The sequence below is a fragment of the Thalassophryne amazonica genome, chromosome 8 (assembly GCF_902500255.1).
Source record: "Thalassophryne amazonica chromosome 8, fThaAma1.1, whole genome shotgun sequence".
NCBI classification, from domain to species: Eukaryota; Metazoa; Chordata; class Actinopteri; order Batrachoidiformes; family Batrachoididae; genus Thalassophryne; species Thalassophryne amazonica.
The window spans coordinates 61264509-61408687 of NC_047110.1; the positions used below are offsets into that span (position 1 = coordinate 61264509).

The 144179-nt window shown below is 40.5% G+C and overlaps 3 protein-coding genes and 2 long non-coding RNA genes across 5 annotated transcripts; 3 read left to right on the forward strand and 2 right to left on the reverse strand.

Annotated features, from left to right (window-relative positions):
* Positions 1-8181: 8181 nt before the first annotated feature.
* si:dkeyp-73b11.8 (kunitz-type U19-barytoxin-Tl1a) lies at positions 8182-11685 on the forward strand. Its single transcript, XM_034175615.1, has 6 exons — positions 8182-8291; positions 9229-9420; positions 10592-10768; positions 10855-10899; positions 11106-11184; positions 11337-11685. The coding sequence occupies exons 1-6, from the start codon at positions 8228-8230 to the stop codon at positions 11425-11427; spliced, it is 648 nt and encodes a 215-aa protein (XP_034031506.1). The 5' UTR covers positions 8182-8227; the 3' UTR covers positions 11428-11685.
* A 5548-nt stretch (positions 11686-17233) lies between these two features.
* On the reverse strand, positions 17234-23075 carry LOC117515107. Its single transcript, XR_004562054.1, has 4 exons — positions 22906-23075; positions 22595-22814; positions 18251-18406; positions 17234-18038 (listed from the first exon to the last, which is right to left on the reverse strand). It is a non-coding gene; the product is annotated as an uncharacterized LOC117515107 (long non-coding RNA).
* A 397-nt stretch (positions 23076-23472) lies between these two features.
* Positions 23473-24544, reverse strand: LOC117515108. The gene is made up of 4 exons (XR_004562055.1): positions 24186-24544; positions 23996-24072; positions 23801-23917; positions 23473-23579 (listed from the first exon to the last, which is right to left on the reverse strand). It is a non-coding gene; the product is annotated as an uncharacterized LOC117515108 (long non-coding RNA).
* A 4561-nt stretch (positions 24545-29105) lies between these two features.
* Positions 29106-54222, forward strand: usp3 (ubiquitin specific peptidase 3). Its single transcript, XM_034176446.1, has 15 exons — positions 29106-29495; positions 29664-29724; positions 39651-39782; positions 40040-40123; positions 41206-41287; positions 41551-41630; positions 45730-45840; positions 46625-46738; positions 47081-47230; positions 47519-47625; positions 48910-48990; positions 51004-51122; positions 51262-51375; positions 53053-53120; positions 53685-54222. Exons 1-15 carry the CDS (start codon positions 29405-29407, stop codon positions 54064-54066), a joined length of 1776 nt encoding a protein of 591 aa, XP_034032337.1. The 5' UTR covers positions 29106-29404; the 3' UTR covers positions 54067-54222.
* Positions 54223-70457: 16235 nt separating this feature from the next.
* Positions 70458-83239, forward strand: fbxl22 (F-box and leucine-rich repeat protein 22). Its single transcript, XM_034175616.1, has 2 exons — positions 70458-70845; positions 82751-83239. The coding sequence occupies exons 1-2, from the start codon at positions 70508-70510 to the stop codon at positions 83097-83099; spliced, it is 687 nt and encodes a 228-aa protein (XP_034031507.1). The 5' UTR covers positions 70458-70507; the 3' UTR covers positions 83100-83239.
* The last annotated feature ends 60940 nt before the right edge of the window (positions 83240-144179 follow it).

The following is a 144179-nucleotide window of genomic DNA, read 5'->3' on the forward strand; positions in this document are numbered from 1 at the left end:
TCTAAATCCCCAAACAATTTATAACCCCTTACAAAAAAAAAACAAAAACAGCCCAAATAATTTTTTTTTTGTTTGTTTTTTTTTGTGTCCATTGCTATGCCTGTCCCAGAACACCTGGAGATATGTCATCACTATCTTTCTTGATGCTTATGTAACCGGGGCAATATGGCGGCTTCAGCTCGTCCGAGCTGCATGAGCTCATCCGCAACAGGAGCCAGAGGTCCCGTCGGAGGAGTCTCAGTGGGGCGAAGAAGAGGCAGCCCAGATCTGTGTCGGGGAAAGCCCCGAGACGAAAAGACCCGCTCTGATGTCCGCCCTCTCTCGCGTCCACGCTCCTTTATCTGATCATCTAGACGAATAACCAAAGATATTAGCTCATCTAAATCTTTTGGTTCGTCACGGACTGCTAGCTCGTCTTTTAATGAATCGTTCAAACCATCCACAAACACTCCTCTTAAAGCTGCGGCATTCCAACCGGACTGAGCAGAAAAAATTCGGGAATCCACGGAATAATCCGCCGCACTCCGCCTCCCCTGCCTGAGATTCAGCAACCGTTGGGCAACGGTATTTGTTTTCACCGGATGGTCAAAAACCAAGCGGAACTCCCTGGAGAAATCCTTAAAGGATCCTAACAATGGAGAGTTATTACTCCACAACGCAGTGACCCAAGCTAAGGCGTCACCTCGGAGCAAATTTGTCACATATGAGACACGGCTACCATCACAAGAGAAGGAAGCCGGTCGCTGAGCAAAACCCAGAGAACTGTTGTGTGGGCCGCTGAAGAGGAGGTACTGCTGGCCCACCACCACCAGATGGCGCCCTGCTTGGAGTGCGGGCTCCAAGCACGAGAGGGCGTCGGAGCCGCTGGAGGTGACAGCTGTCATCATTCAACACCAGCTGTCACCCATCACCACCACTATAAAGACCGGACTGCAACTCCAACTCCTCGCCGAGAAATCGTCTACCATACAGGTAATTTTTCTCTGCTGAACAAAACATTGAGTAATAGTCTGAACTTCTTTTGCAGCCGTTTTCCTGTGGTGCTTGCCTTATCTGTGGGATTGGCGTTTGGTGTGATCAGCGACGGCTTCGCTTCACACCCCAACCAGATAAGTGGTTAGACAGAAGCTGCACGAGTGTGTGATTGGAGGTGGAGGTTCTCCCTCCGTAACTGAACACAGACTGTGGGATTACTGAGTGTGCGGACTCACACTCATCCAGAACTGTTTCTGTTTTCTGCCAGCAGTACCGGGTCTGACTGCTGAAGACAGAGGCCACCTGGGGCGCAGGGCTTGGCGGCTCCGGTGTTCTTCAGGTCCTTTGGTGGTGAGGCTTGTGTGGGTTCCGGCTTCTCTCTCACTGGACGTCTCCTATCTTCGAGCCTGCCACACGTCACCTTTTGTTGGATTGATATAATACATATTTGTATCTGTCTGTATCACGTTGTGCACCTTCACAACATTAAATTGTTACTTTTTGGCTATTCCATTGTCCCTTCATTAACGCCCCCTGTTGTGGGTCCGTGTCACGACACTTCCCCAACAAGAACATTGCATCAAAAACGGAGCACAGGCTTCAACGTTTCCCGCATAAGGCTCCGGATGACAAATGATTGGTTCGGAAGCCGAATCTCTGGGTGACGGAGTTATCTGCACCGGTATCGATGGTGCAGCAGCTGGAGCAGCAGGAAGCGGAATGGCTTGCGCTACAAGCTCCGTAACGCGGGCATCTGTTTCTTTAATTTGGTTTGCGAGATGCTGTAATTGCTCCCATATTTTCTCCAAGTGTTCTTGAACTCTTTCAGCAAATGGAACTGCTTCTGCCGCTGGGTCCATTTTGGAATGGCCGGGAACTACTGTTATGTGCAGACGCAGGTTGAGGAGCGGACCAACGTCTGACCGAACCCAGCGCTAAATAACCAGAAAGCGGTTCCACAAACAAAACGATTTTATTTCCCCTCCAGTGCAATAATTAATGTACAACATAAATATTTGGTTTGTCTGGCAGAGTGAAGGACGGCGCGCTCTCCAGCGCCCAAAAGGATCGAAGCCTCGGCGCTTCTGGACTCAGATTCACCGCCAAACACCCCCCAGGTGGACACGACAAACTGACTCTGTGAAGGATGGAAAAGGTGAGGTAAGTCAACAGAGCTACAGCAAATATCCTTCAGAGGCACACACTATCAGCAACACATTCAGGTCTGAATTTAAGCTTTATGTAAATGAGCAGCTTCTCACAACAGGTGGAGGATCATCAGTCCGTACGCCACGGCAGTGAGAAGCAAACTGCGCAATTCTCATCAATGTTCAAATATACTGCGTAACAGAATGTCAAATTACTATTAACGATCATTCAGACAATAATCACCTCTGATGTGTGCTGACAGCATGTGTCCCTCACCCGTCCTCCTTCACAGGCACGATGTGTCAAACCCTGGCGCGGTCCTCAGCGTCTCACAAACGAACGTCACAAGGTCGAGTTCCCGGCAATTCTGCTCGAATCACTCATGGCTTAAATGCAGAACGCCATCTCATTATCTGCTTCAGCTGAAAGTCTTTAAGTTTGCACGTGAGCATCATCCACAGGTGCTGCGAGTCAGCAGGCCTGCACGTGAACATCCTCCACAGGTGCAGCTAATAATGCTGATGAGGGTGAAGGATTCTTCTGCCAGCACCTTCTCCACAGACAAAAACCAGTTTGCATACCACCTGGAGAGCAAAGAAAAGAAAACAACACAAAAACATCCAGCCAAACCCCCCAACACACAACAGACATAAAGGCATCTGTTTTTTTGAGAGTGGACCGCGGGGCTTATATCGGTCAGAGTTTTATCAATCCTACAGCTTCTACAGACGTCTGATTTTTTTTGTTCCTTTTTCTGAATACATAATGTATTGACTACTGTTAGGATAGATGGACCATTTCACCCAATATAACAAAAAGTGTTTCTGAAGAGAGTTACCTACCCTAGCTTTAAATAATTTAATCTAAAAACAACAAATAATAAAAATCGACCATTTGGTTTGGACTTTGGCAAAAATACATTAATCCCTTCACCCCTTACTCTCAAAATGTTATAGCTTGATATGTGCTGTGTTATTTATTTAATAATTTTTTCCATGTTTCCGTGCATAGGTGTGCACGCCATCAGTTGGCACCATCAATCCTTTTCCTCTGCGTCAGCCAAAAGTGAAGCAGATGGACAGTGCAGATATAAAAACTCACAGTGTGAATGTACGTAGATAACTAGACACGAATAAGAGAACTTCTATGTTTTGAATGGATAAATATGACCAGCCAGCCTTTCATCACCGCAGGCCAGGTGGGATAGTACCGCGCCACCCTTGGAGAGACACAGGTTCGATTCCTATGAAAGATGTGGTCTGTACCAGCCAGTATGACTGGGGGAGTTATTTCGCTGTAATGAAAGCGCAGCTCTCACTTGAGGACCATCACCCTAAATTTATGACGCTAGTCACTGCGACACGCAGCTTTGTAAAGGAGTGCTGACAGTGACCATGCAAGTGGAGATTAAAAAAAATGGATGGATGTGAATACAGAGCAGGCCTCTCCAACCCTTCTCCTGGAGGGTACCTGCCCCACATATTTTACAACTCAGTCTACTCCACCCACAGCTAATTAACTCAGTCAGGTGTACTCAGCCAATCAAGAGCTGGGAAACACCAATGCTACTTGACCAGGTATGAGTCGAGCAGATAGACATGGAAAATATGCAGGATGGGTTCACTCTTCGGGAACAAATCTACTAAAGGTGCATCTGAATATTCCACCATATAAACAGAGGTAAACTTTGCACTCAGATTTTGAACAGGTTTTTGGTGGTGCATGGCGCGATTTTATTTTGTTGACTCACAATAGAAATGCACCACCATTGCACTTGGGGCTGTACCTTGTTTTTCCACCAACATGCCCATTGGCGCACATGTACTTTTGATATTTTAAGAACTTGGTGTTATGTGTCAGACGCAGCCCGGAGAACCGACCAGCGTTTGAAGGACCCAGTATGAAATAAGCAGAGCACGGTACAAAGGATAACTAAATTTATAACAGTGAGGAAGTGTGCTGACGAGCGTGAGCCCTCACCCCCTCCTCTTTCACAGACCATGCCTCAAACCTGGACGTTCTCTGCATCCACTGATGATGAGATGGCTCTCGAGACGACAATCTCACCCGTCTGGTCACAAGGTCGAGTCTCTGGCAAATACACACTGTGTACTCCAGACTTAAATGCCACCATGTTCCAATCCATGTAGATGCACCACAGCTGTGAGTCCTGAACGAGCTGCACTTGATCAGCCTCAGGTGATCAGGGTGAGGTCCTGGTAACTCAGCCACACAGCCACTCAGTCCCAAATGCGCACCACCTGGAAGGAAAACCAAAAGACAGAAACAGAAGACAAACAAAAGCCAGCCAGGCACGCCAGCCACAACAGCACCCCACCCTCACGGGAAGCCTCCCGGCGACCACACAAACCTGGCCCAGGAGAAACACCCCCCTCCAGGGACCATGGCTGGAAACCGTATCTGCATTCATCTTCCAACAGAATCTTCATCCAACAGAACGGTTGACGTCTTCTCCTCTGGCTGCATCTTTGCCTTTGTTTCTGTCAGTCAATTAGCACAGGTGTGGCCAAGAGTTCTTAAACCTGTGCGGTCAGCCTTTGTCCAACCATGTTTACAGTCTGATTAGTCATAAAACAAAAAAGACAAACACAAACAACCAAACCATCCCCCCCCCCTCCCCAGAGGACCGTCCCATCAAACCCCGGGAAGAGGAGAAAAGAAAAACAACCCAAACTTAAGCTTACAAATAAAAACGCTAACACCCCCCCCCCCCCCGACGACATGTAGGGACCAACACCCCCCAGAGGACATCCCCCCAGCTCCAGGAGTAATAACCACAGCCGAGGTCCCTCTGGGATCCAAAGTCACCCACGGGGACTCCCAGCGCCTCCCAGAGGACTGTTCCATCAACCCCAGGAGACACCTCCCCTCATGACCAACGGACCCAGCCCCGGCCGTCCATGGCTAGATGGACCCACAGCCCTTTCCCCCCCAGAGGACACCACAGTCAGACCCTGAGGGCGGAAACCGGGGGGAAAAACAAAAGGAAAGGAAAAAAAAAACATACAAACAAAACAACCCCAACCCCACCGCCTCGGAGCAGTGGAAACTGGAAGCACGTCCAGCGTCACCAACCATGACTATACCCCAGAAGTCAACCCGGAGGAGTGGAACAGCAGTTATAGCAGACGGCACAAAACGGCGCCACCCCTCTGACTTCCAAACCAGCCACCAGCTGCGGGTATATCCCACTGCCCCAGCCACGCCGATGGCAGACGGCTCAAAGGCGCGCTGAAGCCGGAGGTGGAACAGGGAATCAATAAACAAAAAAAAAAACAACACCCCGAACCCCCCCCCCCCCCCCCCCCAGGTGCAGAGGTTACCTGGGAAACGCCCAGCATAACCAAACTGCACCACTCCAGCAATGCCGACACGTACGGCTCACACGGCTGGAGCCAGAGGAGAAGAGAGGGCATAACAAAAACAACAAAAAAAAAAAGAAAAAAGAAAAAACAACCCAATTACCCCCCCATCACCCCCCAGGGGACCGTCCCATCAAACCCTGGGAGGTGAAACTAAAAGAAATAAAAAGAAAGACTAACAGACTAACATAAAGTTGCTTGGGTCATTGTTTTTGCTCCAAACAGACTGCAGGGTCACGACCCCAGACCACTAAATAGTGTAAAAACACACAACCAAAAATGTGATTCAACTAAATTACGCCGGAGCTGAACAACAGACGCAGTAGCTATCATTACCCGGGGAAACGGGGCTACAACTGTAACACAGGAAGCACAGCGACCCGTGCCACAGAGCTCCGCCGTGCACGTTCACCCATTACAGACCCACTCATGCAGCTCCCGTTTAAACCTCTTATCCGGTCGAAGTGTGACGCGAAGCCGTCGCCAGTCACACTCCACCATGACCCATGGATAAGGCACACACAGGAACATGGCTGCAAGAGCGCTCAAAGCAGTATTCAGTAATGGGTTCTCAAACACGCACCATCCGGGCGGAGAGCACCCGCAACTGATCCGGATAACTTCTGAACATCTGCTGCCGCCTTCCTGGCGCGGTACCGCCTCTGCTACCGCTGGGTCTGTGATGTTTGGCCAGAGACTACTGTTATGAGTCGGATGCAGCCCGGAGAACCGACCAGCGTTTGAAGGACCCAGTATGAAATAAGCAGAGCACGGTACAAAGGATAACTAAATTTAATTACATAACAGTGATGTGGAAAATATAACAAAAGAGTGCGCGGTCTGGCGTGGTGGTGAAACGGTGTGCTCCCAGCAGCATTAACGGTCCGGAGCCAGAAACTGTTCGGACCCAAGGACCCCGCCGACACCCCCCAGGTGGCCGCGACAAACCGAGTCTGTGAAAGAAGAAATCATCATGTGAGTCCACACTCCACACACAGAGAGACCGCTCAAAGGTGTTCACAAACAGCAAACACTTCCTGGCTTAATTACTAATCAGCTTCCCACCCTGCAGGCATGGAACACCCTGTTCACAAACTCAACTGCAGTGGAAGCTGATTAAACGACTAACATAACAGCTCAATACAATAAGGTGTGAGGGACACCACATTTACTGACTGTATAAATGTTAGTCACAAAACCTAACGTACCTCAGGAAGTGTGCTGACGAGCGTGAGCCCTCACCCCCTCCTCTTTTACAGACCATGCCTCAAACCTGGACGTTCTCTGCATCCACTGATGATGAGATGGCTCTCGAGACGACGATCTCACCCGTGTGGTCACAAGGTCGAGTCTCTGGCAAATACACACTGTGTACTCCAGACTTAAATGCCACCATGTTCCAATCCGTGTAGATGCACCACAGCTGTGAGTCCTGAACGAGCTGCACTTGATCAGCCTCAGGTGATCAGGGTGAGGTCCTGGTAACTCAGCCACACAGCCACTCAGTCCCAAATGCGCACCACCTGGAAGAAAAACCAAAAGACAGAAACAGAAGACAAACAAAAGCCAGCCAGGCACGCCAGCCACAACACTTGGGTGTTGGGCATGAAAATGAAATGACAGTGATACTTGTGCTGCACTATATGCTGCTTTGATTGATAAATTGGATTGAGGGCAGTAGGGGAAAATTTAATTTTAAAGCTTGTATGAAAGGTACGTGTGAATTTATTTAAAGTCTTTGAGTTTTTATGCTAATCCTCAATATACAGCGTGGTTTCATTGCTCATGGAGCTTGAAGGAATCTTGAAAACTGTTGATTTATTGTCTGTGAACTGTCCAGCCGACACAAGACAAATATTTTTCACATGCCAGCAACGTGATCCCAGACTCTGACTGCATGAGGTCCATCTCGAGTTGAAATATATTATGGTGTTTTAGGGCCACATTGAATTTTTTTTTTAGACTTTGAGAATAAAGTCGTAATATTATGAGAAAAAAACTCAAAAAAAAAAAAAAAAGCTTGATTCCAGAAATGAAACACTGACAGCACACAAAACAGCCTCTGTGACTCCTCTCCGTTGCACCGCATCCATGTCAAACCTCTATAAAACGGTTTTGCTTGTTCATAAACCCAAGTTTGAGGCACTGTTTAGTTAACTACTTCTAAGGCTGTTTCCAAAAAAAAGAAAAAAAAAGAAAAAAAAAAACCTTCTAAGGCTGCTTCCACATGATAGCGTTAGCTGTACTGATGTGTGTCAACTGGGAAACTTGTTTTTCTCATAAAAATACAACTTTATTCTCATAAAATTACGACTTTATTCTTGTAATATTATGACTTTATTCTCGTAATATTATGAGGTTTTTTTTTCTCATAAAATTACGACTTTATTCTCGTAAAATTACAACTTTATTCTCGTAATATTACGACTTTATTCTCGAAGTCTAAAAAAAAAATAAATCAATAAAAAATTCAATGTGGCCCTAAAACGCCGTCTTAGAAATATGTGTTTAAACCCTGACAAAAGAAATCCTTCCCTCTGAAGATTTTTTTTTTCTCCAACGGAAGATGTGTCCCGGCCATTACCGTTGGTTTTAATTGACGGTGTTACCACTAGGGAAGTGTTGGTCCAAAGGTCAGTAATGACTGTGATAACCCACTCCCACTATAGTTTACAACCTTCACTCACTCCAGGAAACAGAACACAAAGACAAGCAACAAAATGAAGCACCTTCTATTTTTTGGAATTCTTTTGGCTGCACTCCACACAAGTCAATCCATTCCAGGTATATGCTAAACTGCTTCCTTCCTAACTTGCTTTCATGACCTTACGCAAAGATCGATAATAGGCTTGAAACAAACTTTTCAGACCATAGGCCAAGCTATTTGCATGTGAGCTCCTGTTAACTAGTTTAAAAAGGGTTTGTGTAAAGCTGTACTTTCACTTTTAATTACAAAATGACCATCAGTTATTATTTTTTTTTTATCATCAGTGAATTTCACTTTACAGCTATAAGTTAAAAGCTATCAGGACACAAACCTTCACCTTTAGTCTTTTCAGAGCAACGTGGCAGTTCCACCTAGAGGTTTAGTTTTCTACAACATACTGCAGATTGAAATAACTTGCCAAACCAAAAATGGGACCTGAAGTAAAGTGCTTTTCACTCATTACACGAGTTTAGTTCTCACTTCTCAGGAGCATTGTGTTTTTAACCATTTTATGAGCTACGTCTAAAATTAAGAATTACCTCTGAGACTAAACTAATACAACACTGTACATGTCTGCTGTCCTGGAAATGTTATTTACACACTGCTTTATGGTTACGTCAAGCTGACTGGGTAATTGCTTATGGTATAATTTTAATCATTTAAGCAGTGAGATCATTTCTGTCTGTGTCTGGTTCTTGTGATGAGCTGATAACTGCAAACCTCAAACTCAGACTCTGCTCACTGATGTACAAAGAAGGAGACTTCTGTTGGAGTCCGAAAATTTTGTGTGACATTTGTAGTTTATTTGAAAGAAGCTGCAGACTGAAACCTACAGCAGGGAGCAAACGTACCATAAACAACACATTATTGCAGTCATAAAAGCAGGGAGTGGACATCTTCTGATGAGGCCAGTTAAACATTAGTTCAGTTGGTGCTGTGTGAAACCAAAAGCTAAATGCCGCAACTGTGAAACATCACTTTAGCTCTTTTACTAATTTATTTTTTTTTAAACAGATTTCTGTCACTTGCCCAGTGACGAAGGGGAAGGCACCAGTTTCATCTATTCTCTGTTTTACAACGGGTCCAAAGATGCTTGCTATCCATTCCTGTACAAAGGCCAAGGAGGAAATGGCAACCGCTTTCAAAATGAGAAAGCGTGCATAAGAAACTGTTCTGTCAATGCAGAAAATATCTACCCCATGGATGGTGAGATCCTTTTACAAACTTAACAATAAAACAATACGGTTTTGATCAGTGGTGTGCACTGCACTCACTCTAAAACGTTTGTGCAGCTTTTTTTTTTTCTTAATGAAATCTGGAATATGAACCTACAAGGGGTAATTGAGACATTTTGAGCCTGACTTAAAAAAAAAAAAAGCTGGGTGTGGTTCTCCATCTTTTGCATTTACTCTATGAGCCACTCATCAATTTTGACCTAATTGGTATCATGTAAGACGACAAAATGACACTTAGAATTTAGACTCAGCGTATCACGGCCTACAAAAAAATGTATGATAACCATCCCAGGGTGGTAGCTGTAGCCAGCTAGCGGTCAGTGAAGAATTACACAGAGGTCAAAATGTAAAAATGCTTCAATCATGTTGAAACCTATACTACTTTATTTGTCTGATCATTATCATTCCAAAAAAGTATAGTTTGGACTATCTATGATGGAATGTTCTGGAGTTATGGGGTAAAGACAGCAAAAATGGGAACAAAGGTCAGTTTTAGTTTGTACAGGGGTCAAAAGTTAAAGTTGCTCCAATTTCAGTAAAAAAAAAAAAAAGATGCAAGTTATTGGTTGAAATAAAAGGATTAATAAATTAAATAGCTTTGACTGTGTTGAATGTTTGGTCTCCAATGTAAAGGTCAAACAAGGTCAATGTTCATTGGATTCTATGACGTATGACATATGTTACCCCGTAACATGATAACTAAGCATGACAGATGGTGCAAATTATTCCTTTTTAGAGCCCTATTAACCCAAACAATAATAAAACAATAATAACCTTTGATGTCTGCGGGGGGTGGGGGGGTGTATTAATTATATATGACTTCCAAGCTTACATGTATTAATTCCAGTACTGGTGTTTAAATAAATATGTGCTTCACTCACGTGAAACAATTTCTGAATTTGCTTGACACATGCTATTCCTTCATTATGCAGTATGGATGAAGATAAAAGAAGTATAAAAGAATAAAAGAAGTATGCCACCAAGTGGCGAAAGGACAGGACAGGGAACTATAGACGGAAACATATTTGTGGCTTTGCAGCTCAGCCAGTTGTGCAGTGATTCTCACATTAATCTTATTGTGCACGTTCATAAAATAGATGTTATTTTTATGTTTGTACAAAGTAACATTTTTCCTCTCACAGAAAGAAAAGCTTGTTTGCTGCCCAAGGCCATAGGTGAATGTGGCTTTAACTTATTAAGCTACTACTACAACTCCCGCTATGACAAATGCAAAAAATTCCTTTGGAGTGGTTGTCTTGGGAACGGTAACAGATTTCCTACTCAAGAAATCTGCAATGCCACGTGCGCTGGCATCCATGGTGAGTGCCAGTCTCTCTGATGATGACGAAATGTCAAATGCATGCATGGATGATACAAATTACAATGATACTCTCTTTTTTCTAAGCTGACGGTGATGAAGAGGAGGAGGATGACTCAGACACACCTGTTGGTGAGTATAATGGCTGGAGGCTATATTTACAATGTGCTACTGGTGTTCCTCTTAATATTGTAACAGCATCAGTGGGATAAATGTCTGTATTTGCTTTGTCCAGTTTGTTAAACAGCAGGATCTTGTTGGTGCTGACTTCTTGCATCAAAACGGTCTGCTTAAATGACATGAATCAACACATTGCTCATGATTATCCTCTTTAACAGCAATCATTGTTGGAGTTGGGCTTGCTGTCATTGTCACGGCTATCATCATATCTGTGACTGTCCTCGTCGTCCAGTCAAAGTAAGAACACTTTTGTTTGTTTTATTTGGGCTAAATTTAACACACACACACAAAACATTTAAAAGACAGGATCCATTACTTTCACCTTTTGTTTTTAATGTTACAACTCAATAACTGTCTTTTAATGATGTTAACCTTTATTGCACATTTAGGAAAAACGGCTCCAAGAAGAAGCCAAAGACTGGAGGGAAAAGTAGAGAACAGCAAGTCGACACACCTCTGCAGACAACTGAAATGCCTTAGATCTTCTCCCTGAAAAGCCTTCCTTATAACATGTACTGTTTTTAACAGTGTAGGGTTTTTGTGTGTGTGTGTGCGCGCTAAGACCACTAGTCTTGCTCTTATTCAAAAGAAAATAACAGATTGGAATATTTCTTCTACTTTTCTCACTATACAATTTTCTACTCTATTTCATGTTTAAAGGGGTATCTCTAAAGTTGTATTATTTTTTTGGTGTTGTGACATTCATTCACTAGACCCAATTATTCCAATTAAGGGTCACAGGAGAGCTGGCACGTATCCCGGTGGTCACTGGGAGAGAGGCAGGGTGCACCCTGGACAGGACGCCAGTCTACTGCAGGGCGGCATAGAGACAGAGAAACACATTCATACCTACGGCCAATTTAGAGTTATCAGTAGACCTATCCTACATGTCTTTGGAAGTGGGACAAAACCATAACATGTAGAGAGAACTCCACACAGCAGACTAGGTGGGAAGCTAAAAACACAAGTTTCTTGCTGTGAGGCAACAGGGCTAACCACCAAGCCACCCTGTTGTCACGTTAATTTCATCGAAAACTCACAATCATTTTAAAAAAGCTCATCTTGCAACATTAAACTTATGTCAGGAAGTTCAAAAACAACTGTACAATTACCTAAAATAGCATAGAACCTGAAACTAAATGTTGCCGAAATATAACTGCATCATTGCCTGACTCAGTGCCAATGGTTTGCTGAAAATGATTAAAGTCTTTTGAATGTAAATGCCAATTTAAAACCCAGCATATATTTAGAGCTGTTTTTGTGCAGTGATGTCTGTGTGCACAGTAATTCAGTGTCTTGCTCAACAAGTTTCTTAAAGCCACTGTCACATTTTCTGATGTTCTTTTCAAACAGTATGGCTGAAACATCATTAAATGTTGTTGGTTTTTTTGTATTTGGATCTTACAGTGTTGTTTTGTGATATCATACTTTTCCAATAAAGTAGATCATTAAAAACTGGAAACTAGAGCACCGCGCTCATAGAGCACAAACCTCCACCAACACTAGTTTCCAATTCCACAAATTTTTACAGTGGAAAAAATTTCAACCTCAAAATCGTATTAGAAGTGACTTTCCATAAGCTAAAATATAACACAAAAAAATATAGATCAAAGGGGCTTTTCAATGTTATAATCAATTATCCACAAAATCTGCAATACGGATCAAATGTGGATCAAACTTAGTCTATTCACTAAGAGTGCCAGTTTGCATCTCACTGTCACAAATGAGAGTGATTGAAGCACTTTTGATTGAGGTATAATGCAAAATATGCACCAAATGGGCTTTTCAATATTAAATTCAAATGTCCACAAAATCCACAATCCAGATCAGATCCAGATCAAACTTTGCCAGGTGATAGTAAGTGCCAGTCTGCACCTCACTTTCAAATATGAAAATGAGTGGGGCACATTTGATCAAGATAGAATGTAAAATATTCATTAAATGGGGTTTCCCATTTAATGAATTAAGCTCTCGATTAACTGATCGAGCTACATTCCGACCCTCACCTATGGTCATGAGATTTGGATCATAACCGAAAGAACAAGATCGCAAGTACAAGTGGCCAAGATGAGTTGCCTCCGCAGGATGGCTGGGCACTCCCTTAGAGATAGGGTGAGGAACTCGGTCACTCGGGAGGAGCTTGGAGTCGAGCCGCTGCTCCTCCACATCGAAAGGAGCCAGCTGAGGTGGCTCGGGCATCTTTTCCGGATGCCCCCTGGACGCCTCGTTGGAGAGGCGGGAGGAGGCCCCTGGGAAGACCCAGGACACGCTGGAGGGACTACATCTCTCAGCTGGCTTGGGAACGCCTTGGAGTTCCCCCGGAGGAGCTGGGGGAGGTGTGTGTGGATCGGGAGGTCTGGGCGGCTTTGCTTGAGCTGCTGCCCCCACGACCCGACCCCGGATGAAGCGGAAGAAAATGGATGGATGGGTTTCCAATGGCCAAAAAAAAAAAAAATCTATAATCCAGATCAAACTTTGTTAGTCAATAAAGGATACCATCCATCATAATGCTTTCAAATATGAAAGAATTTCGATCTTTCTTAATAGTTGTGAATGTCTGAAAATTCATTCAATGTTAAAGGACAGGGATTTTCTAATATTTTTCTTGACTTTGACCTTTGACCTTGAAAACTGAATCAGTTCTTGCCTATCAGGATATGAATTGTCTGTACAAATTTCATAACGATATATGAAAAATTGTGGGTTCCAGGCTGTTCACAAACATGCAACAAACAGGGTGAAAACATAACCTCCACCCAACTTCATTGGCAGAGGTAATAAAGGAAAAATACAAAATTAAGAAATCACGTGTGCAAGTAGAGAAACTTGAATCTTCGACTGGACTGGGTTGCTTGAGGCGAGGACGTTTCACTTCGAATCGCCGAAGCTTCCTCAGCTAAATTTCTTGCTCTGGTAGTCTGACTTCTGCCTTGACTCTTTTAGAGAAGAATAATCTTTGCGATTAGAAGCAAAACGTCCTTGCGTCATGCAACCCAGTCCAGTCGAAGATTCAAGCTTCTCTACTATGGCAACCACCTGGACAACTGAGAGCCTTCACAGAAACACGTGTGCAAGTATTCATACCCTTTGCTCAATACTTTGTTGATGCACCTTTGGCAGCGATTACAGCCTACATTCTTCTTGAATATGACACCACAAGCTTGGTGCACCTATCTTTGGGCAGTTTTGTCCATTCCTCTTTGCAGCACCTCTCCACCTCCATCAGGTTGGATGGGGAGCATCGGTTACAGCCATTTTCAGATCTCTCCAGAGATGTTCAATCAGATTGAGGTCTGGGATCTGGCTGGGCCACTCAAGGACATTCATAGAGTTACCTGAAGCCATTCCTTTGATATCTTGGCTGTGTGCTTTGGGTCATTGTCCTGCTAAAAGATGAACTGTCGCCCCAGTCTGAAGTCAAGAGCGCTCTGGAGCAGGTTTTCATCCAGGATGACTCTGTACATTGTTGCATTCATCTTTCCCTCAATCCTGACTAGTCTCCCAGCTGCTGCTGCTGAAAAACATCCCCACAGCATGATGCTGCCACCACCATGCTTCACTGTAGGGATGGTGCCTGGTTTCCTCCAAACATAACGCCTCACAATTCACACCAAAGAGTTCAGTCTTTGTCTCCTTCTGCCAATAGTCCCACCACTTCACCCCCACGACCAGCACCCAATCCCCTAACCCAGGTGAGAAATAAAAAGGTGTGAGTACTTTCCAGTCGCACTGCAGTTGACCAAGATTTATCTTATTCCGTCAGATGGTTGAAGAGGTGCAGGAAATGAGACAAAAAACAGCTTATTGAGTGTTGTTAGAAGGAAAAGTAATGAGGTAAACACACCACTGTCCCAGCTTTTTTGAAACATGTTGCGGGCATCCATTTCAAAATGAGCAAATATTTGCACAAAAACAATAACGTTTATCAGTTTGAACATTAAATATCTTGTCTTTGTGGTGTATTCAATTGAATATAGGTTGAAGAGGATTTGCAAATCATTGTATCCTTTTTTATTTACATTTTACACAACGTCCCAACTTTATTGGAATTGGGGTTGTACGTCCATTCCTCCATTTAAGATCTGAAACACATTCCAGAAGAACTCTAGAGCATTTGCAACTTCTAATATTGCCATTCCTTCTTCTTACAACACTTTAAAGATGTTTTGGGATTGAGAATACCAAGCAATGAAGCATGTCAGGTGTTATTTTGGCCTCGTTCTTTCTGCAAACATAAGGTGTGCAATATTTGCTTGATGGGAAATTTTGTAACCATCAGTGCACACTTAAGAAACTTCCAAAAGACATTTTTACAAATTGGTATGTGCACTGCGGTGTTGTGGAAGTTAGATTCCCATCTTCCAATAGTTAAATTGTTTCAGGAAATCAACAGTTCTGGTTGCACTTGTTTATGGGTCTATATGGTAATTCTAAATGTTCTAAATGATCTTTATTAAATTATGAGTAAATCTCTACTTCACAAGGGAAAAAGAACTGATTTTGTGAGATCTGGATCATGTAGATTTAAAAGGATTTTTCATCACTGATAATTGTCAATACAATCAAAAATACTGCCCATTTTCAATCTACAGATCCTTCCAGACAACAAGGGATGCCAGTGAATCATCCACAGGCTGTGAAATGTTAACAGTATTAAATGTAATGAAACAAGCAAATATGTGTATATTAGCTTTGAAGTTTCTTCCATTATTTTGAAAATTTTGTTCAATGTGACTGTGAACACATCTGTGTTTCATGGGACAACATGGTATGAGGACATGAAAAAAGCATGCAGCTCTAAAAATGAAGCTGTGGAGTCTAGAAAGTTTATTTAAATACTTCAGCTTTATTTTTCACATCAGAGTTCATCCAATTCTGAGAGTTCTCAGTGAATGCAAGCATGAATATCAGCAGTGCTTATTACCTCCGGCAACGAAGTTGGGCAGAGGTTATGTTTTCCCTCTTTGTTTGTGAACAGCCTGTAACCCACAATTTTTCATATATGATTATGAAAAGTTTACAGAGGATTCATATTGTGATAGGCAAGAACTGATACAATTTTCAAGGTCATAGGTCAAAGTCAGGAACATCTTGGAAAACTGGAAAACTCCATGTCCTTTAAAATTGAAAAAAATTTCAAAAAATTCATAAATCTGTCAAAAAATATTCTTTCATATTTAAGAGCATTATGTAGGATGGCATCTTTTATCGACTGACAGTTTGATATAGATCTCATTCGGATTACAGATTTTGTGGCCGTTTAACATTGAAAACCCTGTTTAATGTATATTTTACATTATATCTTAATCAAATGTGCGCCAATCACTCTCATATTTGAAAGTGAGGTACAGACTGACACTCGCTATCACCTGACAAAGTTTGATCCGGAATCTGGATTGTGGATTTTGTGGACAAATCCCATTTGGTGTACATTTTGCTTGATATCTCAATCAAAGGTACCTCAGTCACTCTCATTTTTCTGTTATGGATTTACCTACACCAACAAAATTGGATGGAGGGAGCCGGTCTGCTCTGTGTGAGCCTGATTCCATCAGATCTCAGCTAAGCAGTGCAGGATCTGGTTAGTACTTGGATGGGAGACCTCTTTAGAACACCAGCAGCTGTGTGTGTTTCTCCAGGTAAAACTGGAATTGCGTCAGGAAGGGCATCCAGGATACAACTTGTGCCAAATACTGATGCAGATCTGGCTATATACGCTGTGGCGACCTGAACAAAACGGGAGCAGCCAAATGGACAACAACAACAATCAAAATTGGATGGAGGTTCCAATTTCATGTGTTTGTCTGTCTTCCAGCTATCAGTTGGAAACCAAGTGTCACAAAGCAATGACAAATTGTGCATAGCAAAGATAAATGGTCTGCATTTATATAGCGCTTTTCCATCTGCATCAGACGCTCAAAGCGCTTTACAAATAATGCCTCACATTCACCCCGATGTCAGGGTGCTGCCATACAAGGCGCTCACTGCACACCGGGAGCAATAGGGGATTAAGAACCTTGCCCAAGGGCCCTTAGTGATTTTCCAGTCAGGCTGGGATTTGAACCGAGGATCTTCTGGTCTCAAGCCCAACGTCTTAACCACTAGACCATCACCTCACCTAAATTTAAGCAATGGTCTGTGAAAATTATCTGAAAAAGAATTCAGAAACCAAAAAAGTAAAAAATAAAAAACAAAAAATTTGGCACCACCACAAAAAAACTTTAATTCAAGTGCATGAACTAAATACATACTCATGACATTTGATCACATCTAATTTAGCTTATGAAAAGCCACTTCTAACAGGACTTTGACCTTGAAACTTTTTTCCAAGGTAAAAATTTGTGGAATTGGAAAATAGTGCGGCGGAGGTTTGCACACTACGAGCGAGGTGCTCTAGTTTGCAGCTGTTGAATTTCCCAGGGCCTTTGATTGGGTTAATGAGGCTGTTACTCTCTGGGACATACTGAGATCTTGTAGGATCCCCAATAACCTGCTGGACATCAGAGCCAACCTATACACAGGTGCCGTGAGTGCAGTGCACAGTCTCTGACTTCTTCACAGTGTACACTGGTGTTCATTAGGGATGTGTTCTGGCTCTGACACTGTTCAGTGTTTGCATGGAGACTAAGTGCTGGGTCAGCTCATGGAGTCCAGCTACTTTGTAGAGGATGATGTGATCCTTGCAACACTTCAGAAGCTGAATGAAAAATCCGCCTCAATGCTGAGGACTACAGCAACTGGGGAAGGCTAACAGGACACGTATGTATCACTTGGCTGTGGCAGATAGAGTTCTACTTTCAGGAGGTTCCATTATAAGATGGTCTGGGAGGTTGCCAACCAGTACCCACAACAGTTTTGGACTGTGATGGATGGCAGCCAGCCCTGAACAGACCAGAGTGCCTATACAATTCATTTAAACTGGCAGAGCTGCACAATGACAGAAGCCGGAATCTATATATTTGTCGGGGTGTAGACGGGAGTGCTGGTTTGACACCCAAAAGCAAGTCCAAGGAAAGGGTGTTGATGTGGAGGACACTGAAGGTAGTCCTGCAGTTCTCCTGATGGAAATGTTTCTGTTTCCATCAGAATTGCTAAAAGAAAATTAAACATAAAAACCAACCATTAAACAAACATGCAATCATATAGACATCTTGGTGGAGAAAAAAAAAACTCAACCTCTGACAAGGAAAAAAAAACAACTTCCTGTCTGAACAACATTTTGATTAAAGGTACTGTTAAAGTATAAACATAAAGTACAGCTGATTTGTTCATATTCACTGAACAGTGCTTGTCCTTGTGTGACCTGAATACAACTCCAGCTTATTTTTTAAGATCTTTGTGATTAGACTTTTCAAACTGCTGCTCCAGCTTCTCCACCTGAGCCTCTGCTCGCACCGGGTTTCCCTTCAGGCTGTCAAGTGATGGTGACAGGGCGTACGAATGGTCCTGATTAACTGAGCTGGCAAGTTAAAAACAGAAGACACCCCTTAATCTCTCAGAGACGATACTGTTTGCCATCATGTGAGTGACTGCAGTTGTCAAATCAGTAAAACAATTCACAGCTGTATTCTGAACGTGTCCTTTTTTTGCAAATGATGTTTGAATTTGGATATGAACTACTGCACACAGGTGTAAAAAAAAAAAAAAACTAGATCAACTTGTGACCTCTTTAAAACTTTGTGTGTCTGATAGTTTTTAATACAAACTACATTTTTACATAGGTAAACACATGTACATATTCATCTTGTGTATAATTATTCCAGGTATGAACAACCATTTTGAAGTGTCGTAAAAACTAACATCTGTAAGCCCAAATCATTTATCTGAATTTCAGTGTTTTATATCACTCATAGTGTGACGGAGGCCAGCAGTTGTCGCTGTGCAATAGTAGTCAAAAGGCTTCAGTCCCCCCACAACCAAAAGGATACCCTGCCCACTTTGGCCAGAGCCCAGGTTTTAGCTGATTGGACAGAGCGTCCACCTCCCAAAACTCACCTCCAGTCAAAAACACAGGAAGTGCAGAAGTTAATGTATGTGGTCACTTGTGCCTATCTGAAGGCAGAATATCTCAAAAAGTGGTGGACAAATTTTGACAAACATTTTGTCTTTTTTCGAGTGATTATCCGAGAAATTGTGGATGTGCCTGGACATGCCAGAACATGTCCTGTGAGGCTTCATCACGGTGTTGCTTTGCGCCATGTGGCACCGCCACGATGCGCGGAATTCCTCCGCACGTCTGTCTCAACGTGCCGAAAAAGTGCTGACGTCCACGTCTTTTCACAATTCCTGTGCTAGCCAGATGACATCCCGGATAAAACACAGCGTCCAATTTGGAAATGAACGGCACATTCCACTGTTACAAGAGTTTTTGTCATGGAAAGAGGAGCGGAGGCTTCGCGTGTTGCGGCGGTGCCGCATGGCGCAAAGCAACGCTGTGATGAAGCCTCACAGGACATGTTCTGGCATGTTCAGGCACATCCACAATTTCTCGGATAATCACTCGATGGAAAAACCACCGACAGCTGTCTGAATGCCATCTCAAAGCCGTCCTGTGAGAACAAAACGGAGGTGGTTTTGTCTCGCTCCAGTAGCGAATCCATCGTGACACGCGAAGCCTCCGCTCTCATTAAAAGTGAAATCTGCCGGAAAATGGTTGATGTCCAGCTCTTGTGATAACCAGAGAAATTGCACACGATAGTCACGGATCCATACAGCCATCCGTTTAGAAATGAAATGGTCGCTCAGCCTGTCGATGACAGCTTCGGAGCGCGGCGCACCATCAGTCGCTCTGGGCCGTCCTTAAAGTGACAGTAACACTCCGTAATCTCTTTGAAGCCCATAAAATTTTCACCAAAAACCATCTGAATTTTTCGAATGGTGTCCACTTTGATGTCCCTCACAGTTTCGGAAAAAAATTGATCAAGCAAAGCGGCAGTCCCTGAGCCATTCGTAAACAATGAAAAAAACGACGAGCGGGGTGGACCACTCCTCACTCAAAGCCTGCTCACAGGCGAATGACGCAACCGACAGGCGTGAAAAAAACTCATGCATGCGCACGAAGGTTCAAGCTTGGCTGACGCAATCACACGTGACTCAAATTCATATGGTTTTTGAAAAAAATAATAAGGTCCGATACTTTTCTAATAGACCTCGTATACAGAGGAACAGAAGGCTCATACTTGTATTGTCTCGATAGGAGGGATTAAATATTAGGACTTGCTGCGTTTTTTTTTTTTTTTTTTTGATGTGTGGTTTTTTTCTCCCCACAGCAGCGGCCCGATGTGGTGCCACACATTCCAGGTGCTCGCACTGTGTTTGTGCACGCGCATGAGCGTGCACAAACCATCACTGCGGTATCATGCATGAAACCATCGCCGCACTATCATGCACGCCTGTCCGACCATGTGTCCCTCCCGACAGCAGGTGGAATGTTTTGTGGTTCCCCATTTAGTTTTTGTTTTTTTAGTTTTTTGTTTGCGGTTTTTCGCCCGGTTTCTGCTTCTTTCACCCAATTTCGTGTTATGTGTGAAGGGGTCCTAACATGAGAGAACTGTGGGAGGAGAGGCGAGGAGGTGCTGGGCCACATGCACAAGCTGCAGGGGAGCACACCACAATGGCAGAGATGATTGGAGAGGAACAGCCGCTTTTGAAAGTAGCAGAGTTACTGCCACAGTTGGCCAAAGTTGTAGGACACAAGGATTCCTGTTTGAGCTTTCTGGACTTACGCATTTAATGTCTTCTTTTTTTTACTAGGGACCACCAGTCTACAGGAGCAGAGCGTATAGCCCTGTGTCGTTTTGAATTTATTTTTATCGCGAGCGCTCTCTCTCTCTATCCCTCTCTCTGAGGACGTGCGGTGGGAGTTCTTTGATGTGCTTGTTGTGAGGAATGCACAAACAGGGAGGAAATATGACCACATGCTTTCATTAAACTAGAGACACTACTAATATCCAGCTCCAGCGGTGCATACAGGTGTCTATCTTTAAACTGGCCAAATCTTTCCACTAAATGCCATGCTGTGGAAATGTGACGTCATATGTCCATTAGAGCCAAAACCCACAAAATGGACTTTCTTTTTTTGTTGTTGTTGTTATTGTTGTTTTGTGTCCTTACTGGGTTCAGTTTGAGGAATTTCCACAGTCTATTCACTTGGATAATAAGAGCAGATTCACCATGGATCTGCTGTGGTGACCGTGAGTGAAAACAAGGGAGCTGCCAAAGGTACTTCCTATTACTTTTTTTTTTTTGTCCTTACTGGGTACAGTTTGAGGGATTTCCAGTCTATTCACATGGATTACAGCATGATTAAAAAGAGCTGAACAATTTGTGTGCAAATGTGTGATTCGTGTTCAGCTGCAAGTGGCCACTGCAGTGAGACACCAACTGCAATACTGTCACTCGGTCACATGTATAGTCGCTAGGATGCGTCTCCAACTGTTCTCCAACAGTCGTGCCCAGTGAGATAGGATCCTAGGTTGCAATTTATTTGTGAAAAAGTTGAGTCCCTGTCACTATGGAAAAGATACAAATGACAGATGTGTGGTGTTGACCAGTAGTGGGCACAGTTCAACTAATCCGCTAACCGCTAATTATCGATGTTAAAGTTTTCATTATCAGATTAGCTTTTCAGATCACTTTGAAAACCATCATCAGACCAATTATCTTACGATAAGTTTTGGTCCGATAATTTGCTAAAATATTTTTGGAGGGGTGATGAACAAAGCTTTATAGCTATAATCTGGAATTTTGTTTTGCAAGTTTGCAAGTTTTCACGGTCTCTACTACCATCTACTGGCCAGTAGTGTTCATGGCAGTATAAGCGTCCGGACACCAGTAGATGCCAGTGTTCTGTTTATTTTGACCCTGGTTATATTAGATGGTTGTCAAAATAACAACTTGTCTTTTTGACTTTTTGCAAATGGCTTTTTTTTTTTTACAAATAAAAAAGACATTTTACAAAAGTACATTTATATGTAAACACCAACATACACACCTCACATTAACATGTTTGTTTTTACATAGATTGAATGAGTCAACCAATCAGTGTTATAGCGGAGGCACATTTTACCCATAATGCCTTTGGCATCTGTCTGTGTTTGTTACAAAACTTCAGAATGAGTGCATTATTTAAAATTAAAAGATATATATTTTAACTTTGGAAAATGACAGAATTGACATTAATGGAGTTATTCTATCTGTATTAATTTTATTTATAAATCAAATCCACAAGTCAGCACTGCTTTATTTACCAAGACCTCTGTCTCACGGTGACACTACTATTGAGTAGAGAGTTGAGCTTTGCTGCTCCTCTCAGTTGAATGAATGAATGAATGAATGCTATATCGTAAACAGGAGCTTCCAGCAGTGGGCAGCTCAAAGACAGCAGTGCTGACTCATTGTTTGGGTCTCTGGTCACCTTTGATGCTACCAGAAGTGATTGTGGTGTTAAAACTCAAAATCAGCTTGTTAGTAGTTGCAAGGGTACTGGAGACAATACTGGAAGTTATCGGTTAGCTGTAGCTTCCGATAACTTTTTGGGTGGTTTATCGGTTTAGCTTTATAAAAGATAACTTTTTAATTAGCTGATTATCTGTTATCAATGCTAACTTTTTGGGTAGCGGTGCCCACCACTGGTGTTGATACATACCTTTGTGAAATGGCAGTGCAGCACTTATATTCAACACCGTGGTCGGCTCCCACTGGGTGAGGTGGTGCGCGTCCTTGTGGACCTACTAATGGTGCAGTGAAATGGGCATCAAGGTGTTTTAAGACTACACTTTTGTTCACAAATATTTGTGGACAATAACAACCATGGAAATGTCTTATCTTTCCATCACATCAGAGTCTACAAGGGTATATTATATAGCCTAAAAAGACATGCAGGAAAAAAATATAAATAAAGAAACTCGTACCTAAAATCTATGGAAAAAGCAGAGATACTGAAACAGAAGCACTCACCTTTGCGCTGAATTAAACTTATGACTCAGCAGGTGGGTCACAATCTCCTGGTACTCCTTAGGCTTATAAACCTCTGGAGAACAGAAGGGGCTTTGAAATAAAGTTGCTTCATTGTGGGAGTGCAGTGCAGGATCTGCTTTTGCTTTTTGGTGGACTGTTATGTGCTGTAAATAAAAGGTTTTCCACATGAACCATCTCCACATAAGAACTTTCTACAGCAAGAGCTGCTGCAACATGACTTTGAGGTCAGATATATTATATAACTTTAACAGATGGATTCAACATTTAATGACTGTGACTCAAGACCGCCTGACTGAATTTGGCACTACTTCATGACAGAATTCATCAAAAGCACTTTGGGTTCTTAACTGTACAACTTGATCCAGTGCCAAGTTGGCTTGTTAATGATCTCTGGTCATTACTTTGTGTTGAATATTTTTAAGTTAACACTCACCCCTGGTGTTATTTCTGCTTGATTTTAAAACTGTGGGTGGTAAAAATGCAATTTGTGAACATACATTTCATATATTTCTTCAGTACAAACCATTTCACATAGACGTTTCATCTTGTTGAGCAACTTCAAAGTCATCTCTCATGGGACAAGCATTCAACATCTCTGGTCAATGCAGATGTCGATGGAAGAGGAGAAAGTAGAGACTGTCCCTGGTTGAGTCCTGATTACAAAGGAGCTCCCTGTTAATAACTAAATCTACTATATTAAAAATACATCCACCATCAGTACTTAAACATTCATTAATTACACTTTAATGCAACTTTAACACTAAAAATAAATAAAAATTCACATTCTTAGCGGGGGATATGAAACGATAGATTACTATGTTTCTTTCAAGCAATAAAACTGTGATTATAATACAAAACATGGTTAGAATACAACCTGCTTTGCAGTGTTAATTCCATACACCACAGCAGGAAGTTTGAGATCCCAGTCATGATGGTTGTCATTCACATGATTTCGGAGAGCCTGTTTGATGACCTGTTCCGTCCTTGTATCCTGCACATTTCAATATATGATTGAGCCTTAGGGAATTGCCAACAACAGATCATCAGGGACAGACTTCCTAAGAGTTACCTTTCCACTGGTCTGGAGATGGGATGTGCTGAACACCACAGGTTTGATGTTCAGCACATTGAAAATCTTGCATTGAGCTGCAGTGGAACGATCAGTTAAATTTAAGAGTTACAGTTAAGTGTTTGCATACAACATTCAGGGGATAATGAAGCGTAAAACAGAACATTTTGAAAGTTACACAAAACTTCACCTCATTGATGACCTCCTTCTCTTGGTCTGAGATCATTGTCCTCACCATGCCAAACACATATAACTTAGAAGTTATTATTGCAGACACCTCGGTTGCTGTCTCAGTTTGCAGTAGTTCAGCAATCAACCACTATGTGTAGATATCTGTCAAGGTGAGGACATATCTGTTGTTGCATGCTGTTTCTGGTAGTGGTCCAATCAAATCCAAACCAAGCACATCCCAAGCTTTTTTGACCTGTACGCAATTTTGTAACTAGCATGTTAATCTACATTTGTCTTCATTATGTTAAAACAACATAAATGATAACTCAATGGAATGTAACATCGGTGCGGCAGTCTTGACAGGATCTTTCAATCGGCAGAGGTGGCAATACCTGACCTGAAAATACAAAAGAATATGCTTTTAGAATAGAATAAATGTGCCAATGAAAACACTGAATGGCCGGTTGATGAAGATGACAAAAACAATTTCAAAATGAAGGCAGTATCAATCAAACAAGGCACTTGCAAAAAAAAATTGAAAAACTGAGTGGTACAAAAGCCAAAAGTCACATGTGCAAGTCTGAAGAACTCAATAGATGTGTCAAGTGACAGGTGTACAGTAAAACTCACCTAAACTGTCATTGTATAAACCAGATATTCGCACTCACCGGATAAAAGCAAAAGTGCCAATGCTTTTGTATAGTTTTCTATGTAATAAACACCATATATAATGGATTTTCGCTCACATCAGACAAATCATCCCAACCTATAGTAATGTATTCCCATTAAAAAACCCTGCATGTACCGGACAGAGCAGTCTGGGCGTGCCCAGTAATAGAGGTACGAAATGAAGTTCAGCACTGACACTCACCATTTCGAGGAAAGTGGGTACCATATTTCCTTGACTAAAAGACTGGCTATTTATTTCTTTTCAAACTGTGTTCAGACGTGGGATCTAAATGGCGCAGGGTGTAATTCAAGGTCGGTGATCATTAATAAAATGCTGCTTGTTGCCTGAACTGCAATATGGTACGTTTCACACATATCCCTGGGTGTGGCAAACCAAATCACTTTAGGCTAGAGCCCTCTGCTTGGCCCTCCAGAGCCTGACGCACACCTGCAAAATGATGGAGACCGCAAAAGGCTGTGATTTGTCACATTTACATCTTCACTCCTTCCTCTCCAGTCATATTTTAAAAGTATTTGCAGTGTGCCCGCCAATTACATTTCGATCATGACTCAAATATGTCTGGCAGAAAAGTCCGCAAATATGACCAACTTTACAAGGAGTCGGAAAAAGATGCTCAAATGACCTACAATTCATGGAGGAAATTGTATACTGCACCATTAGTTTGGAGGTTGATGAATGTATAAAGAAGTGGAGCTGGTTGAGGGATAATTTAATCCAGGAAAAACTGCTGTTCTTGCTGCAAATTGCATAAAGATGCGACGGAGGGTAACGCACACGCCAGCGTCATTGTATGGACACAGAGTTGCAGAAGTATAAATCAGACTTAGATTTGTCTTAGAAAAAAGTTACTCGACCAAATGTAATCTTTTTAATGCACAAAGGAAAATGTTGAGAAAGCTACAGTTGAAAGTATTAGGACAATGACTATAAATCTGATATTAAAGTTGTACAACCTTTCAAATTTCACAAAACTGAGTTTCTACTGAAATCCAAGCATTGTAATGTTGGTTTATCTTTGAAACGAGTTGCAAAATTACAGCTCATTTTAATGAAGATAACATATTTACGTGGGAGGATTTCCATAGTTAAAATTTTATTTTCCTTTTAATACCATCTTTAGGAGAAAGTGCATGTGCGCACGCATGAGGTTTTGAAATTACATGATGCGCATACACGGGGTGCGGAGGCTAACAACCAGAAGACATCTTGTAAATCACTTCAGAGTTGTTTCAAAGACAGTGTTTTTTTTCTATTTAGAAGTGTTTATTTCTCACTAACTCTTTAAAAATATATAAGAAACATATTAGATTAATACAGAAATAAGCTGTTTCTGTGTCATCTTGGTTTATCTTGTTCAGACGAGCCATCCTGATTGGCTGTCACCATGTGCTTCGCAGCATCCCTCATGCAAGTTGGGAGAAGCCTCACGTGATCCATGATGTCACTACCATAGACCGTATGGATTGCTCCAAAACATAGCTCAAGGCCATCAGTTCATTTGAAATGTTTCCCTTATGGAGACATAAATATTAACTTTTTTACAGACAACACAAATTTTGATCATATTGACAATGTCATATTATGAATCCCCTATTTAAAGGCTAATAAAAAAAATATAGTGGTGTCAAAGGAAATTCTTTGCATGAAATAAATCTTGTGATACACATAGAGATGATACCACAGTTATTTGGTGACAATAAATATTTTGTGATGAAATATTTGAATTAATAAAGTGATCTGTCTATTCATTCATTTTCTATACAAGCTTACTCCAAGACTACAAGGAGCCCTGAAGGCTATCCCAGTTGTCATTGGACAAGAGGCAGGGTGCAAGCGTCCTTGACAGCCATAACAAGGTTGTGCTACGTAGGAACAGAATTTGTAATTATTGATAATTCCACATCCTTTCAAATTGAAAACCTATTGTTAAGTAAGTGGTTATTCATATGTAGCCATATTAATAATCCCAAGCTGTATTCGTACATAGCGCAGCCTTGTGGTTGAGGTTAGGATTTATGGTTAGGGATAGGGGTTATGGTTAGTTTAGAATTAGTGGTTGTGGTTAACGTAGTTTAAGGATCTAAGTATAGCAACTACATGTCCAAGTACCTAGGCTCATGATCACGTGACCTATACTGACCAGTGAGAGACTACGTACCAATAGACGTTCACTATATGAATACGGCTATGTAGGGATAGCCACTGCCTATTGTTAAGGGTTATGTTTGGGGTTGTGCATGAGCCCAACTGTTAGGTAGTTTAAATAACAATGGGTGCCATACAAATAGCAATTTATGGTTTGCGTATGATAACATAATAACAATGACCTAAAAAACATAAACATACATTAAGCATAAAAATTAATACACAACTTCTCCTCGGGTACAGATATTGAACAAGTACTGATCACTGTGTAACAAATTTTTATTTTTGTTTTGTTCCTGGGCACACAGTGTTTTCCTAACCTGTTATGCCTTAAATAAATAGAAAATAGCTGTTATTCCACAGAAACTTTGCTTCTGTGATCATGACAATGATATTTTGAAATTGGTCTGTTTTCAAGAATATTCTCAATTCGCCTTCACTACTACTGAGTAGTCTTCTAGAATATTCCTGAACTGCCAGAACTGTCCAGAATTTTCTAGAAGTTTCCAGAATTATCTAGAAATTTCAAGAAACTTTTAGAACTTTCTAGAATGTTAAAAAAAAATAAAATCAATGTTTGTACTGAATGTAGTCATTTCTCCACAGACTTTAGACATAAGCAGTTGAAATATAACACTTACAAGCCAGGAACAAAAAATTGTGTTACATAGTGTAATTTTTAAATGCAGTTGGACATCGTTTTAAAGAAATTGTACGTTTTAAAAACGTGACAAAAATATTAAGAATCAAAAAACGTTATTATTAAACTTGTTATACAAAGTTCCAGGTCTTGTAGAATTCCACACCTGAACTAAATTATTTGAGTACTTTGTAAGCTTAAACAACGCATTTGTTTCAGTACGTCTTGCTTTTCCAGTTAACTTTCCAGTCACTTTGTTTCTTTAGAAAAATCAACTTCGACGAACTTTTAAGAACAAAATTTGAAGATGCCCGCTTCAACTTGACGTTTCTAAATCAAAACGCCGGAGGAAAATTCACCTTTTAACAGGTGCATATGACGTAAAAAGCCGAATGAATCCATGTCATCAGGCGAAGCAACACACTTTTTCAACAGTCACAGAGTTTTTAAAAAATGTGTGTTCGTATTTTATGATGTATATAATAAATAAATAAAAAAACTTTCACCGGATGTGGTACGGCAAATACCGTTTGGACAAACATCTTCAGAGTCCCGCCTCTTCGATGCAGGCGTAAAAGGAGGCTGGAACACAGCCACACTCTCACAAACGCGTTTATTTTCCTTTTATTGCTCCCTCCCTCCAACTCATGTAAAGTCTTGTATTTTTTATTTATTTTATTTTTTGTTAATTTGATGTCTCCCATCGAGAGTTTTTTGTAAAAATAACAAATGTAATGTTTGGAGAAAAAAAAAAATCTAGTGTAGCTGCATGGGTAGCCCACACTGATTCCACGCCACCAGTTTAGTTTATGACAAGCTAAAAATAGACGCTCTCGTTATGGCCGAACAACTTTCCACAGTTTCTGGGGATTCTGTCTTCGTACGCGCCCACGGCCGATGTGCTTGATGAATTCCTGCGCAAAAAGTAATTCCCAGATAATTGTGATATATTCCTGTGAGATAATGAGTATATCTCATCTAAATCAATTCTAAAATTTACCAGTAATAAAATTATAAAGAGAACTGAAGTTTTAAGAGTGGCCATAATAAATATTTCAGAAACTTAAACACGATGAAGTTTGATGCGGAAGAGTTCAGAAAGATACGATCGGAATGGTTTGATTACCATTTACAGTTGGCGATGAAAGACTTGGCTGTTAACTTCGTGTTAAAGTCAGAACAAGAAGCTGCACCGAAATAGATCTATCTGGGAAGAGACACATTCCGTGTGTTGTCGCTCCAACGAGAGCGGAACACTGAGCAGTTTCGCGAAAGTAGTCCGGCGAGTTCAAGCTGTGGGCGCGAGCTATCCCACAATGCTAAAATAGCAGAGACGTCGGTCCAATGAGAGCGATACTGAACAGAGTGCACTGATCCCCCTACACTTGAAGCGAAGTAGGAAATGTGAGGACGATCATTTTCTTGATTACTCTTTGTAGCTGAGCCGGTATGTGCTACGTCATTTCCTCGTGTTGTTTCCATTTGTTTGTGGCGAACGCCACAGTTTACCACACATATCTGTTTTGTGTTTAATATGAGCACACATGATTAGGCGTTTGTTTAAGTCGCTGCACCTAAAATAATACAAGGGCTATAAAGGCTCGTAGTCTGTTAGCATTCGCTGAAAGAGAGAAACGTGTGTTAGCATTTTCCGCTATTTGAAGTAGTTTGTCAGCTAGCTCACGTTAGCACAGGAATTAATTCGGCCAACTATTGTTAGCTGCTAATTTCGCCGTTGCGTTAGCTGTTAACTCGTAACCTGATGGAGTGTCCTCATCTAAACTTAAACGTGTGTCATCCGATCGATTCCTCCAGACTTCCTAACGGTAGTCCATCCTCATGGTGCTGCAGCGGTAAGACAAACCTTTATCTCCTTGGTAAAAAACTTTATCGTTGATTGGGATCTCTGGCAGTTAAAGTCTTTTGAGAAGTCGTAGTATATTTTTTCTTCCTTATTTTTTAAATGAAATAAAACCCGAAATGGAATCTCATTAAGTTTTAACTCCTCTCTTTTTGTGTAGTTTGCAGATCTACTAAAAGTCCATGGATTTGCCTTACCTGTCTCATTGTCCATTGTGGAAGGTAAGCTTATGTCCGACTGACACTCTGTACTCAAAACATAAAAAAATAAAATAAAATAATATTTTAAGGCTTGTGGTAGCCAAAGTGGATCCAGTATAAACAATTTTTATGCCAGATGTACAACTCCAGATCTACATTAGTGGGCTCGAACCCAAGACCTTCTTGTTGCAAGGCAAGAGTGCTCATGTCTGCATATAAGTACAGTCATTTGCCCAGTTCTGGATCACTTTTTTGAAAGTTCCGCTATATGGAGCCATAATGCAACTGAATATCCTTTGTTGGGTATTGTTGTATTGGGTATTTGGATGTTATCTAGCTGAAGAAGTCAGGATGGGGTAGCCCTTCTACTTAAAGTGTGAAGCCACATTATGTGTGGTGCAGATATTTGCCGGAAATGGATCACTTTGCCCGGTTCTGGATCACGACACGCTGTGTCACTTTGGGGGCATTCCTGGCATCTGGCTGGAGCCCTTCTAATGCAGAATGATACACAGAGAATGTGTTTTTAACACAAAATGATATAAATTATACTTATTAAATGAGAATTTACTTAGTTTTGACAGACACTGTTATACGTTTTTACAAGCAAAAAATGAAGTGTTTACTCAGATTGGGTGGCATTCCTTAATAAATGAAGATAAAATCTGTGGTAATAAACATTCTTGGATTTTGACATCTCCCCCTAAGGTTTAAACTCAATGAAGTGGGTCAGGATAGCACAAGATGCCCCAACTTGCTATCATTTTGCACCTTATATTGTTAGAGATGGAGAGCAAAGGAGGGTTTTAAATGTGTGGAGGTGAGATTTCTCCCGACTTAAAAAGTAAAAGCCCCCACATTCATGGCCATTCGTGATGTTGAGATGACCCCCAAAGTACACATGGCTCACAAGTACTGACACGAGTCTGCTGCTTCAGTGATCCACAACTAGCAAATTTTCACGTCAGAGATAAATAAAAAAAAATCAGAAAATCACATTGTATGATTTTTAAATAATTAATTTGCATTTTATTGCATGAAATAAGTACGAGGTCTGTCAATAAAGTAACGGACCTTTTTATTTTTTTGTCCCAACTTGTCCCATGACACGCCGAAACGGAGGTGTTCCTTTGTCTCGTTCAAACAGCGAATCGGTCGTTATGCACGAAACCTCCGCGCGGCTTTCCATGACAAAATCTCTTGTTAAAAGTGAAATCTACCGGAAAATGGTCCAGCTCTTGTGATAACCAGAGAAAGTGCACACGACGGTCTCGTATCCACAGAGCCATCAGCTTAGAAATGATCAGGCGTTTTCTGCCTCGTTGTCGCAGCTCGGAGCGCGGCGCGCCAAGCGTCCTTAAAGCCATCCTTAAAGCTGTAGTAACAGTCCTTATTCTCTGTGAAGCCCGTAAAATTTTCACCGAAAGCCAGATAAATTTTTCAAATGGTTTCCAGGTGCCAGTCTCTAACAGCTTCTGAAAAAATTCTGATGGAAAAAAAAGTCCAAATCATTCCGCCATTTCCAGACAATGAAAATCCGACGAGGGGGCGGGACCACTCCTTCCACAAGGCGTGCTCACAGGCGAATGACGTCACCGACAGGCGTGGAAAAACTCTTGCATACGCACGAGGGTTCAAGCTTGTCTGACGTAAAAACATATGAATCAAATCCATATAGTTTTAAAAAAAAAAATAAAAAGGTCCGTTACTTTATTGACAGACCTCGTATTTGATCCAACAGAAAAACAAACCTTAATATTTGGTACAGAAACCTTTGTTTGCAGTTCCAGAGGTCAGACATTTCCTGTAGTTCTTGACCAACTTTGCACACACTACAGCAGGGATTTTGGTCCACTCTTCCATACAGATCTTCTCCAGATCCTTCAGGTTTGGAGTTTCAGCTCCCTCCAAAGATTTTCTATTGAGTTCAGGTCTGGAGACTGGCCAGGCCATTCCAGCACTTGAAATGCTTCTTAGCCACTTAGCCATGCTTAGCCACTCCTTAGTTGCCCTGGCTGTGTGTTTCAGGTCACTGTCATGCTGGAAGACCCTGCCACAACCCATCTTCAATGCTCTTACTGAGGGGAGCAGGTTGTTTGCCAAAATCTCCCGATACATGACACCATCCTCCCTTCAATACGGTGCAGTCGTCCTGTCCCCTTTGCAGAAAAGCACCCCCCAAAATTATGTTTCTACCCCCCATGCTTCATGGTTAGGATGGTGCTCTTGGGGTTGTTCTCATCCTTCAAACACAGCGAGTATAGTTGATACCAAAAAGCTCTATTTTGGTCTCTTCTGACCACATGACCTTCTCCCATGCCTCCTTTGGATCATCCAGATGGTCACTGGTGAACTTCAAACGGGCCTGGACATGTGCTGGCTTGAGCAGGGGGACGTCACTGCCCTGCAGGATTTTAAACCATAATGGCATCATGTGTTACTAATATAATCTTTAGGACTGTCGTCCCAGCTCTCTTCAGGTCATTGACCAGGTCCTCCTGTGTAGTTCTGGGCTTTCTCAGAATCATCCTTACCCCACAAGATGAGATCTTGCATGGAGCCCCAGACTGAGGAAGATTGACTGTCATCTTGTGTTTCTTCGATTTTCTAAGAATTACTCCAACAGTTGTTGTGTTCTCACCAAGCTGCTTGCCTGTTGTCCTGTAGCCCATCCCAGCCTTGTGCAGGTCTACAATTTTGTACCTGGTGTCCTTAGACAGCTCTTTCGTCTTGGCCATGGTGGATAGGTTGGAGTGTGATTGATTGTGTGGACAGGTGTCTTTTATACAGGTAATGAGTTTAAACAGGTACCATTAATACAGGTAAAGAGTGCAGAATAGGAGGGTTTCTTAAAGAAAACCTAACAGGTCTGTGAGAGCCAGATTTTTTGCTGGTGGTGATCAAATACTTATTTCATGCAATAAATGCAAATTAATTATTTAAAAATCATACAATGTGATTTTTGGATCTTTTTTTTTTTAGATTCTGTCTCTCATAGTTAAAGTTTACCTACGATAAAACTTAGACCTCTCCATTCTTTGTAGGTGGGAAAACTTGCAAAATTGACAGTGGATCAAATACTTATTTGCCTTACTGTATAAAGACTCTTTAAAATTAAATTAAAATTGACATGTCGTTGTGAATTTGAGGTTTCATTTAGGTTTTATTTATTTGTTTATTTTTGGAAGCCATTTTAAGATAGTCACAAATCATCTCATTGGTGTGGGCCAGTCACATCCTGAAACTCGCAGCTCGTGTGAATGATTATAACGAGATATTAAATCTGTGCAACATGTAGCTGTTTTATCAAGCCATTACAATATAAACATGACAAATAATTACCTTTTCAGATGGCTCCAAATACGTTCTCCGCCTCATTAAGCATGCGCACGAAGAAAGCTGCAGCTGGGGCACTCCTCTGTGATTCCAGAAGTGATTAGAGCCGTTTTCAATAGCCAACTCGGAAAGAAAATGATTAATTCGCTACAAAATAATTATTTTATATACGCAGTGCACAGTTCGTGGCAGCCATTGGAACAAAGCATGGTGTCCAGCTGGGAACACAGTGGGTGGGATCATCGATGTGTGTGCAAATGCGCAGATCAAAGTCGTGCAAGTGTCAGGGCACCTTTATTTTGTGGTCACACTAACTTTTATACGTTGACATTTCAAAGTGAATTTTTAATAATTTCATATGTTCTGCAAATAATGTCAAGCCCTGTTTGCACTTCTCTACATGTGCATCCTGGAAGGTCATGGTTTAAAACCTTGTCCATACCTTGGGAGGGTGTCCATTATAAACGAGGACATTCTGTCATTGGGTTGTGGTCTTTGTTTAACTTTGACAGGATTGTCAATATGTTCAAACATTTCTTTTTTCCATTGCAAACTTTGACATACTTTGGTAATCCTGTAATATTGTCATATGTCACTGGGAGTTTTTCCGGATGCACCAAGGTTGTGCTAAAGTTGTATCACTGGTGCGCTATGGTTATTTTTACACAAATCACATGGTAGAAGTCCACCACATTGCACCATCAAACAGAATGCAGGACCACATTGGAGGGCTCATGTGATCTTCACACACCAGTTTGCCACGGTTATAGATTTTTTTTTTTTTAATCTATAACAGCGATTTAGTTTAGATTACTACTCAGTTAATGATTTTATTTGTGTCAGTGTTTCTGAGATTTTTTTTTCAGGCACAGTAGTATACCATTGCACAGAAAAATGTGAGGCTTTGAGAAACACAAAAGCTAAAGTTAATTGATGTGCTCATTACTGATGTATTCCTGCCACAGTCCTGCATTTGTGGTTTAAAATAAGAAGAAAAAAAAAACTGCTTTTGACAGAACACACAAGTATTTTTCATATAAAAAAATACCAAAGATGAGGATTACTCAGTTTCAGCCTCACTAACCGCATCAGTAACTGCATGGGTGCAAACACTGTATTTTGTTTATGCATAATTCAGAATGCATATTTATTGACAGAATCCCACCAGTCACCACTGACATACTTCAGTGTGCAGTGTCCATGTTTTCTTCAAAGTTTAACTCCAGACATGCTGGTAAAGTATATCCACACAAAGCAGACTGCGCCTTATGTGGCGGGGGGGTTAGCAGTTAATAACCCTCATTCATGCGCTGCAGAACTTCGGACTTGCTGTCCCACAAACCATTACTCGGACCACATTAAGAATTAAAGGAGTTAATGAGGGATTTTTAAACAGTACAAACTGTGACTGAGCCTTTTATGGTGGCGTGCATGCATGGCACGCAGCGGTTCGAGAAGGTGGAGGTAAAGTCTTCAGAGTACTATCTTGACTTTTTTGTTTTGTTTTATGAGTCAGAATCTGTTCAGTAGTTGTCATTTTTGACACGTTTTTTTTAATTATTATTATTGAAAGCTCTGACTGCTCTCATGTGGGCCACAGCAGGAGCTTTTTAGTGTTTTGTGCTGCAGTCAGCTGACTACAACGAAATAACATTTACCAATATCAAAGGGCTCTGGGTGTGTTGAAATGATTCTTCACATTCAATTTAATGTTTTATTTGGCTGGAGGGATTTTTATTTATTTATTTATTTTTGTACTATTAACATTTTTCTGGCCTGGTGAGATTCTTGTTATCTGGCAGCCCCTCCAGGCTGTAAGGGAAACATTGCATATGATTAGCTCTACAGTTGCAACATTTCTAAATCAAATTTGCTATTTAAAAACTGCACAAAAAGAAATGATAAAGGATTATTAACCGACTGCGAGGTCTGTACGGGGAAATGTCAGACTGAGGTGTAAGTATGGACCGAGCGACAGCGAGGTCTGTGCGAGAAACGCAGAGGTCTGATATTCCTGTACAGACCGGGCAAGTAAAATTAATAATTTATTTATATATATATATATATATATATATATATATATATATATATATATATATATATATATATATATATATATATATATATATATATATATATATATATATATATATATATATAATATGCACCCAAATATGAAAGCTGCTGATGGCTCGTAGACAGAGCTCATAGTCAGAGCGGAAGTGAAGCCGTTCGCTTCGGCATCGGAGTTGAAGTTCACCTCCAACAAAAAAAAGAAGAATGACTTCACCTCCTCTGCTCACTTCAGAGCTCTGGAGCTGAGTTGTGCAGTGGCTCAGCTCACCTCTGAGCTGACAGTCGGTGTACCAACAGAACACCAGAGCAGAGCAGGAACTTGCTAACAGATGGTCCAGTCGTTAGCTGGTAAGCTTTCAATCTTTGTGTTTTTTCAGATGCTGTTTGGATATTTATGGAGTACGTTCATCTCCGACTTGCTTTTTTAAATCGGGTTTTTAGCTTCTGGTTTGTAAAGAAAATACGCATTTCGGACTGATTGTCATGGAAACCAGTCCGATATGGGGAAAATATCCGACCGGTAATCAGCCAATCAGAGCGCGCGAAGTGTCACAGCCATATAATAATGGGTCATATTGTGCCACATAAATTCTTCTAAATAAGTCTTTTACAATTATACATGTTAATCATCCCAAATTCTCATCATTCTTAGAGGGCATGTAGACACTCCGCTGCTGTAAGGAAAAATGTGGATCTAAAATGGCTTTTTTCCAACTTTGGTGATGGTTGTAACAGAAGTTTGTATCTGGACTCTGCTTGTGTCAGGCGCCCGCTGAGCTGGACGGCGCTCTTTGTGACACCTCACCATGATCTGTGTGATAGGAATATTTGAGACTGGTAGGTCATATTCATTTCTGACGGGGCATTTGTGGCTTAAAAGATGACTAACAGTTAAACTAAAAATTATTCAATCAAGCAGCCGTTCCTAAAGTTGAGAACACCATGGTCCACTTTAAGTTTAATTAGCTTATAATGCGCCAAATCACAGCAAAAGCCGTCTCAAGGCGCCTTACATAAAACAAATCAACATAAAATTGAATAAATAATTAAAAATGAATAAAAAAAAATTCAAATAGAATTCAAAAAGAATAAAACAAATAAAAATAAAAACTATTCATAAGAAAGAGAATAAAAATAGGTTTTGAGCCTTGACTTAAAAATGTCCACGGACTCAGACTGCCTCACGGTCGCAGGAAGACTGTTCTGCAGGGTGGGTGCACGATACGAAAAGGCTCTTTGACCTGCTGACTTCTTCTTCACCCTGGGAACACAGAGAAGTCCCGCATCCTGCGACCGCAAAGCCCGTGTTGTATGGCTGGGGGGGCCTGGCTGCTGGTTTGTTTGCCTTTTGTGTTTCCTCCCAGGTGGCGTGCATTTGGGACTGAGTGGCTGTGTTGCTGAGGCTGTTAGGACTTCACCCTGATCACCTGCGACTCGTCAGGACTCACAGCTGAGGTGCATCTGGAGGGATTGGAGTATGTTGGCATTTAAGACTGAAGTGCACAGTGTGCACTTGCCAGAGACTCGACCTTGTGACCAGACGGGTGAGATCGTCGTCTTGGGAGCCATCTCATCAGCAGCGGACGCTGAGAATGTCCAGGTTTGATGCACGGTCTGTGAAAGAGGAGAGGGTGAGGTCTCACGCTCGTCAGCACACTTCCTGAGGTACGTTGGATTTTGTGACTAACAGTTATACAGTCAGTAAATGTGGTGTCCCTCACACCTTATTATATTGAGCTGTATGTTAGTCATGTATCAGCTTCCACTGCGGTGGTGATTTGTGAACGGGATGTTCCATGCCTGCAGGTTGGAAGCTGATCAGTAATCAAGCCAGGAAGTGTTTGCTGTTTGTACACCTTTAAGTGTTCTGTGTGTAGAGTGTGGACTCACATAATGGTTCCTTCTTTCACAGACTCGGTTGTTGCGGCCACCTGGGGGGTGTCGGCGGGGTCCTTGGGTCCGAAACAGCTTCTGGCTCCGGACCATTAGCGCTGCTGGGAGCGCACCACGCCAGGCCGCACCTTTTATTATTATTATTATGATCACTGTTATGTATTAAAATCAGTTAGCCTTTGTACCGTGCTCTGCTTATTTCATACTGGGTCCTTCAAACGCTGGTCGGTTCTCCGAGCTGCGTCCGACACATAACAGCCCGGGCCGGTACGTAGAGTCCCACCAGATCAGCCAGATAAGATGACTTGATAAGATGACACTTTGAAATATGAAAGTCTTGTATACAGTCTCTTATGTCTTATTAAGGCCAGAACTGCAGCTAAGCGATTCCTGTGTGGACATACTGAGCACATCAGCAGTCAGTGGTACAAGAATTAAGTTGATAGCAGGGTTCCGGTCCGGACCACTAAATGTTTTTCATATATTTGTGTTGTTTTGGAGTGTACATTATTATATAAACAAAATAAATATTCCCCTGTTGAGTACCTATTTGTTTTTTGGTACAAAAGCCAACATAATGTTAAAGTCCACGGGGTACTGGTAGTTGAGGGGTTAAGGTGCTTGGCCATGTGCCATGTAATGGGGTTTGTAGTACAACCAGGTTAGAATCTTAGCTTGGTTGAGCTTTGCTTCTTCTTAGGGCAGGTTCAGTTCAAATCCCAGCCTGACTGGAAAATCACTAAGGGCCCTTGGGCAAGACTCTTAATCCTCTATTTGCTCCCGGTGTGTAGTGAGGGCCTTGCATGGGAGCAGCCTCACATCGGGGTGAATGTGAGGCATTGATGTGTAAAGCGCTTTGAGCAGCTGATACAGATGGAAAAGTGCTGTATAAGTGCACTCCATTTATGTCTTGCCATTTCTCTTTAACTAATTGCTATCTTTATTTTGGTATTTCTAAAATAATGTCTAGAAAACAACCCACAGGGCACTCAGAAGCACATACAGTAGTTTTCAGAATAATAGTAGTGCTATGTGACTAAAAATATTAATCCAGGTTTTGAGTATATTTCTTATTGTTACATGGGAAACAAGGTACCAGTAGATTCTCACAAATCCAACAAGACCAAGCATTCATGATATGCACTCTTAAGGCTATGAAATTTGGCTATTAGTTAAAAAAAAAAAGTAGAAAAGGGGGTGTTCACAATAATAGTAGCATCTGCTGTTGACACTACAAACTCAAAGCTGTTATGTTCAAACTGCTTTTTTTAGCAATCCTGTGAATCACTAAACTAGTATTTAGTTGTGTAACAACAGTTTTTCATGATTTCTTCACATCTGCGAGGCATTAATTTTGTTGGTTTGGAACCATGATTTTGCTTGTTTACTAGTGTGCTTGGGGTCATTGTCTTGTTGAAACACCCATTTCAAGGGCATGTCCTCTTCAGCATAAGGCAACATGACCTCTTCAAGTATTTTGACATATCCAAACTGATCCATGATACCTGGTATGTGATATATATATATATATATATATATATATATATATATATATATATATATATATATATATATATATATATATATATATGGCTTGAATTCAGAGTTTGGGGGTCGTCTCACAAACTGTCTGCGGCCCTTGGACCTAAAAAGAACAATTTTACTCTCATCAGTCCACAAAATATTCTTCCATTTCTCTTTAGGCCAGTTTATGTGTTCTTTGGCAAATTGTAACCTCTTCTTCACGTCTTTTATTTAACAGTGGGACTTTGCGGGGGATTCTTGCAAATAAATTAGCTTCACACAGGCGTCTTCTAACTGTCACAGCACTTACAGGTAACTCCAGACTGTCTTTGATCATCCTGGAGCTGATCAATGGGTGGCCTTGTTATTTTTCTATCCATTTTGATGGTTGTTTTCCGTTGTCTTCCACCTGTCTCTGGTTTTTTGTCCATTTTAAAGCATTGGAGATCATTGTAGATGAACAACCTATAATTTTTTTGCACCTGCGTATAAGTTTTCCCCTCTCCAATCAACTTTTTAATCAAACTACGCTGTTCTTCTGAACAATGTCTTGAACGTCCCATTTTCCTCAAGCTTTAAAAGAGAAAAGCATGTTCAACAGGTGCTGGCTTCATTCTTAAATGGGGGACACCTGATTCACACCTGTTTGTTCCACAAAATTGACAAACTCACTGACTGAATGCCACACTACTATTATTGTGAACACCCCCTTTTCTACTTTTTTTTTTTCACTAATAGCCCAATTTCATAGCCTTAAAAATGTGCATATCATGAATGCTTGGTCTTGTTGGATTTGTGAGAATCTACCGAATCTACTGGTACCTTGTTTCCCATGTAACAATAAGAAATATACTCAAAACCTGGATTAATCTTTTTAGTCACATAGCACTACTATTATTCTAAACACTACTGTATCACCATCGATAGAGTAACAGTGACAAACACCATTACTCCAAACCAGTTGGAGGTGTCAAGGCAGAATTTGGACTTTAAATTAAAGCCTCCATCCACAAGTCTGGTGGATTGTCAGTATTTGTAGGAGGAATAAGTGCTACATGTATACTGAATAGAAGATAGAAGTTTTCTTCTCAAATATGCTCTTTTTTTTTTTAATAAAGATATGTCAACGGACATGCTAAGAAACACTTTGAGGAGAGTCAGGTCCTTGGCGTTAGCCAGAAGAAGAGTGAGAAACAAGAGAAAAGCCACCACTCTGTGTGCATGGACTGCAGCAACTACAGCATATTTTGGTATGTTTCCTTCATAGCATTCTGTTGCCCTGGCTCACTGTGTTCTTGTCTCCCTTTGTCTGACATGCCCCGTATGAATATTTGTAAACTGAATTTAAAAAGTCATCCTGTCATTATTTAAATGAATCCTTCATCTGCTGTAGCATTTCACCTTGTACTTAAGTGTGACCTGTTAACCCTCTCAAGAAAACCATGGCTATGTTTTTAATTTATTATATAATCCAAAAATCTTTGAAGTTGACTTTCTGGATCTGTAGTTACAGATGTGATGACTTTATTGTTAATGACACCAGACTTGGGCAAGTGCAGAAGGTTAGGGAACATCTTCAAGGTTTAGAAAAGTAAGTACATATGTCACTGTTTTATCAGTAAAGATAAGCTGGCTCTTTAAAAGTAAACCTACCAGGGCCCGTTTCATAAAGCAGTGTAATCTTTTAGTCTGCTAAACTTGCATAGTCGACTAAGGTTAGTTGCCCAGCATTAGCCGTCTAATCTCGGTTTCACATCGATGGCTAAACTTGTAGCCGTCTTATGTTAGTTGACGATTTTCACTGATATAGCGGCCTCGTGAATGCTGTTGCCAAGAAACGCCTCCAATGCGTGAGAGATTTGGTTACTTCCGGGTTGGTCGGAACCGCAGTGTGTGTGTGTGTGTGTGTGTGTGTGTGTGTGTGTGTGTGTGTGTGTGTGTGTGTGTGTGTGTTAGACTCCCACCCGATGTGTATGTCCAGTCCCACCTGCAAAAGTCTGATAGTTTACGCCAGTACAATAATAGAGATGCTTTGATTTTGTGTCTTCTCCACTCACGCAGAAGAAAACACATCATTTAGTGTATTAATAAAGAGATTTGTGGGGTTCATTGTTTTGTATCCCTGATCTGTATGTCTTTTGACACACTGGTCAGCAATAGCACTCCTATTTCATTGCTTTCATTTAGTTTAAAAACTATTTCATTTGTGTGCCATATATGGGCATGTAATCTTGATATGGTAACTCTTGCTGCGGCTGTGTCTGTCTGTATGTGTACCTGTTGCTGTCCGCTCATAAGTGCCAAACTAACATTCCTCACATTTTGGCACACGGTCAACTTGAAAGGCGTGGATGGTATCGCTGATAACATGCTGAAAGGTCCCACAGGTGCCATTTTTGAGGTAAGACACTGAAGTTTTGTGGACTAAAATAAGATTAGTGTCCTCTGTAGCAGGCTAAAAACTTTAGTTGGGTAACGTGAAACTTTAGCCGACTAAGCGCTTTGTGCAACGACTAATATCAAAAGATTAATTGACTGAGTTTAGTCAACTAAACAAGATTAGATTGCTTTATGAAACCGGGCCCTGGTGTGCTTTTATAAAGAATGAAAAATTTAGTATACACTGCAAAATGTATGTGGCATGTGTAGATCAAATAATTCTCTGTGTTACAGCTCAGCTCTGATTGGTGACAGACAAAAGAAAAGAAAGCTTCAGGAAAGCCCATCTCTAGACGCTAAGATGTTAAAAGACAATGTAAGTGCCCTAAAGCAGTGTAAAGGTTTTTCCACTGTAAATAAGAGATTTGGTGACACTTCATGTTTGTCTTTAGCACAATGGATTACACGGCTCAAACCTGGCCTCCCATTTCCCAGTGATAAGTCTATAGTTATACTGTGGCACAGGTTTTTAATGAAATATAACGCTGTCAGATTTGATATGTTTTCATTTTTTAGCATGGCTATTTAGTGCTGTTTGTAAAAATAAAGTGTACATTGTTGTATTTTTCACATTGTCAGGAAGGGGTAGCTGTGTCTGCTACAGGCTTACGCAACTTGGGAAACACATGTTTCATGAATGCCATCCTGCAGTCTCTAAGGTGAGGTTCCGCACTGAAGTTGAGGTTTGTAGGTGGCAAACTGGGTTTATGGCTTTGTTCAGTAACTCCCCCCCCAGAGGGCCTCAGAATGATTCAATCATCCTTTATTAATACAGCGTGGGGTGCAAATGGGGAGATTCAACATCCCGCTTGTAAACTAAATACTTATAAATTCTGGGTTTCCTGGAGTCATATTTTGACGGACTGTTAAAATGTCTTAGTGTTATTTTTGCATATGTTTCTTCTCAATACAGATCAGATGGAGGGATCTCCTTGCCTTTGACAAAGTGCATATCGCATATGAATGCACGTTGTGACAAGTCTAGTTTGCTTATAAATCACCAAGTGGCAAATATAAAAATCTTTCCAAATTCTTGTACTTTACTGGCAAAGACTAGGATTATTGTCCTTTTTTCAAAGTGTTAAAAGACTCTTTTTTTCCTTTTTCCTTTTTTTTTGTTTTTTGTTTTTTGCTGTGCTCTGAAACCCATTATTTTAACATGGCTGTGTGATGCAGCCTTTGCAATAACAAGAGGCTTACCTGTGACGCCTATCTACAGAAAAAAATATAATGCAATGCTGAAATACCCTCAGCCATATGAGCACTGTCTTCTTTATAATTTGCAATTGTTTAATTGGTATGCCAGTACAAAGTGTGTGTGTGTGTGTGTGTATATATATATATAATATATATATATATATATATTTTGTATGTACATTAATTATTAGGATCCTGTTGTCGTACAAGTTGTACATGTTCAACAAAGCCCCTCTATCAATCAGTCATAAACAATATTTGCGTTTATCAGCTTTTGACAGAGCATGACGTTAGCTTTACGTTAGCGGACCTTAGCGTGCACGCTGACGTCCACGCAATGTCTTGTAAGTCACTTAAGAGGTGTTATTAGGTTCCAAAACGCATTCTCAGTTTTAGAAGTGTTTACGTATTGCTAACTTTTACAGAATATATAGAAACGTATATAAACACATAAAATTAAGCATTTTTAACAGAGACCTGCCACTGTTGTCACTGTGCGGCTCTGCTCTGATGGGCTGTCACCCCCCGCCACTCAAAGAAAAAGAAAAAGGAACCGAGTGAAACAAAATATGACTTTAAAACGTTTTAAAATACCTCTTAAATAGGTCGACGTTAGCCATCTTGAAGTTCTCCAAGGTCTGTGTCCAAAGAATGTTCCCTGTGAATTTGAAAACTCTGGCAGTAATAGGATTGGACTTATGCTGAGCACAACAGACAGACGGACAGACGCAAAGTCTTCGCAATACCCAATGGCCATATTTGATGGCCTTGGGAAAAAAAATCATTAATTCTAAATATCTGGCATATTTAATGCATTAACAATATAAAATGTTTACAATAATTTAATCAAACAGTATTTAACTGTATTCTGTGTTTAAATTTAATTTTAAAGGCCCACATAGAAATGGAGCTCTGGGGCCCCTTAATTGGCCTCTGACATACACAAATATGAATGTCTGCCTACCACACAGACTGTATTCAGTTGCAGCAGAGTTCAGACAGTCAGAGTGAGGCATGTGCAGTGCAGTACAGTGTGAGCTGAACACAATAGACCTCTGTCAGAGCAGTGGTACTGTTGAGGTTTTTAATAGCGATTTATATTAAAGTTTGCAAGTTGTCAAATTTTGAATATGCACGTGTGTATTTGTTATTCCTTTCGAGTTGATGTGTAGCTGATCAACTTCCCATGTGGCTAAATGAAACTGTTACCGATTAGCCACAATGGCTAACCTCCCCCCCCCCCCCCCCCCCCCCAGAGAGAACCCTGCAAATGTGACATAACATTTTATAAGCAGGGAGAGGTGTTAATGTTTTTTTGGCAGTGACCACACTGCCTGCCAAGCCCTGAAGCTTGATGGGCAGAGTACATTTTTGATGACCCAAATGTCAACCTATTTAAAAACAATTCAGAAAAGCCAATTTTGCACAAGTTCTTTCCTGTCTCAACTATGATATTTCAAAAAATGAACATTCATTAACAGAATGAAAATGCAAATTTATTTGATAAAATTTAAGTTAATTCAAGTTATGTGTTTTTGGGTGATGTAACTGCAAGGTGTTGGAATTCTCAGCTAGTTGAGGAAACTGCCAGCACACTGCAGAACATTTCATCCTTAGATGTGTCATATTCCAGACACATAAACGGCTGCTTTCATTCATTTAACGTTTTTCCCACCCTCCTATCCAGGCTCAGCTTTTGTATTTCTGGTTCAAGTTTTGTAATCACATTAGCACTTTGAATAGGTTTGGCTAAATGCAAACTAGAATAGCCTCAACATACAGTACTAGTCAAAAGTTTGGACACACTTTACCCATCAGTTGACTGTAGATAAGTGAAGTCCTTCCTCTGAACTGTTTGATAACAGTAACATTATTGTACTCTTTGCTGATTTTTGTTGATTTGGAGTAAAAGGTATGAAGGATTAAGGTGTTTGTTGAACTGCAGGGTTCGGGATTTTTGTGTAGCTATTAAATAATGTTGTCTTGGTGAAGGCTTTCAGAATGTTGGCTGCCTACACTGGATATTTGTTGGCCACAGAGCAGCCTATTATGGTCACAGGCCACCAAGTCATGGTAAAAGGTGAACTCCAAAATTTGGGTACTTTTCTTTTCAGAAATTAAGAAATTATTCTATCCACTGACATCAGTATCCTTTTTGCTTAATGATTCCCTTATCAGTCCTTCAGAGCAGCCATTGTTTTTGAGGGTGTTTTATTGGGAAAATGAACATTTCTTTACGTTGATTGCAGACCCTGCAGCGGGTCTGTAATCATCCGCCTCTGCAGTGGCTGTTCTTGAAGCTTGAACCAATGAAGTAGTGCTCCGATCTGCTGCTTCGTTGGTTCATTGCTTCGCTGCTTTTCAGAAGCGGATAAACCACTTCTTAACCCCTCTCAAAGCCATTTAAAAATGTCAGTCATGCCAAAATTGTCAGTCACTTTTGTGCGGATTAAAGTCACTAATTGGGACTCTTCTCTTGTTGCAGGCAAGAAACGAGAATCATCCTCCATTTCGTTCACACAGCTCCAAACCTGCGCCGCTCTCTGCCGAGTCAAGTTAAGTCTGGCAGGAATTAATAACTTCAAAGCGAATCACTGTTTTAAATCAAATGACACCTCTTAACAAACGTTATAACACAGACAACAAACTACAACAGACTAAAACATTTTTTCCCTCCCAAAATGAGACATCCTGCGTTCTTTATGAATGACATTGATGCTGACTTACAGTGTACCCGGCTGAGCTCAGCTCAGAGGTATGGAGTGACATTCATGCCATTAATATCTGAAAGGAATGCTTTTGAGAAAAACTACAGGTTTTGTTTATTTTTATTTATGTCCAGAGATCAGGGATCCAGTGACTTAATTTCATATTTATTTACTTTAAGACTCAGTAAAATGTTATTGACATAGAAAACCTGTAAAGCCTAGTTTTAGTACACAGAAAATTCACAGGAGCTATTGATAAGGAAATCTATAAGGAATAGGATCAGTAAGAGAAATCGATAATGGCATTGATATCGATAAAATCTATCAGTACCCATCCCTATTTGAATTAATATTATTTATGTTAAAAATGTTAGTTATGCCAAAGACATTTAAAAGCACACAGAGATGTTTTAAAAAACAATGTTTAAAATATGACAAAAGGGTAAAAATAGGAAGTTCTTTAAAAACACATGCTTAAAATATTTGAAAAGGGTGTAAAATGTGTATAAGAATAGAAAGTTCTCAAAAACATGTTTAAAATGTTTGCAAAAGCTCACTCTCCCACACTTTGAAAACTCCTGGCCTAAACAAATTAAAATGTGTAAAATTGCAAGGGGCTGCATACTTTTCAAGGCACTGTAGCTTTTGAAGTTATAGTCAAAAAATATTAGCATGATTTTAAAAAAAAGAAAAAGAAATCTTGTATAGATAGAGCTATCTTCAGTTTATGTATGGATTTTGCTCCTGCAGTTTGTTTTCTAGTATTATACTTGCACTGGTTAGTTGTGGCTTTTGCATATTTTGTGATGTTTACTAATGAAGTTGTTGTCCCCAAAATGTGTGTCTTGGACAGCAATAGTGAGCAGTTCAGCTGTTATTTCAAGGAGTTGCCTGCAGTAGCACTGCGCAGTGGCAAGACTGCAGGAAGAAGGATGTACCACACCCGCAGCCAGGGGACAACAGTGTGTAGGTCCTCTTCTGGGCAGGAAGAGTTAGGAGTTGACAAACCTAAAACAGACAATGCTAAATAAATAATAAAATATTCATAAGTAGCAGAGGTGCATCTAAAATGAAAAGAGGACATCTGTTAAACCTTTAAATGACCAATACAACATTGCTGCAGTGACACTACCTCACTGTCACCAGCTGTCACCAAAAGAGCAGGAACATGCATGGATCAACAGGAAGTATTCTGATTGTCCCCAAAAAGAGACAGCTACATGAGGCTTTGACTGCATCATGCAGTGTTATTTATTAATTTTGGATTGGTGGGTTTGTTTTTATCTACCACTAATGAGGCTGCTCATGTCAATGGCAACAAAAGGGCAAATTGCTAACTTGACTGATTTTACAGTGCAAAGTAAAATAGGTTAGATTTCACAGTAACTTATTATAAAAGCCAGTAGTCTGATGTAATGTGCAGTTGAGTGGCGGTAGGCCATAAGATTTACATGTTAAAAGACTTGTTACTTAGTTGAGGCTAAAGGTAGACTTATGAAATTTCCAATCTCATGCACAATTATGTTAATGTTTGAGCTGAGTGTCCTGTTTTAAAAAAAAAAAAAAAATGAGTGCACAGCATCTGTAGTTTTGCTGCTATGCAGCAGAAATGCTGCTTTCACTCTGCAGTGAGGGTATATAAGGTGTAAGAGTGATTGTTCTAGTCAGAGATAATTGTGTTCTCATTAGAAGTAGATTGTGCCTGATTGGTGAGTATGATGGCATTATGATTGTTCTCTATTTGACAGTTCTTTGGTGGAGGAGTTCAGGAAAACCTTATGCTCGCTGTGGCAGGGGAACCAGACAGCCTTCAGTCCAGACTCCTTATTTTATGCTATATGGAAAATCATGCCAAGTTTCAGGTATAATGGAGTTGTATGCACAAATTGTCACTATTAAGTTGTTCACCAACATTTACAAGTTGTCTTTTACTTGCTCGTGATAGTATTGATGTGTTAAATGTTGAATACATTAGATTTATCATTGAGTATGTTTGAAAATATGCAGTCTCACACACACATACCACCTAAAATATTTCCAGTTGTGGGAAAAAAATATGAAAAAAATCTGAAAAGAAACACAAACTAAAGTTAAACCTGTGGAAAAAGCACAGGTAGTCTTTGCATTCCTGTTTGAACTAATTTGTGTAGCTCCCACCTTCCTGAGCCTTGTACATTTCATGTTAACACTGTTTGTGTGTGCAGAGGCTATCAGCAGCAGGACGCCCATGAGTTCATGCGCTACCTGCTGGACCACCTCCACCGAGAGCTCCAGTGCAGTCGTAACGGGGCGGCTCACCCCGTCTCTGCCCAAGACGGGATCAGAAAGTCCAGCTCAGAAAGCAAATGTTGCATGTATGTCGGGCAGTATTTCAAATATTCTGCTGGTGTTACGAGTACTGTATATAATCTTGGACTGTGCCACACATCTGCCTTTGATCTGTTTCACCGTGATGCACTTTCCCTTTGTAGTGTTCACTCATTCTTTTCTTGGCCACTAACAGTTTTGGTTATGATAACTAGAAAGTCAGGCTCACTTTTCCCATCTTTAATATTCTGTTGCTCATGCAGTGAATGATCGTTGGGAAAAAGATGTAGTTAATGCTTAAAGATGTTGCTGTTTTTATTTTTGGCTTCTTTCAGAAATGGGACCAACAGTGTTGTCACATCAATATTTGGTGGCATACTTCAGAATGAAGTCAACTGCTTGATATGTGGTACAGAATCCCGGAAGTTTGACCCATTTCTTGGTAAGATAACTATAAAATGTATCTGTTCATATGTTACAGAAAAGTAAAGTAGGTTAATGAATAATGGGGAAGTGGCTCATGAAAATGAGTGTTTTAGGCAGGGCTGTGAAAACTCCGCGGATCCGTGGGATTCCGCGGATATCATCATGGGGGGCGGGGTGTTAGTGACGTACTCTTTAATGAATGAATGAATTTATTTGGCACACAAACTCAACAATAATCGTGAACATCACTGAGTGTTTAAAATGCTTATCGCAACGCGTTCTCTTTTTTACGACATCGTGTAAGTTTATAAGTCTGCGGACACTGATCTGTGTGTCACAGATACAAATCAGTTTCCTCGGATCCGCGGAGTTTTGCGGAGGAAAAATGCCACTCAAAGCATAGCTGTTACGACAGTTTTCGTAAAGCAGGACTGGTTGGTTGCTGCGGCGACGCTGTGTGGTTCCTGTGCGACGCCACAGCTAAACTTAGCATGTGGACATCCCAAACTTTTAGAGCTTTCAAGTTTTTAAAAGAAGAATTGTGCAGCATGTCTGTGTCACGGACTAATCTAGACTTTCTTTCATTGTAAAAAAGACATTGTGGCTTTGAATGGATTTAGGCTGCATGAAGTTACACAAGAATATAACTGACTTTTTACTATAAGGTATGTTATTAATATTTTACCATGATTTTCCAAATATTCTACAAGCTTTAGCTGTGGTTTTTGAAGTCTTCATAAATTTCATGTAGTTTAATTATTCTGAGTTAATGCATAATTTGGTTTACAATTAAAAGGAAAATCATTCCAGGTCCTACTTCCACGTCATTTTCTGTTATTTCAGCATCATCATTGACAGGTCAAATAAAAGGTTGAATATAGGATCATTTAAATATCCACTAATTTTGAGATTTGTTCTTCTACGAGATGCTGAAAAAGTATCATTTAATTCTGGGGCCCCACAGGACCCTAGACCCCGGCACCTGCGGTGGCTGAACCCCCCCCCCCCCCCCCCCCCCCCCCAAAATTTTCCTCGGATTTCACAATTTTCATTTCACAGCCCTGTTTAGGAACTGTGAAAGATATTAGCTATCTGTTAGGGTTTTCTTTTTGAAAGTTTTAGCATTGCAGTTTTCAAAGAAGTTTTGTTTTGTTTGTTTTTTTTAAACTACGGGTCACTTTCATGGCCATTTTGGAGGGAAGCACTGTTTGGAATGTTAAATACTAAAGTGGGCTTCCTTAGAGGATGTACTGTTAATGCACCAATGAATAGAATTCATTTCCTTTCTTTTTCACTTTAGATCTGTCTTTGGACATTCCCAGTCAGTTCAGACACAAGAGGAGTAAGGACCAGGAGCCTGGGCCTACCTGCACGTTACGTGGTAGGTTTTGTGAAACACTTCTAAGGTGCATTATGGCAGAAAACTGATTACCATTTTGAACACAAGACATTTTTCACATTGATGTGCATCATTTGTATTTCCAGCCTGACTGTGAGTGTTATGAAATTAAGTTTATAGACTTTTACACAGAGACGTCCTGTAAATATAAGTGAAGTTGTCACTGTAAAAGCCCTGTTGAGCATCTGCATCGTATGGTAAAGCGCTGTAGAAAGTCAGTTTACCCTTTACTACAACCCCTGTCAATAATTATGGAATCACCGGCCTCGGAGGATGTTCATTCAGTTGTTTAATTTTGTAGAAAAAAAGCAGATCACAGACATGACACAAAACTAAAGTCATTTCAAATGGCAACTTTCTGGCTTTAAGAAACACTATAAGAAATCAGGAAAAATAATTGTGGCAGTCAGTAACGGTTACTTTTTTAGACCAAGCAGAGGGAAAAAAATATGGACTCACTTAATTCTGAGGAATAAATTATGGAATCACCCAGTAAATTTTCATCCCCAGAACTAACACCTGCATCAAATCAGATCTGCTTGTTAGTCTGCATCTAAAAAGGAGTGATCACACCTTGGAGAGCTGTTGCACCAAGTGGACTGACATGAATCATGGCTCCAACACGAGAGATGTCAATTGAAACAAAGGAGAGGATTATCAAACTCTTAAGAGAGTAAATCATCACGCAATGTTGCAAAAGATGTTGGTTGTTCACAGTCAGCTGTGTCTAAACTCTGGACCAAATACAACATGGGAAGGTTGTTAAAGGCAAACATACTGGTAGACTAAGGAAGACATCAAAGCGTCAAGACAGAAAACCTAAAGCAATATGTCTCAAAAATTGAAAATGCACAATAAAACAAATGAGGAACGAATGGGAGGAAACTGGAGTCAACGTCTGTGACCAAACTGTAAGAAACCGCCTAAAGGAAATGGGATTTACATACAGAAAAGCTAAACGAAAGCCATCATTAACACCTAAACAGAAAAAAACAAGGTCACAATGGGCTAAGGAAAAGCAATCGTGGACTGTGGAGGACTGGATGAAAGTCATATTCAGTGATGAATCTCGAATCTGCATTGGGCAAGGTGATGATGCTGGAACTTTTGTTTGGTGCCGTTCCAGTGAGATTTATAAAGATGACTGCCTGAAGAGAACATGTAAATTTCCACAGTCAATGATGATATGGGGCTGCATGTCAGGTAAAGGCACTGGGGAGATGGCTGTCATTACATCAACAATAAATGCCCAAGTTTACGTTGATATTTTGGACACTTATCCCATCAACTGAAAGGATGTTTGGGGATGATGAAATCATTTTTCAAGATGATAATGCATCTTGCCATAGAGCAGAAACTGTGAAAACATTCTTTGCAAAAAGACACATGGGGTCAATGTCATGGCCTGCAAATAGTCCGGATCTTAATCCAATTGAAAATCTTTGGTGGAAGTTGAAGAAAATGGTCTATGACAAGGCTCCAACCTGCAAAGCTGATCTGGCAACAGCAATCAGAGAAAGTTGGAGCCAGATTGATGAAGAGTACTGTTTGTCACTCATTAAGTCCATGCCTCAGAGACTGCAAGCTGTTATAAAAGCCAGAGGTGGTGCAACAAAATACTAGTGATGTGTTGGAGCGTTCTTTTGTTTTTCATGATTACATAATTTTTTCCTCAGAATTGAGTGATTCCATATTTTTTTCCCTCTGCTTGTTCTAAAAAAGTAACTGTTACTGACTGCCACAATTTTTTTTTTTCCTGATTTCTTATAGTATTTCTTAAAGCCAGAAAGTTGCCATTTGAAATGACTTTAGTTTTGTGTCATGTCTGTGATCTGCTTTTTTTCTACAAAATTAAACAACTGAATGAACATCCTCCGAGGCCGGTGATTCCATAATTTTTGCCAGGGGTTGTATATATTACACATGCAAATAGCAACTATTGTGCATAGACACAAACTAATTTAATTTTATTTTGAATTTGTTGCTTTTATTTAGATTGCCTACGTAGCTTCACTGACCTGGAAGAGCTTGATGAAACTGAGCTATATTACTGTCATAAGTGCAAAAAGCGACAGAAATCCACCAAGAAGTTCTGGATCCAGAAGCTACCGAAGGTAGCTGATCAGCTACTTTCAGTCTTTATTATCAGTTTAGCAATTTCAAACACAATAATTTTGATTGCTTATTCAATTTGAGTAAAATATACAGCATACAACTGTGTTCTTGTATAATTTGAAATCTTTCCCCTGGTAGGTTTTGTGTCTCCACCTAAAAAGGTTCCACTGGACGGCATTTCTGAGAAATAAGGTTGATACCTATGTGGAATTTCCACTCCAAAGCTTGGACATGAGGGGTTACTTACTTGAGGTGAGCTGCAACATGAGTTATTTACAGCATAATTTGACTTTTGAACCACTTGCCTCTGAATTTCAGCATATATGGATTTTTAAAGTCTTTAGAATTTCAGAGTACCTTTTGATACTCAAAGTGCTGTGAGATTAAACATGCTGGGGCATTTGATGAACTGTCACAAATCATTCTTGAACAAGAGGATGGAGTCTTTTCAATTTACTCTGAAGTATCTGTTTATGTCCTCCAGGGGGCAGTATGCTGTAGTTATTCTGCTGCCTTTGTAACTGTGACATCTTTAACAACAACATGCAATTTTTGATTCAGTATCCCCTAATATGTGGATCTGTGTGGCACTGACATTTGACCAATTCTGTCCAAAATTGAATTGCATTCTTAACTAACACACAACCCTTCCGCTGGGTTTAGTCCATTTTGGCTAAAACGGTTTTAGTTAAACAACTGTGAAATTGACCTTTTAAGGTCACCCAAGGTCACATGTCATGTGTAACTTCATATTAGTGTTCATAATAACATACAGTAGTTGGTTTTAACCAATTCCTCAGAATAGACATTCTAAATGCCTATTTTTTATTTATTTTTTGGGGGGGGGAGGGGGGGATGGGGGTCCTCCTGTTTTGCTTGGGGTCACCACTGCTGACCCAGTACATGGAGAATTGGACGCAGGTGGCTTTGAACTTTGCACTTTATTGTTGGGAGACAACTAGGGTTGCCACCTTTCAGAAATGAAAATAAAGGATGCCCACCACAGGTCCTCAGGGCCATGACACCACCACCCAAGGAGTGGTATATTTAATTTTGAAAAAAAGCATTTAGTTATACTTAAAGCTCTAAGTGCTTTATTAACACAAAACTGTTAATGATAAATTATACAGTCACTGAAGTGTGGAATAATAAACATAAATATTAAGGAAAACAGACCAATAATTTTAATGTTTAAAGTGAGGGCATTTTTACTTTAAGAGGAAATAATAAATATACTTGTTTGCCCACAATTCACCTTGTACCCATTGCCACTAGCGCTGTCAAGCCAGGGATTTGACTACTCACGTCTGTACCTTTGCAAATGTTTTTTTTGTCTTTGGATGTGGTGGAGTTTCGGGTGTAAACATACCAGACAACCCGTGACAGAACCAGAAAGGTGAGTACACGGAGATGCAGACGTGAAAATCTGAGGTCTATCTGCTGTATCTGAGATGACATTGGCAGCCCTTAATATTTCTTGTGTTTTATTTTGTTCATTATTCAGTTTTGATGTGTGTGTGTGTGTGTGTGTGGGGGGGACATTTATGAAAATACAAAACAATTTGCGTCCCGTATTGATTCAATAAGGGACGCAACAATTAACTGTCAAATAAAGAACAATTCTGTATTTTAAGGGATGGGTGGCAACCCTAGAGACAACATTCCACCCCAAAATACTTATTGTAAATAAGGATGGACACACAGGACTGAAAACAATATCTCCTCATGCACTATCACGCACATGTGTAATAAGAATCCTGTAATTTGCTTGCTGTTACTTTCACATATTTATGTCTCTACCAGATTGAAAGTGATTGCCCTGGGCCTTTTTTATGCTTGTCCAGATGCTAAAGTTTGTGTCCTTTAAGTTATAAATCTTCAGGTTATGTTTGTGTCATGAAACATTCTTGTATTTTTTTTTGTTTGCAGCCAGAGAATTCACTGCTGGAGAGTTGCTTATATGATCTTGTTGCTGTTGTAGTGCATCATGGATCAGGGTATGTAGATGTTAAATGTTTGTGGTGTAATGTCTTTTTTTTTTTTAATTCAAAGATTAAAATGTACAATGAACCACTGTCATGAGTTTGATTATTAATAAATGTTCTTGTTGAACCAGTCACATGGCAGTCTGGGATAAAGGAGCATCTGTTTAGTTAGAAATTGTTTTAATTCTGTCCCAACTAAATTAACGTCCTGTTTCCTACACTGCACACGTACTTTGTTTTTTACACATTATCTAGCCGACAGCTGTGTTTTAACGCTTTCCGTGTTTATTGTGCCACCTAATTGCCGCTCATATTAATTCACATCCACTTTTGTTGAAAAGCCTTGCAGGCAGATGTAATTTAAAAATGCACACCATCATGAAATGGCAAAAATTAATTCCACTAATACTTCTGAAAATGGGCAGGACTGTTGTTTTGTGCATACTGTTTTTAATTTAATTATTTTACACTTTGGCCTCTAAGTGGTGAGGTTGCACATTATTGTGGTTCCAGCTCAGCATGTCCCTCCCACTTTAGCTGCAGACAGCAGAATGTGATGCATCTGTCTGTTTGCAGGGTCGGATCAGGCCATTATACAGCATATGGCTTCCATGACAGCCGCTGGTACCACTTCAATGACAGCACAGTCACTCTGGCCAATGAGGACACGGTGAAGAAGGCCAAAGCATACATCCTCTTCTACGTGGAGAGGACTAAGCAGGCGGCCTCAGACAGGACTGCCACAGACATGCCTGCTGTCGCAAAAGCAACAGACAGTGTTTCTGTTGATGTTGCTCCTCTGGACAACACGTTGACGTCAGACAGGAGTTTGCTGCACGTGGCAGCCTTGCACACTGTTACCTCAGACACTGATGTGTCAGATAACTCTGCAGCGGAATGCGTGGGCATAGACATGGCTGCACTGAGTGAAGCTGCCACAGACAGGATGACTCTGTGACAGAGGATGTTGGCCAAACCATACAAGCCTTTGCACTATGACCCGTTCAGACTTAAACCGCCTCACACCAGCTCCTTAAACTTGTTTTTTGTTGTTGTTTTTGCTTCACCTCAGTCACATTTCTTACAGTGCTTGAGTTTAAATATTTTCACCTTGAATACATTTATAAATGGTTTGTTTTATGACGTGCACAACAGCATTACTTAAAATTAATTTTTATACACAATTTTTTTTTTTCCTTTCTCCCCTCTTGCATTTATTGGATGTTGTGTGTCTGTGCTGAGGTAGAGACTTTGTGATGTGATAAAGAGGCCAAAGGTGATTGCTTAAAACAGTTCATGTAAAGCTTTAGCTTTGCAAATCCTCCGTTAGTCCATGTCTCAAATTCAAATATCATTGGGGGCGGGGTGTTTTATTATTGAAAGGGATTTGACCACATGGTGGATAACAAAGTGTTTAGTCATGCTGTTTGGGTCTGCATTACTTTACCTAATTCAAATAAAGTAGTGCATCTGTCTGCTTCACTTTAAAAACAGTTATTTTGATGTTGAGAGTCCTGTTGCTGGTCTGAGTTAGTGTTTGTCACTCCGTTACACAATCAGACACAGCTTTGCTAAATGTTAGCTTTAAATCGAAATGTCTATTTTATCCTCTAATGGTGTAAGCCTGGTAGAAAATCAAATTGTTACTCTAAAACAGATGAGCTGCATAAATTCTAAACCGGCAAAAATCTGTACTGGCCAGGTTTTAGGATTTTTATTTATTTATTTTTTATTTTTTTAAACAGAAAACTTTAAATATGGTGGGAAATCTTTTAAAATGCAGCCAGATTATGACCCTGAAGCCAGAGTTTATTTGAGACCTATGACCAAGGCTGAGGTTCATTGTGCCAATGTGAAAATTGAGGGGGGGGGGGGGTTGTTTTGTTTTTTCAGCTTGTTTCAGAAGTTTTCTCCAGTTTTTAAGTGAGAATAGTTTGAGACGTCAGATAAACTGAGTGTTCATTATATGGTTATATAAAGTTATTGTAAGTTCTTGACCAGAACAAATGGGATGAATTGTTCATTGTGAAACAGCTTTGTTTTGTTTGAGTATTCTGGAGTTAGCTTAGAAAAGTATAGACTATCATTGCACATGAAAAGGACGAAACATTAAAAAAAAAGTGTTCAGATAGATCCCATTTAAATTAGAAGGGCATTATTTATAAGCTGACAGAGTGCATCCCTCTGCCAGCTTATAAATAATGTCCGTTATACTCGAAACCCCTTTTTGCTTTGAACTCAGAAGGTGGGCAGCACAGTGGGTTAGTGGTTAGCACTGTTGCTGGGCCCTGGGTTTGAATCTGAGCTGGTCCCTTCTGTGTGGGAAGTTTGCAGCTTCTCCCAGTGTCGGTCTGGTTCCCTCTACAGGGCTACAGTTTCCTCCTACTTACACAGACACAGAGTTTAGGTAAATTGGTGGCAAAATTGACTGCAGACGTGAGCAAACGTTTGTCTGTATGTGCTAGTGTCCCGAACAGCAGCCCTGTAGTAGACTGGTGGACAGTCTGGGGTGCACCCGTCTCTCACCCAGTAACTGGCTTAGAAAATTATTGAATAGGGTGCCCGCCCACCAAAAAAAAAAAATCTTAATATAGATCAAATAAAGCCCTTTGTCATAAAGATCTATTTAAAAAAAGCATCTGACTGAACAAAATTTAATTTACTCTTCTGTTATGTGATGTCCAAAAAATATGTATTGCTGTCTGTCCACTATCTTTTGATATATTCCACACAAACACACACAGGAATGGTAACAACCTCTGCCCTCCCTTGTTGGTTTGCAGAGGTGAAAAAAAAAATGCTTTAATGTGTTGTCAGAATTAGACAATTTAGAATGTTTTCTTGTGCAAGAAAAAAAAACCTTTATATTTTTTAAAGGCCAATAATTAAGTGAAAAATGTTTTTTGTTTTAATCCAGCAAGCAACAATGTTTAATTACTGTTTTAAATGACACATGTTTATATTAGTCAATGGCTTCTATATAGCGACCATAAAACATTCCATTAGTCCCATAAAAGGTCCTGGTGAAGTTGATGATGGAATTTTATTCAGTTCTGCTGGAGGATAAAATCAATTAAACTGTTTTAAAAGTACAGGAACTGTCGTACAGTTAAATAATGTTAAAGCATATTTTTTGCAGTTTAATAAATCTGTTGGCATTTCATGTCCTTATCTATATGTTCTGATAAAAGTTTGATGTCACATTTTTTGCTAGTTTATTAAAAATAAAAAACTAAGAAATCACAGGTATTCGCATCCTTTTCCATGAAGCTCAAAATTGAACGCAGGTGGATCCTGTTTCCACCGATCATCCTTGAGATCTACGCCGTAATTAGTCCACCTGAGGTAAATTCAGTTGCTTGGACATGATTTGGAAATGCACACACCTGTCTATATATAAGGTCCCACAGTTGATAGTGCATGTCAGAGCACGAACCAAGCATGAAGTCAAAGGAATTGTCTGTAGACCTCCGAGATGGGATTGTCTTGAGGCACAAATCTGGGGAAGGGTACAGAAATAGTTGTGCTGCTTTGAAGGTTCCAATAAGCACAGTGGCCTCCATCATCTGTAATTTGAGCCGTTCGGATCCACCAGGACTCTTCGTAAGATGGCCGCCCTTCTAACTGAGCGATTGGGGGAGCAGGGCCTTAGTCAGGGAATTGTACTTGCGATTGTACTTATGAGCATCCTTATGTTCGAACATGGTGTTCGTTATGGACAGTCCGTGACTAGCACAGAAGTCCAATAACAAAGACCATTCAGGTTTATAACCCCAATTCCAATGAAGTTGAGACGTTGTGTAAAATGTAAATAAAAACACAATACAATGATTTGCAAATCCTCTTCAACCTATATTCAGTTGAATACACCACAGACAAGATATTTCATGTTCAAACTGATAAACTTTATTGTCTTAGTTAGGGAGGTGACCAAGAACCTGATGGTTACTCTGTCAGAGCTCCAGCATTCCTCTGTGGAGAGAGAACCTCCCAGAAGGACAACCATCTCAGCAGCAATCCCCCAATAAAGCCTGTATGGTAGAGTGGCCAGACGGAAGCCCAGACCTGAATACAATTGAACATCTCTGGAGAGATCTGAAAATGGCTGAGCACCGACGCTCCCCATCCAACCTGATGGAGTTTGAGAGGCGCTGCAAAGAGGAATGGGCAAAACTGCCCAAAGATAGGTGCACCAAGCTTGCGGCATCATATTCAAAAAGAATTGTGGTTATAATTGCTGCCAAAGGTGCATCAACAAAGTATTGAGCAAAGTGTGTGAATACTTACACAGTGGGGAAATAAGTATTGGATCCACGGTCTCATTTTGCAAGTTTTACCACCTACAAAGAATGGAGAGGTCTGTAATTTTTAAAGTAGGTACACTTCAACTGTGAGAGACGGAATCTAAAAAAAAATCCATAAAGTCACATTGTATGACTTTTAAATAATTAATTTGCATTTTATTGCATGAAATAAGTATTTGATACAATACAAAAACAGACCTTAATATTTGGTACAGAAAACTTTGCAATTACAGAGGTCAGACAATTCCTGTAGTTCTTGACCATGTCTGCACACTGCAGCAGGGATTTTGGTCCACTCCTCCATATATATCTTTCAGGTTTTGAGGCTGTCGCAGGGCAACTTGAGTTTCAGCTCCCTCCAAAGATTTTCTATTGAGTTCAGGTCTGGAGACTGGCTAGGCCACTCCAGGACCTTGAAATGCTTCTTACAGAGTCACTCCTTAGTCCTTAGTTGCCCTGTGTGTTTCAGGTCAAGCTGGAAGACCCAGCCAGGACCCATCTACAATGCTCTTACTGAGGGAAGTTGGTTGTTCACCAAAATCTCACAATACATGATCCCATCCATCCCTTCAATATGGTCCAGTTGTCCTGTCCCTGTTACAGAAAAGCACCTCCAAAGTATGTTTCTACCCCCATGCTTCACTAGGAGTTGTATTCATCCTTTTTCCTCCAAACACGGCAAGTGGAGTTGATACCAAAAAGCTTTATTCTGGTCTCATCTGACCACATGACCTTCTCCCATGCCTCCTCTGGATCATCCAGATGGTCACTGGTGAACTTCAAACGAGCCTGGACATGTGCTGGCTTGAGCAGGGGGACCTTGCGTGCCCTGCAGGATTTTAAACCATGATAGCATCATGTGTTACTAATGTAATCTTTGTGACTGTGGTCCCAGCTCTCTTCAGGTCATTGACCAGGTCAGCCCATGTAGTTCTAGGCTTTCTCAGAATCATCCTTACCCTATGAGGTGAGATCTTGCATGAAGCCCCAGACTGAGGAAGACTGACAGTCATCTTGTGTTTCTTCCATTTTCTAATAATTGCGCCAACAGTTTTTGTCTTCTCATCAAGCTGCTTGCCTGTTCCATCCCAGCCTCATGCAGGTCAGCTCTTTGGTCTTGGCAATGGTGGATAGGTTGGAGTGTGATTGATTGTGTGGACAGGTGTCTTTTATACAGGTAATGAGTTCAAACATGTGTAATTCATACAGGTAAAGAGTGCAGAATAGGAAGGTTTCTTAAAGACAAACAGTGAGAGACAGAATTCTTGCTGGTTGGTTGGTGATCATATACTTATTTCATGCAATAAAATGCAAATTAATTACTTAAAAATCATACAATGTGATTTTCTGGATTTTTTTTTTTTGGCAGTTGAAGTGTACCTATGATAGAAATTAGACCTCTCTGTTCTTTGTAGGTGGGAAAACTTGCAAAATCAATAGTGGGTCAAATACTTATTTGCCTCACTGCATGTTCATGTGATTTCTTAGTTTTTATTTTTAATACATTTGCGAAAATTAAAAAAAAAACGTTTTTCATGTTGTCATTATTGGGCGTTGTGAGTAGAATTTTTAGGGGAAAAAAAATTAATATACTCCATTTTAGAATAAGGCTGTTGTGTGGAAAAAGTCCAGATGCACTGTGTTGCAGAGATTCAGTTAAGGACATCATGACATGGTGAGTCAGGGTACAGGCTGTAATCGCCTTCCCCACAGCGGCATTTTCCAGTGTCCTGCCTTCGCTCCCCCCTCCTTCTGCTTAACAGGCTCATGAAACAGGACGTAACTCATGATGCAGTGCTGTGGAGTGAGGAGAGCAGTATAATGGTATCCTGCCATGTGCAATCTCAAAATGTCCTCTGAGCAATTTCAGACACACTGAGCCATCGTTTACTGTTCTTTTTGGTGAAATACTGCACAACACTGGGTGTGCTTGTGCCTTTCTTCCATGGGTCTTTTGTGTATTAGGATTCGAAATTACAGGGTTTTGTTGATTATCTTAAATTGCAGACAGAGTGGACCCTGACCAATTTGGTGTCCTAGGCAAGATTTTTATATGGTGCCCCCTACATGTACAGCTGCAACCCCCAAATCAGGAAAAAGTTGGAACAGTATGATAAATATTGTTGTTGCATTTTTATTTATTCACCCCCCCCCCCCCCCCCCCCCCAAAAAAAAAAAAAAAAAAATCTTCACACTTTCTCTGTCAGGGATGGGTCAGAACTGCACAGTATCCATAACCTCTTCTTCCCCAGCCATGTCTTTGTCATATGTGCAGAATGTGATTTTATGTTGTTAAAAAATGTATCAATCAATCAATCAATCAATTTTATTTATATAGCGCCAAATCACAACAAACAGTTGCCCCAAGGCGCTTTATATTGTCAGGGAAGGCCATACAATAATTACGTAAAAACCCCAATGGTCAAAAAGACCCCCTGTGAGCAAGCACTTGGCGACAGTGGGAAGGAAAAACTCCCTTTTAACAGGAAGAAACCTCCAGCAGAACCAGGCTCAGGGAGGGGCAGTCTTCTGCTGGGACTGGTTGGGGCTGAGGGAGAGAACCAGGAAAAAGACATGCTGTGGAGGGGAGCAGAGATCAATCACTAATGATTAAATGCAGAGTGGTGCATACAGAGCAAAAAGAGAAAGAAACACTCAGTGCATCATGGGAACCCCCCAGCAGTCTACGTCTATAGCAGCATAACTAAGGGATGGTTCAGGGTCACCTGATCCAGCCCTAACTATAAGCTTTAGCAAAAAGGAAAGTTTTAAGCCTAATCTTAAAAGTAGAGAGGGTGTCTGTCTCCCTGATCAGAAGTGGGAGCTGGTTCCACAGGAGAGGAGCCTGAAAGCTGAAGGCTCTGCCTCCCATTCTACTCTTACAAATCCTAGGAACTACAAGTAAGCCTGCAGTCTGAGAGCGAAGCGCTCTATTGGGGTGATATGGTACTATGAGGTCCCTAAGATAAGATGGGACCTGATTATTCAAAACCTTATAAGTAAGAAGAAGAATTTTAAATTCTATTCTAGAATTAACAGGAAGCCAATGAAGAGAGGCCAATATGGGTGAGATATGCTCTCTCCTTCTAGTCCCCGTCAATACTCTAGCTGCAGCATTTTGAATTAACTGAAGGCTTTTCAGGGAACTTTTAGGACAACCTGATAATAATGAATTACAATAGTCCAGCCTAGAGGAAATAAATGCATGAATTAGTTTTTCAGCATCACTCTGAGACAAGACCTTTCTAATTTTAGAGATATTGTGTAAATGCAAAAAAAAAGCAGTCTTACATATTTGTTTAATATGCGCTTTGAATGACATATCCTGATCAAAAATGACTCCAAGTTTTCTCACAGTATTACTAGAGGTCAGGGTAATGCCATCCAGAGTAAGGCTCTGGTTAGACACCATGTTTCTAAGATTTGTGGGGCCAAGTACAATAACTTCAGTTTTATGTGAGTTTAAAAGCAGGAAATTAGAGGTCATCCATGTCCTTATGTCTGTAAGACAATCCTGCAGTTTAGCTAATTGGTGTGTGTCCTCTGGCTTCATGGATAGATAAAGCTGGGTATCATCAGCGTAACAATGAAAATTTAAGCAATGCCGTCTAATAATACTGCCTAAGGGAAGCATGTATAAAGTGAATAAAATTGGTCCTAGCACAGAACCTTGTGGAACTCCATAATTAACCTTAGTCTGTGAAGAAGATTCCCCATTTACATGAACAAATTGTAATCTATTAGATAAATATGATTCAAACCACCGCAGCACAGTGCCTTTAATACCTTAAAACAATGTCATCTTGAAGGCAGCATATGTTGTTATATGTTATTCTACAATCTCAATATACTTTTCTGCATTAATGTTGCCATAGACGTGTGATTTACATTTGCCTTGGGCACTGATACAACTCCATACCATGGCAGTCAGTCCCTGGCTTTTGGACTTGTTGCTGATAACAATCTGGATGGTCTGCTTTGTCTTTGGTCCTCTTCTTCTATCTAGGATGATTTACATTGTATCTTAGATAAGGTGTGCACAGTTATTCCTCAGTGTTATACAAAACCTTGTATGCGCATGTGATACTGAAAACTGCGGTTGAAATGACATTTTTCCACAATCATTTTACTGATTAAAATGCACTAAAACAGTTACAGAAAGTGATGAGTGGAAAACATTTCTGCTCATTTTACTAATTAAAACTACTTTGATACTCAGTAATGTCTCTTTTCTTTCTCTGGTACATTGATAATAAACACAGCTCTTAGGTATTTTGACTGTATTTTGTATTTGTTTATTTTCTAACCGTGTTTTTTGTTTCCAGGGCTTAAACTGGCAGCACCGCCTCCTTGCTGGTCCATGAGAATACCTGGCTACTGACCCCTTTAGCTCATTTTCTATAGGGCTCCATGCACCAAACCCAGAGACATCAATACCAATTCTGGACAAGAACATAAGGCTTCTTTTGTGTATAGATTTAAATGACATTTCTGAATGCAACTCCCTTCAGAGCTTGCCAAACGTTTCCAAAGTAATCTCTTGCCTGTGTGGTTATATCAGCTATTGATGAATGATGGCTCTTAATTGCAGCACTTCACAGCATGGTGGCTTAGTGGTTAGCACTGTTGCCTTACAGCAAGAAGGTCATGGGTTCGATTCCTGTGTTTGTGTGGGTTCCCTCTGGGTACTCCAGTTTCCTCCCACATTTAAAGACATGCAGGTTAGGTGAATTGGAAACCTTAGACTTGTCCTTGCAAAAGAGGTCTTCATTTCAATGGGACTAACCTAGTTAAATAAAGGTTAAATTAAATTAAAAATTAAATTAATGCAAACCCTTTCCCATTACCTACTGAAATTCCTCCAGATTCCTTGATTCATTTAATGATATTTTGCACTGTAGAGGGAGAATTATTATTGTAAAGGGTGACACAGTGGATTAGTGGTTAGCACTGGTGCCTCACAGCAAGGTCATGGGATCACTTCCTGCCTGTCCCTATGTGTGTGGTTGCATGCTTTCACTGTGTTCACATGGGTTCCCTCCAGGTGCTCTGACTTCCTTTTGCTTCCAAAGACATGCGGTGAACTGGTAACTTTAACTTGTCCATAGGTGTGCGTGTGAGTGTTAATATGTTTGTCTGTGTGTGACCCTGTGATGGATGTGCGTCCTGTCCGTGGTGTGGGTGTATTTCCACTCTGACGATTATCCCATCACTTGCTGGGGGAAAAAGTTGGTTAACATCAAACAGTGCTGAGGTCTGGCAGACTCTGCAGGAGTTAAGTTGAAGTCAGTCAGGCAACACCGGTGTTCATCGTGCTCCCCGAAAAATTTAACATGGTTAAAATTTTCGACATTCTTGCTAAAATTGAAAGTCTTGTGCTCCACTACCACTACGCCACCTCCTCTAGCATGCCATTACTGCTCCATTTGCCTCTGCTGACCATGACGAGCATCAGCATTTCCCGATTGACATCGACTGGAGTCTGTAAGACCTTAGTGCTGGTCGAGTTTGATCTCTCCCTTGGCAAACGGCGTGCTAACCATCAGCGTGGGAATGCACACACTTCCCGGACAGGATGCGCGTCCATCACAGGGCCACACACAGATAAGCAACATTCACACTTACATGCAAATGTCACACTAATGGCATGTGTTTCAAAGATGTTTGAGAATCTGTTATGTTGGCCAGAATCATCCACTTCAGATCACAGTGTGAATCGGCCTCTCGCCCTGTGCCTGCTGAGATAGGTGCCAGGCTTCCCATAACCCTTGATTGGAGTAAACAGATATAGAGAATGAATCAATGAGTACAATAAACAATGGTGCAATAAACAGTGCAAACTGGCCTACTTTGTCTTCTCAGATCATCATGTCAGTTAATTCCCCACAAGTGGTACTTGCTGTGCATGCTTCGTGCACATACAGGACCTTTTAATGAGTAAACCCACAAAAGCTTAGAGATTCTTTTGCAGGGACAAGGAGGGCATTTGAAAAAGTGTAAAATATTTCACTGTTTCAATTAATAAATCTTGACAAATACAGTACAGTTCCCACCCAGCTGTCACTGTGTGCTTGGAACCTAAGAACTGGGACCTAATCAATCAATCAATCAATCAATTTTTTTACATAGCGCCAAATCACAACAAACAGTTGCCCCAAGGCGCTTTATATTGTAAGGCAAGGCCATACAATAATTATGTAAACCCCAACGGTCAAAACGACCCCCTGTGAGCAAGCACTTGGCTACAGTGGGAAGGAAAAACTCCCTTTTAACAGGAAGAAACCTCCAGCAGAACCAGGCTCAGGGAGGGGCAGTCTTCTGCTGGGACTGGTTGGGGCTGAGGGAGAGAACCAGGAAAAAGACATGCTGTGGAGGGGAGCAGAGATCGATCGCTAATGATTAAATGCAGAGTGGTGCATACAGAGCAAAAAGAGAAAGAAACAGTGCATCATGGGAACCCCCCAGCAGTCTACGTCTATAGCAGCATAACTAAGGGATGGTTCAGGGTCACCTGATCCAGCCCTAACTATAAGCTTTAGCAAAAAGGAAAGTTTTAAGCCTAATCTTAAAAGTAGAGAGGGTGTCTGTCTCCCTGATCTGAATTGGGAGCTGGTTCCACAGGAGAGGAGCCTGAAAGCTGAAGGCTCTGCCTCCCATTCTACTCTTACAAACCCTAGGAACTACAAGTAAGCCTGCAGTCTGAGAGCGAAGCGCTCTATTGGGGTGATATGGTACTACGAGGTCCCTAAGATAAGATGGGACCTGATTATTCAAAACCTTATAAGTAAGAAGAAGAATTTTAAATTCTATTCTAGAATTAACAGGAAGCCAATGAAGAGAGGCCAATATGGGTGAGATATGCTCTCTCCTTCTAGTCCCCGTCAGTACTCTAGCTGCAGCATTTTGAATTAACTGAAGGCTTTTTAGGGAACTTTAGGACAACCTGATAATGAATTACAATAGTCCAGCCTAGAGGAAATAAATGCATGAATTAGTTTTTCAGCATCACTCTGAGACAAGACCTTTCTGATTTTAGAGATATTGCGTAAATGCAAAAAAGCAGTCCTACATATTGTTTAATATGCACTTTGAATGACATATCCTGATCAAAAATTACTCCAAGATTTCTCACAGTATTACTAGAGGTCAGGGTAATGCCATCCAGAGTAAGGATCTGGTTAGACACCATGTTTCTAAGATTTGTGGGCCAAGTACAATAACTTCAGTTTTATCTGAGTTTAAAAGCAGGAAATTAGAGGTCATCCATGTCTTTATGTCTGTAAGACAATCCTGCAGTTTAGCTAATTGGTGTGTGTCCTCTGGCTTCATGGATAGATAAAGCTGGGTATCATCTGCGTAACAATGAAATTTAAGCAATACCGTCTAATAATACTGCCTAAGGGAAGCATGTATAAAGTGAATAAAATTGGTCCTAGCACAGAACCTTGTGGAACTCATAATTAACTTTAGTCTGTGAAAAAGATTCCCCATTTACATGAACAAATTGTAATCTATTAGACAAATATGATTCAAACCACCGCAGCGCAGTGCCTTTAATACCTATGGCATGCTCTAATCTCTGTAATAAAATTTTATGGTCAACAGTATCAAAAGCAGCACTGAGGTCTAACAGAACAAGCACAGAGATGAGTCCACTGTCCGAGGCCATAAGAAGATCATTTGTAACCTTCACTAATGCTGTTTCTGTACTATGATGAATTCTAAAACCTGACTGAAACTCTTCAAATAGACCATTCCTCTGCAGATGATCAGTTAGCTGTTTTACAACTACCCTTTCAAGAATTTTTGAGAGAAAAGGAAGGTTGGAGATTGGCCTATAATTAGCTAAGATAGCTGGGTCAAGTGATGGCTTTTTAAGTAATGGTTTAATTACTGCCACCTTAAAAGCCTGTGGTACATAGCCAACTAACAAAGATAGATTGATCATATTTAAGATCGAAGCATTAAATAATGGTAGGACTTCCTTGAGCAGCCTTGTAGGAATGGGGTCTAATAAAGATGTTGATGGTTTGGATGAAGTAACTAATGAAAATAACTCAGACAGAACAATCGGAGAGAAAGAGTCTAACCAAATACAGGCATCACTGAAAGCAGCCAAAGATAACGATACGTCTTTGGGATGGTTATGAGTAATTTTTTCTCTAATAGTTAAAATTTTGTTAGCAAAGAAAGTCATGAAGTCATTACTAGTTAAAGTTAATGGAATACTCAGCTCAATAGAGCTCTGATTCTTTGTCAGCCTGGCTACAGTGCTGAAAAGAAACCTGGGGTTCTTATTTTCTTCAATTAGTGATGAGTAGAAAGATGTCCTAGCTTTACGGAGGGATTTTTTATAGAGCAACAGACTCTTTTTCCAGGCTAAGTGAAGATCTTCTAAATTAGTGAGACGCCATTTCCTCTCCAACTTACGGGTTATCTGCTTTAAGCTACGAGTTTGTGAGTTATACCACGGAGTCAGACACTTCTGATTTAAAGCTCTCTTTTTCAGAGGAGCTACAGCATCCAAAGTTGTCTTCAATGAGGATGTAAAACTATTGACGAGATACTCTATCTCCCTTACAGAGTTTAGGTAGCTACTCTGCTCTGTGTTGGTATATGGCATTAGAGAACATAAAGAAGGAATCATATCCTTAAACCTAGTTACAGCGCTTTCTGAAAGACTTCTAGTGTAATGAAACTTATTCCCCACTGCTGGGTAGTCCATCAGAGTAAATGTAAATGTTATTAAGAAATGATCAGACAGAAGGGAGTTTTCAGGGAATACTGTTAAGTCTTCTATTTCCATACCATAAGTCAGAACAAGATCTAAGATATGATTAAAGTGGTGGGTGGACTCATTTACGTTTTGAGCAAAGCCAATAGAGTCTAATAATAGATTAAATGCAGTGTTGAGGCTGTCATTCTCAGCATCTGTGTGGATGTTAAAATCGCCCACTATAATTATCTTATCTGAGCTAAGCACTAAGTCAGACAAAGGTCTGAAAATTCACAGAGAAACTCACAGTAACGACCAGGTGGACGATAGATAATAACAAATAAAACTGGTTTTTGGGACTTCCAATCTGGATGGACAAGACTAAGAGACAAGCTTTCAAATGAATTAAAGCTCTGTCTGGGTTTTTGATTAATTAATAAGCTGGAATGGAAGATTGCTGCTAATCCTCCGCCCCGGCCCGTGCTACGAGCATTCTGACAGTTAGTGTGACTCGGGGGTGTTGACTCATTTAAACTAACATATTCATCCTGCTGTAACCAGGTTTCTGTTAGGCAGAATAAATCAATATGTTGATCAATTATTATATCATTTACCAACAGGGACTTAGAAGAGAGAGACCTAATGTTTAATAGGACCACATTTAACTGTTTTAGTCTGTGGTGCAGTTGAAGGTGCTATATGATTTTTTCTTTTTGAATTTTTATGCTTAAATAGATTTTTGCTGGTTATTGGTAGTCTGGGAGCAGGCACCGTCTCTACGGGGATGGGGTAATGAGGGGATGGCAGGGGGAGAGAAGCTGCAGAGAGGTGTGTAAGACTACAACTCTGCTTCCTGGTCCCAACCCTGGATAGTCACGGTTTGGAGGATTTAAGAAAATTGGCCAGATTTCTAGAAATGAGAGCTGCTCCATCCAAAGTGGGATGGATGCCGTCTCTCCTAACAAGACCAGGTTTTCCCCAGAAGCTTTGCCAATTATCTATGAAGCCCACCTCATTTTTTGGACACCACTCAGACAGCCAGCAATTCAAGGAGAACATGCGGCTAAACATGTCACTCCCGGTCCGATTGGGGAGGGGCCCAGAGAAAACTACAGAGTCCGACATTGTTTTTGCAAAGTTACACACCGATTTAATGTTAATTTTAGTGACCTCCGATTGGCGTAACCGGGTGTCATTACTGCCGACGTGAATTACAATCTTACCAAATTTACGCTTAGCCTTAGCCAGCAGTTTCAAATTTCCTTCAATGTCGCCTGCTTTGGCCCCCGGAAGACAATTGACTATGGTTGCTGGTGTCGCTAACTTCACATTTCTCAAAACAGAGTCGCCAATAACCAGAGTTTGATCCTCGGCGGGTGTGTCGTCGAGTGGGGAAAAACGGTTAGAGATGTGAACGGGTTGGCGGTGTACACGGGGCTTCTGTTTAGGGCTACGCGTCCTCCTCACAGTCACCCAGTCGGCCTGCTTTCCCGGCTGCTCGGGATCTGCCAGGGGGTAACTAACGGCGGCTAAGCTACCTTGGTCAGCACCGACTACAGGGGCCTGGCTAGCTGTAGAATTTTCCACAGTGCGGAGCCGAGTCTCAAATTCGCCCAGCCTGGCCTTCAAAGCTACGAATAAGCTACACTTATTACAAGTACCGTTACTGCTAAAGGAGGCCGAGGAATAACTAAACATTTCACACCCAGAGCAGAAAAGTGCAGGAGAGACAGGAGAAGCCGCCATGCTAAATCGGCTAAGAGCTAGTAGCTACGTTAAGCTAGCGGATTCCTAAAAACACGCAAAGTGAATAATGTGTAAATAATTTAGAGGTGATTCAGCAGAAGGAGTGCTTTAGTTAAGGCACGTAAAGATTACACTGGGAAACAAATCGTAATCTAGATAACTAGATCAATCTAACTGCGCAGATTAAACAGCTAACAGATACAGAAAAACACCGCTGTGCTCCGGAACAGGAAGTGATACAATACCGCAGTTTGCTGCAGTTTGCTGCTGTGCACTCTAAGGACAACCACACTGCGCTCTTAAGGTATAAGCTCTTTTGGAGAAATTTCAGCAACCAAAATAATGTGGGCCCATTTTAAAAATAAAACTGCAGGGGGAAAATTTTAATAAGTTCCTTTATGCCAGGAGCAATAGTTCACCTTACAGCAGCACAAAGGATTCTGAGTGAACTGTAATATAAATAATTGTTCATTTATTATGTTATTGAAGAACAGGGATGCCAAGTAATGCGTCACTTTAATCTCACCACTTTTTTTTAGTAACAAGTAATCTAGCACATTAATATTTCCAAATCAGTAATCAGATTAAAGTTACTTCTCCAAGTCACTGTGCATTACTATTATTTTTGTATTTTTATACATTATAAATCAGGGGTGCCAGACCGGTTGATCACAAAGATAGTGTAGGTCAGTCGCAGCATTAAAACTGGCCCGTGGGCAGAGCAGCTCCGAGTTGAAAATAACAGTTGTCGTTTCTCAAAGTTTCTCAAAGCACGGTGACGGCAGCACACCTGCACTGATCTTTACTAAGACATTTTTATGCTTTTTAAAACTGTGCTGCTCTGTGAGGGTCTTCATTAAAATGAATGAATTAATTTTAATTAAAATTAATTCAGCTCCAGGATGAATGAAGACCCAGGACGCGTAATAACAAGAAATATTAATGCCCTTTTTCTAACCAAATGCAGCTAAAGTCTCTTTCTGAGGACAACATGACATAAAAAATGCTGATAAATCTTTCTTACCTGTCAATTTGGTCATGCTTTCTGCATAAATACACATGATCCATTCTTGCTGCTCAGACGGCAAACCAGCGGTGAATCCAGACGGAAAGGGGGCGTGGGGGGAGACTCTGTCCCCCACAACACCTCTAGATTAAAGGTTCACTTTTGAAGACATCTTTTCTTACTACCACTACTACTTGAAATAATAATAATAATAATAATAATATGAGCAAAGCGATGTGCGAGCAGTGCAGTTCCAGGAACGCTAAACTGAAAGGTGGTGTGCATCTTGACAGATCTTGAGGTAAGTCAGTGAGTGTGAATTGCATCTCACAGACTTTATTTTACTTTTGTGTGGTTGTTAGAAATGTGTGTGAATAAAAAACTTTTAGGAGTTATTGTTGCTATGTGCATTCAGGACATAGTCGTAGATGATCTGTCCAGATTTTGGGGTGATATGATGCATATATTCAGCAGCAGGCAGTCTGCGCTGCAGAAGGGAAGCAGAGTAAATTCTGATTAGTACTTGGCTAGGAGAGTACTTGGGAAGACCAGGGGGCTGTGCGTGTTTCTCCAGTGACAGGTTTAAGGAACTGTGTGATGTTTCTCAGTGAAATTGCGTAAAGAGGGGCATCTGGTGTAAAACGTGCCAAACCCCGATGCAGATTTGTGCTGGATCTGCTGTGGTAACCCTGAGCAGCAGGGATCAGCTGAAAGACCAACAACAGCATAATGCATATATTCAATATTAACCATATTTTTGGTTCTTTTGTGGGAATAATAACTCATTACCATGGTAGATACTTGATACTTGCACTATACAAACACCGACAGATGTGCTGTCTGGATTTCAGGTTGGTATGGTGCATATATTTGCATACCTTTAGCACACTAACTCAATAACATCAAATGCAAATTTGCATGTCACTTCAACAGCCGATATTAAGGAGTGCTTTATAAAAACAATAGTATTCAGAATTATTCTGAAAACGTTGCCCTGATATAAATATACATAATAATTAGTGTTGCCAAACAAACAGGACAAAATTCATGGTTGTCAACAAAGTGGGATATTGTGCAATTCATGTGTGTCATTAAAATGCTCTAATGAAATTTCTCCCTCCACAGATCCTACAGAGGCACACTGGACTGGTGCTTAATTCTAGATATGAGGTGGAAAAATGTATGAGCACCACCTTTTAACAATAATGCTACGTTATCAAAAATTATATATTTATCATAAACCACAAAATTTCAGACAAACAACTAATGTAGTTTTAAATTGACAATTTGTTGTGGGTTAAATAGCGTCCATTTGAGAAGTAGGACGTGGCAGAGTAAACATTTGCCTCAGTCCAACAGGCTGTTTGCTGCCTGTTTAGAGCCGTATGACAGATGGAAAGTGAGTGCAAGGCTCAAACACTTCCATGTTTGTCTGTACCACCAGTTGTCTTCCCAAAATAACCTCTCGTCCACGTCCTTATATGTGCAGGCCTGCAGCATGTGCCGAAGGAGGCATCATGTATCTAGGTCACACAATACATGCTGCAGACTCATTGTTGCTGCTCACCATCAGGCCTCTTATTACTTCGAGCGCAAGGTCCCTCTTTTTGTGTTGAGATGACCCACGATGCATCTCACCCAACTCAACCAGGAGTGTCTCCTCCACCTTTTCTCTTTCTTGGACAAGGACACCCGGAAGAGTCTATCCCTTACATGTCACCGGTTACAAGAGGTCTTCCTGGACCACCGTCTCTGGAGTCTGCTCCGTTTCACTTCTCCGTGTCAGCTTCGGTGGGACAATTTTGTGTTGGGACCGTCCTTGCGGTACTTGACTATTTGCTGGTACTCCAGCAGGGTCCTGCAAGTGTGCAACATTGAGGACTGGCTGAAGACCGCGTTTCAGAAGGACATCTGCAGCAAACACGAGCGTGTGGTCAGCACATTCCTGGCCCACGTCTGCCACATGTGAGTGTTTGTGGGATTCTCTGGTGATTTGTCACATCCAACTAAACATTTCTTTACCCCCACAGCCAGTGATGAAAAACAGAAGGTTAACTGTTGAATTACACATTTTATGTTGCAAAGCAGCAGCACAAATGCAGCCTCAAATGTATATTTTCATCATGTGAAAGTTTACGAAGAGAATGAGGAAATCTTAACTCTATGTGAATCTTCAATACAACAACACAATAAGATGTGCAGCATAGTTTTTTGTTATTCATGGTCAATACTAAGATATTTATAATTATCTGTATGGCTGAAATGATTGGTTGATTGAGTTGGATAGAAATCAAATGTAATGCTTTTGATTGCAGAATAAATACAAGTTATTTAGAAGAGGAAGGGAGAAAAAGTCACATGTTCATGTTGTGCAGCAGATAACTGAAACAATCCTGCAAATGGTGATACAAGCATCAAATTCGGCACAAATACTCCGTAGACATTACTCTTTTGAAATAACCGATTAGCCACTGGAATTTTCAATAGGCAGCCAGGTAGGGGTTAATTGAAGAATTACACAGAGGTCAAAATTAAAAGATGCTCCAATCACATAGAAAACTACACCACATTATTTGCTTGATCATAACGATTCCAAAAAGGTATAGTTTGGACTATCTGTGACTGAATGTTATGGATTTATGGGGTAAAAACAGCAAGAATGGTGACAGAGGTCAGTTTCAGTTTGTACAGGGGTCAAGAGTTAAAGTTGCTCCAATTTTGGCAAAAGTGATGCAAATTATTGGTTGAGCTAATAGGATTAATAAATGGAATAGTTTTGACAGTGTTGAATGTTTGGTCTCCAAAGTAAAGGTCAAACAAGCACAACGTCCATTGGATTCTATGACATGAAAATTCAGTTTGTCTTCTATAATACGTTCCAATTCTAAGGTTGAACTCTACTAGTGTATACTAAGGTATATCTAAATATCTAAAAGAAGAAGAGTAGAATAGAAGAGTAGAATAGAGTGGAGCCACTTAGGTGCCTGGTCTTGAGAACCAGAGATGGTAGGTTAAAAAGTCATGTCACATATGTCAACCTGTAACATGATAACTAAGCATGATACATGGTCCAAATTATTCCTTTTTAAAACTCTGTTAACTCAACTAATGATTTGCATCACTTTTTACCAAAATTGGAGCAACTTTAACTTGTGATCTCTGTACAAATTGAAACTGACCTTTGTCACCATTCTTGCTGTTTGTACCCCATAACTCCATAACATTCAGTCACAAATAGTCCAGATAGATAGACCTTTTTGGAATCTTTATGATCAAGTGAATAATGTCATTTAGTTTTCTATATGATTAGAGCATCTTTTAATTTTGACTCCTGTGTAATTCTTCAATTGACCCCTACCTGGCTGCCTATTAAAAATTCAGGTGGCTAATTGGTTATTTCAAAAGAGTAATGTCTAAGGAGTATTTGTATCGAATTTGATTATTGTATTACCATTTTCAGGATTCCGCTCTAAATATGCTCTCATGTGCTGTGTTAATGTGTTCCAGCTTCTCACAGAATTTGCTTTTTTTTTTGTGTTCTGACAGAACTGATTTTGACTTGTTTTGAATTGTTGCTTGCAACAAATTTAAACTGCTTCTAAACTTCTGGTGTTTTTAATTAGTTGAACCAGATATTATTTTGTTTTTCTATTTACCAAAACTGAAATGTGTTACAGATTTTTACAACTACTTACATACATTTTCAAAGCTCTGTCTCTTTCTTCAAACTTAACACACAAAACTGTACTGTTGCTCACACAAAAAACACAGTGACGCATTCAACATATTATAATCACATCCCAAAAGCAAACATTTGTCTCACATTCTAAAACACTTCGGGTGTCCCCAAAAAATATGCAACATTTTATCAGCAAAGAAAATGATCAAAGCATATGTCTAGGAAATAAATTTATGGCTGGATAGAAAGCTGAAAGGTTGAAGTTTTTCATACCAATGTCAATAATGGCCCTGCAATTTGTCAATCTAGCACCTGTTTGAGACTCTTGGTCTGGTGCCAAAACTCAATAATTTTTGTTCGCTGAGTATGGTTAATCTTTGCATTTTCCTGAGTCTGCTTGGCATCACATAAACTTCAGGGCCTCTGCAAGGTAAAAAAGAAACATAAGTGATTAAGTTTGTAGCATTTAAGGGTCAAACCGATGTTTTTAAATGTTGTATATTTTGTTTGGGACAACCCTATATACATGTCAAGATAGAAACTGCACTGTGGTCTGTAAGAAACTGTGATTCTACCAGTAGAGATTGCAATCGGAGTCTCTACCAGTAGAGATTGCGATCATAATCTCTGTCATCCATCAGAGTGCTACTTTGACAACATTTGGGTCAAAGTTTCTACCAGTAGAGAATGTAACAGCACCGATCAACCATACTTGAAAAAGTAAACACTGATCAGAAATGTAGTAAAATATCAATTGGGAAGTCCTAGTCATATTTTCCTATATTCAGCAACTAAAATCGTGTTGTAGTTTTGTATAATCAAGCATTGTGCATTTCAAGTATGTGAAATGGAGCATTTTCCAAAATTTTGGTTTTCAAACTCAATAATGTAACTTTAGTTACAAGTTCCTCTGAGAACTATTTTAGATTATGATCACAGTCTCTACTGGTAGCAACTTCGATTGCAATCCTACTGTAGAGACTGTGATCTGGCAGAATCGCAGTTTTCTACCTTGACATATATTTCCACACACAAGTAGAATTGGTCTGAAGAGAGAAGCAGAAATATACACAGTAAGCACGTAAGGTGGGTCCTTAATCCCCTAGTTGACTTAGGTTTAGGAATCGGGGTATCTAGGTTTACTGCATCCCGGACCCAGATATGCGGCTGAAAATGAATGAAAGTATTTGGTTTGGCAATAATCCTGGATCAAAACTACAATTGAGGCTTTCAATAAGTTCCTGGAGAAGTGCATCTGTGTGTGGTGACAGTGCTGAACTAGTAGAGATGTCAGTTATCTCAGCAGTGACCTTCATTTTTCTGAGTTGCCTGCCTTTAAGATTGACAAACGCCTGGGAAGAGTTTTTGGAATCATGAAGTCAATGGACTGAGGTGTTTGGTGATGCAGATATTTTGCAAGAGAATGCTTATTTTTGGCCTGAGACAATGACTGGATCTTTTTGGTACTAGATATGTTTGGAATGATCTAGTGTCAAATGACCTGTTACTTCCAGAGACACAGATGAAGAATATCACTTGTATTTTGCGTCAGTTCTGACATTTTGGCCATGTGTTGCGTTTCTCCAGGCACGATCTAACATGTTGGTGGTTCAATGTTGAGGGCCCCAGCAGCTGGACAAGACCAAGGGAATGACCATGATTCACCTGGCTGCAGATAGACATTTGCTTTGAAGAAGTGGTGATTAAGTGGTTGCTTGGCTAGCTGCCATCCAGGACCAAAGGTAGTTAAGTGGTGCGACCTTATTCATATATTCATTCATTTTATGACACTTATCCGGGTCCAGATCATGGTTGCAACAGACCAACCACCTCATTGCACACTTCACTGTCCTTGGCCAATTCCTCTAACTCAGTGGTGGCCAAGAGAGTGCACGTTTTCTTTGTAACGGACTCTATCAGGTGATTTCACTGAAGAACTTATCCCATCTGCTCAAAGTGATGTTAATCAGTGAAATCACCTGCTGGAGTCAGTCGTTGTAAAGAAAATCTGCACCCTCTTGGCCACCTCTGGAACATCTTTGGACACTAATGCTTTAATTCTTCCACGGGGATCCTGAGGCGTTCCCAAGCCAACTGGGAAATATAATCCCTCCAGCATGTACTGTCTCTTCCCCTTGGCCTACTCTCAGTTGGATGTACCTGGAAGACCTACCGAGGTAGATGACCAGTGGGCATACTCACTAGATACCCAAACCACCTCAGGTGGCTCCTTTTGATGTGATGATACAGCGACTCTACTCCGAATCCCACCCACATATTCCAGCTTCTCACCCTGTTCCTGAGTGTAAGCCCAGATAACCGATGGAGGAACCTCATTTCCATCCCTTGAATCTCTGACCTTGTTCTTTCAGTCATTCAACAAAGCTCATAACCACAGGTTAAGATAAGAAGATAAATCCACTGGTAATTCTAAAGCCTCGCCTTCTGGCTCAGCTCTTTCTTTACCATGATGATCTGGTGCAATATCTACAGGACCTCAGACGTAGCCCCATTCCATCTGTTGATGTCATGCTCAATCTTACCCCCATTCATGAACAAGACCTTAAGGTACTTGAATCTACACTTGTGGCAATAATTCTTCCCTGATCCAGAGGGAACAAGCCACCCATTTCGGTCAGACGACCGCAGTGTCAGATTTGAAGGTGCTGATCCTTATCACCATTGTTTCACAGTCAACCTCAAACCCACCCAGTGCGCATCAGAAGTCACTGATGATGCCAACAGACCCATATCATCCGCAAAAAACAACAATGTAGTCTAAGATCACCAAACTGGTCACACTGCAATCCCTGACTGTGCCTTGAAATTCTTCCCATGAAAATCATGAACAGGATTTGTGACAAGGGGCAGCTCTATACTCTTGTATACTGCTATATAAAAAAGTTTAAGTGACTCTGCAAACTTGTCAATGAAGAAAGAAGGAATAACATAACAGCTCAGTCAGCCATTGGACGAGATCTTTTTGATCCCTTAAATTGGGGGACCACACACACGTGTCAATGCCCAAATGGTGTTACCTCACAATTAAATTATGCAATGGATGGACTTGACGAGCTGCTAAAAGACATAACAAGTGGTTTCTGCTGGCTTTGGGCCTTGTGCTTGTCTGTGTGGTTGCACAGAGGAATTAGCCTGGAGAGGCTTAATGAGGTCTCTGGACAGTTTCTTCCAGGCAGCCAGCAGTAACTGCTGACGTGAGGGAGTGTGTCTAGGACAAAAGAGAAGAAACAACACTGGCACACACTGTGCTCAGCGTGCATCCTTGTGGGATTTTAATGTATTGTGAAATTAAGAGATGGAAGCCAAGTGAGATAAGGGTCAAATCTAGAACCATCAACTTTGTCTGGGGCCTGCGTCTCACCAGCCCTTCAGCCGTGCTCTTGGCAACTGATAAACCCTCCCTAAAAGAAAGGCAGAGCATGTGACGAGGTGGGAGGGGACTGCTCGGGGCTGTGGGGGCAATAAAGAGTCATTTAGCCACAGACCCTCCCAGTCAGCTGCAGATTGGTGATTTACACAGGCAGGTGGAAGCCTACAATTGGCTCTTTGTTGCCATCAAAAACTGAACGCACATGTCTCTGGCTGCTTCTTACTGGATAAGACACGATCCAAACTCTGACACTAGGCTCATCTTTTATTACCCCTTCAAAGCAAAAGCTATGAAATGCAGCATGTCTCTATGAATGTTTATTGTGTAATTTCACATACTTCCATTGTAGTACTAATCAAATGCCAGAATCAGACAGAGGCATCAACAGCTCAGATATCTTGATTATCTTAATTGTGCAGTGTTACAATTTTACACAAAATAACACTGTCTTGCAGAGTGCATAACCTAAAGTTCAAAGAGTAAGAGCATTTTCATGCCAGTTAAATAATATCTTCTTGTGAAAATGACTTCAGAGCAAGTTATAGCCACAAAAAAGTATTAACAGGTGTTTGACTCCCCAGAACAGGAATAAAGAATAATGGAAACATAGACCTCTGTGGCTCTCATTCATGGCTCAGTACTGTTGTTCAATCAAAGGTGCCAAATGTCTGCTGAGCCCCAAATTATCAGAAAAAGCATCTTCTCTCATAACGTCGGGAGTGGCAGAGATGTATGTGAGAGTAGTGCTGGACATGTGGGTGATTCTTAGACTACGGCACTTATCATGTCCTTTGATCATATTGTATGAAAAAACAGAAAAAAAAGGGGAAAATTTCACACTTTTATGAGTTATCTTTACAATGAAAGTGTTTAAGAAATTTGTTCTAGTTGTCCTATGAGGACTTGTTCACTTTTCCTCAGCATCATTATATGCAAATATTGCCGTTTTGTGCTTGTCCCACACCCAGACTTTTGATCTTCAATGAAAAATAAATGGTACAGAAAATGTTTTTTCTAATGTTTTAAAATATCTCTGAATAAAATATCAGTAAAATAATCCAAACATAATTGGGGTATTCAATGTCATACAACTGTTGTGAATTTTTTTAAAACACAATGTAGTTTGTTAAATGTTAAATGTCCCTTTAAACATTTTGTATGAAAGATTGTTTGGGTAGTTTCTATGGAGATAAACAGTGACATCAGAGCACATGTATATAGCGCCAAATCACAACAAACAGTGTGCCCCAAGGCGCTTTATATTGTAAGGCAATGGTGTGGTGGGAAATTACATGTTACAAGGCCAATAGTGCCGTAGTTAAGAATCACCCCATGTACAGTAGTGTTCAGAATAATAGTAGTGATATGTGACTAAAAGGTTAATCCAGGTTTTGAGTATATTTCGTATGTTACGTGGGAAACAAGGTACCAGTAGATTCAGTAGAGTCTCACCAAGCATTCATGATACACACTCTTAGGCTATGAAATTGGGCTATTAGTAAAAAAAAACCTAGAAAGGGTGGTGGTCACAATAATAGTAGCATCTGCTGTTGATGCTACAAACTCAAAACTATTATCTTCAAACTGCTTTTTTAGCAATCCTGTGAATCACTAAACTAGTACTTAGTTGTATAACCACAGTTTTTCATGATTTCTTCACATCTGCGAGGCATTAATTTTGTTGGTTTGGAACCAAGATTTTGCTCATTTACTAGTGTGCTTGGGGTCACTGTCTTGTTGAAACACCTATTTCACGGGCATGTCCTCTTCAGCATAAGGCAACATGACCTCTTCAAGTATTTTGACATATCCAAACTGAACCATGATACCTGGTATGCAATATATAGGCCCAACACCATAGTAGGTGAAACATGCCCATATCATGATGCGTGCACCACCATGCATCGACTGCCTTCACTGGTGAACTGTGGCTTGAATTCAGAGTTTGAGGGTCGTCTCACAACTGTCTGCGGCCCTTGGAACCCAAAAAGAACAATTTTACTCTCATCAGTCCACAAAGATTCCTCCATTTCTTCTTTAGGCCGTTGATGTGTGTCTTTGGCAAATTGTAACCTCTTCTGCACATGTCTTTTATTAACAGAGGGACTTTGCGGGTATGCTTGCAATAAAACTAGCTTCACACAAGGCGTCGTCTAACTGTCACAGGACTTACAGTAACTCCAGACTGTCTTTGATCATCCTGGAGCTGATCATGGGTGAGCCTTTGCCATTCTGGTTATTCTTCTATCCAGTTTTGATGTTGTTTGCCATTTTTCCTTCCATGCGTCTCTGGTTTTTTGTCCATTTTACAGCATTTGGAGATCATTGTAGATGAAACAGCCGAGAAAGTTGTTGGCACCTGCGTATAAGTTTTCCCCTCTCCAATCAACTTTTCATCAAACTACGCTGTTCTTCTGAACAATGTCTTGAACGTCCCATTTTCCTCAGGCTTCAAAGAGAAAGCATGTTCAACAGGTGCTGGCTTCATCCTTAAATAGGGGGACACCTGATTCACACCTGTTTGTTCCCAAAATTGACAAACTCACCTGACTGAATGCCACACTACTATTATTGTGAACACCCCCCTTTTGTACTTTTTATTTTACTAATAGCCCAATTTCATAGCCTTAAGAGTGTGTATATCATGATGCGTGGTCTTGTTGGATTGTGAGAATCTACTGATCTACTGGTACCTTGTTTCCCATGTAACAATAAGAAATAACTCAAAACCTGGATTATCTTTTAGTCACATAGCACTACTATTATTCTGAACACTACTGTACAGGATAGTGTGACAGCGATGAGATGCACAGTAGGAATGACAGACTCATTCAAGGTGGAGGTGGGATTACAACAAGGATCAGCTCTGAGTCATTTTTTGTTTTCAATGGTGATGGACAGGTTGAAGGATGAGATCAGACAGGAGTCTCCATGGACTATGATGTTTGCAGATGACATTGTGATCTGCAGTGAGAGTAGAGAGCAGGTTGAGTCTAGCCTGGAAAGGTGAAGTTATGCTCTGGAGAGAAGGGGAATGAAAGTCAGTAGGAGCCAGACGTGTGTAAATAAGAGGGAGCCCAGTGGAAAAGTGCAGTTACAAGGAGTATAAGTGGTGAAAGTAGATGACTTTAAATACTTGGGGTCAACTGTCCAAAGCAATGGACAGTGTGGTAGAGAGGTGAAGAAAAGAGTTCAGGCAGGGTGGAGAAAGGTGGCAGGAGTGATTTGTGATAGAAGAATATCTGCAAGAGTGAAGGGGAAAGTTTACAAGACAAAAGTGAGACCAGCTATGTTGTACGGCTTAGAGATGGTGGCACTAACAAAAAGACAAGAGCTAGAGCTGGAGATGTTGCAATTCTCTTTGTGATTGACGAGGATGGACAAGATTAGGAATGAACATATCAGAGGGACAGCTCAGGTGGGACGGTTTGGAGACAAATATAGGGAGAAAGAACGCTGAGGATAGAGCCACCAGGCAGGCGGAGAAGAGGGAGACCAAAGAGGAGGTTTATGGATGTGGTGAGGGAAGACATGCAGGTGGTTGGTGTGAGAAAGGAAGTTACAGAGGACAGGGTGAAATGGAAATGACTGATCTGCTGTGGCGACACCTAATGGGAGCAGCCGAAAGAAGAAGAAGAAGAAGCAAAAACCGTCTACCTGATTTGTATTACCTCCGCCAAGGAGGTTATGTTTTCGGTCGAGTTTGTTTGTTTGTCTGACTGTCAACAGGAAAACTCAAAAAGTTTTGAACAGATTTTGTTGAAATTTTGTGGAGTGGTTGGAAATGACAAGAGGAACAAGTGATTAAATTTTAGTGGTGATCCAGATCACGATCCGGATCCAGGAATTTTTTAAAGGATTCTTCACCATTGCGGGATAGTGGGAATTTTGACATTCTAGTTTCTAACTCCACAAAAACAAGGCAGAAAGGCTTGAAAAAAATTAGGGTGTAACATAGTCAAATGTTCTATCAAACAACAAAGTTTGGTGATGATCGGATCCGGATTCCGGATCTGGTGATCTAGAATATGCAAAAATATAGGGAAAATACAAAAAGGGTCAGTGTGAGGTGACAAATGAAGCTAGAGATGCACAACTAACACCAAATTGTAGCTGAATCTGTACTGATTCAGTAAGGTGTCATCAGATTTGATGTAGCTTCAAATGTTATGGAGCTAGATCCAGAAGAAAACTGCCATTACCGAAAAATCATTTTTATACAATAACCTTTGAACTAATAAAGGCATAAAAGTGATTCCAAGTTCTAGTGGTATGTTTTCATGGTCAAGGATGTCAAATATAAAGGAAAGAAAAGTGTATGTATCATAGATTTGGTTGTAACACTGAATTGTTGAATAGATCACTGTGCCAAGGAGTGAATCTCTTTAGGGTCGGTGACCCTATGGCCTTGTGTAGCACATGCAACACTTAAAAAAATAGTTCTATTTCAGAATTTACTGTTATTTATTTAGAGAAGTGTTTCATAAATGTTAAAAAATTCATATATTTGCAGTTTAGTTGAATAATAAATTTAATTTTGTCTCATTTGTTTTTGTCTATAAGCACATGAATATCAATATCAGTGCTCAGATGACAGTAGCTTCTGGGAAAGGTGCAAGTTGCAATAAACTGTGATGCCAAGCGCTAAGGATACATGCTATCCAGTCACAGCAGATGAAACTTTTTTTTACTACTGAGCAAACATCATTGTTAGACTTTTTTAGGTTCAATGATTCCACGGCGTGTAGATGTTATGGCGTCAGTGACCCCATGGCGTTGGCGGAGGTTTGCACTCTCTGAGTGCTTCTAGTTAACTATGCTTTATTTATAAGCTTATTGATTAAATTACATTATATTTATCCAGAGTGTCTGTCGAGTCAAAAATATTTGTTATTTGCAGTAATTCTGTTTCCCAAGTGTTACTTAATTTTGGATCACAAAATAATTAACTGCTGATTATTCAGCCAATAATAAACATGAAAGTCTAACTTGTAACTACACAAAATTTAAAACTTGTAATATATAGTTATGCAAAAACCAGAATTCATGTTTATACTGTGTTTGCCAAATGTTCCTTTACATGTAATTTGTATGTAACTTTGCAGGTCCTATATTGATAAATTATAGCACATGGTCTGAAGTGAGTGGTGCATGCCCACATAAAGAAGTTATATTTAGTCAGCTAATCATGGCCTGAACATAAAATAAACCAATCAGGTTCAATTGAATTTATTGACATAGCGCCAAATCATAATTCACTCCAAGGTGTTTCACAAGGGTAAGGTTTAACCTTACCAAGCCCTCTGAGCAAGGACAATGGCGAAAAAAAACCTTCCTGATGAACAAGCGATCACCTGCCTCTCACCCTATGACTGCTGGGATAGGCTCCAGTCCCCCCCCCCATGAACCTTAATTGGAGTAAGTGGGTATAGAAAATGGATGGATGGATCCAATTCTAAATGCCCCTATATAAAAACATTGGGCCAAATGTTTCACCTTGGCCCAATGCTTTTATATAAATTATTTTGTTCACACACAGACGGACACACGACTGAAAACAGTTAGTACCCCTGTGTGTGCTACCTCACATGGACGCATTTCAATATGCTCAGATATATGAGTGCTGTTATATTTTCTTTGCTACTTTCAAAAGCAGGATGTCAGAAGGTAAGAATAAATGCTTGTCTCTGCTGATTTCACCTTCTGGTTTCCTAAAATGGAAACCAGAAGGTAAAATATGTAACTGTAATGTAAAGAGTGCCACTGCTGGTCTGTGAAGGAGGTCTGCCTCTTGGGTGCTTCTTCTATACATACATACACACATATATATATATTTTAGGTAATGGGTCTGTGTGTGTGTTTGTGTGCAGAGTTTTGCACAGAAGTGAGAGGAGGCACAATGATTGGGTGCATTATGTAAGAAGGGTTGATGAAGTTTTTATTGCTGTCATGTTTACTTCCATTGGCTCTACCTTCTGGCTTTGAGATCACAAACTGTACTGGAAAGCAACGGAGTATCTCAGTACTGCCAGCTTCTTGTTCCTCCTCCCTTTTCATTGACGTCAATACCGTGCAATTACATCCGCTGATAGACCGGTCCCATGCAGCAATGCAAGCGGGCACGTGCATCGACTGTGCATGTAACAGGGTTACTGGGACAGTACCCACAACACTTGAAAAGGGCCGGGGAGTGGGGAGGGTGGGGTGTGGGGGTGGAATGTGTGTTGGCTCACATGTGGTTAAGTGGTAAGATTATATAAGTCTTTATGTAATCCGCATCAGTGAACGTGAAACGACATCTTCAGTCCGGTGCCGTGAGAACGTGTGTGCCAGCTCTGCCTGCAGGCTGGAGCGTTTCATGACTGGGAGAAAAAAAAAGACATTTTTTACATTTTGTTTCTGCAAACTTAAATCCAGAAACCCTTTTTTCACCATGCATGCATCAAACGTGGCACTTGTTCCGAACTGCAGCACCACCAGACACTGCTTTTAATCACAAAGGCTTTTTTTAGAGGAGGGAAACATACACCCAGAGGAGTGTTAAAAAAAACCAAAAAACAGCCTGTCAGTATTAAACTGCTCAACTGTCAACCAGATCAAATTGCTTCTCCTTAGTAATGTAAGATTCGGCACACAATAAAGAGTATTGTTTACTCCAGATGGGTTTGTTCATGAAGATAACCACTTACTACTCTGCTACATGTCCCAAGGCACCACAACTAAAAGGACACAGATCTTTCTGTCAGTTTTGTCCAAACTTCCACTGTGTGATGACTGACAGACTGCTGTCTGGCCCACAGGTGTCCCCACCTGCTTTCCTTAACGTTGTCCGGCTGTGGCCACATCACTGACCAGGATGTGACCTCTGTACTTAGGAGCTGCAGGAAGCTGCGCCATCTGCATCTGGAGAATTGTGTCTGCATCACAGACTGCATCCTAGAAGCTGTGGTGGCCCATGGTGTCAGTTTGCGACAGGTAAAAGTGGATTTCTGCAGGAACATCACTCAAGCAGGGTTGCAGGAGGTCAGAGAGAGGAGGCCGGACATTCAGCTGAGTGCAGAGAGGAGCGCTGGCATGATCCCTGACAGCGTGCCCGAGGAGAGGGTGACCATCAGGAAGACGCTGCAGAAGGTTCTGCAGTTCTCCTGATGGAAACAGCACCACTGGCTGTATGAACTGTGATGATATATGAACATCTGTTTTGTACTCAGTGATATTGCTTTTATGTGGCACATTTTATAATTGTCTTCCAAACAAAACAAATGACAGTAAAGTCTTATTTTTCTGAAGACCTTATTGTTGATCTATGACAGACTGGATAAACTTAATTGAATTTTGTACACAATTTTGTCCATCCAATTAATATGTGTATATGGCCCCACCTCAAAAAGTACTACATCCATCTCACCCTGTCTCTGTATCTTCCTCTGTCACACCAACCACCTGCGTGTGCTCCATCAGCAACATCCATAAACCTCCTTTTTTGCCTCCCTCTTCTCCTCCGGCCTGGTGGCTCCATCCTCGGCATCCTTCTCCCTATATACCCTGTGTCCCTCCTCTGCACATGATCAAACCATCTCAATCTTTCTTTCTTTCTTTTTTTTTCTTTTTAATATTTATTTCATTCATTTAAAAGAAAAACAGAAAAGCAAAAAACAAAAGCACCACAATACCAGAATGAAAAGGAGCAGAAAGAAGAACAAGTCTTATGATTTCTGCCCCTTTTAACAATACAATCTTTCAATATACAGCATCATAGTCAACATTATTTAACAGATTGCATTTCTTTAACTTGTCACATACCACTGACCCATTTCATAATTATGACCAGAAATTAATAGATTACATCACTGACAGGTTACATTTAAACTTAAGACACTCCAAACATTATTAACAGTTTACTTTTTTTTTTTTTTTGACTTTCTTGCAGCCCACTGACTTACTTCATAGTTTCATACTTACTTAATACATCTAATTTAATATGTTTTTTAAATAATTTAAGCGACCTTAATTCTTTAATTTCTTTATTAAGATTGTTCCATAATTTGACACCATTTACTGCAATACTCCTTTCCTTTACTTTGGTTCTAAATCTTGGTTTTTTAAAGACTTCTATTCCTTTCAATTTATAACTACTTACTCTTTTTTCAAACATATTTTGAATGTTTGTTGGTAAAGTATTTTTATTAACTTGGTACATCGTTTGTAATATTTTCAAATCAACTAAATCATGAAATTTAAGTACCCTATACTTAATAAACAATGGATTAGATGGATCTCTAAAACCACTGTTACTAATCACTTTTAAAGCTCTTTTCTGCAAAATAAATAAAGGTTGTATATAGGTTGTATATGTTGATCCCCAGATTTCTACACAGTAAGTTAAATATGGGACAATCAATGAATTGTACAATGTTAATAAACCATAACTATTTAATGAATATTTTACTTTATGCAAAACAGCAATGGCTTTCGTTATTTTTCCTTTTATGTAATTTATGTGTGACTTCCATGTAAGATCTCCATCAATCATGACTCCTAAAAATTTCATTTCTTTTACCCTTTGTATATCCATTCCATCTATTTGTAATGACACATTATTTTCTTTCGCTCTATCATTAAACAATATGAAATTTGTCTTATTAATATTTAGTGACAATCTGTTTATATCAAAGCAATGTTTAACTTTTTCCAACTCTGTATTTATCACTTGTGCTACTTCCTGTATATCTGATCCAGAGTAAAACAGCGTTGTATCATCAGCAAATAAAATGCTGCCAAGCACATTGGATACATTCACAAAATCATTGATATACAAAATAAACAGTTTGGGTCCAAGTACCGATCCTTGTGGTACTCCATAAATAATGTTACACAATTCTGATTTGGTATTATTTATCTGAACAAACTGTTTTCTATTTTCTAAGTAGCTTTTTACCCACTGATGTGCAACACCTCTTATTCCATATTGTTGTAACTTGTGGAGCAATCTTGAGTGGTCTATAACATCAAAAGCCTTTTTCAGGTCAATAAAAATACTTACAAAATAATCCTTATTATCTATTGTTGTTGATATTTTCGCTATTAGTTCCATAATTGCCATAGCTGTCGAATGTTTTGTTCTGAATCCATACTGAGCATTATTTAAAATATGATGTTTCTCAATAAATTTATCCAATCTTGTTACAAAACTTTTTCCATAATTTTAGAAAACTGTGGAAGCAATGATACTGGCCTGTAATTAGAAAAATTATGTTTGTCTCCATTTTTATATAATGGGACTACCTTAGCAATTTTCATTTCATCTGGAAAAACCCCAGTTGACAGAGACAGATTACAAATATAAGTAAATGGTTCAATAACAATTTCTATTATACTTTTTACAGTCATCATGTCTAAATCTTCATGGTCAGTTGATCTTTTGCTTACAGTTTTTTACAATATTTCTTATTTCATCTTTTTCCACATTGTCCAGGAAAATACTATTGACCGTATTTACCAATGTACATAATTTATCTTCTATTATTGGTTTATTTCCCACCAGACTTGACCCTACATTTGAAAAATAATCATTAAACCCATTTGCAACTTATTTTATATCATATATCTCTTTATTTTCCTTAACAAAGTAATTTGGAATAGTTTCTTTCGTTCCATCACTATCAATCACACTTTTTATAATTCCCCATGTTACCCTCATATTATCTTTACTCTTATTTAGTTTTTCACTGTAATAATCTTTTTTTTGTTTCCTAATTATTGTTAATAGTTTATTTTTATATTTTTTGTATTTATGTTCTGATTCCTTTGTTTGCAATTTTAAAAAGCACCTGTATAAATAGTTTTTCTTTGCACAAGCATTTTTTATTCCCTTTGTCAGCCATGGTTTATTTACTCTTTTCTTACTAATTTCAATTAATTTACAATTTTTATTGTATGATTTCATCAATATTTTCATAAATGAGTTATATGCTACATTAACATCACTGACATAAACTTCTTCCCAGTTTTGATTTTTAAGGTCATATTTTAATGCCTCTAAGGCTTTTACTGACTTATCTCTTTTAAAGTTTATATCAGTTTTTTGTTGTACCTATTTTTATATTTAAATATTGAAAAAATTGGTAAATGGTCGCTAATATCTGTCATGAAGATCCCATTCTTAATAATTTCATCTGTTCTGTTTGTAAATATATTATCAATTACCGTTGCACTTTGCGATGTAATTCTGGTTGGTTTTGTTATCAAGGGGAATAACCCCAAACTATACATTGTATTCACAAAATCACTTAATCTTTGGCAGCTGGAGCTTTCTATGTTAATATTAAAGTCCCCACACATAAAAAGCGTTTTGTTTTTAATTTGATGGAATAATTCAATTATTTTATCTGTAAATTTCACAACACAAGAATCTGGTGCTCTGTATACACAACTAATTAAAATATTCTTAGATGTTTCATGTACAAGTTCCACTGTTACAATTTCTATGACATCATTCATAATTGTCATTTCTTCAACAATTGTACACATCAGATCTGTTTTTGTATACAGAGCAATACCACCGCCTTTTTTATATCTTCTGTTTACAAAATACAGCTCATATCCCTCCATTTGAACTTCATCCATGAGATCATCTTTAAGCCAAGATTCAGTGATTGCAACAATACTAAATCTATTTTTAAACTGATTTAAATAATCTTTTATTTGTGACATTTCACCTCTCTGTGACTTTGTCTCCAAAGCATCCTACCTGAGCTGATATGTTCATTCCTAATCCTGTCCATCCTCCCAGAGAGAATCATAACATCTTCAGCTCTGCCACCTCCAGCTCTGCCTCCTGTCTTTTTGTTAGTGCCACCATCTCTAAGTCATACAACACAGCTGGTCTTATAAACAGTCCATGTCATTCTTTCTCCACCCAACCTATGCTCTTTTCTTACCTGTCTACCAGCCCCTCCATTACTTTGGATAGTTGACCCCAAGTATTTGAACTCATCTACCTTCACCACCTTTACTCCCTGCAGCCATACTATTCCATTGGGCTCCGTCTCATTCACACACATGTACTCAGTCTTGCTACTACTGATTTTCAGATCCTTCTCTGCATGAGTGCGGATGCAGAATGCACCTGTCATTCTTACTGTGCATGTGACCACTGTCACACTGTCCTTGTACATATCCTACACCACCCTAACATACTTCTTTCCCATTCCAGACTTCCTCTTATAATACCACAACTCTTCTCTTTACACCCTCTCCTAAGCATTCTCTAAATCCATAATCATGCAATACAACTCCTTCTGGAACTTCTCCATACTTCCTCTACAACCCTAACTTGCTGCATATCCTTTCCTGCTTGGTCCCTCTGTCTGACCCATCAGTACAACTCCTTTTCTCCTTCCTTTGTGTTGGACTTCATGTACAGCTCGCTGTATGCCCTTTCCTTAAGCTTTGCCACATCTTGTTTCATCATAGGCCACATCTCCTTGTAGTCCTGTCTACTTTAATGATCTCTCTGACTATCCCAATTCTTTTTGCCAACCACTTTCTCCTTATACTTTATATCTTCATTTTACAAAGTCTCCTTGTTTTCTTACCGTTGTCCAGATGTCACACACAGTACCTTCCCAGTTGTCTACCTCACTACATCTGTACTAGTTTTCCAGTTGTCCAAAACCACTTCATTCCCATCCATCATCATCTAGATTTACCAAATTTGTTATTATTTCATTGGGTGTGCTGACAAAACTTGTATCTTCTGCTAAAAGCACAACCTGCCCGACCCTATACCAACAAAACTGTTTAAGGACCTGTGGCCCACTCTGTGTTGGAAATTATTAATCTGTCACTAACCTTGGGATTTGTTTCTAAATGTCTCAGATCTGCAGTGATTAAACCATTACTTAAGAAATCTAATCTTAACCCTGGTCTACTGAAAAATTATAAGCCGACATCAAAGGGGGCGTGGGGATATACTGTTACACCGGGACTCAGAATGCACTAGCTGTATACACCATGTGGCAGAGTTCACACAAAATAAGAGTTAAAAACAAAGTACATCCATGCAGTATAATTGGATTTAATTGAAATGGGGCTACATGGCTGTCACAGTAATAATAATGAAATGAAATCAAGAAAAAAAGATTGTGGCAGTCAGTAACGGGTACTTTTTTAGACCAAGCAGAGGAAAAAAATATGGACTCACTCAATTCTGAGGAATAAATTATGGAATCACCCTGTAAATTTCCATCCCCAAAACTAACACCTGCATCAAATCAGATCTGCTCGTTGACATTAACCCTATGTCATGAAATTGACCCTATGTGTCTTTTTGCAAAGAATGTTTTCACAGTTTTTGCTCTATGGCAAGATGCATTATCTTCTTGAAAAATGATTTCATCATCCTTAAACATCAGAAAAGTGTCCAAAATATCAACGTAAACTTGTGCATTTATTGATGATGTAATGACAGCCATCTCCCCAGTGCCTTTACATGACATGCAACCCCATATCATCAATGACTGTGGAAATTTACATGTTGTCTTCAGGCAGTCATCTTTATAAATCTCACTGGAACGGCACCAAACAAAACTTCCAGCATCATCACCTTGCCCAATGCAGATTCGAGATTCATCACTGAATATGACTTTCATCCAGTCATCCACAGTCCACAATTGCTTTTCTTTAGCCCATTGTAACCTTGTTTTTTTCTGTTTAGGTGTTAATGATGGCTTTCGTTTAGCTTTTCTGTATGTAAATCCCATTTCCTTTAGGCGGTTTCTTACAGTTCGGTCACAGACGTTGACTCCAGTTTCCTCCCATTCGTTCCTCATTTGTTTTGTTGCGCATTTTCGATTTTTGAGACATATTGCTTTAAGTTTTCTGTCTTGACGCTTTGATGTCTTCCTTGGTCTACCAGTATGTTTGCCTTTAACAACCTTCCCATGTTTGTATTTGGTCCAGAGTTTAGACACAGCTGACTGTGAACAACCAACATCTTTTGCAACATTGCGTGATGATTTACCCTCTTTTAAGAGTTTGATAATCCTCTCCTTTGTTTCAACTGACATCTCTCGTGTTGGAGTCATGATTCATGTCAGTCCACTTGGTGCAACAGCTCTCCAAGGTGTGATCACTCCTTTTTAGATGCAGACTAACAATCAGATGTGATTTGATGCAGGTGTTAGTTTTGGGGATGAAAATTTACAGGGTGATTCCATAAATTATTCCTCAGAATTGAGTGAGTCCATATTTTTTTCCTCTGCTTGGTCTAAAAAAGTAACCGTTACTGACTGCCACAATCTTTTTTTCTTGATTTCTTATAGTGTTTCTTAAAGCCAGAAAGTTGCCATTTGAAATGACTTTAGTTTTGTGTCATGTCTGTGATCTGTTTTTTTTCTACAAAATTAAACAACTGAATGAACATCCTCCGAGGCCGGTGATTCCATAATTTTTGCCAGGGGTTGTAATGCAGCTGAGACCTGCTCCATTGTTAATGGCACAGCTAAGAAGGAGAGGGAAAAAATGGTTCGATACAACATAAGTATGTTACTTATACAAGACAGTAAACATTGGGTCTTTAATCTGGAGTTGAATGACTCCAGAGAATCAAACTGTTTTATCTCAGCAGGCAAACTGTTCCACAGAACAGGTGCACGGTAAGAGAAACCTCTGTGACCTGCTGACTTCCTTTTAACCTTAGGAACACAGTAATCATGCACCCTGAGAAAGCAGAGCCCAGGCCGGTACGTAAGGTTTAATTAGGTCGGTCAGATAAACAGGTGCTAGTCCATGACAGTAACAAAACCTTGAAAATCTGAAATTGCTAGGACAGGAAGCCATAGTATAGCAACACAGTATGAGCTCCTTTAAAGTGGTTTAAAAAAAAAAATCACTACACTGTTGCATTGACAAAGAGGCCCATTGTGTAGCTGCCAGGATACAAACGATTTTTTTCCATTAAACATTTATACTTATAGAACAGGTTGGGAGGACAGACTGTAAGCAGATTCTGCAGCCATATCCAGATTCCTTCAGCGTTCCAAAACAGCAACAGGAATCAGCAAAACACATGTAACAGTGTGGCTGGAATAAAAATGGCAATTTTCTATGAGTGGACAATTATTTTGTTTGATGATTTTAGATGACAGAGTTGAAAGATTTGTTTCTGATATATTATCCTTTGAAAACACAGTTGAAACATTTTGTTACTTCACTAATTCTGTCATTATCTATGTGGATTTATAAATGGGGTCTTACTGAATTGTGAATAATGTGTTATGTGTCGACGCGGGTTGAGGAGCGGACCTGCGTCCGACGGAACCCAGCGCTAAAATAACCAGAAAGCGGTTCCAATAACAAAACAATTTATTATTTCACCCTCTGGTGCAAAACAAGGTGTATAAACAAAAGATGCGTCAGTCTGGTGGAGTGAAGGCTGGCACGCTCTCCAGCGCCTAAAAGGATCGAAGCCCGGCGCTTCTGGACTCACTTTACCGCCAAACACCCCCCAGGTGGACACGACAAACCGACTCTCTGCGAAGGATAGAAGAGGTGAGGTAAGTCAGCAGTTACAAGCAATATCCTTCAAAAGGCACACACTATCAGCAACACATTCAGGTCTGTATTTAAGCTTTATGTAAATGAGCAGCTTCTCACAACAGGTGGAGGATCAGTTGTCCGCACGCCACAGCAGTGAGAAGCGAGCTGCACAATTCTCATCACAATTCAAATATACTGCGTAACAAAATACCAAGTTACTATCAACAAGTAGTTAAACAATCACCTCTGATGTGTGCTGACAGCATGTGTCCCTCACCCTTCCTGCTTCACAGGCACGATGTGTCAAACCCAGGCGCAGTCCTCAGCGTCTCACAAACGAACATCACAAGGTCGAGTTCCCGGCAATTCTGCTTGAATCACATATGGCTTAAATGCAGAACGCCATCTAATTATCTGCTTCAGCTGAAAGTCTTTAAGGTTGCATGTGAGCACCATCCACAGGTGCTGCACATCCTGTTGATGAGGGTGAAGGATTCTTCAGCCAGCACCTTCTCCACAGACAAATCAGTTTTCATACCACCTGGAGAGCAAAGAAAAGAAAAGAACACCAAAATGTCCAGCCACACCCCCCCAATACACAACATAATGCTTTTAAATGCAGCTCCAAATGCGTCCACAGGAAAAAAAAAAAAAATGCTAACTTGTATTCATGGACAAAACAGCAGCTTGTGTCTGTAAGGAGCGGCTCCTCTCTTCCATTGTTCCTTTACACTGTGTAAGTGTGTGTTGTTCTCAAAGTATTAGTAGTTTTTTTTTTTTATTTAATAAGTTCAAAACTTACCAGAACAATAAAGACTCAATAAAGAATGTTATGACACCAGACATTTGCTGGTTGCAGACGTTTCTAAATTAGGACAGTGTGCTCACAACCTGGGCTGTAGCTCCAAGTGCATGTTACTGACTTTTATTTGCTTCTTCGTGGCTTACTGCACATGGGGAGTAAATAAGCAAATTTGTCTCACCAGCATGCAGTAGACAAGGATTATATATTTTCCATACAGTCCCATTGTTAATGAGGTTCTGATGCCTTTTGGGAATGAGCCCCTCTGACCAATGCTGGTCCTCTGAAGCACAATAGACTATAGAATAGTGTTATGGCTTTTAAAATGATCATATTTGTACACATCATGCTATTAGTGCACATGTGCCAACATGGGTCTGTGTAAAAGAGGGATTTTCAGGGGTATCTTTAGGAAAGGCCCATTTTTAACATCTCCACCCCTATATAACCAAACACAACAAATTAATACAATAAATACAACCTCAAATCAGAAAAAGTTGGGACAACATGGAAAATGAAAACACAAACAAGTAAACGCACAACAAAAAACCACAATGTTCCTTACATTGACTTTTATTTCATTGCAGACAAACCCAAGATTTTTCATGTTTTGTGTGGTGAATGTCATTTCATTTGTTCATACACATCCTTTATTGCATACGCATTCCAAAAAAAGTGAGCAACTTATTCTGAATATAAAGCTTAAATCATCACTTTTACAGTCAGTTTTCTTGAGTCAGTGGTTGGATATGTGAACATGCACTGAATTTGTCTTGGACCCTGTTAACGTCTATCATGCAAACAGTATAGTACTGCACGGTAAATCTTTATCAAGTAGGCAGTTACCAAAAACTGAGTGACCATGCTGGAAGGAGACTTCAGAGGGAAGCCACCAAATCACCCACGACAGCTCTGAAAGAATTACAGGCTTCTGTGGATGTGAGTGGAGAAACTGGGAATTGTGCAACACTTGACTGTTTAATCACCATTCACAGCTTCGTGTTGGAGTAGAGAAGGACTGTAAAACAGAAAAATCGATCAAATCTTGGCTCAGGTTTCTCATGAGCCTTCTGGCAAACAGCAGCTGAAATTTTCCAGTTTCGAATTAAATCCCACTTCTATCCCGCTTCATCATGAAACTGTATAACTGGTGATGCAGCAGACCAAATTAGTGCTTTGCACAGTTTCTCCAGCCACAACCACAGTAGTTTAGAATTCCTTCAGAGTTGTCTGGGTGTCTTGGTGGCTTCCCTCACTAGGCTCTTTCCAGCATGGTCACTCATGTTTTGAGAACTGCCTACTTCACACAGATTTACCATACATTACAGTACTGTTTGTATTTCTTGATAATTGATGTACATGGATCCCAAGACACAGTCCTTATATTTAGAATTTTTTTTTTAGAATTTTTATCTTGGGTTCATGCTGTCTGTAATGAAACAGAAGTCAAAGTAAATGTAAAGATGACTGTATTAATTTTTTATTTGCATTTTTCCATATTTTCCCAACTAGAGCAGCAGATAAATGCATACATCATAAGAATGTTTAATTTTATGATACAAGCACCAAATCTGGCACAATGGCACATCTTGGTCTACTTTTTGCAAAATAACTGTTAGCTACTTCAGTTTTCAATGTGGCAGACATTTTTTTCCAAGATGGTGCCCAGAAATATGTATTTTCATCACAGCACAACCTTGGTTTATTTCAATATTGTGCCTTTTAAATATTATACTGTGGACTAGGGGGGGGAATTTGAAAGTAACTTCAGTCAATATTCTCATGCTTTTTCGATGGACTGTATATGTATTTAGTAAGTCTGCATATAAGCAACGCACAGAAATGTTTGGAGTGTAAGATTTTAGTAGTAGAAGTAATATTGTTGATTTTAAAGACAGCCGTGTCCTTCATCCAAAGGACACTAGTCGTCACTGCCAACAGTTGACCAAATGGGGATGTAAGAGGCTTTGCAGAGGAAAATGAAGTACTACAAATCTGGGTTGATCTGCACAGCTCTATGTAGCTGCAAACGGAGACTGGGCTGGTAAACGTGACTTTATATGTACCATACTGTAAGGTAATTACTGCTTACATTAGATATAAGGTAATGAAATTTCTAATAATATACAATTTTGATACACTTGTAGGCCTCATTTAATGTCATGTAGTGCCAAGGAAATAAAATTACATGGGCTGACTACTGTCTGTCTCCAGTATGTAAATTTATGAGCTTCTGTCAGTGTACCACAGTATAATTTAGGTTCCCCGCACAAAATAATATTCCTTTTAAAAATGAAGATGACTCCAATTATGTCTTAAAATGTTACATTTATGTTTAGTAGCATCACCTTTAATGATTTAGTATCATGATCACTTATATTTGCTTGCCAATGTCTTTTATTTGCGGGAATAGACTATTTTAAAATTTCATGTGGCCAACGTCTCAGGAGTATTTATATTAAATTAGGTGTTTGAATCGTCAACTGAACGATTGTTACATTCATCTGTTGCACTAAACTTTTTTGATTTCAGGTTGCACAAGGATAGCAGGGGTCATCAACTTGGGACCGTAGCTGTCGCTCAAAGTGATCACGCCCCTAATTGTTCATAATTGTCTGGTTTAAAATACTTTAACCAGATCAGTTTTAAAACCTTCCTCTGCCAAGTTGTCATGAATTCATAAACTCGCTAACTAGCTATATAGACCAAACATTTTTTGTACCAGGCTGCAAACATGATTTTTACCTCGACCAACAAAGTTGGGCAAAGGTTATGTTTTTGCCCTGGTTTGTTTGTGAACAGCCTGGAGCCGACAAGTTTTCATATACTGTTATGACATTTTTACTGAAGATTCATATCCTGATAGGCAAGAACTAATTAAATTTAAACAATTCCATGTTTTGGCATAACTTCCACAGTGGAATTATTTTTCAACACCAGAGGTTGCTACTTGGTACCAAAGAACCCTACACTGCCATCAGTGAGTCCATCATCTCCTCCTCCATAACCATCTGGTACGTTGCTGCCACTACTAAAGACAGGTGCAGACTGCAGCGTATCATCCATACGGCAGAGAAGGTGATCGACTGCAGTCTGACATCCCTACAGGACCCATACAACCACGGGGCCCTGAGACAAGCAAGGAAGATAGTGGCCGATCCCTCTCACCAAGGACACAAACCTTTTGTCATCCTCCCCTCTCGCATTTGACTGAGGTCCATCAGGACTAAAACCTCAAGACACAAAAACAGCTTCTTTCCATCCATAGCTAGACTTATAAATGATGTTAGAGACCCCCATCCCCTCTAAGGGGACTGGGTTTTTTTTAAATGTCGTATAACTTTTATTGTTCCACCAGAGTTCCACTTGTAATTGAAATGGATGGTAGTATGTTGTGTGTATGCGAGAACTGTTCTGGAATGCTGCAAACGAATTGCCCTCTGGGATCAATAAAGTTTTCTGAATCTGAATCAGAATTTGCCCTACCCCCACAAAGTACAGACTGATCATTCCTACACTGAAAGGTACTGTACATCTGCATAGCTGCATACCTTGCATAGTCCCATTTCACTAAGTTATATTTATTGTCTATTGACTCCTTCACTTCTTATAGAAGTATTTTTCCTGTTATTTTTATTATTGTTTATGTACCAATGACACCAGATCAAATTCCTTGTATGTGAGACCTTACTTGGCAATAAATTCGATTCTGATTCTGAAGAGCCAAGGAGTACCTACGGTGTAAGTATCAAGTGATTACAATGCACTGTTATTGGGTACTGGCTGCAAGACTCACATAGTTCATGTTGAGGGTATTTCTAAATAAAGTTTGTCCTAATTTAATAATGAAATGTTTGAAAAAAGGGGGACTTACAACAACTGGAAAATATTGTTCATATAGAAGAAAACAATAAAATAAAGGCTTCAGATTGTGCAGGTTTTCCTTCTAGTTACAGCTCTAAAAGAAGTAATAGTGACATCATCTCTGAGCTGGACACCACTGATCTAAACAATTCTGTGATTGTGACCAAAAATGGTCTAAAAGGTTAAGTCCATGGCATTAATTCAATTTATTATGCTTGCATCATTAGAATAACAAATTTCATTAAAAACATTTCAGCTGAGGGAAACGGCTAACTCTCTAATCATGTTAATTAGCTGCTCTGCTCTGGAGTGGCATCACGTGGATAGATGAAATGCGCAGATTCACCATGTGCTGTTTATGCATTAGTCAGTGGTTTTATATGAATCACAAAAGATAAAAGCGTTTCTTATTTTCCATTAAGTTATCTCATTTGCTACTGCAATTTGCATTTTATAATAGAATATAATAAACCAGTTTAATTACAACTGGGTGCAGCATATTAAAATGTAAAAAAAAAAGAAAATGTGTAGAACGCTGAGATACACCATTACTGAAGTATTGTTTTATTTTATTTCAGCAAAAATGAAGTCAAATGGAACACTTGCTTTCTTAAATTTGTGTCATCCGCCGAATGCCTTTAGATTACCTCGACACCTAAAGGTCACAGGTGAGACCAGAAAGAGTAACATGTTAAACTGGTGGAAAATCTTTTTTTTTTCCCCTGTTCTTTTTTAACTTCACCATCACAATAATTGTGTCACAGTGACGGAGAATTCCACTGTTTTTTGTTGTTGTTGTTTTTTAAATATTTGTTTCTTTTTACCTTGCAGTTTTAGACATTCCTGGCATGAACACATCAGTAACCACTTCATATATGAGTAACATCCTACTGCAGTCCCTCAGGGGGTTTAAAGACAAAAATTTAAACCTGATTAATATCTTATTACATTATTACATAGTAAACTCTGGACTGCCCTAAAGGAGTTTGTTGTTAATATTAGATTAGATTAGATCAATGCCTTAAAAATACTCCCCCAGAGAAAATGTGGTTCCAGCAGCATTGTATAATATCACACAGGGTACAAAGCACACAGAGTATCAAAAGTAGAAGTAAAAATAATTTGCAAAATGTAAATACAAATATAAATACCAGACATATTGTTCACCACTGGCTTACTGGCTATGACTGTTCCTCTCCTTCCCGTTCCCTGTCTTCCTGTTACTCCCCCCGCCGAGTGGTGATTAGATGTGATTTTTCATTGTGTCACATTCTCATGCTCAAAGCTTTCTTGGGTGCGTCCTTCATGCTAGAATTGAAGTTTTTGCTAATTGCCCTCCCCAGTTTTGTTTTATATTGCCCTGCATTCAGCTCGATTCATGTTCAGTCTGGAATTACTTTATTTCAACTGAGCAGTTACATCAGATGACCAGGAGGAAGACTCTTACCGCCCTTGAGGAAGCATCACCTGGGATACAATATGACTCTGAGGACCTCAGCAACTACATAAGACCAAGGGAAGACCCAAGTTACCACTGTCACCTGTGTGCTTGCTCTAGGGGTTGGTAAGGTTAGACCAGGGGTAGGCAACCTGTTCCAGAAAGAGCCATGAGGGTGCAGGTTTTCTTTGCAGCCACTGACTCCACCAGGTAATTTTACTGATTAATATCACTTTGAGCAGATGGAATCAGTTAATCAGTGAAATCACCTGGTGGAGTCAGTGGCTGCAAAGAAAACCTGCACCCTCATGGCTCTTTCTGGAACAGGTTGCCTACCCCTGGGTTAGACCTTACTTGTGTGAAGCTCCTCGATAAATGGGTAGGTTCCAGAGTTAAGGGTCTACAGGAGCTTTGCCAGTTGTAACCCAAAGAGGTTCCGTGAGGTGGTCAGGTGAGTGTCAGCAGTGGTGCCGGCGCTACAGCAACATTCGTGTAATCCCAAACCATAGCTGTCCTGGTGAAATTAAACTGATTAGCTGTTGATAATGTTGCAATCATGTGTAACCTGTGAGTTAAGGTGGTGCAGGCAGGTCAATAAGGGATGTGACACACAAAAGGTGACAGTCTTGTTGGCTTCCCTCACCAGTCTCCTTGTTGCACTATCACTGTTTTTGAGACGTGCCTACTCCAGACAGACTGATCATACAGGACCGTATTGTTTGTGTTTCTAAATGATTGATGTACATAAAGTCAAGACACATTCAGTGACTTGTAAATGTTTCTGTATCATCCTCTGACTTGTCTAAAGAAAACTGTTCCGAAATTATTAATGTGATTTTTTTTTTTTTTAATCTTCAACTAAAGTCTACACTGCAAGAACATCTTAATTGTTTCATTCCAGTTCTACTGTGGTGGTGTACAGAGGCAAACTTAGAAAAATTGTCATGACCCTCCTCACTCCAAAATTATTTTTCCCCAACTGATCATTTAGTTTGGGGGCGGGGATGGGGGTTGTTTTTTTTTCATGGATTGGAAAATTCAAATTTTTCAAATATCTATGTATATCTAATATGTTGGACTTGAAATAAAATTAAATATTGTACACTGAACGAGTCTTAACCGGATTGTAACCCAAACACAAATGGAAAGACTAACTTGAAATAGTCTCAGGTGCCAGTTAAATGTAATAATAATAATAATAATAATAATAATAATAATAATAATAATAATAAAAGAAAACAGTACATTCTGGCATAACCAAACCACACTTTTATCAGGTTGTGTTCACTTTATTTGTGGAAGTATGAAATGAAAAATAATCTACAAATAAATTCTGATAGCAAACACATACACAGTAAATTTTGCAGAGTAAAATTTACTTTGCTGGGATATAATTTGTTTCCAGTCCAAATAGAGTTAAATATACTCTATCACAGTGCTAAATCAACTCTATCACAGTGTAAAATCAACTCTAATAGGAGTAGAAACACTTGATTTGACAAGACAGTAGAGCTGATTTCGATCTATAATAGTGTATTTTACTCTGTTTAGACTGGGACCAAATGTTATCCTGGCAGAGTATATTTTCCTCTACAAAATTTACTCTGTAGCAGCATTCTTATGATTATTCTGATATATCAATTTTGTTTCTAAAAGCCAGACCTGCTGTTTCTTTGTCTGTTAATACTGCAGGCTATAAAATACTGATTAAAACAAAGATACTATCAGGGGTTAAATTGTGGTTAGCAGATGTTGATACAATCTATCAACTACAACCAGCCAGCAGCAGAGCCGCTTTCACATTTACCACATGGACGAAGTCGGAGTTGCAGTAAGAAAAAATCAGCATGTTGTCACAAAGACTTGTACCGCAGCGTCTCACCCTGCAGCACTTTCTTCTTTGAAATATGAGATGATAAGAAACAGGATGCTGGCAGTAACAGAAACAATGGTGACAACGGAGACGAGGTCACCATTTGAACCCCAAAACCTGAAATCAGCAGTTTTCTGACAACCTTATAAGGACACGGAGGAAGGGCGGAAAAGGAAGCTGGGGGGCAGGGGGCGGTGAGGACAGTGTGTTTGTGACCACAGAACAGAGGCTGTTTGATGCTCCTGGTCTCTTTGTTCTTGTATGTTACCTGAGCCTCAGCGCGGACTCACATGCACCGCCACTCAGCTTTGGCGCACCTCATCAGGTACTGGAGGAGCCCAACCTGCTTCTCCAACATGTCCAACAGTCCCAGGCCCGACTCCACCTTTACACATTTTCATGATAATTGGTTCAGTAAGCGACTCGACTCCGAGCTCCTCCCGAGTGATCGAGCTCCTCACCCTATCTCTAAGGGAGCGTCCAGCCACCCTGCGGAGGAAACTCATCTCGGCAGCTTGTACTCGCGATCTCGTTCTTTCGGTCATGAGTCAAATCTCATGACCATAGGTGAGGATCGGAACGTAGATCGATCGGTAAATCGAGAGCTTTGCTCCCCTACTCAGCTCTCTCTTCACCACGACGGTCCGATACAGCAACCGCATCACTGCAGATGCTGCACCAATCTATCTATCTCACGCTCCATTCGTCCCTGCTCCTCCACGTCGACAGGAGCCAGTTGAAGTGGCTCGGGCATCTTTTTCGGATGCCCCCTGGATGCCTCGCTGGAGAAGTTTTCCAGGCACGTCCCATCGGGAGGAGGCCCCGGGGAAGATCCAGGACACGCTGGAGGGACTACATTTCTCGTCTGGCTTGGGAATACCTTGGGGTTCCCCCGGAGGAGCTGGGAGAGGTGTGTGTGGATCGGGAGGTCTGGACAGCTTTACTTGAGCTGCTGCCCCCGTGACCTGACTCCGGATGAAGTGGTAGAAAATTGATGGATGGTTCAGTAAGTATGGGTAAGAAACAATCCAATTAAACAACCTGACAATCATAACTACAGAGGCACTCACACAGCGTGAACCTCCACCAGCTACTCAACAGCTGACTGTGCAATGGGACACACCTGACTGAGTTGATCTACTCTGATTAGTTCAGGAACAAATGGAAAATGTGAAGTAGTTTGGGTTTGGAGGACCAGGATCCAGAAGTGAGTTAGATCATGACTGCTAAAAGATCAAAATTTAAAGGATGAAAGATCAAGGCTCAGTGGCAGGATCTGCCCTTTCATTAGGATGGAAGGAGTCTGGATTAAACATCAAGTACATGTCCAGAGATGTCAACAACTGCCATGCCCCCGTCCATTCAGCGCACAGAGCCAAAGTGTCCCTCTGTGATCAGATGACGCCACATCTCGGCAACTCCGCAGTCGTGTGAAACTTAGACAAATTTCACTCCCAGTACAACGGTGGTCATCTGCAGTCTCTTATCATTTCAAGAGTGCAACTGGCCACACATTTTCTAAGTGCCATGCAAGCGGTGTTAGGTGTTTGTGCGTGTCACCTGGAATTTCGCCGACACCTGCTGCGACGGGGTGTGATGGGTTTGCACAGCGCACACTTTGTCTTTCAGGTGCTTGTGTCCACAAATAGTTGTAGCAACGGGTGCACGAGGCGTTAGAGGCAGGGAATGAAAGTACACGGTTTGCACACAATTCCTGTGTCATGCGCACTAAGTGTGCACTTCGTCCAAACTTCACACTATGTGTGAAGGGGCCCTTATATTTGTTTACTTGTGAGCCCTGCACAAGAATTTCAATGTACCAAAACCTTGCGTGCGAGTACAAATGGCAAATAAAGTCTCTATCTACCTATCAAAGATCAAACTTCAGATATCAAAGACAGAATCTGCCTCTTGAGCTGGATGAAAGATCAAAGGCAGTATCAGAACTGGATCAAAGCTCAAATGTAAGGTCTGCCCTTGATCAGATCCCCACCAAAAATAAATTTGCTTTTATTAGGGCCAAGGTCTAAGTTTCCCCACACTCAATCCAATCCATTCAAGTCCTTTTAAGATATCCTGCTGACAAACTGAGTGACAGACAGATAAATGATAATGAAACCATAATCTCCTTGATGGAAGTAAATGCATTTACTAGAAGACAAGCTTAATGTCATAAGAATGTTGGAGACTAATTTCAGCTACATAACACTTTGAAATAGAACCAAGCATCCCCTGAAGCTGGAATTCTGACTCGGACAGCTGTGTTCTAAAATTTCCATTTGGTTTCAGCATGTTTGTTGGCTGCAGAAGCAAGTTGCACTTCTACACTGGAAAACAAAAATGTGAGGTAAAATTTATTAATAGTTTGAAATTAGAGCACAATTAAAGTCATGCTGAGGACAAACTACAACCCCAATTCCAATGAAGTTGGGTCATTGTGTAAAATGTAAATATAAAACAGAATACAGTGATTTGCAAATCCTCTTCAATCTATATTCAACTGAATACACCACAAAGACAAGATATTTAATGTTCAATCTGATAAACTTTATTGTTTTTGTGCAAATATTTGCTTATTTTGAAATGGATGCCTGTAACACGTTTCAAAAAAGTTGGGACAGTGGTATGTTTACCACTGTGTTGCCTCACCTTTCCTTCTAACAACACTCAATAAGTGTTTGGGAACTGAGGACACTCATGACTGGGTATAAAAGGAGCATCCCCAAAAGTCTCAGCCGTTCACAAGCAAAGATGGTGTGAGGATCACCACTTTGTGAACAACTGCATGAAAAAAATAGTCCAACAGTTTAAGAACAATGTTTCCCAATGTTCATTTGCAAGGAATTTAGGGATTCCATAATCTACAGTCCATAATATAATCAGAAATTTCAGAGAATCTGGAGAACTTTCTACATGTATGTGGCAAGGCTGAAAACCAACATTGAATGCCTGTGACCTTTAATCCCTCAGACAGCACTCCATTAAAAACCAACATCATTGTGTAAAGGATCTAACCGCGTGGGCTCAGGAACACTTCAGTAAACCACTGTCAGTTAACACAGTTCGTCGCTACATCTAGAAGTACAAGTTAAAACTCTACCACACAAAGCGAAAGCCATACATCAACAACATCCAGAAACACCGCCACCTTCTCTGGTCCCGAGCTCATTTGAAATGGACAGACGCAAAGTGGAAAAGTGTGCTGTGGTCTGATGAGTCCACATTTCAAATTGTTATTGGAAATCATGGACATCGTGTCCTCCGGACAAAAGAGGAAGAAGACCATCCAGATTGTTACCAGTGCTAAGTTCAAAAGCCAGCATCTGTGATGGTATGGGGGTGTGTTAATGCCCATGGCAACTTATACATCTGTGATGGCACCATCAATGCTGAAAGGTACATCCATGTTTTGGAGCAACACATGCTGCCATCCAAGCAACGTCTTTTTCAGGGACGTCCCTGTTTATTTCAGCAAGACAATGCCAAGCCACTTTCTGCACGTGTTACAACAGCGTGACTTTGTAGTAAAAGAGCGCGGGTACTAGACTGGCCTGTCTGCAGTCCAGACCTGTCACCCATTGAAAATGTGTGGCGCATTATGAAGCATAAAATACGACAATGGAGACCCCGGACTGTTGAACAACTGAAGTCATACATCAAGCAAGAATGGGAAAGAATTCCACCTACAAAGCTTCAACAATTGGTGTCCTCAGTTCCCAAATGCTTATTGAGTGTTGTTAGAAGGAAAGGTGATGTAACACAGTGGTAAACATACCACTGTCCCAGCTTTTTTGAAACGTGTTTGTTGGGAAAGGGTCGTAACACGGACCCGCAACAGGGGGCGCAAATGAACGGACAATGGATAAGACAAGGAGTAACAATTTAATGTTGTGAATCGCATAACTAAATACAGATACAGATCATGCCAATTGTACACAAGGTGACGTGCGGGCAGGCTCGAAGATAGGAGACCTCTGGCGATCGGAGAGCCGGGACCCACACAGCTTCCACCACCAACGGCCTGAAGAACACCGGAGCCGCCAAGTCCTGAGTCCCCAGGTGGTCACCGTCTTCGGTTGCAGACCCTGGTACTGCTGGCAGAAGATGAAAAAATAGTTATAGTGAGTGTGTGTCCACACACCCAGTAATCCTTGGAACTAGTTCCTTCGGGAGGGAGAACCTCCACCTCCATACACGTTATCACTCGTGCAGCTCCTGTTTGTCTTCCTTCTGGATGGAGTGAGAGACGAAGACCGTCGTCCTCTCACTATTCGCCAATCCAGTCTTCCACAGACTTCACAGGTATGCGGCTGCACACAGATCACAGTTTAGATACACTGAATATCTATAGCAGAGAAGAATTACCTTCGACGGTTGTTGATTTCTCGGCGAGGAGGTGGAGTAATGTTCCGGCTTTTGTAGAGGTGGTGATTGGTGACAGCTGGTGTAAACGAGTGACAGCTGTCACTCTCTGTCTCGGCGCCCTCTCATGCATGAAGCCCGCACTCCAAGCAGGGCGCCGACTGGTGGTGGTGGGCCAGCAGTACCTCCTCTTCAGCGGCCCACACAACAGTGTTGCAGGCATCCATTTCAAAATGAGCAAATATTTGCACAAAACAATAAAGTTTATCAGTTTAAAAATTAAACATCTTGTATTTGTGGTGTATTCAATTGAATATAGATTATAGAGGATTTGAAAATCATTGTATTCTGTTTTTATTTACATTTTACACAACGTCCCAACTTCATTGGAATTGGGGTTGTATGTTACATATAAAAACTTTATTAAACCTGGAACAAAAATGAAGTTCAATTAAAAAAAAAATCCTAAAATTTGTGTGTATAAAAATGTACAGAGGTGTACCCCCCCACCCCCACCCCAAGGTCCACTCTACACACTTTTCAGTGTACTTAAAAATAATATTTTTGCCCTACAGACACATTTATAGATCAAAACTTTTAAACCATCATCTCTTCCACATTTATAAGATTTAGTAGCTGTAATTCAGTTCAAGTGTTTTTCATAAAAGTCCCCATAAAAGTGCTTCTCCAAAAGCATTATTTCTCCAATGGGGCAGTACAGTCTCGTTTGAACCTCTGCGCGATATTGCAGGATTTGCCCACTTCCGGGGACATCCTGCCAGTGCGCAACACAAACACAGCATCATTTAACACGGAAACATGGTGTACTGTTTCGTTTTCGGCTACAATCACCGAGGCAGTTGCAAAAAGTGCAGTTTTTTCGGTTCTCAGTGGAGAAGGGAAGACGTCGAGTTGGTAAGTTTTAGCAAGATTTAATGTGAATAATGATGGAGCTGTCCCCGGAAGTACAATTTTTGCATCGTATGCTCTTTCATTTAACCCCTTTATTTCCCACCCTCAAATGAGACTATGGTGCCCAATTAGGGAGAATTATTTAACAGGATACAGTAATAGAGGGACAGTTAGTTACCCTAATGATGTCATACTGGGAAAAGGGATCATGTGTAACGGAGGCCAGCAGGTGTCGCTGTGCATATGTAGTTAGAAAACCTCACTCCCAACGGCTCAAAAGGATTCTCTGGTCACAAGGCCAGAGTCCTGGATTTTAGCCTTCTGGTTAGAGAGTCCGACTTCCATGCCGAGGATCGTGAGTTTGTGTCCTGAGGGGAGTGAATGGGCGGAGTCATAACAACACAACGCAGAGTGCAGATGCTACACAATGTACAACCCCAATTCCAGTGAAGTTGTGACATTGTGTAATATGTAAATAAAAACAGAATACAATGATTTGCAAATCCTCTTCAACCTATATTCAATTGAATACACCACAAAGACAAGATATTTAATGTTCAAACTGATAAACTTTATTGTTTTTGTGCAAATATTTGCTCATTTTGAAATGGATGCCTGCAACACATTTCAAAAAAGTTGGGACAGTTGTATGTTTACCACTGTGTTACATCACCTTTCCTTCTAACAACACTCAATAAGCGTTTGGGAACTGAGGACACTAATTGTTGAAGCTTTGTCCGGGGTCTCTGTTGTCGTATTTTGTGCTTCCTAAATACGCCACACATTTTCAATGGGCGACAGGTCTGGACTGCAGGCAGGCCAGTCTAGTACCCGCACTCTTTTACTACGAAGCCACGCTGTTGTAACACGTGCTGAATGTGGCTTGGCATTGTCTTGCTGAAATAAGCAGGGACGTCCCTGAAAAAGACGTTGCTTGGATGGCAGCATGTGTTGCTCCAAAACCTGGATGTACCTTTCAGCATTGATGGTGCCATCACAGATGTGTAAGTTGCCCATGCCATGGGCACTAACACACCCCCATACCATCACAGATGCTGGCTTTTGAACTTTGCGCTGGTAACAATCCGGATGGTCATTTTCCTCTTTTGTCTAGAGGACACAATGTCCATGATTTCTAAAAACAATTTGAAATGTGGACTCATCAGACCACAGCATACTTTTCCACTTTGCGTCTGTCCATTTCAAATGAGCTCGGGACCAGAGAAGGCGGCAGCGTTTCTGGATGTTGTTGATGTAAAGAATATATAAATATATCAATCAATCAATCAATCAATTTTTTTATATAGCGCCAAATCACAACAAACAGTTGCCCCAAGGCGCTTTATATTGTAAGGCAAGGCCATACAATAATTATGTAAAACCCCAACGGTCAAAACGACCCCCTGTGAGCAAGCACTTGGCTACAGTGGGAAGGAAAAACTCCCTTTTAACAGGAAGAAACCTCCAGCAGAACCAGGCTCAGGGAGGGGCAGTCTTCTGCTGGGACTGGTTTGGGCTGAGGGAGAGAACCAGGAAAAAGACATGCTGTGGAGGGGAGCAGAGATCGATCACTAATGATTAAATGCAGAGTGGTGCATACAGAGCAAAAAGAGAAAGAAACAGTGCATCATGGGAACCCCCCCACAATCTACGTCTATAGCAGCATAACTAAGGGATGGTTCAGGGTCACCTGATCCAGCCCTAACTATAAGCTTTAGCAAAAAGGAAAGTTTTAAGCCTAATCTTAAAAGTAGAGAGGGTGTCTGTCTCCCTGATCTGAATTGGGAGCTGGTTCCACAGGAGAGGAGCCTGAAAGCTGAAGGCTCTGCCTCCCATTCTACTCTTACAAACCCTAGGAACTACAAGTAAGCCTGCAGTCTGAGAGCGAAGCGCTCTATTGGGGTGATATGGTACTACGAGGTCCCTAAGATAAGATGGGACCTGATTATTCAAAACCTTATAAGTAAGAAGAAGAATTTTAAATTCTATTCTAGAATTAACAGGAAGCCAATGAAGAGAGGCCAATATGGGTGAGATATGCTCTCTCCTTCTAGTCCCCGTCAGTACTCTAGCTGCAGCATTTTGAATTAAAAAATATATAATATATAAAGAATTTATAAAACTAAGGACTAAGGAGGCAGAAAATAGATATAAGAAATATAAAAATAAGTTAACTATAATATTATAAGGGTATGTAGGAAGGAATACTATAGTAAGATATTATATAATAACAAAAATAATATCAAAGGAATATGGGATATATTAAATAGCATTATTAAAAATGGTACAAAACAGCAGAGCTATCCTCAATATTTCATTGATAACAATATCAGAAAGGAGAACATGGATGAGGTGGTTAATGGCTTTAATAATTTTTTTTGTAAATGTTGGACCTGACTTGGCAGAAAAGATTCCTGATTCATTGTTATCTGAGGACTGGAATGATAATCTTATAGAGAGGAATCCCAGTTCAATGTTCCTCACAGCAGTGGAAGAAAAAGAAATCATAGATATTGTTAACAACTGCAAATACAAAACATCTACTGATTTAAATGAAATTGACATGATAGTTGTAAAACAGGTCATTGAAGGGATTTCAGAACCATTAACATATATTTGTAATTTGTCATTTCAAACCGGTAAATTTCCCAATAAATGAAAATAGCCAAAGTTGTACCGCTGTATAAGACTGTGGATAGACACCACTTCACAAATTATAGGCTTGTTTCTTTGCTTCCACAATTTTCCAAAATATTAGAAAAATTATTCAACAATAGATTAGATAAATTTATAAACAAACATAAATTACTTATTGACAGTCGATATGGATCACTGGCATTAATAGAATCAGTTGAGGAGATCAGAAATGCCATAGATCATAAATTACATTCAGTTGGAATATTCATAGACCTTAAAAAAGTTTTTGACACAATCAATCATGATATATTAATCAATAAACTTGAACGGTATGGGATCAGGGGATTAGTGTTGCACTGGCTGAGAAGTTATTTGAGTAACAGAAAACAATTTGTGAAGTTGGGGGAATATGCATCATCATGCTTGGACATTGCTTGTGGTGTCCCACAGGGGTCAGTATTGGGTCCAAAACTCTTTTTACTTTATATAAATGATATTTTTAATGTGTCCAAGATATTAAAATTAGTATTATTTGCAGATGACACAAGTATTTTTTGTTCTGGGGGGATTTGCAGAAACTACTAAGGAACATCACTACAGAAATGGGAAAGCTGAAAATGTGGTTTGACAAATAAATTATCATTAAACTTAAGTAAAACAAAATATATGTTATTTGGCAATTGTAATAAAGACATACAAGTACAGTTACAAGTACAGGGGGTGGATATTGAAAGAGTATATGAAACTAAGTTTCTTGGGGTGATAATTGATGATAAAATAAACTGGAAGTCTCATATAAAACATATACAGAGCAAACTGTCAAGAAGCTTTTCAGTTCTGAACAAAGTTAAATACATTCTGGACCACAACTCACTCCGCATTCTCTACTGCTCACTGATCTTACCATATTTACACTACTGTACAGAGGTCTGGGGCAATAATTATAAATGTACAACACAACCATTATTCATACTGCAGAAAAGAGCTATACGAGGTCTGTGAGAAAAGTATCGGACCTTTTAATTTTTTTCAAAAACGATATGGATTCAAATCACGTGTGATTGCATCAGACAAGCTTGAACCTTCGTGCGCATGCGTGAGTTTTTTCCTGCCTGTCGGTTGCGTCATTCGCCTGTGAGCAGGCTTTGTGTGAGCAGTGGTCCACCCCTCTCGTCGGATTTTTATTGCGAATAAAGCTTTGCTGCATCAATTTTTTTCCAGAAACTGTGAGAGACCTCCAGGTGGACACCGTTCGGAAAATTAATATGGCTTCCAGGGACGATTTTATGGGGATTATACAGATTAATTATCTATCTATCTTGTAAATATGTAGTATAAAATCACACACATTGCATATGTATGTAGGTATGTGTGTATGTAGGTATGTATGTATCTACACTAGAGATGTTTATGATGACGGGACTTGAGTTTGTGTTGTGTTAAATGTGTTTGTAGCATGGCCCAAGCAGAGGGTCACCCCTTAGAATCTGGTCTGCTTGAGGTTTCTTCCTCAGTACATCGGAGGGAGTCTTTCCTTACCACTGTCGCCTGTGTGCTTGCTCTGGGGGTTGGTAATGAGTATATATGTATGTTTGTATGTATATAAGGGGTGGACGTTTATAAGCTTTGCTTCTGCTCACCCCCTTTTGGTCACACATGTCACGGTGGAATTGTCTTGTGTATCAGTTTTTTGTTAATGTTGAGTTTGTGTGCCAAATAAATTCATTCATTCATTCATTCATGTATGGCTTTTGCTTTGCATGGTAGAGTTTTAACTTGCACTTGTAGATGTAGTGAAGAACTGTGTTAACTGGCAATGGTTTTCTGAAGTGTTCCTGAGCCCATGCAGTAAGATCCTTTACACAATGATGTTGGTTTTTAATGCAGTACCGCCTGAGGGATTAAAGGTCACGGGCATTCAATGTTGGTTTTCAGCCTTGCTGCTTATGTGTAGAAAGTTCTCCAGATTCTCTGAATCTTCTGATTATATTATGGACTGTAGATGATGGAATCCCTAAATTCCTTGCAATTGAACATTGAGAAACATTGTTCTTAAACTGATGGACTATTTTTTCATGCAGTTGTTCACAAAGTGTGGTGATCCTCACCCCATCTTTGCTTGTGAATGGATGAGCCTTTTGGGGATGCTCCTTTTATACCCAATCATGACACTCACCTGTTTCCCATTAGGTGTTCTTTGAGCATTCATCAACTTTCCTAGTCTTTTGTTGCCCCATCCCAAATTGTTGAAATGTGCTGCAGGCATCCATTTCAAAATGAGCAAATATTTGCCCAAAAACAACAAAGTTTATCAGTTTGAGCATTAAATATATTGTCTTTGTGGTGTATTCAATTGAATATATGTTGAAGAGGATTTGCAAATCATTGTATTCTGTTTTTATTTATATTTTACACTTTACACAACGTCCCAACTTAATTGGAATTGGGGTTGTACAAGAAGTGGTAAAGATAACTGTCTGAATCTGACACGTTTCTTAAGAACTTTCCATGTACTTCAGTGTTTGGATGTGCTATCTCACACCTGCTCAGCGCTGTGTGCGAGTGCGTCCTCGGGGCCCAGTGTGCAGATGGAAAGAGCATTTTAATAATGCAGCATTGCTTTGAAGTCTCTCTCATGTCCTGGTATACTTTACCCTCCACATTTCTTGCTGGACTAACTCAAAGGCTCCTCTGCCTGAGGCTGTGGCCTTTACACAGCTCTCTGGAGGGCGAGCTATAACCCATATGCTGTGTGCATATGAGGAATAAAATATGCAACTTACATTCTAAACTGTGGAGCAAATATGAGTGAGGTCCTGAGACCGCAGTTGGATGGTGACAGTTTTTGCAGTTGTCAAAAACTAAGTGATGCAAGAAGGAGATGAGTGAGAGAAGCAACCAAGTCATCCATGACAACTCTGAAGGCGTTACAGGCTTCTGTGGATGGATGAAGAAAATGTGCACAGTGCAACTTTTGCCTGTTGGATCACCAGTTATACAGCTTCTTGGTAAAGTGGAACAGAAAACAATTTTCTTGAAAAGATGTGAAATTTCAGTTGCAGTTTGCCAGAAGGCAAATGAGAGTCTTGAGTCTTGATTTGATCTGTTTTCTTTCATTAAAATCCTTCTGAGCTACTCTGCCATGAAGCTGTAGAACTGGTGATGCAACAGGGAAAAAGGCTGAGCTTAACTGAAGTACAATAATAAATATTGGAAGACTACTAAATATTTCAGTGTACATCTTTTTTTAGTGCTGTCATTAGAAATTCTGATGATGTGAATGTTGACTGTTTACCCGTAAAGGATCATGTCAGAGCATCAATTACTGAAAAAGGATGTGCAGAGCTAAATAATCTATAATCCCAAATCAGAAACAGTGGGGCCATATAAAAATTGCAAATTAAAAAAGACTGATTTTCTATTTACTTTGACTTGTGTTTCATTGTAGACCACATGAATCCAAAATATTTCATGTTTTCTGTTGTCAACCTCATTAAGGGACCCTTCACACATAATGCGAAGTTTGGTCAAAGTGCGTATGAAGCAGGAATTGTATGCAAAACTTGTAGAATCGTCCCTGCCTCTAATGCCTCATACACCTGTCGCTACAACTATTTGTGCACACCGGCGCCTGAAAGAGTGTGCGTTGTACGAGTCCATCGAACCCTCTCAAGGCAGGTGTTGGCCAAATTCCAGGTGACACGCACGAGTATCTAACACTGCTCCCATGGCACTTAGAAAATCTGTGGCCAGTTGCACTCTTGGCACGACAACAGACTGCAGACAATCACTGTCGTACTTGCAGTGAAATTTGTCTAAGTTCCAGATGAGTGTGACTTTGCAAACACACACAGTGACACATGGGTGTGTGCGCTCCACTGACAGGAGGTGTGGCTTCCGACAGAAGCAGCTGTGGGGATCTGTTGTTCTGGACATCTCAGCTGGACAACACCTACTGTGTTTGGACAGACATGGACTAACAACTGTCCACTGTGAGGTGTGTGTTTGATTGCTGTATTTGCGTGGACATAAATAAAAACATATATCGCCATGGCAAGAAGCTGCAGCAAGTGAGTGCATACACAGAGCGGACATTGACAGCCTGCCAGGTTGAAACAGACCGTCAGATCAGAACACGCAGCGGGCGATCTGACTGTCACGTCACCCACGTGAGCTCTGTTCCACATGACATGGTGTCTGTGCTGCAGCGCACCGTCCAAAAGACATGCGTGTTGAGCAGAACATGCAGGTGGGGCGACTGGATGCACCAGACCAGTAGATGTGGACATAATCAGAGCACACTGCTTCTCATTCACGTCATTTCATGACTGTATGTCTGTGACCATCACCAGAGGAACAGACGGATCATATTTGTATTGCTCACTTGATAAATGCAGTGTTTTTTTTTTGGTGTGTGATTTAAATTTTTTTTGTAATACTTCCATGTCCTTCCTGATATGAGGCAGATTCCCGCAGCTCCGTAGCTCAGTGGTAAAGTTTCTGACTGGGAATCAGAGCTTTTGGAAGGCATGGGTTCGCGTCCCATGGGTGGTATGTTTTTTCTTTTTTTTTATTTATTCCACATATTCGGCGCGATGTGGTCTCATGGGTACCAGCTGGTTTTATTTTTTATTTATTCTACATAAGCGGCACGATGTGGTGCACCTTGCACTATTCCTGCTCAAAAGACACCGTTACGTGCATGAACTCTCGCACCGGGATTGTGTACGCCTGCCCGTCGGCGCAATGTTTTGTGGTGCGCTAATTCAAACTGTTTTGCGCTGTTTTGCCATATTTGACCAAACTTTGCACTATGTGTGAAGGGGCCCTAACCTGCGCGTTGAAGAACGGCAAGAGAGGTCATTGATCTAAAGAGCTGAAATTTTATTATGTTGTATTGTAAACATGAAGGTTCCCAAAAAGGCTTCACATGCCAAGATCAGATGGTGATCAAATGGTACATTCATCCATTTTCTATACCCACTTACTCCAACTAAGAGTCACGGGGTGCTGGAGTCTATCCTAGCAGTCACAGAGCGTGAGGCGGGGTACACCCTGGACACGACGCCAGTCTGTCACAGGGCCACATGTAGACAAACAAACACATTTACACCTGCACACACACCATTACATGAACAAATGACATGAAAAGATAGTTTTCATTCGATATAGTTTTTTCAGAGTACAGAGAGTATTAAATGAATAAGAAATATCAAGAAAAAAAACCCCCAGAAGATATTATATACTTTAATTAATGCATTTGCTCTGGCTTGACCTCCTCATCTTCCATGTCCTCCGGGGAGGGTCCACTGGTCCTAACATCTTTATGTTATTTGATGGTGTATATTACACCCCCAAACTGATTTTAAAGTTCACAAATAAATGTAATACTTTCAAATAGCTAATAACCAGATCCAGTTTTATTCAATTTACAAAAATAAAAAAATGATTCTGTTGACATACACCATTAATCACCTTTTTAATTTAACCTTTATTTAACCAGGTTAGTCCCATTGAGATCAAGACCTCTTTTGCAAGGGAGACCTGGACAATTATAAAGTTTCCAGTTCGCCTAACCTGCATGTCTTTAGATCTGGGAGGAAACCGAAGCACCCGGAGGAAACCCACACAAACACGGGGAGAACATACAAACTCCACACAGAATGGCCACAGCTTGTACTGTTAAATAAATCTGTTCAATTGAAAATCAACAAATAATGGCAATTCACCATAATTAAGTGTTTTTTTTAATTGTGACACTTTTGTAACATTACTTAATGTACTTTAGTGCAACATATAGCCTACCATAAATGTTAAACAACTTCAACATGCTCTCCTTAACACTAGGACTAGGACTATTGGACCCTAGGACAACTTCCTTGTCCTCCAGGTGATGACTGCTGCCTTCATACGAAGTGTCAATTTTGCTTATTGGATTTAGCATCAACAGGATCACACATATATCATTTCAGGGTTTACAAACATTTTTGAATTTTAATTATTGAGGAAAAAAAATTCACTGACTTAACAGTTAACAGACCTAAATTTACCGGTTTCCTCCCACATTTAGAAGACATGCAGCTTAGTGAATTGGAAACTTTAAAATTGTCCAAGTCTCCCTGGTGAAAGAGGTCTCGATGTCAGTGGGACTAACCTGGTTAAATAACGCTTAAATTAAAAAGGTGATAAATGGTGTATGTCAACAGAATCATGTTTTATTTTTGTAAATTGGAAATTTGGGGTTGCAATATACACCATCAAATAATATAAAGAGGTTAGGACCAGTGGACCCTCCCTGGACGACATTGGAATATAATACAACCCCTGGCAAAAATTATGGAATCACCGGCCTCGGAGGATGTTCATTCAGTTATTTAATTTTGTAGAAAAAAAGCAGATCACAGACATGACACAAAACTAAAGTCATTTCAAATGACAACTTTCTGGCTTTAAGAAACACTATAAGAAATCAAGAAAAAAAGATTGTGGCAGTCAGTAACGGTTACTTTTTAGACCAAGCAGAGGAAACAAATATGGAATCACTCAATTCTGAGGAAAAAATTATGGAATCACCCTGTAAATTTTCATCCCCCAAACTAACACCTGCATCAAATCAGATCTACTCGTTGACATTGACCCTATGTGTCTTTTTACAAGGAATGTTTTCGCAGTTTTTGCTCTATGGCAAGATGCATTATCATCTTGAAACATCCCCAAACATCCTTTCAATTGTCCAAAATATCAACGTAAACTTGTGCATTTATTGATGATGTAATGACAGCCATCTCCCCAGTGCCTTTACCTTTACATGCAGCCCCATATCATCAATGACTGTGGAAATTTACATGTTCTCTTCAGGCAGTCATCATTATAAATCTCATTGGAACGGCACCAAACAAAGGTTCCAGCATCATCACCTTGCCCAATGCAGATTCGAGATTCATCACTGAATATGACTTTCATCCAGTCATCCACAGTCCACGAATGCTTTTCCTTAGCCCATTGTAACCTTGTTGTTTTTCTGTTTAGGTGTTAATGATGGCTTTCGTTTAGCTTTTCTGTATGTAAATCCCATTTCCTTTAGGCGGTTTCTTACAGTTCGGTCACAAACGTTGACTCCAGTTTCCTCCCATTCGTTCCTCATTTGTTTTGTTGTGCATTTTTCGATTTTTGAGACATATTGTTTTAAGTTTTCTGTCTTGACGCTTTGATGTCTTCCTTGGTCTACCAGTATGTTTGCCTTTAACAACCTTCCCATGTTGTTTGTATTTGGTCCAGAGTTTAGACACAGCTGACTGTGAATAACCAACATCTTTTGCAACATTGCATGATGATTTACTCTCTTTTAAGAGTTTGATAATCCTCTCCTTTGTTTCAATTGACATCTCTCGTGTTGGAGCCATGATTCATGTCAGTCCACTTGGTGCAACAGCTCTCCAAGGTGTGATCACTCCTTTTTAGATGCAGACTAACGAGCAGATCTGATATGATGCAGGTGTTAGTTTTGGGGATGAAAATTTACAGGGTGATTCCATAATTTTTTCCTCAGAATTGAGTGATTCCATATTTTTTTCCTCTGCTTGGTCTAAAAAAGTAACCATTACTGACTGCCACAATCTTTTTTTCTTGATTTCTTATAGTGTTTCTTAAAGCCAGAAAGTTGCCATTTGAAATGACTTTAGTTTTGTGTCATGTCTGTGATCTGCTTTTTTTCTACGAAATTAAACAACTGAATGAACATCCTCAGAGGCTGGTGATTCCATAATTTTTGCCAGGGGTTGTATATAAGACTACTCTACTCTTTTCTACTCTTCTATTTTACACTTCCTTTTTAGATATTTATATATACCTTAGTATATATAATACTAAGGTGTATATATATACCTTATATATACCTTAGTTTCACCTTATAATTGTAATATAATATATAAGATATACCTACTGAATTTTCATTGAAGAGGTCAAGTTAGAGAAAACGCATTAATTAAAGTATCTAATATTATTTTCTGGTTGTTTCTTGATATTTCTTATTCATTTAATACTTTCTGTACTCTGAAAAAACTATGTCGAATGAAAACTATCATTTCATTTCATTTGTTCATGTAATGGTGTGTGTGCGGGCGTGAATGTGTTAGCCAGTGGTTTTCAAAGTTCACTGAAAAGCTACTCCACTCAAGGAAAAAAAAAAAAAACAACTTTGCTTTGCTAATAACCTGAACTGTGCCCACCTCAGCAGATCCACATTATTGCAGATTTGCTATGAAGCCAACATGAAATAAGTGCCATCTATTTATCAGTCAAATAAAATTAAACTGTGCCAGACTGTGCGCTGTTTTTGACAGACCACAGAAATCACTACAATTCAACAAATATGCCACATTCCTCCAAACTCCCTTGAGATGTCAGCATGATCTACTAATTCCAAATTTGATTTCCCTGTGGTTTTAAGTTAACATGTTTTGGCTCAAGGCACGTATGAAGGAGGCAAGAGCTGCACAGAAGTGGGGCTACAGTTCCCCTGTGAGTCACAGGATGGGTCTATTTGTGGAGCAATTTCTGTTTCTGTCTGTCAGAGCCTCCACAAAGGCTGTCAAGCTTTGGACAGAGTGCACGTGAGGGTGTAACTGGGGCATTAAAAACGGAAGCGTAGTGAATGGGCTGGAAGGGCACCGGTGCTCCTTGACTGTGCTTCAGGCGAGGACAAAAATCAAATGCGATGCAGGATGCGAGAAAGCTGAGATTGTGTGCCCTGTGCCGCTTTGTTGTCCTTCTGTGTGGCCTGGTAATTAGACCGACAGCATGAGGCGCTCTCTGCCGTCTGCTGTCCATCACAGCTTCCACAGAGTGGCTGTAAAGTTACACCCCACCATCAAACTGATCTCACACTGCAGGCTTGGATGTAGGAAGACCGTCAGACTGTGCTGACGTTGGTGTGCACAGAGAACATGACGTGCAAAGAAGAGTGGGAGACTGAATGAAACATGCAAGTGAGTCACAGCACGCACACATGAGCGTGCTACTTATAATGACAGGCTTTCAACATGAGTGTATAATGCATTCACTATTATTATCAGGGCTCCAGCGGCACAGGAACAGGGATACAGTTGCTCACATAGCAATCTGTGTGTTTGTCGAATGAGAGAAAAACAAGCGCAGCCTCATCTGTTGCTCTAGTTTACAGTTTCTAAAAGAGGCCTGGTTTGAACATTTATTTTGGAAAATCAGTGAAAAATACCAGGTACCGTCTCAAAACACAAAATAAGTGGGGGGAAAAGATGTTTATGCACAAGTTTTTGTTTTTGTGAAATAATAAGCAACTAAACTACATTTAGTCAGCTCATCAGGCAACAAAAGTTTTGTGTTTGTTCAAAACTGTTCAATGCTTTGCATGAACTGGCTGTTGGACAGAGGTGTGGAAACCAGCAGGTTAGGTCGTTTTGTTGGCTCGGACATGAGTACTGATCTTCACTTCGCGGATGATGCTGTGATCTCTGCAGAATTAATTGATACCCTGATGACAGCACTTGAGAAGCTGAGTGATGAATCAGTATTTGGGTTTGTGAAAGTCCTGGATCAAGAGATCTAGGCTTTCAGTGACTTGCTGGATTTGGCCACCAGAAGTGTATCTGTATAGAGTGACAGTGTTGGACTTGTAGAGCACTTACCCCGCCAGTGACACTCGTGGCAGGGTAAGGCTTTTCAGACTGAGAGATGCTTGGGAAGAGCTTATGAGAGATGGTAGATCTGCAAAAGAACCCAGATCCAAGTCCTTAGGATCCTGGTGCTTCTTGTCTTACTGTATGTTTGTGAGACTCTGAGGCTAACCAGGGACCTGAGGTGACTACTAGATGTTTCTTTGGAAGATCCATGGCTACTGTTGGAGTGATGTGAACAGTTACTTAGGGAGACTAAGATGAAGACTATCACTTGCATTGTGAGGGAGTGTGAGCTGTGACATTTGGGCCATGTGGTGCATTTCACTGTGCATGATCCAGCATGCAGCTACCTCAGTGCTGAGGACCCCAGTGGCTGGAAAGAGCCAAGGGGACGCCCACGCTTCACCTGATGACAGCAGATAGATGGCTACTGTTGAACTTGTTGCGGTTGCCATTCATGATCCAAAGTGGTTCCATAGTGTTGTGGATATGGTGACGCATAACACCAGCACATGCTCCCAGACTTGACCTGACCAGGTAGCCATTATTATCAGCCGTCTTTTGCTGTACAGTCTGACATATTTTACAAGTAGACCACCTCGCTTGTACAGCGCAAACCTCCGCCAACTCCAATTCCACAAATTTTACCTTGAAAAAAATGTTCAAGGTCAAAGTGCTGTTACAAGTGCCTTTTCATAAACTAAAGATGTGATCAAAAAGTTTTTTGTGGTGTTGTCAGTTTTTTTTTTTTTTTTTTTTTTACTTTTTCGGTTTCTGAATTCTTTTTCAGATCATTTCCACAGAACATCGGTTATCTCTGCTATAACAATTTGTCATTGCTTTTTGGCACTTGGTTCCCGACTGATAACTGAAAGATAAACAGGCATAAAACTGGAACCTCCATTTAATTTTGGTGGTGTAATGTAAATCCATAACAGAAAAATGAAAGTGATTGAGGCACGTTTAATTAAGCTATAATGTAAATTATATATTAAATGAGGTTTTCAATGTTAAATTTAAATGGCCACAAAATCTAATCGTGGATCAGATCAGGATCAAACTTTGTCAGCTGATAAAGGATCCCATCCTACATAACGCTCTCACATATGAAAGAAATTTTATCTTTTTTGACAGAGTTATGAATATTTTTAACATTCATTCAATGTTAAAGAAAGGGATTTTTCCAATATTCCAAGATTTTTCCAGACTTTGACCTTTGACCTATGACCTTGAAAATTTAATCAGTTCTTGCCTATCAGGATATGAATCTTCAGCAAAAATTTCATAATGATATATGTTCAAAGACAAGACAAACAAACAAACAGGGGTAAAAATATAACTTCCTCCAACTTCAGTGGCGGAGGCAATAATTTTCTGACAGAAATATATGTCTCAGCTGTGACATTTTAGCTCGCTGTCATGAATGCTTTAGAAAATAAATTCTCTGACAACTCAGACAAGACCTCAAATTTCACGTGTCTTCTTACATTCTATCTAAAAGCCAAAGTCAAAGGTCAGCTGCGGTAAGAAGTGCTATGTGCTTGTATTGCCAATATCTTCTTACGGGGGGTGTAAAGATTCAATCCAACAGCTCTCAGTTTAAGTTTCAACGGCTTAATGTTAATGTCAACTGTTACATTTCACAGATGATTGAATGCATTACAGAATCTCAGCTTGCTGTTGGTTTGATTTGACCTCATTAAATATACTTCCAAAAAAAAGCTAAAATGGCAAAGTTGTCCAAAATCACCATAAGGTTTATGCAGCAGGATTATAGGTAAGAAAGTGCTGGAAGCTACACTTTCACAGATATGTCCGTGCACTTCTGTTTTTCAGTTGAAGAAACACTAGATAAGTCAACACTTCCAACTGTTTATTGATGTATGGCTTTAATTGCATTTCCTACAGACAGTCAGGTACAGACTGGGGTTTGGGCGATTTTTGTAGCATCTTGCTAAAATAAGTTCTTTCTGGTGTGAAACAAATGGGCCCATATTATTTTCAATGCTCAAAAAACACGAGGAGAGATTTTATCTTCAATACAGCAGCATGGTGACATCACGGCAGCATAAAAGATTCTGAGACAACTGTAAGAATAAATAATTGTTCAGTTAGTCTATTTTTTGGACAGTTTCATGTTAGTTCTTGTGATGGGCTATTTACTGCTTCTTAAAGTTTATTAATGTTATGTCACTGGGTGACAACACAACACAAGTGAATGGTCATTATAAATTTTTGGGTTCAAAATTATGTGTGGGCAGACCATTGCCATCTTGTGGCATTACTTGGTTCATTTACAGTTTTTTTTTTTTATCATCCCACTGCTGTGATCATACACTTGCGTGGATTTGGGTTCTAGAAGAAAACAAAAAAATTCCTACTTTTCCTCTTGATTTACCATGACAAGCACACGTATTGGGCTTCATGCGTATGTTTAAAAATTCATCAAGTATTCTGCATTGACCATTTGTGGTTAAATGTTGGCGTTTAGAAACAGGGTATGAGGCAGATCCATCTGCACACATTTCAAAGACGTGTGTGTGTGCATATGAACCGTTTTGTATCTTTTTTTTGTACATACAATCCCACCCATTGTTTTGTAAATGACGCCCCAAGTGTTTGGAGACGTATGAAGAGGAGGTGTTTTGGGAATGAGGCACTCAAATGTTTCATCTCAGGTACATAACCATAGCGGATCACTGCTGCTTTTGCTCGTACAGTGAGGCTTTACAGACAGAATCATTTCCTTGCCAGAAAACCTCTCACTTCTGAGTTTGCCATGTTAACATCAATATGACAGTCCCTGGCACACCTGTGTCTTAAACAGAATAATATATATAATATAATAATTGATAAAACTCTACTTACTAATTAAACTTCGTAATACATTACATAATGACATGATGCATCATAAATGTATCATTGTAACACAGCAGCATATTGCATAAGAATTGCAGTGCACATTACAGGGCTTGTCCTTACTGTAGTCAACTCTGTGCAGCAAAGGAGGCGTACAGGAGTTGCACACAATAGGTTGGTCCCATCTGTGGGGCTCTGCATGAACCTGCCAGTGATCAACAGAGAGAAATATATATATATATATATATATATATATATATATATATATATATATATATATGTAAAAACCAGCCCTTATTATGCTTATTAATTCTTTTAACCCACGTGATTCTGTGAAGGGTCATGGGGAGCTGGAGCCTATCCCAGCAGTCATTGGATAGGTACACCATGAACAGGCCAACAGTCTCGCAGAGCTGACACGTTGACATACAAACTCATTCACACCTTTCTTGTTTACACCTACGTGCAATTTCAGAGTTTCCAAATCCCTAACCTGCATCCTTTTGCAAGTGGGAAGACGGTGGAGTCCCCTAGTCGAATATCCTTGCAGGGTACTCCCACAGTTTGATTTTAGTTCATGTGTACATCATAAGGGTCCACACTCTCTGCACTACGGCCACACAAAGTTAAGAGAGCAAATAATACACTGAGTGAGAGATGGCATTATTGTGTGTTTAAGCGGATACTAGCAAACTAGGAAATACAGTTATTGAGCAGAGAATTGACACTGTTTGCTCAGAGAGATAAGTGCAGGTGAGTCAGCACACCAAAACAACCTTTATCCAGATGTAGGAATTCACTACTGCCAAAATTATGTTATTAATTTATCTCATGCATTGAACTGAATCTACCAATGGGAACAATTTTTATGTGGTAAGCATTTTGAGTACTATAACAAAAAAGAAGGTGCTAAGGTGCACAGCTATCTTTCTTTTATTCACTTGCATTTTGCTGCTCCCATTCAGGGTTTCAACATCACAAGATTCAATCTCCACCTCAAATGAATTCTTGATGGAAATCCAGTGGACTCTGGAAAGAGGTCAGCATGTCATTATGTCTGCATTACTTGCAAATGTGTATTGTGTGTTTGCCTGCCTTTCTGTGTGCCCCTGTGGATATGTGCATGTCTCTCTGCCTGTAATAACATGTATGCAACACCATGCAATATGTGTCAGGATGTAATACAGTCACATCGTAGGATTTTGGAACACATTTGTGTTTCCGCAGTGTGGTCTCAAGCTGTGAACACACCCTAACGCAGTTGCAAAGTTTTAAGGAAATGCTGTTTCAATAAGAGCAGATTTTTAATGGCAAATTAAAATATGGGTAGATTTTGCTGTCAAATTGCTCAGTTACTCCATGCATTCTGAGAAACGGTGTGAGTTTCCTGGTAAATAAGCCATAATGCAGATTTGTAGCACATCTTCGTGTAGTGTATGACTAGCTCAAGTCACTAAATAGAACCCCTTTGCACCCTGCATCTTACTTGGCTCTTAGATTATGCGCCATGTGAATAGTGAAATGGAGTTTTTGTACCATACATAATCAAGACAGGGCCCATAATGTTAGAATGCATGATAGAATGGCCATAGTAGATGGCCACCCTGCTGAGTCTGGACTGCTCAAGGTTTCTTCCTGCACAATAACAAAATGCAGTTTAATTTTCCTTACCACTCTCACCACTGTGCTTTCTCATAGAGTGGGTAATATCTGACCTTATTTGCATGTTGCATTTTGAGGTGACTTGTGTTATGATTTGGTGCAATATAAATAAAATGAACTGAAATGGACTGTGTTCATTCAATAGTAGTTTCACAAATATTATTTATAGCTCATTAAAAAATGAACTGTTAGCTTGAATGATGGGCCTGACTCCATTGCAATGTTGACCAATGCCAGCATAATCCATTTGGTGGCTTGTGATATCTACGGCACAGTGGCTTAGTGGTTAGCACTGGTGCTTCAAAATAAGAAGGTCGTGGAATCACTTCCTGACCTTTCTGTATGGAGTTTGAATGTTCTCCCCGTGTCTGTGTGGGTTTTCTCTGGGCACTCTGGTTTCCTTCTACAATCAAAACATGCTTATTTAGGGTCTTGTCCTTTCTCTGCCCCAACCAAGGCAGCGTCTCTACATCTGGAGTTCGTGGAGTTCGTCTCACTGTTCCTAGTGGATTGTGTCTAACTGGTATTAGGATGGGTTAAATGCAGAAGACAAATTTTGTTGTATGTATATACCGTATGTACAATGACAATTGTACATATACATATATATATATATATATATATATATATATACATATATATATATATATATATATATATATATATATATATACAGTGGCTTGCAAAAGTATTCAACCCCTTGGTATTTCACACATTTTAATTTGTTTATGACATTTCAAATACAAAAAGTAAACCAGGCTTCTGAATATAAAAATTTCGAAAATGATCTTCCTTAAACTTAAACTGAAAGTAAATCCCTACAATCTGACATAAATTAATTAAAAATATAAAAGCCAAGATGATGGGTTGCATAAGTAATGGGCCCCTTTGGTATAATACCTGTAAATAATCAGTTTTATTGACAGTTTTCTTCAGACAAGTCAGGGGATGGATACACGAACATTTCCAAGTCACTGAATATGTCTTGGACTTCATTTACATCAGTTATGAAGAAATATCAATCAATCAATCAATTTTATTTATACAGCGCCAAATCACAACAAACAGTTGCCCCAAGGCGCTTTATATTGTAAGGCAAGGCCATACAATAATTACGTAAAAACCCCAACAGTCAAAACGACCCCCTGTGAGCAAGCACTTGGCGACAGTGGGAAGGAAAAACTCCTTTTTAACAGGAAGAAACCTCCAGCAGAACCAGGCTCAGGGAGGGGCAGTCTTCTGCTGGGACTGGTTGGGGCTGAGGGAGAGAACCAGGAAAAAGACATGCTGTGGAGGGGAGCAGAGATCAATCACTAATGATTAAATGCAGAGTGGTGCATACAGAGCAAAAAGAGAAAGAAACACTCAGTGCATCATGGGAACCCCCCAGCAGTCTAAGTCTATAGCAGCATAACTAAGGGATGGTTCAGGGTCACCTGATCCAGCCCTAACTATAAGCTTTAGCAAAAAGGAAAGTTTTAAGCCTAATCTTAAAAGTAGAGAGGGTGTCTGAATTGGGAGCTGGTTCCACAGGAGAGGAGCCTGAAAGCTGAAGGCTCTGCCTCCCATTCTACTCTTACAAACCCTAGGAACTACAAGTAAGCCTGCAGTCTGAGAGCGAAGCACTCTATTGGGGTGATATGGTACTATGAGGTCCCTAAGATAAGATGGGACCTGATTATTCAAAACCTTATAAGTAAGAAGAAGAATTTTAAATTCTATTCTAGAATTAACAGGAAGCCAATGAAGAGAGGCCAATATGGGTGAGATATGCTCTCTCCTTCTAGTCCCCGTTAGTACTCTAGCTGCAGCATTTTGAATTAACTGAAGGCTTTTCAGGGAACTTTTAGGACAACCTGATAATAATGAATTACAATAGTCCAGCCTAGAGGAAATAAATGCATGAATTAGTTTTTCAGCATCACTCTGAGACAAGACCTTTCTAATTTTAGAGATATTGCATAAATGCAAAAAAGCAGTCCTACATATTTGTTTAATATGCGCTTTGAATGACATACCCTGATCAAAAATGACTCCAAGATTTCTCACAGTATTACTACAGGTCAGGGTAATGCCATCCAGAGTAAGGATCTGGACACCATGTTTCTAAGATTTGTGGGGCCAAGTACAATAACTTCAGTTTTATCTGAGTTTAAAAGCAGGGAATTAGAGGTCATCCATGTCTTTATGTCTGTAAGACAATCCTGCAGTTTAGCTAATTGGTGTGTGTCCTCTGGCTTCATGGATAGATAAAGCTGGGTATCATCTGCGTAACAATGAAAATTTAAGCAATGCCGTCTAATAATACTGCCTAAGGGAAGCATGTATAAAGTGAATAAAATTGGTCCTAGCACAGAACCTTGTGGAACTCCATAATTAACCTTAGTCTGTGAAGAAGATTCCCCATTTACATGAACAAATTGTAATCTATTAGATAAATATGATTCAAACCACCGCAGCGCGGTGCCTTTAATACCTATGGCATGCTCTAATCTCTGTAATAAATTTTTATGGTCAACAATATCAAAAGCAGCACTGAGGTCTAACAGAACAAGCACAGAGATGAGTCCACTGTCTGAGGCCATAAGAAGATCATTTGTAACCTTCACTAATGCTGTTTCTGTACTATGATAAATTCTAAAACCTGACTGAAACTCTTCAAATAGACCATTCCTCTGCAGATGATCAGTTAGCTGTTTTACAACTACCCTTTCAAGAATTTTTGAGAGAAAAGGAAGGTTGGAGATTGGCCTATAATTAGCTAAGATAGCTGGGTCAAGTGATGGCTTTTTAAGTAATGGTTTAATTACTGCCACCTTAAAAGCCTGTGGTACATAGCCAACTAATAAAGATAGATTGATCATATTTAAGATCGAAGCATTAAATAATGGTAGGGCTTCCTTGAGCAGCCTGGTAGGAATGGGGTCTAACAGACATGTTGATGGTTTGGATGAAGTAACTAATGAAAATAACTCAGACAGAACAATCGGAGAGAAAGAGTCTAACCAAATACTGGCATCACTGAAAGCAGCCAAAGAGAACGATACGTCTTTGGGATGGTTATGAGTAATTTTTTCTCTAATAGTTAAAATTTTATTAGCAAAGAAAGTCATGAAGTCATTACTAGTTAAACTTAAAGGAATACACAGCTCAATAGAGCTCTGACTCTTTGTCAGCCTGGCTACAGTGCTGAAAAGAAACCTGGGGTTGTTCTTATTTTCTTCAATTAGTGATGAGTAGTAAGATGTCCTAGCTTTACGGAGGGCTTTGTTTTATAGAGCAACAGACTCTTTTTCCAGGCTAAGTGAAGATCTTCTAAATTAGTGAGACACCATTTCCTCTCCAACTTACGGGTTATCTGCTTTAAGCTGCGAGTTTGTGAGTTATACCACGGAGTCAGGCACTTCTGATTTAAAGCTCTCTTTTTCAGAGGAGCTACAGCATCCAAAGTTGTCTTCAATGAGGATGTAAAACTATTGACGAGATACTCTATCTCACTTACAGAGTTTAGGTAGCTACTCTGCACTGTGTTGGTATATGGCATTAGAGAACATAAAGAAGGAATCATATCCTTAAACCTAGTTACAGCGCTTTCTGAAAGCCTTCTAGTGTAATGAAACTTATTCCCCACTGCTGGGTAGTCCATCAGAGTAAATGTAAATGTTATTAAGAAATGATCAGACAGAAGGGAGTTTTCAGGGAATACTGTTAAGTCTTCAATTTCCATACCATAAGTCAGAACAAGATCTAAGATATGATTAAAGTGGTGGGTGGACTCATTTACATTTTGAGCAAAGCCAATTGAGTCTAATAATAGATTAAATGCAGTGTTGAGGCTGTCATTCTCAGCATCTGTGTGGATGTTAAAATCGCCCACTATAATTATCTTATCTGAGCTAAGCACTAAGTCAGACAAAAGGTCTGAAAATTCACAGAGAAACTCACAGTAACGACCAGGTGGACGATAGATAATAACAAATAAAACTGGGTTCTGGGACTTCCAATTTGGATGGACAAGACTAAGAGTCAAGCTTTCAAATGAATTAAAGCTCTGTCTGGGTTTTTGATTAATTAATAAGCTGGAATGGAAGATTGCTGCTAATCCTCCACCTCGGCCCGTGCTACGAGCATTCTGGCAGTTAGTGTGACTCGGGGGTGTTGACTCATTTAAACTAACATATTCATCCTGCTGTAACCAGGTTTCTGTAAGGCAGAATAAATCAATATGTTGATCAATTATTATATCATTTACTAACAGGGACTTAGAAGAGAGAGACTTAATGTTTAATAGACCACATTTAACTGTTTTAGTCTGTGGTGCAGTTGAAGGTGCTACATTATTTTTTCTTTTTGAATTTTTATGCTTAAATAGATTTTTGCTGGTTATTGGTGGTCTGGGAGCAGGCACCGTCTCTACAGGGATGGGGTAATGAGGGGATGGCAGGGGGAGAGAAGCTGCAGAGAGGTGTGTAAGACTACAACTCTGCTTCTTGGTCCCAACCCTGGATAGTCACGGTTTGGAGGATTTAAGAAAATTGGCCAGATTTCTAGAAATGAGAGCTGCTCCATCCAAAGTGGGATGGATGCCGTCTCTCCTAACAAGACCAGGTTTTCCCCAGAAGCTTTGCCAATTATCTATGAAGCCCACCTCATTTTTTTGGACCCCACTCAGACAGACAGCAATTCAAGGAGAACATGCGGCTAAACATGTCACTCCCGGTCCGATTGGGGAGGGGCCCAGAGAAAACTACAGAGTCCGACATTGTTTTTGCAAAGTTACACACCGATTCAATGTTAATTTTAGTGACCTCTGATTGGCGTAACCGGGTGTCATTAGTGCCGACGTGAATTACAATCTTACCAAATTTACGCTTAGCCTTAGCCAGCAGTTTCAAATTTCCTTCGATGTCACCTGCTCTGGCCCCCGGAAGACAACTGACTATGGTTGCTGGTGTCGCTAACTTCACATTTCTCAAAACAGAGTCGCCAATAACCAGAGTTTGTTCCTCGGCGGGTGTGTCGTCGAGTGGGGAAAAATGGTTAGAAATGTGAACGGGTTGGCGGTGTACACGGGGCTTCTGTTTAGAACTATGCTTCCTCCTCACAGTCACCCAGTCGGCCTGCTTTCCCGGCTGTTCGGGATCTGCCAGAGGGAAACTAACGGCGGCTAAGCTACCTTGGTCCGCACCGACTACAGGGGCCTGGCTAGCTGTAGAATTTTCCACGGTGCGGAGCCGAGTCTCCAATTCGCCCAGCCTGGCCTCCAAAGCTACGAATAAGCTACACTTATTACAAGTACCATTACTGCTAAAGGAGGCCGAGGAATAACTAAACATTTCACACCCAGAGCAGAAAAGTGCAGGAAAGACAGGAGAAGCCGCCATGCTAAACCGGCTAAGAGCTAGTAGCTGCGCTAAGCTAGCGGATTCCTAAAAACACACAAAGTGAATAATGTGTAAATAATTTAGAGGTGATTCAGCAGAGGGAGTGCTTTAGTTAAGGCACGTGAAGATTACACTGTGAAACAAATCATTATCTAGGTAACTAGATCAATCTAACTGCGGAGATTAAACAGTTAACAGATACAGAAAAACACCGCTGTGCTCCGGAACAGGAAGTGATACAATACCGCAGTGAGAGCCAACCACCAGTAGAGGCAAAGTATGTACAAACAGTACATACGTAAATACAAACAGTATTGTACTGTAATAGTACAGTACAATAACAGTATTGTACGTAAATACAAACAGTATGGCACTCTATGGTAAATCTGTGTGGAGTAGACAGTTCTGAAAAACTAAGTGACTGTGCAAGAAGGAGAAGAGTGAGGAAAGCCGCCAAGACACCCAGACAACCCAGAAGAAGTCATAGGCTTATGTGGCTGTGATTGAAGAAATTGTGCACAGTGCAAGTTTTGGATTTTATATCCCCAGTTATGCAGCTTCATGATGAAGTGGTATAGAGGAGGATTTTCTTAAAAAGAAGACCTGAAAGTTCACCTACAATTTGCCAGAAGGTATGAGGTCTGTTAGAAAAGTATCCGACCTTTTTATTTTTTTCAAAAACTATATGGATTTGAATCATGTGCATCACATCAGCCAAGCTTGAACCATCGTGCGCATGCGTGAGTTTTTTCACGCCTGTCGGTTGCGTCTTTCGCCTGTGGGCAGGCTTTGAGTGAGCACTGGTCCAGCCCCCTCGTTGGATTTTCATTGTCAGGGAAATGGCTGAGCAACTGCCGCTTTGCTCCATGAAAATTTCTTCAGAAACTGTGTGAGACAGCCAGGTGGAAACCATTTGGAAAATTCAAATGGCTTTCGGTGAAGATTCTATCAGCGTCACACAGATTAAGGAGGATTACAACCGGATTAATGACGGCCCACAGTGGCGGAGAGCACACCACGCTTCGAGCGGCCACCGACAGGCGGAAACGACCAGATCATTTCCAAAGTGAAGGCTGTGTTGATCTGGGACATCGTGTGACTACCAGAGAAATTGCAGAAAATGTGGACATCAGCACTTTTGCGGCACATTCCACTGTTACAGGAGATTTTGTAATGAAAGACGTGCGGAGGAATTTGCGCGTCGGGACGGAGCCGCTCATGGTGCACAACAAAAAACAGCTCCGTGTTGGAAACCATTCGGAAGATTCAGACGGCTTTCGGTGGTTTTCAGTCAAGTGAGTATCCAAGAAATTGTGTAACAGCTGGGCATGTCACAACTTGTCCTGTGAGACTTCTAACACGGAGCTGTTTTTTGTTGTGCGCCATGAGCGGCTCCGTCCCGACGCGCGAATTCCTCCGCACGTCTTTCATTACAAAATCTCCTGTAACAGTGGAATGTGCCACAAACTGCTGATGTCCACATTTTCTGCGATTTCTCTGGTAGTCACACGATGTCCCGGACCAACACAGCCTTCACTTTGGAAATGATCTGGTCGTTTCAGCCTGTCGATGGCCGCTCGAAGCGTGCGTGCCCTCCGCTGCTGTGGGCCGTCATTAATCCGGTTGTAATCCTCCTTAATTTGTGTGACGCCGATAGAATCTTCACCGAAAGCCATCTGAATTTTCCAAATGGTTTCCACCTGGCTGTCTCACACAGTTTCTGAAAACATTTTCATGGATCAAAGCGGCAGTCGCTCAGCCATTTCCCTGACAATGAAAATCCGACAAGGGGGCTGGACCAGTGCTCACTCAAAGCCTGCCCACAGGTGAATGACGCAACCGACAGGCGTGAAAAAACTCACGCATGCGCACCAAGGTTCAAGCTTGGCTGATGCAAGCGCACGTGATTCAAATCCATATAGTTTTTGAATAAAATAAAAAGGTCGGAAACTTTTCTAACAGACCTCGTACATCTGAGATGCTAGCCTAGATTTGATGTTTTAGTGAAAGACGACCCTCGTCTATACCACTTCATCATGAAGCTGTATAATTGGAGATACAAAACGCAGATTTTGCACTGTGCACAATTTCTTCAATCACAGCCACAGAAGCCTAAAACTTTTTCTGGGTTGTCTGGGGGTCTTGGTGGCTTTCCTCACTGTTCTCCTTCTTGCACAGTCACTCAGATTTGAGAACTGTCTACTCCACACAGATTTATCATAGAGTGCCATATTGTTTGTATTTCTTCATAACTGATGTAAATAAAGTTCAAGACATATTCAGTGACTTAGAAATGTTCATGTATCCATCCCCTGACTTGTCTGAAAAAAACTGGCAATTAAACTTATTATTTACAGGTATTATATCAAAGGGGCTGATTACTTATGCAACCCATCATCTTGGCTTTTATATTTTTAATTAATTTATATCAAGTTGTAGAGATTTGTTTTCAGTTTGGGTCTAAAGAAGATAATTTTAGATTTTTTTATATTGAGAAGCCTGACTTACTTTATGTATTTGAAACGCTATAAACAAATTAAAATGAGTGAAATACCAAGGGGCTGAATACTTTTGCAAGCCACTGTATACATTCATATCTTCTTAACCTGCTCCCAGTGAGCTACATAGGAGTTGGGCTACCAAGATGTAGACCTACATTTGTCAGTGTCCTTGGACAGAACACTTGATATGCATTACCCCAGTCCACCCAGCTGTAAATGGGTACCAGCCTTGGCTGATGAAGTAACCTGTGATGGACTGGCATCCCATCCAAAAGGGGAAAGTCGTAGACTCTCATCAACTTCATGCTGCAGAATTTGAACATAAGTACTGCCGGCAGCAATGGGCCCCCCATTATTTCCAAATGCAGTATCACAAGACAACAGACATACTTCAGTGAATATCTTGTAATTTATCTATTAAAGTCACCAAGCCAACACTAAATCAACAGAATGCCATGGTGCAAGTTCAGCATACGGGTGTGCCTTTTTGTAAAGTCTGAATTAAAATTTATTGAATTATTTTTAAACATGGAGAGCTGTGTGATGCTTGTCATTGTCACAGAAGAGTGGACACAGACAGTCCCTTCAAACCACAGCTCATCTTTTTTCCAAGAATAGAAACTCTCCACAAACACAAAAAGACTATGTGATGAGACGCTTCCATATCTGATGCAAGAGGAAAAGTTAAGAAGTGCAAGAATTCTCATTTTCACTGCAGCTCCAGACTTCGGTGCTGAAACTTATTTCTGTAACTCATTAGTGCCAGCCGAGTTACCGTCAGCCCCCTCATTGTCATAAAGCTGTCGTTAAGGATGCTTTTAAATGAAGATGACATTTCAGTTCAGAAATAAATCGATTTAAATCAACAAAATGACTCTACACAGACATATGGGTACACATACTATCAACTCAAATGTACCCACTGAACTGTTGAAAACCCACTCAACCTCCCTCCCCCTCCTCTTTACGAAAGTACTGGCTCCTCAGTTCCTGCACTCAACCATCTGTGACACTGAACCTCACGACCTCGTGTAAATTAGCGTAAAACATTTGAGTGAAACTTCCCCTCAGAGGATCAGTTGTCAGTAGACAGAGCTGAGCTTTGAGATGCTTCCATTCACACGAGCACGTTTGAAGCATTTGTTCGGCTACATCAAAACCAAAATTAAGTTTCCATTGCGTGACACAACCTCTTTGCAAAAGTATTTAATTTCTTCTTCTTGCCTTCTCAAAACACAATTTTGACATATTATACAGTGCATCTGAAAAGTATTCACAGCACTTCACTTTTTCCACATTTTGTTATGTTACAGCCTTATTCCAAAATGGAGAAAATACAAATTTTCCTTCAAAATTCTACTGACAACACCCCATAATGTTAACATCAAAAACTTTTTTTTTTAAGTTTTGCAAATTTATGAAAAATAAAAAACTAAGAAATCACATGTACATACGTATTCACACCCTTTGCTCAATACTTTGTTGATGCACCTTTGGCAGCAATTACAGCCTCAAGTCTTCCTGAATATGACGCCACAAGCTTGGTGCACCCATCTTTGGGAAATTTTTCCCATTCCTCTTTGTAGCATCTCTCATGCTCCATCAGGTTGGATGGGGAGCGTCAGTGCACAGCCATTTTCAGATCTCTCCAGAGATGTTCAGTCAGATTTAGGTCTGGACTCTGGCTTGACCACTCAAGTACATTCACAGAGTTGTCCTGAAGCCACTCCTTTTATATCTTGCCTGTGCGCTTAGGGTCATTATCCTGCTGAAAGATCAACTGTCGCCCCAGTCTGAGGTCAAGAGCACTCTGGAGCAGGTTTTCATCCAGGATGTCTCTGTACATTGCCCTCATCTTTCCCTCAATCCTGACTAGTCTCCCAGTTCCTGCCACTGAAAACATCCCCACAGCATGATGCTGCCACCACCATGCTTCACTGTAGGAATGGTACCTGGTTTCTTCCAAACATGACACCTGGCATTCATACTGAAGAATTCAATCTTTGTCTCATCAGACCAGAGAATTTTGTTCCTCATGGTCTGAGAGTCTTTCAGGTGCCTTTTGGCAAACACCAGGTGGGCTGCCATGTGCCTTTTACTAAGGAGTGGCTTCCATCTGGCCACTCTACCATACAGACCTGAATGGTGGATTGGTGCAAAGATGAAAGGCTCTCCTCTCTCCACAGAGGAATGCTGGAGCTCTGGCAGAGTGACCATTGGGTTGATGGTCACCTCCTTGACTAAGGCCCTTCTCCTCTGATTGCTCAGTTTTGATGGGCAGCCAGCTCTAGGAAGAGTCCTGGTGGATCTGAACCATTTATGGATGATGGAGGCCACTGTGCTCATTGAGACCTTCAAAGCAGCAGGAATATTTCTGTACTCTTCCCCAGATTTGTGCCTGGTGACAATCCTGTCTCTGAGGTCTACAGACAATTCCTTTGACTTCATGCTTAGTTTGTGCTCTGACATGCACTGTCAACTGTGGGACCTTATATGTAGACAGGTGTGTGCCTTTCCAAATCATGTCCAATCAACTGAATTTACCCCAGGTGGACTCCAGTTAAGCTGTAGAAACATCTGAAGGATGATCAATGGAAACAGGACGCACCTGAGCTCAATTTTGAAAAAAGAAAAACAAACAAAAAACGAAAACAACTTTTTCACATCATCATTATGGGGTATTGTGCGTAGAATACTGAGGGAAAAAATTAATTTCATCCATTTTGGAATAAGGCTGTAACATAACAAAATGTAGAAAAAGTGAAGTGCTGTGAATACGTACATTCCAGATGCACTGTAACTGAGACCTTTTTAAAAAAACTTAATGCACTATTCTAGTTAATAGATATTTATTTGCACACATCTCATGAGTTTGAGAAACACCAATTTATAAAATAAGGGTCACTATAAAACAATAATAAAGATGGGCTTAATTGTGGATTACTTACACTAATTTAGTCTTAAATCGTGACTCATATGCTTAAATATGAATGAGAATTTGATGTTTTGGGGAAAGAAGACACTCAGCAGCTGTGCAGCTTACAGACATCCACAATTTAGAGCTACATAAATGGCAGTAATGCTGAATGTTTCTGACCGCCTTGGTTTGCAGCTGTACATAATTAGCTTGTGATCATTAAAATGTTTAGCCAGAATCCCGCTGAGCCAAGTACCAGTGGATGCTGCTAGGATTCAGACCTTGAATTCAGGAAGTTAATGGGCCGTGGGGGAGGATGGTGCTAAAACTGGACAGCACAGTTTAATCCTGACTGTGACATTTGTGCCCAAAGTCCACAGAAACCCAAACCGCTCACCCTCCACCTCTAATCTTCAGACTTTTGGCAGATTCATGCATTTGACCTACTTAGTGTCTCAAGAGAGGTGGAGGAGTGAATGTGCAACTGGTGCTTTCCAGCAAACCTGGAATTTTCCATATTGTACATGCTCATTTAGCAGGCTGAGAGGCTGTGCACATTAAGGAGAATGGCAGGAACATTTTTGGCACGCAACCTACTACAAAGGAAATTTCCCAGCATTACTTAGTGGCATGTTGGCATTATACCACCACAGCAGGGTCATGTCCTTTAAGAAATAAAAATAACTGCTAATCATGAATGACAGCCCTTTGTATGGTCTCCTTTTCTTCCCTGCTAGACATGGTGAAGACGATTTGCTGAAGTTCAAACCGAGCACCAGAATGGGGAAGAAAGGGGATTTAAATGATTTTGAATGTGGCACGGTTGTTGGTGCCAGATGGGCTGGTGTCAGTATTTCAGAAACTGCTGATCTACTGAGATGTTCACACACAACCATCTCTGGGGTTTACAGAAGAATGGTCAGAAAAAGAGAAGATATCCAGTGAGCGACAGCTGTGTGGACGAAAATGCCTTGTTGATGTCAGAGGTCATAAGAGAATGGGAAGACTGGTTGAATGGGTGCCTACGTGATGCTATCATGTCAATACAGACAAACATCTCCGAGGAGTGTTTCCAACACGTTGTTGAATCAATGCCACGAAAAATTAAGGCAGTTCTGAAGGCAAAAGGGTGTCCAACCCGGTACTAGCAAGATGGACCTAATACAGTAGCTGGTGAGTGTACATCCATTCCTGCATTTAAGGCCTGCAACACATTCCAAAAGAAAGTGGGACCCTAAGGGTTTACTAATTTTTAATGTTGCCATTCCTTCTCACAACACTTAAAAGATATTTTGGCATTGAGGATACCAAGCATTGAGGCATTTCAAATGTTATTTTGTACCATTCTTGTTGTATGGCTGGGGGGCCTGGCTGCCTTTTTGTTTCTGTCTTTTGTTTTTCCTTCCAGGTGGCTTGCATTTGGGACTGAGTGGCTGTGTTGCTGAGGTTATCAGGACCTCACCCTGATCACCTGCGGCTCGTCAGGACTCACAGCTGTGGTGCATCTATATGGATTGGAACATGGTGGCATTTAAGACTGGAGTATACAGTGTGTATTTGCCAGAGACTCGACCTTGTGACCAGACGGGTGAGATCGTTGTCTCGGGAGCCATCTCATCATCAGTGGATGCAGAGAACGTCCAGGGTTTGATGCACGGTCTGTGAAAGAGGAGGGGGTGAGGTCTCACGCTCGTCAGCACACTTCCTGAGGTACGTTAGATTTTGTGACTAACGTTTATACAGTCAGTAAATGTGGTGTCCCTCACACCTTATTATATTGAGCTGTACGTTAGTCATGTATCGGCTTCCACTGCAGTGGAGTTTTGTGAACTGGATGTTCCATGCCTGCAGGTTGGGAAGCTGATTAGTAATTAAGCCAGGAAGTGTTTGCTGTTTATGTACACCTTTGAGTGGTCTCTCTGTGTGTAGAGTGTGGACTCACATAATATGGTTCCTTCTTTCACAGACTCGGTTTGTTGCGGCCACCTGGGGGGTGTCGGCGGGGTCCTTGGGTCCGAACGGCTTCTGGCTCCGGACCGTTAGCGCTGCTGGGAGCGCACCGTATCACCACCACGCCAGACCGCACACTCTTTTGTTGTTTTGTATCACATCACTGTTATGTATTAAATTCAGTTAGCCTTTGTACCGTGCTCTGCTTATTTCATACTGGGTCCTTCAAACGCTGGTCGGTTCTCCGAGCTGCGTCCGACACATAACAGTAGTCTCTGGCCAAACATCACGGACCCAGCGGTAGCAGAGACGGTAACGCGTCGGGAAGGCGGCAGCAGACGTTCAGTAGTTATCCGGATCAGTTGCGGGTGCTCTCCGCCCGGATGGTGCGTGTTTGAGACCCATTACTGAATACTGATTTGTGCTCTCTTGCAGCCATGTTCCTGTGTTTGTGTCTTATCCGTGGGTCGTGGTGGAGTGTGACTGGCGACGGCTTCGCGTCACGCTCCGACCGGATAAGAGGTTTAAACGGGTGCTGCAAGAGTGTGTCTGTAACGGGTGCACGCGCACGGCGGAGCTCTGTGGCACAGGTCGCTGAGCTTCCTGTGTTACAGTTGTAGCCCCGTTTCCCCGGATAAAGATAACTACTGCGTCTGTTGTATCAGCTCCGGCGTTATTTAGTTGAGCACATTTTGGTTGTGTGTTGCACTCAGCTGCGCACGGAGATGCAGCTCGTTTGTTTTTTGTCACCAAAAGGGGTTTTTTCATTGTTAGCACTTTGGCTCCCTCTTTTGGTGACTTAGTCACATTACCGTTAAGCTCTTAAATTAGAACAGGTGTGTTCGACTTGTTTGAGCTTAACGGTATACGTCACTGATTTGTTTTGTGTTAGTTCATTTCGTGTGGGTGTTTTTTGAGTTGGTTTTTGTGTGGGATTTATTTTTTTTTCCACTGTTTGTGTCTGGGGTTGTAACCCTGCAGCCTGTCTAAGAAGATAAAAAAAAAAAAAGGACCCAAACAACTATATGTTGGTCTGTTAGTCTTTCTTTTTATTTCTTTTTGTTTCACCTCCCCAGGGTTTGATGGGACGGTCCCCTGGGGGGTGATGGGGTGGTACTTGGGTTTTTTTTTTTCTTTTTTTTTTTGTTTGTTTGTGTTATGCCCTCTCTTCTCCTCTGACTCCAGCCGGGTGAGCCATAGTGTCGGCGTTGCTGGAGGGGTGCAGTTTGGTTGTGCTGGGCATTTCCCAGGTAGCCTCTGCACCCGGGAAGGGGGGGGGGGGGTTTGGGGTATTTTCTTTTTCTTCCCTCTCTTCTCCTCTGGCTCCAGCCGGGTGAGCTGTAGTGTCAGCGTTGCTGGAGTGGTGCAGTGTGGTTATACTGGGCGTTTCCCGGGTAACCTCTGCACCTGGGGGGGGGGGGGGGGGTTTGATTCCCTGTTCCACCTCCGGCTTCAGCACGCCTTTGGCCGTCTGCCATCGGCGTGGCTGAGGTTTGGGGCAGTGGGATATACCCGCAGCTAGTGGCTGGTGTAGAAGTCGGAGGAGTGGCGCCGTTTTGTGCTGTTTGCCATAACCGCTGTTCCACTCCTCCCGGTTGGCTTCTGGGGTATAGTCACGGTTGGTGACACTGGACGTGCTTCCAGTTTCCACTGCGCCAAGGGGGTGGGGTTGGGGTTGTTTTGTTTGTATGTTTTTTTTTTTCCTCTCTTCTTGTTTTTCCCCCCAGTTTCCGCCCTCAGGGTTTGACTGTAGTGTCCTCTGGGGGGGAAGGGCTGTGGGTCCATCTAGCCATAGACGGCCGGGGCTGGGTCCATTGGTCATGAGGGGAGGCGTCTCCTGGGGTTGACGAGTGGTCCTCTGGGAGGCGCTGGGAGTCCCCGTGGGTGACTTTGGATCCCAGAGGGACCTCGGCTGTGGTTATTACTCCTGGAGCTGGCGGGAAGTCCTCTGGGGGGTGTTGGTCCCTACATGTCGTTTGGGGGGGGGGGGGGGGGGTGTTTTAGCACTTTTATTTGTAAGCTTAAGTTTGGGGTTTTTCTTTTCTCCTCTTCCCGGGGTTTGATGGGACGGTCCCCTGGGGAGGGGGGGTGTTTTGGTTGTTTGTGTTTGTCTTTTTTGTTTTATGACTAAAGACCGAACATGGTTGGATAAAGGCTGACCGCACAGGTTTAAGAACTCCTGGCCACACCTGTGCTAAGTGACTGACTGAAACAAAGGCAAGGATGCAGCCAGAGGAGAGGACATCAACCATTCTGTTGGAAGACGAATGCAGATGCGGTTTCCAGCCATGGTCCCTGGAGGGGGGTGTTTCTCCTGGGCCAGGTTTGTGTGGTCGCCGGGAGGCTTCCCGTGAGGGTGGGGTACTGTTGTATGGCTGGGGGGCCTGGCTGCCTTTTTGTTTCTGTCTTTTGTTTTTCCTTCCAGGTGGCTTGCATTTGGGACTGAGTGGCTGTGTTGCTGAGGTTATCAGGACCTCACCCTGATCACCTGCGGCTCGTCAGGACTCACAGCTGTGGTGCATCTATATGGATTGGAACATGGTGGCATTTAAGACTGGAGTATACAGTGTGTATTTGCCAGAGACTCGACCTTGTGACCAGACGGGTGAGATCGTCGTCTCGGGAGCCATCTCATCATCAGTGGATGCAGAGAACGTCCAGGGTTTGATGCACGGTCTGTGAAAGAGGAGGGGGTGAGGTCTCACGCTTGTCAGCACACTTCCTGAGGTACGTTAGATTTTGTGACTAATGTTTATACAGTCAGTAAATGTGGTGTCCCTCACACCTTATTATATTGAGCTGTACGTTAGTCATGTATCGGCTTCCACTGCAGTGGAGTTTTGTGAACTGGATGTTCCATGCCTGCAGGTTGGGAAGCTGATTAGTAATTAAGCCAGGAAGTGTTTGCTGTTTATGTACACCTTTGAGTGGTCTCTCTGTGTGTAGAGTGTGGACTCACATAATGGTTCCTTCTTTCACAGACTCGGTTTGTTGCGGCCACCTGGGGGGTGTCGGCGGGGTCCTTGGGTCCGAACGGCTTCTGGCTCCGGACCGTTAGCGCTGCTGGGAGCGCACCATATCACCACCACGCCAGACCGCACACTCTTTTGTTGTTTTGTATCACATCACTGTTATGTATTAAATTCAGTTAGCCTTTGTACCGTGCTCTGCTTATTTCATACTGGGTCCTTCAAACGCTGGTCGGTTCTCCGAGCTGCGTCCGACACATAACAATTCTTTCTGCAAACAAGGTGTGCTGAGGTATGTAACAGTATGGGGTTGTCGTTGCATTTTTCATTTCAAAATTCTCCACACATTCTCTATTGTGGACAGATCTGGAATGCGGGCAGGCCAGTCCAATATCCAAACCCTCTTCTACTACAGCTATGCCCTATTACTGTGTGCAGAATGTGGTTTTGCATTGTTTTTTTTAAAGATGTATAGCCTTCTCTTGTAAAAGATGCCATCTTAAAGGCCATATACGTTGCTCTAAAATGTCAATGCAACAACAACAACAACTTTTGTGCATTAATGCTGCTGTCACTGAAGTCTAAATTACCTTTGAGAAGGGAACGGACCCAACCCCATACCATGACAGACCCTGGCTTTTGGACTTGTTGCTTATAACAGTCTGGATTGTCCTTTTCATCTTTGGTCTGGAGCAAACTGCATCCATTTCTTCCAAAAAGATCTGGAATTCAGATTCGTCTGACCACAATACACATTTCCACTGTGTGTTGGCCCAACCCAGATACTTCCATGTCCAGAGAAGTCGACGCAACTTCTGGACAAGGTTAACATGAAGCTTCTTTTTTTTCACAGTAAAGTTTTAACTGCCATAGTGCTTACAAAGCTTTCCCAAAGTAGTCCCTTGTCCATGTGGTTATATCAACTATTGATTAATGGTGGTTCTTGATACAGTGCCATCTGAGAGGTCAGAGATCACAGGTGTTCAGCTCAGGCTTGCACCCTTGCCCTTTACGCACTGAAATCCCCCAAATCCTTGAATCAGTTAATGATATTATTATTATTTGAAATAACTCTGAACCAAATAGAGCTACAATGATGATTTCAAGTAAATGTGGCCCAGCAAACAGACTACTATATGGTGTGACATCATCATATGCTGTCATGTGACAATATACAATCCAAAAACAGCATTTTCTCAGTAACCCTGAAATTAGAAGAGCTAAAAGGATGATCAAGAGTTCATATAAGTCAGAAAATAGTATGTCATATTATAATATATATGTGATGTCATAATTATGGCATCATACGACATCAAGTGACCAACAAGTTTTGTCATGATACGTACAAACTTATAACTATCCATTAACTTTACTAATTTCTTGTGAATGTAATTTGCTGTGATCAACTCCATAATCATTTTTGAGGTCTGCAACAGTTTGCAATATTTGGCAACACGTGTATGGGGAGTTGCTGCGGGGGCGAGACTGTGAATTCTCTGAAAGTTTGTTTCAGATGTAAAAACTCACAGCACCACCAGGTTGATGTTATGCAAGCTTTTATCTGGACACATTTTCAAACACCAATTAAGTTGCATGTTAAAAGAGCAAGAACTCCATTAACCTATTATATGAGGAAAAATGTGCTGTCCTTTGCACGAACGTGCACAATGTGTGCAACAAAAACGGCAAAGCGAATAAGACTGGGGACAGCACAAAGCCAGTGATGGATGAGGTGACTGAAAGGTTAGAAAAAGAATTTGGAAAACGTGTGCAAATACATCACTGCACAGTCAGGGGCAGGAAATGGAGAGATATAGTGGAGGTAGAGGGATAGTGTTTGTGTGTGACAGGAAGAAAAGGTTGGGACAGATGACAGGGAGAATTCTGGGTGCAGAGCAGTGTGAGTCACGTGTAAAGCTCAGAGCAGCACTGAGTGTTCTGTGGACACAGCAGCAACTCCAAGCGTCAATCCCTCAGCTCCCTCACGCTTCTTCCACATGCACTCTGTGCAGCGAGCACATTTTGACACCTGTCCTCCCCCTCGCCTTATCCAAGCTTGCCTCCAGGCTCAGCCTCCCGTTCTCTCTTTCTCCCACTCCCGCACTCTCCTGAGGATCACTGAACTCGTGCAAAATGCGAACGTCGCTCATCTCCACATAATCTCAGTGTACATGCTTGCCCACGTGAACGAGCAGCTCGTTTCATGCCCTGTGGCAAAGTACAGCTTGTAGTCGACACTTAAAGTGGCACCTCGACATTTGGTGTTTTGGAAGAGAAGTTTAACATCATGAATCTCAGAGTTGCTCCTTAGATGGAGGCTGGAGAAGTGCCAGGTGCTTTTTTTCTCTCAACACTTCTAAAGGTTGGCACGACATCCAAAAACAAGAACTGTCAACCTAATGTGAGCCTCCCAGTGTTATGCAAGTCTATGACTGCAGCATTGTAATAAAAAAAAAAAAAGACCTGCTTTCTCTTCCTATTGGTGAGGAAACCAGAAACCTCACACCTGCGGCAGGGCCAAGGACACGTGCTGGCCACAAACAACCCGCACTATTCAAGATATTTAGGAGGGTGGAAAATTCTAAGGTCAGGATCTTACCGTACTATAACGCAAGTCTGAATGGATGACTAATTCATGTCTTGTACTCTGCTGCAATGAATGCTCCAGGACATCTGAAGGCGTAATTGCAATCTGACATTCTGTCTACTGGGTAAGGCCATCATACCCTATGTCATAACAGCAAAATGACCCTGACAAACAATATTAGTGCCATTCAATATAAGAATTTCCAGCTTCACTGCTGCCAAAAAAGTCCAAATAAAATCTACTTTCAGAAAATGGACCAGAGTCTAATCTAGGGGTCACAAACTGTCGGTCCGAGGACTGAATGAGGCCCATTAGCTGGTTGTTTATGTCCCGTGGCTTGCCTTATCAAGCATCAGGCTGCATGATAATTTGCATTCTGCAAAGAAAAGGTCTGTGTTTATATATCACGGCAAACTATACTCTTCCTGTCAAAGCCTGTGGAACATTTTTGCCAACATTATAGCAAAATAAGAGCCCTGTAGATAGATCATGACTGCTGGGATTTAAAATAAAAAAATTTGAAATGTGTGATGAGGAGGCCTTTTTTTGTTTTTACCAGCTCTGGGGTTCACATTTACATTTTGAAACTTTATCAGATTTAATAAGGCTGATATGACACGGGGTAGAATACCTGGATCAACACTACTACTTTAAAATCTACTGAAATCAGAATCAGAATTGAATTTATTGCCAAGTAATTTCTCACATACAAGGAATTTGATCTGGTGTCATTGGTGCATAAACAGCAATAAAAGAAAACACTTCTGTAAGAAGTAATAGGTGCATAAACAACAATAAAAAGAAAAGGAAAAAATGTATGTTCTGTAAGAAGTGAAAGAGTCAAATAGAAAAATGGGCAAAAATATGTTTACTGTCAAATAGATATAATGGAACTGGGCTGTGCAGGCATGCGGATGAACAGTTAAGCATTGGTCCCACTGAATAATAAAGCCATGAATAATGAGCCACATATGGATTTGTCAGAAATTTCAGTGATTTTTTGAATAATGAGCCATGTATATGAACATTGTGCAAACAATTAAAAAACACTTCGAGTGAGTGTGAATGATTGCGTCAGCACACACAGCGCAGCTCACCTGATCAATTATAATGAGATGTTAAATCTATCATAAACATACTTTTACAGCTGCTCACAAAAAAGGAATGAACATGCAACTGTTTTACCAAGTCATTACAATACAAACATGATTATCTTTTAGGCTGTTCTAAATACGTTCTCCACCTGATGCAGCGCATGCGAGAGAGAGAGAGAGAGAGAGAGAGAGGAAAGAAAAGCTGCAGATGAAACGGTCCTCTGCATTTCCAGAAGGGATTAGAGGTGTTTTCAACAGCCAAACTCTGAGTTAAAATGGTTAATCTGCTACGAAATAATTATTTTATTTACAGCGTCCAGCACACAAAGTGGGTGGGATTGTCATGACGAAGTGTGCGAGAGGGTGGAGCCAAAATAGCCTGTTCAAAATAGCCTGTCCTGTCCTCGTAGCCACCAGGTGCTGGGATAATGGGCTTTTAACAGCCTCGACCTCGCCACAAACATGTCTCTAACATCCTCGTTTGTCCTCATAGTAACCCACAAACAAACTGTCCCACTCTGTTTTTGTTAAATTTTGAACTTCTCGAAATTAGCGCCACGCTCAGAGATGAGTCTTGTAGAAGAATATTCTGCCTCTAAGAGCCTCTAAGAGCCACTATTCTCCCACATTTGTTGCATAACTGGACTCGTACCAAATAAAAAAACATACTACGTGGCTCATTATTCATCTTTCATTATTCGGGGGGACCAGGGCGTTAGGGATGATCAGTTTGTACTTTGTGGGAATGGATGGGGCAGGGTAAATGGGGGTTTCTGGCATCATTTATAAGTCTAGCTGCAGACGGAAAGAAACAGCCAATGACATTTTTTTATGACTGCAAAAAGTTTGTCAAAACCTTACAAAGAAACTTGTACAAACAAGGAGGAAAATGAGTAAGTCTGCCAGATAGGGCTGAGCGATTTGACGACATAAAAAAGTCTATTGTTTCATATTATTCTGTATTTACTCTATGCTCTATAGGTCATATTATGCTTCATGCTTTCTTTGTGTCTTACAAACAGTCTCATGTTGTGCGATATTCCAGCAGCTCTGTCTCTTGTCCTCTACGTCCAGCTCAAATTTCAGAACTCCGCTGACTTCAAAGGCATGAAGTCTGCTCCAGCCTTCAAAACTGATTTAACAAAGAAAAACACTTTCCACACGGGTAGCAATCATAACTGCTGGGAAACATTAAGAAACTAGCCGTTTATTTGACTGAAAAGTAAAGTCTTTCCCCACCTTCTGACGCACACTCGTGTCTCGTCACAGCGCCTGCCTGCAGCATGTAGGTGTGGCTTTGAGTGGAGTGTGTGTGTGTGTGTGTGTGTGTGTGTGTGTGTGTGTGTGTGTGTGTGTGTGTGTGTGTGTGTGTGTGTGTGTGTGTGTGTGTGTGTGTGTGTGTTTGCTGAAATTCCAGCGTGTTATTTTTATTTGCTTTTGTTCAGTTATATTGTAAACTGGTTATATACGGTAAATCCAAAAGAAACTGAAAAATTACTCTTTGACCTTTGAAACATACTACTATTTAAATACTTTTATTTGTCCAAAGGAGAAATATACTTTTGACTAATAGTGCAGCAGCTAAGAGAATATTTAGAGCAAAATCCTGCAAATGGTGATACAAGCATCAAATTTGGCACAAATACACCTTAGACATTACTCTTTTGAAAAAACAATCTAGCCACTTGAATTTTCAATAAGCGGCCATGTAGGGGTCAATTGAAGAATTACACAGGGGTCAAAATTAAAAATGCTCCAATCAAATTGAAAACTACACCACATTATTTGTTTGATCATAACAATTCCAAAAAGTATAGTTTGGACTATCTGTGACTGAATGTTATGGAGTTATGGGGTTAAAAACAGCAGGAAAAAAAAATGGTGACAAAGGTAGCCAAAATAGCCTGTCCTGTCCTCGTAGCCACAGGTGCTGGGATAATGGGCTTTTCACAGCCTCACCTCGCCACAAACATGCCTCTAACATCCTCGTTTGTACATGGATCAAAAGTTACTCCAATTTTGGTAAAAAGATGATGCAACTTAGTAGTTGAGTTAACAGGGTTTTAAAAAGGAATAGTTTGGATTTTACAGGGTAACATATGTCACATGTCGTAGAATCCAATGGACGTTGACGTTGTTTGACCTGTACTTTGGAGACCAAACATTCAACACAGTCAAAACTATTCCATTTATTAATCCTATTAGCTCAATCTGGTTGGTTTTAAGGCTCCCTGCAACTTTAGTCTGGACCCTACCCACTCAAAAACAATTGGAAAGCCTTGAGTTACAGTCATGGTGAGGCACCACTGTACACACGTGTGTAAAAACAGGCCACGGGAGGCTGTATTTGGTCAGACCAAGCTTTTAAATCAGCACTCATGCAGAAAAATTGTGAGCAAAATACCATCTGAGGCAGATGTAACCATTTCCCTAATCCCAACAATTCCATGACTCACGCTATATAAATGCAGTCCATTTACCATTTATGAGGAAAAAATGGATATTCTCTGAATTTAAAGAGGTAATATTTGGACATATTTAAATTTTTTCTTGGTAATTTAACAAGAAAAAAAATGTAATATTTCCTGAGATTAGAAAGTCATAAATTTACAACAAAACACAGAGATTCTCTGAGATTGAAGTTACAAATGTATAAGAAAAAGTCTTTGTAAATGTAGTGGGTGTTTTTTCCAGGAAGAAAGCATTTGTTCACTTTACACCACCAAAGACCTTCTGGTGGCAAACCCTCGCTATAATAATGATAATAATAACAATAATAATAATAATAATAATGTACAAAAAACGCTTTAAGGATCATATGCAAAATGCAGCATACCCTAAAGGCTGAGTATTTTGTGTTGCTGTAAAGACGCTCACCCTCTGAAAATGGATCCATGGGAAAAGCGTTAATCCACAAATATTTCACCAACTTTAATGTATAATACACCATATAATGTTTTTTCAATAATTTGAATATGAAAGAAGTGAACACTGTAGGCACAAAAAGGGCAATATAGTAATCATTCCTTGCCAGCCCCAGCCGACAATGCAGTCACTAGTCACTTATTATTTATAAGATAATGCTTTTCCTCAGTAGAAATACAATAAAGTTTCATTGCAGCCGTTCAACACATAATTGGCTGATTTTATCATGTTTCCAAAGTGTGTCTTATCCTGTAGTTTTATGAAAGTGTGCAAAGTTTATCCCTATATATAAAAGTCAGAAGTCAGGTCTGTACTTTGAAGAAGAGTTAGCATAAGAGAACAAGACAGCACACACTGCACACGGATGGTTCAAGGGATGAAAAAGAAAACCATAAAAAATAAATAATGTGTTGTGTGCCTTATAAATGTTGTTCTTCATCTACTTCACCAACAGTTGTTGGACAGGCTAACATTTAAAGAGAAATAATGGTAGAAATTGTTAGGGAGCTGCAGTCAGGTTAAGGAATGTGCCCAACATAGCCTAGCTTGTTAACTGTGTTATTAGCAACAGACTATAGAACAAAATATAACCTATATCCCACAGGTACCGGCTGTTTTTTTTAATATTTCCTCCACATAAGCGCGTGATGTGCCGCAGCTGGCACTGTGTGTTCCTGCCCGATAGACACCGGCGAACTCTCGCACCGGGTTCGTGCACGCCTGCCCGTCGGCGCGATTTTTCGTGGTGCGCTAATTTCGAAGTGTTTCGCGCTGTTTCATGGTGTGCTAATTTCAAACTGTTTCGTGCCGTTTTGCTGTTTTCGTCCAAACGCTGTCCAAACTTCGCACTATGTGTGAAGGGGCCATAACCAGTGTTTCATTTGGTTCTAATAGGATTGGGAGCAATAATTTGAAGGTGAAATCCAAACCCGGAAACTATAAAACACAAAAAATAAAACAATTAAAAAAAATCCTGGTTTGAAGGGCTGATTCTATCCCTATTCAATCTTTGTGTAATCATGGCGAGAATATGAAACACTAATATGAAAGAAGACCCTCATAATGTTAAAGACAATGAATTCAGATATTTCATATTATATATATATATATATATATATATATATATATATATATATATATATATATATATATATATATATATATACACACACACACGAGGTCTGTGAGAAAAGTATCGGACCTTTTTATTTTTTTCAAAAACTATATGGATTTGAATCACGTGTGATTACATCAGACAAGCTTGAACCCTCATGGGCATGCAAGAGTTTTTTCACG

What these genes read in the sequence shown, in the direction of transcription:
- si:dkeyp-73b11.8 (XM_034175615.1), top strand. Translation starts at nt 8,228, where the DNA reads ATGAAGCACCTTCTATTTTTTGGAATTCTTTTGGCTGCACTCCACACA. An exon ending in CACGTGCGCTGGCATCCATG is followed by an intron (nt 10,769 to 10,854) that starts GTGAGTGCCAGT and finishes CTTTTTTCTAAG; the next exon opens with CTGACGGTGATGAAGAGGAG. An exon ending in GTCCTCGTCGTCCAGTCAAA is followed by an intron (nt 11,185 to 11,336) that starts GTAAGAACACTT and finishes TTGCACATTTAG; the next exon opens with GAAAAACGGCTCCAAGAAGA.
- usp3 (XM_034176446.1), top strand. Translation starts at nt 29,405, where the DNA reads ATGGAGTGTCCTCATCTAAACTTAAACGTGTGTCATCCGATCGATTCC. An exon ending in ATCCTCATGGTGCTGCAGCG is followed by an intron (nt 29,496 to 29,663) that starts GTAAGACAAACC and finishes CTTTTTGTGTAG; the next exon opens with TTTGCAGATCTACTAAAAGT. An exon ending in GAAGTTTGACCCATTTCTTG is followed by an intron (nt 47,626 to 48,909) that starts GTAAGATAACTA and finishes TTTTCACTTTAG; the next exon opens with ATCTGTCTTTGGACATTCCC.
- fbxl22 (XM_034175616.1), top strand. Translation starts at nt 70,508, where the DNA reads ATGCATCTCACCCAACTCAACCAGGAGTGTCTCCTCCACCTTTTCTCT. An exon ending in CTGGCCCACGTCTGCCACAT is followed by an intron (nt 70,846 to 82,750) that starts GTGAGTGTTTGT and finishes TCTGGCCCACAG; the next exon opens with GTGTCCCCACCTGCTTTCCT.